This window comes from Labrus bergylta, chromosome 14 (assembly GCF_963930695.1).
Source record: "Labrus bergylta chromosome 14, fLabBer1.1, whole genome shotgun sequence".
Classification (NCBI taxonomy): domain Eukaryota; kingdom Metazoa; phylum Chordata; class Actinopteri; order Labriformes; family Labridae; genus Labrus; species Labrus bergylta.
Window position 1 is genome coordinate 20,800,007 of NC_089208.1, and position 144,179 is coordinate 20,944,185.

The 144,179-nt window shown below is 39.3% G+C and overlaps 4 protein-coding genes across 9 annotated transcripts in view; 2 read left to right on the top strand and 2 right to left on the bottom strand.

Annotated features, from left to right (window-relative positions):
• Positions 1-743: 743 nt before the first annotated feature.
• Positions 744-23,986, bottom strand: LOC109983520 (GDNF family receptor alpha 3). The gene is made up of 8 exons (XM_020633248.2): positions 23,588-23,986; positions 13,476-13,742; positions 13,295-13,387; positions 12,820-13,189; positions 10,776-10,885; positions 9,642-9,776; positions 6,698-6,837; positions 744-4,599 (listed from the first exon to the last, which is right to left on the bottom strand). Exons 1-8 carry the CDS (start codon positions 23,640-23,642, stop codon positions 4,405-4,407), a joined length of 1,365 nt encoding a protein of 454 aa, XP_020488904.1. The 5' UTR covers positions 23,643-23,986; the 3' UTR covers positions 744-4,404.
• A 4,075-nt stretch (positions 23,987-28,061) lies between these two features.
• si:dkey-251i10.1 (uncharacterized protein LOC100038774 homolog) lies at positions 28,062-30,847 on the top strand. The gene is made up of 4 exons (XM_020633355.3): positions 28,062-28,267; positions 29,098-29,584; positions 29,695-29,835; positions 29,976-30,847. Exons 1-4 carry the CDS (start codon positions 28,157-28,159, stop codon positions 30,131-30,133), a joined length of 897 nt encoding a protein of 298 aa, XP_020489011.1. The 5' UTR covers positions 28,062-28,156; the 3' UTR covers positions 30,134-30,847.
• Positions 30,848-33,257: 2,410 nt separating this feature from the next.
• zbtb20 (zinc finger and BTB domain containing 20) lies at positions 33,258-66,900 on the bottom strand. Of its 3 annotated transcripts, XM_020633387.3 has the most exons (5): positions 66,681-66,900; positions 59,742-59,839; positions 49,318-49,462; positions 46,530-48,062; positions 33,258-45,400 (listed from the first exon to the last, which is right to left on the bottom strand). In XM_020633387.3, exons 4-5 carry the CDS (start codon positions 48,040-48,042, stop codon positions 44,865-44,867), a joined length of 2,049 nt encoding a protein of 682 aa, XP_020489043.1. In that variant the 5' UTR covers positions 48,043-48,062; positions 49,318-49,462; positions 59,742-59,839; positions 66,681-66,900; the 3' UTR covers positions 33,258-44,864. The 3 variants fall into 3 exon arrangements, with proteins under 3 accessions (XP_020489043.1, XP_029133063.1, XP_020489042.1); XM_029277230.2 differs by lacking the exon at positions 59,742-59,839 and having other exon boundaries at positions 49,318-49,457; XM_020633386.3 differs by lacking the exon at positions 59,742-59,839.
• Positions 66,901-107,975: 41,075 nt separating this feature from the next.
• The window catches only part of LOC109983543 (disks large homolog 4), a 44,655-nt gene continuing 8,451 nt past the window's right edge, over positions 107,976-144,179 (top strand). For 2 of the 4 annotated variants that reach the window (XM_020633295.3, XM_020633297.3), the window contains exons 1-13: positions 107,976-108,400; positions 120,751-120,912; positions 128,634-128,690; positions 136,125-136,178; positions 136,921-136,977; positions 137,107-137,231; positions 139,410-139,579; positions 139,746-139,897; positions 140,712-140,856; positions 141,356-141,491; positions 141,660-141,816; positions 141,926-142,028; positions 142,386-142,500. In XM_020633295.3, the coding sequence (XP_020488951.1) occupies positions 108,299-108,400; positions 120,751-120,912; positions 128,634-128,690; positions 136,125-136,178; positions 136,921-136,977; positions 137,107-137,231; positions 139,410-139,579; positions 139,746-139,897; positions 140,712-140,856; positions 141,356-141,491; positions 141,660-141,816; positions 141,926-142,028; positions 142,386-142,500 (1,535 nt within the window). In that variant the 5' untranslated portion in view covers positions 107,976-108,298. The remainder of the gene's footprint in view (positions 108,401-120,750; positions 120,913-128,633; positions 128,691-136,124; positions 136,179-136,920; positions 136,978-137,106; positions 137,232-139,409; positions 139,580-139,745; positions 139,898-140,711; positions 140,857-141,355; positions 141,492-141,659; positions 141,817-141,925; positions 142,029-142,385; positions 142,501-144,179) is intronic. The other 2 variants (XM_020633301.3, XM_065963271.1) reach the window with 2 other exon arrangements.

Below are 144,179 nucleotides of genomic sequence, written 5' to 3' on the forward strand. Positions count from 1 at the left end.
GTTGATTTCCTCACTGAGAAATGAACTGAAACCAGTGTGGGGAAAAAAAGAGTTGTTTCTGAAAGCAACAAAATGTTAATCCTGGATTGAGGGTATATGTGATTTGTAGTAAACGGGCTAAAACATGCAAACCACTGATACAGCTCTTAAAGGCTTTGGCCTGGGGACTCGAGTGTTTGGTGGCTGCCCATTGCTCCTAAGCAGTGGTGCAATGGTGAAAATGCAGAACATAAATGTTCCTCCGGGGGTTTAATGAAGCATAACTTTACTTTGGAGACAGTTGGCTGAATTTTAACGTAAGAAAACAAAAGCCCAGAGGCCTCATGCTGTACTGTTTATAATTAAAGCACAGACCCATGCCAATTTCCATTACAGCCTCGTTTGCTGCGATTCCTCAGCAGCTTGTTTCTGCCACAGTGGTGTCATTCTGCATGCAGAAGCCCCAAGACTCTATAATCACCTCCGTCAGTCAGAAATAAAATATAAACATGACAGTCCTGGCTCAGTTGGTCCACAATTAAAGCTAATTAAAGTCCAAATGGTATTGAGCCTGTATATTTTAGCATGTATTTAAACCTTGTAACTCACCAATTTGCAATAAACTGACATTAAACTTCTCAGCAACATTCCCAAACACATCAGGATGTATGTAACTTATCCTGAACCACCTGCAAAAATGTTCAGAGGAAAGAAATGTAAACCGATAATTCTGTCAGTCAATAAAACACTTTTTTAACTACATGTGGCCTTTTCACTGTGACTTTTATTCATCTTTTAACAAATTGGCACACTGTTCTGCTATGTCACAAAATTACACAGTTATTACACGTACAGTCAGAAGTATTTGGCATGTTTGATATGTCTTTAAAAGAAGGTAAGCGTGTGAAACATTGTACTGTACATTGTCTCTCAACTAGATCTAAAAAGGTAAAAACTCAGAACTTATTCAGAAAATATTCACAAAACACTTTAAAAAGATTTTGGGTAACATTTGTGTCGAGGGAATGATCATTAATATTATAATGACTTCATGTCGAAAAAGAAGAGCTCAACTAAACGGAATATACAACGATGATCATGTCTTCTTCACGGGGAAAGATTTCTGCTTTTATCATTATAATGAGTTCTTGACTGACTTTATCAGGTCTGATGAATAAGTAAGTAAGGCTTTGTGTATTTAAAAGACTGACAGTATAAATTAGATCAAATATTGAACTCCATTAAATTATCAAGTTTGGATAAGTCAGTTGGAATTTTTTTTCATCATTGTTCAACACTCTGTTCACACAACTCCTGAACATTTTCGGACATTTTTCAATGTGTGATGGCAAATGGACACATTTTTGAAACCGACTTTGTCATGCCTTATTCCTGCCGGCCCCCCTTGGTAAAATAACGACAATTAGTCATAGTGAGCCAATGTGTAAAAGCAGCAGGTTATATTTCGTGAGCGAGTGAGGACGTTTATATCCTGCAAAGTGCAGTTGTGAAAAGGCCTCCAGACACAGCAGGTCTCCACTTTGTTTAAAGGGCAGCCAACATGATGAAGTCACCAAATCATGACTAACACTAGGCCATGACTAACTTCTCTTTGAATTCACCAGAACACAAGAGCTGTGAGAGGTGAGTTGATTACTGTCGACATGAAGAACAAAAGAACATAACCATAGAAACCAGATTCCCTAACATGAGTTACTGTTGATTCTTGTTCATGCCTCATGATTGAGTTCTTGCTTTGCCATTCATGAAGTCATGTCTAAGTTAATGATCATTCATGGACCCTCGCTAAGTGTTACCACATTTTATTAATGGATGAATAATACACTTCCCCCCCACTCCTTTACTCATCCAAAATAATAAAAGCCATGTTTAATGTAAACTGTTACTTTACATAGTTTACAAATATAAACAAACTTATAGAAATGTGAAGATACACGTAAACTCACATTCAGTCATTAAGGCCAGAGCGCACTGGATGCTGTTATTGACCCTTGATGTTGTTTATTAAGATGCTTTATGAATAGCTGCAGATGAGATATTTGATGGAGCAGCATGACTGATACTGCACTGTGCCAACAGGACGGGTTATGTTTATCTAACATGTTTATGTATCAGCCTTTCTCCGCTCCATCTCAGTGTTGGTTCAAATACTTTTGGATACCAACGAGTCGTGTGGGCAGACTTTTTATTTCAAATGTTCTCTCCAAATAAGTAATTTTCTTGGCACCTTCTAAGCTTGCAGTCACACTTCAGAGCTCTTCACCTCACACCTTTCCTTTAATGTAACTCTTAACAAGACTGAGGTTAGAAAAAAACCTACATGATGTCATATTTCCCCCGGCCGGGTAACACTCACTCAGTACAGGTTTAATAACCTTACAACATCCATTGAAGTCCAACTCTGACTTCTAAACGTCAAACTCAAGTTTGAAGTAGTGATGGACCTGCATTTGCAAAAAGTGTAGCTCACACGCTTCCAGTGCGTTTCTGCCTTTTTACTGTTGGCCCTTATCAAAAGTTCAGTTTTCATTTCAGAAAATCATCATGTAAACAAGTCCAGCTGTGGGGCTGAAAAGGATTGGCCCATATTGCCTCTTCAATTGATATATAAATGTCTAAGAAGGCTTTGAGTGTTATATTTATAGATATGTTTTTTGAGGGGCGTTTTTGCTTTTTTTAGATAGGACAGTTAAAAGAGAGACAGGAAATGTGGGGAGGAGAGAGTGGGGGGTGAAATTTGTTTGTAGATTTAATGATGTCAGTGGTCTGTCTTCTCAAGTCCCACATCATTCTGTCACTGCTGTTATTACATAACATACAGGCTCCAAAATTAACTTTTTGGTCAATCTGACAATGGCTACTAAACTGCATAAATTTATCGGCCAAAATGTTTTTAATCCAACAAAAAGTTTGGATTGAACTGGTGTCTTTAAACTGGATGTGCTGTGTTCCTCATAGTGACAACAGTTAAAACCAGGAGGACACGATGAAGTATGTCTGTTTTTCCATCTGATTCTTTGTTGAAGTCTTGTTTGTGCAGTGTTCTTATGCACCTGAACACAGATGTGTTTAGAGAACTGTTCTTTTTGAATGTTTATCTAAATACATACAGGAATTGACGGTAATATAATCAAATGTAACATCCTTGCAGAGCTCAGATGGCTTGTTTCTTGCAAACTTAACCTCCACAAAAAACATCCCTATACTTCCTTTTACCTCCCCGCAGCTGGGTAATTTCACACGAAAATGATCCATAAGAGAAAAAAATCATTAACATCAGCAGAAGCTATTTGAGGCAGAGAGAATGGCTCAATGTGCTGCTCAATGATCAGAGCAGCCAGCAGGCTTTACAGCCTCCTGTGTCCGTCCCTATCTCCACATCTCGCTCTCACAACATCTGAAGCACATGATGGGTAAAAGGAGCACTAAAAAAAACACCTCCTAAGGAGAAGGAAAAAAAACTGAGAGAGTATGACAGCAGTAAATTGGCTATTTCCTCCCCTGAGCCTCACTCTAGACCTTCCCTGCATGCGGAGCAATTTGAGTTGTGCTGTAATTGCTCGTGTTGCTTTTCTCTGCTCGTCACTTCTACAATGGAATTTGATCTCATTACGTCCGCCCGAGGTTGAATTGTCACCACTCACCCTCAGTAGTAATAATACCAAGTGGCGTGTGAACAAAAGAAGCAGAGCGGGGAGACTTTTACCCTCTTTCTAGAGCACAAAGTGAGGAGAAGCAGAGGATGAAAAGGCATAAGATGATGCATAATGTGACTTTTTTGCTTGACTAATTACTTTTTTAAAAAGTGTTTTTTCGATGGTACAAAGAGGTTTAAGTGTGAAGCAGTTTCTTATTAGCTTGTTGTAAATGGGATTATCCTCCTCAGCCATAGTACGAAGCGGGGAGGGAGGGAGGAAGAGCCGAAGGGGCAATGGAGAAACGGATGTGACATGAGTCATGAAATAGAAATCAAAAGCCGTGCTCAGGGTCTGGTTGCGGCGGAGCAGCCTGGTTAGGGTTTTTTTGGAGTGTGTATAGAGGATGTGGCCTTGGGCGATGTGCTTCTTGTTAAAAGAGGGGATGCACTTTGAGTGTGAAGCAGGCTCTAGATAGAGCATTTGCCCAGACAGCACTTCTAAATTCACCCATGCACTCATATATCTGCTCACGTTGTTGGCTTCCTTTCATAGGAGCGGACTGGAGCAAAGACGCGGCACATACTGCAGCACTACTGATATCTTTAAGCTCTTGAGGAGGCAGTGATAGCAGAAACAGAATAGGAAAGTAAAGTCTGGGTATTTGAAAAATGAAAAAAGTGAGGAAAAAGAAATCAAGCATTTCTCCCTTGCAAATGTCCTCTGTGTTGCATTACGTGTGTGGAGATGGAAAAATCAGACGGATGCTTCAGTAGCTCCGGCAGTTCAGGATGAATGTAGGCAGCAGCAGTAAAGGGAACACAGGTACTGCTCGGCTGGCTGCTCCCCGTGTACTTCCTCTGGCCTCCGATTCGATGTTAGAGTCCTTCTCTGAGTACGGAGGGATGACATTAAATTCCTCGCTTCCTTCCTCGTCCCGCTCCTCTTCCTCGCTGTCCTCCATCTAAAAAAGCAAGGAAAGATTGATTCTTCCAATTAAGAGAAGTGGTGGAGCGTGGAGGAGGGTTCTGGATTCAGACTTCAAGAGAAAGTCGACATCAGCACAGAATTTAAAACCACATGTAAAAATATCTTAAAGCTGAAGACAAAACAACCCAAGAAACCAAACGCTAAGAGTTTTCACAATCTGACTTCTGACCAACTAACAGACCCTAAAGTGTGTTTCCCTGCAAAATCACAAGAAATGTATTCGTATCACAGCATTCAGATGTTGCTTTTATTGTGCCCATGCTCTCTATGCTCTCTAAACGCAGGTTATCATAAAGATCATTAGGCTGTAAACAATTACAGGATTTTATCCAGACTGTAAACATTGGACAAGAAGGCAATCGTTGTTTCTTACAAAAAGTGATCTCAAGAAAGAAAACATTTCAAAGGTATAAACAATCGTTGGACACAAACTAAGGACTCTATGCAAGCTAACATCCCTCAAAATGACATTATACCAAGTAGAAAACGTATATAAAATAACTTCTGGTACTGCACATGGGATTTCAAAAGCTCCTGTGAGGAGGATTTTGAAGTGTTTTTTTCAACCGGTTTACTTTAAGCCGTCCAGCATATCATGTGGAAATAGGGCTGGGCGATATGATTAAAAATGTTATCGCGATAAAAAAATTCATAGCAGTCAATATCGATAATTATCACGATAAATGTCAAATCATTCTTGCTTTCAAATTAAAAAAAGGCAGATTTTTACTCTTGAAAGTTGAAGAAACCCGATGGTTAATTGTGATTGAGTTATTCTTTATGGTCAGAACATGACAAACTCTACTTGAACAGAGGAACATTTCACAATCATCAGCACGGTGCTGTAAAACGCTGAGAAAAGTTGTATTGTGATAAATACCATTATCATTTTCTTGCTCAGGCCTATGTGTGTAGAAAAAGTCTGTTTCTGCAGCATGCTGTTAATCACTGTCTGACAACTTCTCTGTGGTCGCTGTTTTTTGGCTTTAACTACAAACAATGTAGAACCAAATCAGTCTTGTTGATCCCGGTCTGGTTTGTTTTTGTAGGTCATGAAGAGACGTCAAAAAAAGACTTCTTAAGTCCAGTTTGTTTGAAATAACCAGCCTTAAAAGGAGCTTTATGTAATATGATAATTATAATCCTGTATTCTGCGGTAAATACTGTAATGTGTGCCGTGCAAATGACTGTCAGCATGAAGTCAACATGCTAACAGGTTAGCTCCTTAGCAGCATGCTAGCATCATTAAGTATTAGGTCATCGGTCTCCTGAGTAAATGTTGTGTTACAGCTTGCAGCAGGGATGTAGGTGTGTACCCCTGGATGTGTCAGTATGTGGCGACATCACAGGAATTAGATTGCATCTTTTCAACTTAAGAGTTAAACAAGAATTAGGAACCTAAGATGCATTATTTTTTAATTGTGTATCTAACTGTTCAACATGCTTTCTATGCTCTACACAAGTGGTTCTCAACTGGTGGGTCGGGATCCAAAAGTTGGTCTCAGAACCGTTTTTAGTGGGTCTGGAAAAAAACCTGTATCAAAGTCTATAAATTGATTTTAAACATATTCGTTCTGTACCATTTCATGGCTCTCTGTGACATGTTTTGTACCGTCTGAGGACAAAACTGCACAATTTGTCATTAAATAACTCTGATTGGATGACAAATGTAATTCATTTGTGTCGCGATTTGTCATGAAGCAGTTGGTGGTGGGTCCCGAGGCTACAACAGTTGAGAACCACTGCTCCACACGACTGTGGGTTGTGAAAGGAAGAAGAGGAAATATAACATTAGGAGGATTAAATTGATGTGACATTGAAGATATTGAGCAGATGGATGTCTACATGAATATTAACAATAAGGGTTGAGTCTAATGCAGCAAACACCTACAGCTAATCCTCAGCCATAATGACAGGAAGTGAAGGAGGAGAGAGCCAAAAACACTGCTCCATTTTCTCCAAACCCCGCTGATATGGAGGTGTTACAACATGATGTATGCTCAACCTCTTCTTCTGTTCAACTCTACACGAGCATATGGCGAGGCAGTTAAAAGGCAAAAGAGCGCGCTTACACTGTTGAATTCAGGGAGAGTGTTAACACTGACATGGACCCTCTCCTGGTAGACGTGCGGGGAGGGCGCCGAAGCGGGTGCAGGAGTGTTTTTTTCCACAGGAGGAGATGCAGAGATTCCCATGGAGCTGATTGCATTGCCTGAAACAGAATCAGCAGGGGGCATCTTCATTAGATTCACATCGTTATTCATCCTGGAGGTATGACCAAAATAATATCAGTGATTTTTAGAAGCATAGTTAGGGCGCCAACTCTGTACATACTGCTCAGGATTCAGCAGAGAAGGAGATTTATAAAAGTCTTCAGAGGGAAATATTGTTCCAAGACTTTGATCCAGACTTGACATATTTACACATATTAGACAGGAATCAATTAAATGTCATAAATATTTATATATTCAGACCAACGCAGGCTCAAGTCTTGTTTTAAGTTTGAGTTTGTTATCTCAGTGTTCATCTAGCACCATCATGGAGTCAAACTTATGACTATTTCTAACTGCCTTTAATGTATATATTTAGCCCTCAATGAAAATATTTTATTAAGTTATTTTTAACTGATTTTTAACTTAACTCAGTTATTGTATCTTATTTTATAGTATTTATGTATTCATAACTTAAATTTGCCCTTTAAACTGGAGCATTCAAGACAAAGATTGCACATTTTTAACTTTAAAATTGGAGCAGCAACAAACAACTTGAATGATAAATCTAATTGATCCAACACTTAATTTAAAAAATTTGCCAAAAAATAACATTCCCATCACATTTAGAAGTAGTTTTGGTTAACTGCCAAGTAGCAAATGTTAGCAGGCTGAGGTAAACATGAGCATGACAGTGTAGTCACTGTGAGTCTTGGGTGTTTAAGTTGAACTGATGAATTTAAAGATGACGTGTCTTTACCAGGAGAGTTGCTCACTGGGCCTATAAGGAAAAGCCTACAATGTTTTTTTGTGTATGAAGAGCACACACACAATCCCCATCAATCTACTAAACGAGTCCTGTTGACTGTTGAAAAGTTATTTTAATTATATAAAAACTATTTTAACAACCATCAGCAGAATTCATGAGCGTTCAATCCTTTTCCAGTTATTGTGTCTGATAAAAAAGGATGAGCAATTTAGTGTCACCATGCTCATGTTAGCATTTAGCTTAAAGTGTGGCTACACAAAGGTGTTAGCTTTGCTGCAGACTCTGAAAAAACAGAGAACAACAAACAGAGAAATTGACTGCACACTTAATCTGCACCAAAGATCGAGGAAGAAAATCATCAAGAATTGATCAATAGAAGTTATAGCTTTTAAACATTAACAAACAGGCTTGTGACAGTTACAGCAAACCAATAATTAGCAGGGGCTTTCTATGCTCCTTCAGTTGTTCTTTCTCCATATTTGTTTCTTAAACCTACACAATTCATTTCAATAAAAAAAAGATTTTTAATCCAATAGTGTGTCTAAGTAGTGTACTTGTTGGTCTACACTGACACACTTATTTCAGTAAAAACAACATGGCTGGCCTGAGTTCGTTTTGTCTTTGAAGCAATAATTCAACAAGAAGCCATTCTACAGTCATCAGATTTTATGAAAGGATTCACCGCCTCCTCAGAAAGTAAAAATCAAGTTCTTATTTTCAAAGACAACCAGGCACATGGCATTCACTGATTTAGAAGACCACATTACGTTTCATTGATTCCCCTCCTCAATCCTCAATAACAAGCCACATTACAATTCAGTATTATTGCACTTTATAATATTAGAGCAGCATGTCCAGATCAATTATAGTATTTGACAGCTGCTAAGGAAACATTTCCTCTGTCATTATCTTCACAAAGAGAGAATTGATAGTTGTGGTAGATGACAAATTGATCTTTACCAGATTGAGTTGCAACAGTAATTTAATGTTCATGCTTAAAAATAATAATCAAATCTATTGAAGCTTCTTTCAAAGCCACAAAACGGGTAACACTAGTCTCGACTACAGGAATAATCTAAGGAAGGGCAGCAAACAATGGAGATTTAATGTGGATAAACATACAGTAAAAGGTTCAATGAGCATACCACTTATATTGTTTTCACACTAGCAGAAATCTCCTGAATAAAAACAAATACTGTCATTATGACGCCGTGTCACGGACTCTGTTGCTTTGTCCGCTACTTGTCATCTCTTACCTCTGGAACCCCCCCCCCCCCCTCTGACAGGGATAGTCTCCAGCTGTGAGAAGCATATGTGAACGGCCAGGTTGGCTCTCTGGAGCAGTCCTCCCATAATTATCTAGATATTATCTGGAATGCATATGTGAAAACAGCTTTACAGTAGTTAGAAAAGAAATGAATATGGACTTGTGTAGTTTAGTTTTTTTGTTTAGTTTAATGGAGACCACATACAAAATCTACATTACTCTCGTTAATGAGAGGCGATGCATTGCACTACATTTAGCTGATTAGCTAGATTCCGTCTGCAGTCCCTTGTAGTGCTGCACACATCACGATGTTGGCCTACCCCATTAAAATAAACATGACTGACGGCAGTACTGACATTTAAAATTCATCCTCTGTCCATAGAAAACGCATATTAAATTAAGTGATCTCAAGAGATGCCATGTTTATTTAAATGTGAAAGAAAAATAAAATAAAGTTGTATCTGAGATATATAAATAATTATGATTGATAATCGTGATCTGATTATTTGTCAAAATATTCATGGATATTATTTTTCCCATAATCGTTCAGCCCCTATCATGTGATCTTTTTACATTTCTTGATTTTAATCTGAAAACCTTTTTTTCCCACAACCTATTTTGTGTTAAATTACTTTTCCTTCATGGTGTGTCGTATATGAAGTTAAAAATCAATCAACTGAAAAATGTCAGTCTGGTAACATCTGGACTTAGTAACGGTGGACATTGGAGCCCTGCAAGTAATCGTACAAACTTTAGGACATGTTACTCACGCAGGCATATGTTGCTGCTGAACATGTGCAGGATACGCTGACAGCCCTGCCATTCGTTCCCGCTGCCCTCACACGTGCACCACTGGGACACCTCTGTGCTGCTGTTGCTCACATAGTTGGGAGTCATGATGGTGCCTGGTTACAGAAGAAAAAAAGACAGAAGTTGTACTGAATGGGCAACTTTTTAAAACTTCCTTCGTAATAATTCCCCTGGGCAGATGATTTTCATTTTCAGCACACACCTCTATGGAAGGTGTGAGGCACACTGCCAACAATATTTGTGCCCTGAGGCATCCACTGTCACCAGTTTTCAAACTCTGCTTATTGATAATTAGAGGCAGACAAAATTACTTTAAAAAAAATACACTCTAGGAAAAGAGAAAATGTTATTACCTGGACCCACTGATAGAAGTGCACTTTTATTTATTTTTTATGGGCTTATCTAGACATGATAGTGGATTTGGGGCAGCAGTAGCTCAGTCTGTATGGACTTGGGTTGGGAACCGGAGGGTCACCGGTACAAGCCCCAGTGAGGATCATAATATGGACGTTGGTCTGGTAGCTGGAGAATTGCCAGGTCACTTCCCAAGCATCGCTGAGGTGCCCTTGAGCAAGGCACCGAACCCCCAACTGCTCTGGTGCTCTCCTTGCATAGCAGTGTGTAGCAGCCCCACTCTGACATGTCCACAGGTCCTGTTTGTGTGTGAGAAGCATGTCCCTAAAATAACAGAGTGTAAACCTGAATTTCCCCTCGGGCATTAATAAATTATATCAAAATGAAAATAAAATATATATAGAGCAGGAAACCGGGGAAAGAGAGTGGTGAGAGAAAAGGACTTGAACCCTGGTTGCCTGCTTGGGGGACTATAACTTATGTACATGGGGCGTGACCTAACCGCTAGTCCATCTGAGCCCCAAAAATGAAATTTTTAGGTCGTTTTTAGTTTCCTTGAGTGAATCGCACTGGATCCCCCGAGCAGCAACTTCCGGCAGCTGACCATGTTTGAGCCTAAATGAAACCGGTTTAAGTTACATATCAACTGTCACTTTAAACAGCTCTCAGTCTGTTGTTCTCTGAGGCGATTCCCTTCTTTAGCCTCTTGTACCTCTTTAATTTCTCTCCCTCAGTCTCACCTATGAGTCCAGTGTAGGCCTTCAGGCACATGGCTCTACTCTCTCGCATACAGCCAGAGGCAGACAGAGCGGAGGGCTGGCAGTTGTGTTGGAAATCAGCAAACCGGGATCTGAAATGCACACCAATATACAAACACAATACACACACACACACACACACACACACATACACACACACACACACACACACACACACACACACACACACACACACACACACACACAAAGGACAAAGACAAACACAGAAGAGAAAACTGTTTTTCACATGGCAGCACAGAGAAACAGAGTGTGCATTTTTAACTGTTTTGACAATCTCATTTTGGGGATTCAAGTTGAGCCCAAACAAAACAACAGAATCAAAACACACTGTTGTTTTCACAGAGCGCAAAACATGAAACAGAGAAATCAATAGCTCTGCACTCGTCTTAAAAACAAATGTTACATTGAAACCATGTGTTATTCTAGTAAAGCCTCATGACATTTTATAAGCTCTACAACGCACCAACTTCTCTTTAGAGGCCTGATCTAAATCATTCTCCTCCGCGGTGTAAGAAACACTGATAGCCCCAAAGAAAAGAGTTTTATCTAAGCAGTTTTACAGGCGTGCAATCATCATACTTGTTGCTGACAGTGACAGCCAGACATTACCAAGGAGAGAATTTATGTCTAACTTTGTTACTGTTCTTTCATCATGAACACACAAACTACAAAAGCTTGTCATGTAGAGCTGAATAAATAATCTATTCAATATCTCTGACCAAAACTGAAAACATGAACATGTTTTTGTCCCATGCCTTTCAAAGGGAACACATGTTGTTCATGTGTGTGAAATAAAATAATGTAGTTTCTGCTCGGTTAGCGCTCCTCTCTTTTCTTATTTAAAATCTGTTTCTAATACCACAGCACAGAGGAGGGGGTTTGTACGACCTTCTCCGTTTCAAGTAAGTAGTCGTTGTCTCTTATCATTAATAACCTCTGAAACATTTTCACATCGACTCGACTTTAATTAATGTAAGACAGTTTTATATATTTGGGAAAATCTGCAGAGTGTGTCACAAAATCCTTTATGCTGATGAGTTAGCATTTTTTCTCCTATTTTTTTACATCGACGTTAAAATCCTTGACCCTGCATCTGATGCACAGATATGTCTTTTAGCATGTGACCGCTACAGAACATCAGTCAGTAGAAAAAGAAAAACCAGAGTACATCGGTTTAGGTTTCAAACACAAGTGGTTTGCATTACTGTTGTCTCTTCTCGGCTGGAATGTTCCACATGCTAACATGCTAACATATGTGTGTGTGTGTGTGTGTGTGTGTGTGTGTGTGTGTGTGTGTGTGTGTGTGTATAAACTGAGAACATCAAATAAAGCTGAATTACTTGATATTAAAGTTGAACAGAATCAGCATCTCATTTGATATTTATTTGGATTTCTTCACTGGGAAGTGTCTTAAAGGTCCCATATTCTGCTTTTTCTGGTTTTATATGCCCTTTAGTGTGTTTTCCAAGTGTCCTGTGTATGTTTAGGCACATATATGTGCAAAAATTCAAAGTCCGTGGAAACGCGGCTTCTCCTACCTCCTCCTGTTATCTGTAGCATTAGCCACATGTAACGTTCGGTTCTATTCCCCCTCGATAAAAATGTGTCAGTGCGGCGTCATTGTCAGTGTGAGATCACTGATCTAAGCCCATTGGCTCGTTGTGGCAAGCCCTGCAGCTCATATTGAAATTTCCGAGACGCGTGCTGAGCAACTGACCAATAACGACAGAGCGGATCGGCAGACCAATCAGAGCAGACTTGGCCCACGTGGGGTCTAACAGTGTGGGCTCAACAGAGCGTAGCTGACGGACTCAGAGCAGAGAGGGAGCAAGGAGGAGCAGTACATGAAAACAGACACTTTTTTCAGACTTTAGCTATTGTGAACGTACAAAAGTAGGTACATAGATTAAATATACGAACCCCAAAAAGGGCAAAATATGGACTCTTTAAACTTTCAGGTTGTCACTTCATGTACACAGTCATTTCATCCACACATGTATCTCACCTACACAGCTCGTCTCTGGAGCAGTAGTTCTGCAGGCTAAGGCAGTTGGGTTTGCCGACTTTATCCTCCCCTTTCACATTCTCCTCGTAGGAGCAGGACGGGACGATGGTTTTCCTGCGGCGCTCCCCACACAGAGTGTCAGAGCAGGGACAGAAGAGCAGAGCAAAGCTGTACTCCTCTGGCACGCGCTCGAGGAAACGCCGCAGGGCTCGATGGCATTTCTGGCGGTTGCAGCTGTTGTCAGAGACTGTTGCTCGCTTGGTGCAGGCTACGACATATTCTGACCGCAGGGAGCCACACTTCTCATACAGGCCGCAGTCCTGGGCTGCTTTCAGACACTGGTTTTGTCCGTCCACAGAAAGAGTGGAAGCTGGGGAAGGTCAGGAAGAAGAGTGAGATCATAAAAGAAGAAAACACATGATACATGAGAATCTGAATACTTAAACTCTGAAGTATTTGCGCTGAGGTGAAGTACCTGCCATGATGGAGGCCATACGAGACATCTCAATGTTTCGTACCAGATTCAACTGCAGTTCTTCATATGGAGTCACCTCATACTCCTCATACGCTAAAAGAAAGGTAAAGAGTCTTACAACATGGATTATGCAGTGGAGTCCTCCTCCACACACGCAACAGCTGCCAGTGCTTGAACCCACCTGCAAACCTCACTGTCCAGTACACCCTGAGGCAGTGTTCCTCCCTGCGAGAGCCACGCTGGCACTTGCAGATTCGAAGTGGGCGGTAGTGCTGCAGGGAGTTCTGGGCCTCCAGGCACTCCAAGCGGGCATCGGCACCGAGGGGCGACACGGCCTCCTCAGCCGCACAGTACTCCAGCAGCCTGTAGAGAACCTTGCAGGACTGCACCTGGATGCAGCTCTGCTCGGCCACCAGACAGTCCAAGGACGCAGAAGCTGGCACACCACCTGGAAGACGTGCAGGAAACTATTGGTGGGGAAAGCTGCTCTGTCAAAATCAACACTGGTTCTTGCGTTTCTGTATTTTTGCTAAGCAGCTGTGATTATGGTCCCTGCATTAGATTTAGTCTTTAAGCTAAATAGGCAGTAATTAAGAGAACAGAGCGAGGTGAGTGCACCCCACAGACCCTCCACTGCACTACAGGTGGCTATAAAATCCAACATGGCTACTAAAACTGGAAGCACAGGAGTGTAATAGAGTAACATGGGTGAACCTCACTATCCCTCAGAGCCTCTTTGATAATCTAACAACACTATGAGGTTATGTGATAATTATTTTTTCATATTTATATTTTTTTATCGTCTCACTGGGACTCCTTGTTGACTTCTCTCTTTTTTACAAACTCGTGCAGTGTAGCTCTTCATTAATGCAACATACTCTCTTCAGCACAGTGTTAAAGTGTTTCTACTGAAGAGAGCAGCATGTTCATACAGTCATTTGAAAATGATCGAGCTGACAGACACCTGACATTGTGGTACTGTTTGAGTCCAGTGAGTCAGCTTCGTCTTTCTTATCAAATGCCAGAGGTGGGAAAAACAAACATTCATTACACAAGTAAAAGTACAGATACTTGTTTAGAAGAATACGACTGGTAAAACCACAACTACTGAATCAAGTTCTGTATCTAGTTAAAGAGACAGTACAGGTGAAAATGGCTGTTAGATATTTTATTGTCATTGCATAAAGTTTGGCAGCAATCCACTCCATAGCAGCGTGAAACTACATGCACCCGTAAACATGGGTAGATTCCCTCATAAACTACGAGATATAAAACTAAATATCATTAAAAAATAATTTTCTGCAAGCCATTTGAGAGTCGTTCAACCCGATCAACAAAAGAGAATATTTAAATGATGTCATGAAATAAAATAAAAGTTACTTGAATAATGAGCATTATGTTTCTGACTATGTGATATCAGTTGGATGGGAAATGTCTTGCTACTCAGAATCAGCCTCAGTTTTCGACTACAGAATTTTTACGTTAGCAGAGTAACCGATTTATAGCCTTTTTCAAACACCGCTTTGCTCACTGTCACATCACATGCTGTCATAAATCAAGACAGTCTTGTAAATCAATGATGCCAACAAGGCCTGGACCTGGCTGTCAGGCTCCTCTTAATCCTCCTCCCCGCACCTCTTTCGTCTTTTTGCACTCTGTTGTATATAGTGTTGCATCTTAAACACACAAGCTTACAGATTTGAGTGTCAGCTGCCAAACAGCATTTCAAAGTAAGTCTGAGATAACAGCAAAAGATGACCAAACACGGATGTATTACACAGAGAATTTGTTAGTTTCATGCATCAAAAAAGGGAAGAGGCTCCACTCAACAGCAAGCTCTCAAGTCTCTTGGATCTTCCAGAAAAAAATACTTGAACCACAAAGAAGTAAGCATTTCTTAATCAATCCATTCCCATGTGACGATGACAACATTTGGCTGAAAGGTTCACAGTCACACTACTTGATTTTACTCCTCCAGTTGTATGTGTTCAGTTTTCTTGCCACACTGGTATAAATTCAAAGCATGGCTTTCTGAAAAGTTGTTTTCACCAATCATATGACCTTTGCTTTCAAAAATGTTGGTATCAAAGTAAAAAGAAAAAAGATAAAATTGTCTAAAAATACAGTTTTTACTTTGTAAAAGGACACATGGGGAGAATCTGTCAGCAGCAGGGTTCTTTCCACTTTGAACAAGCTTTCCACCAAAGGCAGACACCACTGTCTCCACAAGTAATCCTGCAGACAAAACCAATTTATTCCAACTCTTCTCTCTTTTTCCCCTTCAAAACAAAACAAAACATTTTTTTTCCAATTTCGCTTTCAGACAATGACGCACCCTGGACTTCACAGACAGACAGCGACTCACTGTGAGGACGTTTTGTCCCCCTGAAGTTTCAGACAAACACTTTTCATCTGCAAACATATCCCCCACCTACAACATATGCTGCTTGAAGATACTGCAGACTTACATCAGCTTTAAATGTATTTAAAAGAATTCACCCCATCGGTTTACACAAGTGTCTTTAAGTGTTTCGACGTGCTTATCAGCAGCCACATTTCCTCAGAAACAGTCGGGTCGCTCCGTGCTCATTAAGCATTAAGAGTGTTTTTGATTGTCAGTGTTCTCTCTAGAATGACTCAAAGTGAAACTATGAATCAATTCTTAATAATGATTTTCGCTCCATGAAAAACACAAATCAGGAAGGCCAACGACAGCCTGGGGGAAACGAGAAAAAAAACAGAACAGCCTCTTCATAAAAATTCATTTCAGGAAATTAATTTCCTCAAATGTGACACATAATTGTCCCCACAAATTACATTTTGAACACAGTGAATCCAGGGCAAGAAAACAGCTGGAGTAGGCAATATGCACACACTTTTGTTTAACACTTTATCGCATTAATTTGCTATATCCTGCATGTTTATATCTGCACAAAAGTGGCAGGCATTTAAAATATGCTGGAGAGTAGTTAATATTCATGCTTGCTGGTTAACAAATATATCAGAACTTATAACATCCTCAAACATACTCATGCTGCAGCACATGGAAATATACATTGCTTAAGCTCATACACAAACACACACGCCAACACTGCAGGGTGTAATCGGTCACACACTTCGATTAAGCTCCCGCTGACCGGTGGCACAAAGCGCGGCTGCAATCCAATTCGGCTGCTGCATGTTTTGCAATCTTAGACGCCACATGAGGTCCCAGTCTCACTTTGGCTTTACACATATCATAAACACAGGCTCCGCGCCATCGCCGCCGCAGGTGACCTGCCACAGCTGCTGCAGAGTGTTTACAGGAGGGAAGTGAGACAAACAAAAAAAACCCTGTTGGTAACACACGGCGGTGAGTCATGGGCTCAGTTTGATAAGGTCAAGGTGACAACACCTATGTATGACAAAGTATCAAAACTTTGGACAGTCTAAACAGGTTTAATCTGTTTGGGGATGGAACAGTTTGTTTATTATTCCGTCTTAGTGTTTGCTCCCTCAGGCTTTGACAGAACAGAGACGATCAGCAAATTCAGTTTGTGAGAGAGAGACAGATGGAGAACAAAAACCTACAAAATCAGCTCTGTAAAACGGAACCTTTTGTCACATCGTTAATGTCAATATGGAAAAGAAACTTTCTCTTACAATATGCTGTTTGAGATGGAGCAAATTGCCAAATAAAAGTGTGTGTTTATAGGGAATTATTGGTCTGAGCATGGAGTGAATGTTTTTAAGAAAATAGAAAAAGAAAAAGTGCATTTTAGATGAATCTGAGATATGTGAGCTATAGTTCACCCGACTGATTTCTCACAGGGAGGAGCCATGAAGTGAATATTTTTGTTAATTCTGCATTTGGGTCCTCCTCTTGGTTTTCTCGATCCGTGACAGATGGGAAAGCTGAAGGTTAACTCCACGCACATATAAGGAAACCAATGTTGAAGTGAACTGGTCTCTCCCATATCTCCTAATGGGTGTGATAGACTGCAATGAATCCAGATTGTGGGGCAGCAGTGTGACTGTGGTGTGTTGGGGGAGTCGTGACAGAAGGGACTCATTCGCAGGAAGTCACAGGCTCGAGGAGGAAACTGGAGCTAGGTGACAAGTTGGAGTTGAAGCGAAACCATGCACAAGATGACCACTACTTGTTACTACTCAGTCACGTCAATGTGCAGTCAAATCAGAAGGCCTCCTCACAATAGATTGTAGATCAGAGTGCATATGTGCATATTATTGTTCAACATAAAAGCCTGCTGTTGTCTTTATTAAAGAGATAATCAACTATTTTTTACTGAGCGGACTATAAAGAGCAATATACTTAAAAACACTGAAATTAACATGTGTAATCATAGACTGTATAAGACATGGACGTAGCCTCAGTGACGTCGACCATTGGTTTCTGAAGTGGTGCTCTGAAGCTTTACAATGGCTGTCGCCGTATTGGAAACACTGACTCCAACTAACTACTGGCTAATGGAGAAGCAGGCGAAGAGATGGAGTTGATGCGGGTATTAAGCCTCCTGGCAAACATCTACAATTTGCCCACTTGTCAGTCAAATCAGCTTCTGAGCATGCAACTGTATGAATACGTTTTAGCCTTAACAGAATTAAAATGGATCACTTATATAAAATAAAGTAGGAGACTGTACCAGACACATGAGTCATAAATGGGAGTGAACACTCAGCTGAATAAAAGAGCACATGTTTGCAGGTCAAAATAATAATTATTCTGCCAAAATGTTTTTTTTTTCCAATTTTAATTTACATTCAAAATGAATATATTTCCAATATGGACTTAGCAGATGTCAAATGAATGGAAGGTATTTTTTGACATTCTTAACTGTTGTCGATCATGTCCAAGCCTGTAATTAAACCAAACAGAATGTGACTCACGTCATCTTGCTCAAAAGGTTAAAATACCTTTTTTTCACTTGATAAAAGTTTGATAAGGACTGCAGCATGTTTATGAATTATCACTGTGCTGATTTCAGTGTTTGTAAAGACAGTTTATGGTCGAATGTTCCTTTAAAACGACTTGTTTCGACTTGAGTCTTAGTGTCTTTTGGATCGCTCTTCCTGTCTCTCGGCCTCCTCTGCGTATGTGTGACCAGAGGACTTTCCTACAGAAGCTGCTTCATCACAGATGATTCAGGTTTGTGTGTGCCCTCATTGACACTTCATTTCTGCTGAGCTCTTACTTTTGCACTTTCCACCTATCAGCTCACTGTCTTCTAACGTTCAACTTTACTTTTACATTGAACATATGCTTAAAAGTTTGCACATATTCTCTTTGTTATAAAGGAAATTAGAGGCAGCGCCCTGGGCTTTCTCCTTCTAGAGCTCATTTTAAAGAAAACAGAATAAGTTCTGTTTAAGTCTTTAAAATGTAAATATTTTACTCAGTCCATAAAGTACAATTTTTACACAAACTGCAAACACTTATTCAGCAAAACAGCTTTTCAAATACCTTAGCGGTCAACTTCAATGTTTCTCCTTTTTTCCCTCTACTGGATCCCTTGACTTCCTTTCCTCCAGCCTGCCTTGGACTGCTTCTCATGTTGCCCTCCCTTCTTCTAAATCCCTCCATGATGCTGCACCTGCCAGATTTCAGTATATTCTTCAAACACTCAGCCTCCAATTTGGAACAAATCAATCGTAAATCTTCCCTCACTGCAGGTGTCCACATTCTCCCTCCAGCGGCTCCTGCTGCTTTCAGCAGACCTCACAAAAAGCAGCCATTTCATGTAACTGTACAGCCAGGCGTTTTTGAAGACATAAAGTTCACACAACTACAAAGAAAACGGCAAACACTGTTTCTAAGGAAGCCCTGAGCTGACAGGTCTCAGTCTCACTCTTCTGTTTACTTGAGAGCTTGACTTATTTATCTTGTGTAAACACTAAACTAACATACTTACCTCATGAGTGTGGGCAATGGCTGAATGGCATGTCGTGGTTCGGCCGTGACCGACCTATTGCTTTGTTTTATCACAAAATGATCCCGTGATCACAAGAAAACCAGCTCTGCTATCTCGAGATAATGAGACAAATGATTCTATAATAATGGGAAAACCAGCGCTGTTATCCCAAGACAATGAAAAAAAAAGTAAAAATCTCGAGAAAACAGCTGAAATAAACTTACCACGTGAAAATGGAATGAATAAAATGTATGGATGCCTGTCTGCTTAGAGCTTCTGAAGCTTTGCATGCATGGACAAATAAAACCTTTGTTTGCTTTAGTTTTGGGAAACCAAACAAGACAGACTCTCTGCGTGACTGAGGCTTTGAAAGGTGCAGCAGATTATTATGTGCACGCCCCACAGAGACAGTGCCAGCATTTATATGTATTTCTTCTGCACGCTTAAAAACTCAAGGTAAGAAGATCCTCTTTGTTTTGGCATACGAGTACAGACAGTTTAAGCTGAAGGGAGCAGTATTTGACCTAATAACACTCAGGTTGTTAGGTAGAGCTTGGAAGGTTTGAAAATCTGCTGAAGATGCTTGTGAATTAATTTGCTTGTTCAGAATGATCCAGGAGTTGTTTTAAGGGCCCAAACACAAACTGACTGACGACTCTACAAGACTGTAAGAATCATGATTTAATCTTGTGGTTCAACAGTAGCAGTGTGTCTAGTTTAATGGGCTGTGCTGCTGCGATTGTGCAGCCACATCACGCAGGCTGTACTCCTCTTTACTCCAGGTAAAATACATACTTGCATCAGGTGGAGTCAGAGTGAGCAGAGCTGTGTGAATATTTCAGGATTCTGCCTTCTGCTGCTCCTAAATTATGACAAGCTAAATGATTTCTTGGCCAGACAGCGAGACACAGATCCTTTGATTCCATCAAGCTGTGGGTTTTCTGCAAGTGACAGTCAAGATTACCAAAACACATATTCAACATTTAATGGGTCACTTCAGTCATTCAGAATCCCACATTTTAAGGTTAAAAGCGGGGGGATTTTTAATTAAAGGATTTTTTTTTTAAAGTAAAACTTCAAGTATGTGGAATAAAATTGCATATTCAGAAACTGTGTTTTATGTTTCTTATCTTAGTCATGTCCATTGGGCACTTTGCCAATTTAATCTTTGTGTGCTGTCGTCCTAAACGAAACAGAATTTCCGGCACAGAGTACATTAAAAGACAATGCCTCAGCAGAAACGGGAGGAAAAAGAAGAGTCCCCAGCAGAGTGAGTGGGAGAGATAAAGGAGCAGAGGATTGGCTAAACCTGTGAGCAAAGGGTGAGGGACTCAAACCTCTGCACAAAAGTGTCAAACAGCCCCAGCATGTGGATATCAGTCCAGCTAACACCTGTGTGCAGCCTGAAAATGAGCTCCATCACTCTCATGATGACCGTGTTATGGCTCAATCATGTCCACTAAATGAAGCACCAGAAATAGACACACTCAATCACTAGTTGGATTCTGTGCTGGGACTTCAATAATCCACAGAGGCCTTCCAGCTAGGGGTCAAAGTCAGGTTTAATGTCATTCAAAATCAGACAGATTTCTTTGTAGTTCTTTATTTTGTGCAAACAAACAACATTAAAATGAAAACAGAGATATGCATCTACATATAAAATGCAAAGGTGGGATTAAACTTGTGAAGGGAACCCACCCAAGATGGAAATTCAAACATCTGCAATCTTTTTGTCAAAAGACAAGCAGATACAGACTTTGCATGCATAATTTTATGAGATTAATTTGGATAAAGATGCAAATAAACATGTAGAAGTGGTGGAGTGTAATTGATACTGAATTGTGTTGGGTTGTTGTACGTTTTTCAATGTAGAAATGTGGTTTATTTATCTATTTTGCACAGCATCAAGGCCCTAAGCGTGGGAATTGGCGTTTTATTCAAAGGGCAGTTCTAAAGCCTGTAATCCATACAGACAGGTGCAATTCTCCTCTTTCATTTTGGATGTTTCAACCCTGCGATTGTTACAGATTTTGCTGGCTCGTCCTGAGCTCTGTGGAGCATCATGGTGACAGACATTTTGGGACGGCTGCTCTTTACCTCTTAAGCTCCCACTGCCATAGTTTAAGGCGCACATTTGTGTGAGGCCAGATTTACAACAAGGTTAAAATAACAGAGTATGAAATGGAGTACAGTTGTGAGAGGCTATTTATACAAAACCTCCAGAGCTCAACAGGGAATGTCCAAAGACTCTAGGAAGAAAGACTTATAATTAGGACAAAAATATAAATACTGCAATATATATTCGTCCTGGCTCATGTGAAAAAATCATTAAATCCCTGAAGCCAAATATCGATAATTAAATTAAAATAAGGCGCTCGCCATGTTATGATTCACTACTTCCTGACTCCTCACCGTGGCGCTTATGGCATGACTGAGGCTATCGTGAATAGAAGGTGGATTAATGATAAATGGACTTGAGCTTGTATCTTATCTAGTCTTCTGAGTACTCAAAGCGACTTTACACCACAGCTCATACCTACACATTCACACAATCGATGGCAGAGGTTTCTATGTAAAGTGACCATCAGAAGGGACTAATCCCATTCATACACATTCATACACCGCAGAAGCAGCAGGAGCAACTAGAAGACGACAGCAGGATAATGGTGGAAAGCGGGAAAAGAAGCATGACAAGAGGTGAAATTGAGACCAAACTGCAGTGAATAAATACAGGAACCCTGCAGTTAACCTTTCTAGAGGCCTTTAATATACTTCATCAGACTACAGGATACTTGATTAATATTATTATGGCAGAATCATTCCATCCTGATGTTATTGTTATCGTTATCGTGGGCCACATATTGCAAATTGTGTCGTATCGTATCGTGAGTTACTGCCATACTGAACAGTCTTAAGATTTCTCTCAAACAATGTGTAAGAAGGAAGCAGCTCTACGATACATTTGTCTAAAATCAAAGGAACGTGTGAGGGATTTCACAACACATAAAGAAAATCCAACTATTCATTTTGCAGTTGGCTTCAGTGGAAGAATTCCACATAACGACAGTCTGTCTCTCACCTGCAGTGACTCAGACTTGTATTAAAAAGACGTTAGAAAGAACTGCTTTTCTTGGTGTGATTCCAAAGAAGTGTCTGACTGGGGGGGGGGGGTTGACACAGAGGATGATAAACTGGGTGTCTGAAAGGTTTGACTTTCACAAGACAGCATTCATCATTTTATGATACTAATCTCTAATGGAAAGCCTCACCTGACATTATCTGAGTTCTCCTTGATGCAGGGAAGCCAGCGCCTCCTCTGCCACTGAATTAATCCTGACAATTATAGTATTTGCATGTTTTTTCTGCAACATGGAGCAGAGAGGGGAGCGGTGTTAACAATAGATTATCAAAATAATGAAAAAGAGTTAGTGCTCTGGCTTTAACAATGAAGGACTCTAATAATGACCCATCATTTTAATAACCTGAGATCAACGCTCTCTCTCAGCCACATTCGCATTAATCACTTATTGTTATAACTCATTTGGAACAGCTTGTGCGTGTGTTTAAGTGTGTTGGGGGAGGGGGGAATCATCTATCCTTTAAGTCAAATATCAATACAAAGTGATCGTAATATTTGCCATGAAGCTCTGAAACGTGTTCTTATATAAATCTTCTTGTGCTCAACGTATGTGAAATGTTAATATTTATAGACGACAAGGCCAGAGTTCTTCATGTTTGGGAGGAAGATCTTTTAGTTTAAATTTTTTTATGCGTGATATTTCCACAATCTGGGACAGCGAGCTCATTAATTGTGGAGATGAATGGCTCTTGCATTTGGAAGGCATCCAAGGCTAAAATAAATAAAAAAATCTGAACCTGTGATGATGTCATCCACATGTAAAATATAGAGGTAATGCACACATTAGTGAGAACATGCTTTAATGCATCTGCTTAATGATCTATTTTAAAAGTTTGACTCAGAGCTGGAATAATGGAATCATACATATCCCCTCATTTCAGATCAAACTCCACAGTCTGTCCCACTTCAACACTTTCTCTTTTTAAATAAAGACACCAGCAAGTTACACAGTCTAATATGTGCCAAAAAAAAAAAAAAAAAAACAGTCTTCAGAATTCAAATATACCAAGTTATCATTATCAGAAAAAGATATATAATCCATTGTCTGTGTGTTTATCTGCTCTGGTGGCTTCAGTATAGTCTGTAATGTGCCTTTGAACAGATGTGGCATACATTCATTCATTATCAAGTTTTAAAGAGGGACACACAGTGTATCCAAGTCCCTACAACACGCAGATTTCACGGAGTAGGTGTAACATTTTCTTCATCTAAAACACACAAAAGAAGAAGAAACGTTGATCTTACCATGAGAGAAGATGTTGAGCAGGAGTCCAATGATCATCATCCTGTCTGCTGACATTGGAGAGTTGGACACTGGGAAACTCACACCCGGCTCTCTGCGGCTCACTGACCCGTCTCCTTGTGCCACATCCAGTCTCCTGTTCCTCTGCTGCTGCTGCTGCTGCTGCTGCGCTGACTGAGGCAGCTCGGATGGTGTTTAGTTCACAAAGTTGGCCAAACTGAACCGCGCGTTCAACTGGAGCGATTCAGGCTCTCGCGATTTTTGTTGTCCCATTTATTTGGCGTATTCCTGTTGTTAAATGTATCTCTTGAAATCTATTTTAACTCGTGTCCAAAAAGTTTCTCTGCACCAGTCATTTCCAGTCAGTTAGACCACTGACTCCGTGTGTCGCAGCTCCACAGTTGTCCACACGGAGTGAGGATCAGAGCGCAGAGAGACTGCATGGCGCATCTGCTCTGAAGGCGCCATCTGATTGGCCGATGAAAAAAACTGAATGTGCCGATGATATGTTGTAATGTTTCCAGTTGGGGAACAGTAACAGCCGTGAACATTCAATAACTGTTTGGACAAAGCCAGGTGTATATTTAAGACTTGGTTTAAGAGTCAATTATGATTGGTTGGGTGTGCATCAAATTCTAATCATTCACTCATTCCCTTACTAACAGAGCGTTTTGTTGTTGTAATGGTTTTAAAGGTTTCCTGCTTTTAATGGAATTCCCAACAGTAATGACTTTGACCTTCACACTGACATTATTTTAATAAAGCCATAATGGGATTTATACCCACAACAACTGTATTTGCTTTGGCGTTTAGAAGCAGAGACAGTCTGTCTCCATCCGGACTTTGTGATTGGACCATATTTCTGTTTTTTATATACTGGTTCATCTTCCTCCCACAGGTGCCTTTATGAGCAGCTTAAATGTTGAATTAAATATGTTCCCTCCTCTGCCTTGAAACTAGTCTGCAGCCTTGTAGTCGTCTCCATTCATATCGACTCACAGCAGAGCTGGGACTGTGACATTTCCACTTGTTCCACTCCTGCAGCTGATCTGTGTGCAATAGAAAACCTTTATTTTCATTGCATGTTGTACAACTCAATTTGGTGTGCTTCTCTTAGACAAAAGAGTTTAACTTATCACGCACATGCAGTTAAACACACACGTCTAGTTACTATACGAGGTAGAAATGTTCAGGAAAATTGAGCACATTCATTGCAGTTTTCAGGGGATATTAAAGATCCCTAAGTATATATTTTTAGATAAAAACAAAAGTGACAAGTTAAGTTAGACAAGCTGCTTTTATCAACCAAAGGCAACAAGTAGTTACAGAGCCTACTCTACTGGAAACACAGACTAATTAAATGTATTGTAAAATGTGTCTACTTTTTTCAATCAACACTTGATACCTTACCTTGATATTTCTGCAAAAACGATGCACCAGTATTTTAAAAAACAACAACCTGCTGCTGCATCTTGCTAAAAGAGAACAAAAGCAAAGTTTATAATGCAAAGTGCACACACTGCTGTCGTCACTGTGATTAAAAAACAGAAGGGATTAGTGGATTAATTTACACATCCTGTTCAACTGCATGCTCAAGTGGCAGTAAGAAGCACAAGTGGACGGTGACTGTCATTAAAATACAAATCCAACCAAACAACAGCAAAGCAAAGTGTTTGATAATGCTCGGTTATTATCATCAGTCACCATGGCAGCACCATGCAGGAACTAAACAAACTGTTCCTATACTCAAGTTGCTTCTATATTCAAACAGACAAATACTGCAAAACAAGTGAATGAATTATCTTTTACAACTTATTTCCCAGTGTTTTTTTTTTTTTTTTTTTAACTGGCTCAGCTTTCATTCACTCTTATCTTCTGTTATCTTCAGGTATGTACAAGGTGTTGTAAGGCAGGATTTCTCAGGGGAGGTTTGAGACTTTATGGCATCACAGCAGCGCCTCCCTTTGGGCATCCTGTGTATAACACACAAGACTTAGAAAGATTATTCTTTTTTTATTTTGGGGGCTTTGTAAGCCTTTATTTAGAGATAGGACTGTGGATAAAGTCAGAAATAATGTGTGTGTGTGTGTGTGTGTGTGTGTGTGTGTGTGTGTGTGTGTGTGTGTGTGTCTGTGTGTGTGACATGCAGGCATGGAGCCAAAGGTTGGAATCGAACCCAGGCGGCCTGCTCTGAGGTACCCACCCTCTGTACAGGGGTCGCGCACACTAACCACTTCTATGTTGCACACAAGCCAAGTACTCTCAAAGTAAAAGTATTGGCTTCATACTGTGAGATGACCAGCTAGTGTTTTATCAGAGCAGTCTTATCTGATCTCTTTGTGGCCACTCAGAAAACAGTTTAACATAAAAGGCTTTCAAAAGGCCCTGCAGATGATTCAACAGCTGCACCTTCTTAATGAGCTCCCGGTTCTGCTGTTCAATGAAGCTTAAAATAAAGCATAAAGAGATTCATAGAGTGCTGCAGGAGACTATGATCTACCGAAACACACAGTCACAAATATACTGTCACAAATATTGAGGTTATCAGTGCCAATAAAAGACAACAATGTTCCCAATTATCCTGTGTGATTGTCAGTCAATCAATCAGTCTTCATTTGTATAGAGCCAATTCATACCAAATATTAAAAATACAGGTAAAAGAACTTACTCAAAGACCCAACGTCAACGTCAATCAAAGTCACAGTGGCAAGAAAAACTCCTTTTTAACAGGCAGAAATCTTGGGCAAAACCAGACTCACGATGAACAGCCATCTGCCGAAACTGTGCTGGGTTTGAAAAATGGGATATGGACAAACAGTGGTGGTCCATAGCAGCGAGGCCATTGTCACCAACGATCCAGAGAAACCTAAGAGAGCTCAGGGACTCCGAGGAAAATATGTGGTTAGTAGCTTACATGAAGATTTACAGATAGTGACGTGCAATTATATGAATTGTACTTCTAGAAAGAAATAAAGATGGGTGGATAGATAGATAGATAGATAGATAGATGGATATATATATATCTATATAGATAGATATATATATAGATAGATAGATAGATAGATCAGGGAAGGGCAACTGGCGGCCCGGGGGCCACATGTGGCCCACATCAACCCTCAATGTGGCCCTCAGGTCAATTTTTACACATCAATTAAAGAAAACATGACTACGCCTGCCATGAAATCATGAAAAGCAGAAATATGTCCAGAATAATATTAGATCACTGGTATATGTTGAGTTAAATTTGAGACTTAATCGACTGTAATTGTTTTTTCTAAACTACAATTTGGCCCTCTGGCAGTGAGAATTAAATGAATGTGGCCCTTGCTGTGACCACAGATAGATAGATAGATAGATAGATAGATAGATAGATAGATAGATAGATAGATAGATAGATAGATAGATAGATAGATAGATAGATATGCACATCTAAAACTTTCTAAAAGTACATTTTAAGGACCAACTATTGTTTTAGATTTAAAGATATTATTGTAAGTTTATTCATAATTGATGTTTAAATATATTATTGTAAGTTTATTCACAGTTGTTGTTTTCATATAGCCTACTGCAGCAGGTCTGTGAGTAATGTTCCTCAGACAGTAATTCAGTCTCGTGTCGCCCTCTAGTGGGAAATGTTAAAATGATCAAGTCCACCCTCAATAAATGAAGCTTGTATTGAATAATTTCGTCACCTATGCAGCACTTACGTATTGACATCATTCAAGGGGCGAACCTCAGATAAGCTCCTGCCAGAAAACACCAGCTGTAGCAGTGCAAGCAGGAGAGCTCATCCACCTGTGTGGCATGCTGAGCAGGTGTCACACGTGACTTCTGTACTTTGCTCAAACACATTACATTCATTTATTGCAGGAAGCAACTTTAAGTGTTGCTATAAAAAAAAAAAAAAAAATGCCGAACAGGCTGGAAGAACAGTTTTAGCCTACTGGGGATAAAAGTTACAGACTTCTTTCAAACAGGTTTATTAGTTTTACAACAGGGGGAAAGAAAAAAAAAAACAGGCATTCAAAGCAACCTACTGAAATCACTAATCTCTATTAATGTGGACAGATACGTTGGCTGAGACTCTTTAAATGGAAGTTAAGACTCTGTGGAGTTGGGACTCTGAAGTCCTTGACAGGCCGTGGTCATACGACCCTTTGACTTTCCTCATGAATGACTTGAACCACAAAGGTGTCACACTGCAAGGCCTCCCTGCTCATTGGTCTATTTGGGGTGTTTTACTCCGGGGGGGCACCGAGCCAAATAAGAGCAAGTTGGACGCTGCTTTTTTTTCTATCTAAATTTAGTGTCCTGCACGTGGGATTTTGTAATATCAGGATTTACTCGCCCACACACGGTACAGCAAAAAAAAAAAAAAAAATGACGCAGGGGATACGTCATCACCCCGTCGCAAGCGCAACCCCCCGTTTTCTATCGCGATACACTGTGTTATATAAATCCCTAACGCCGCTGCACAATCGGCCATTTCGTCGGTGCAGGCCAGCAGTCGCAGAGGGCAAAAAAAAGAGGGTTATATCTGATTATCTGGACGCCAAGAACACATCCGCACCATGAATGAGACAGCTGTATCTTTCGCCAAGGATTTCTTGGCCGGTGGCATCTCGGCTGCCATCTCCAAAACAGCCGTCGCCCCGATTGAGAGAGTGAAGCTGCTCCTTCAGGTAAAGACGCAGCAGCGGCAGCAGGAAGCCTTCAGGGGAGGGTAGCCGGGTTAGCCTTACTGTCACATCTTACAGTCAAAGTTACGCGGATAATCTGAGCCGGTTGTCACCTCGTATTCACAGTCCTCTTGAGGGAGGTTTTCCCACCTTTTCTCTGAACTGAATCAGTGAGAGTTTTAACCGTGGTGCGGGGTTTACAGGACTTGAGGTCATCATGGGATAGGAAATGACCTACACGAGTCTCTTGCTTTGCTAACGTTAGCTCTCTCAGCTCGGTAACCTTTAGCAGCCGCAGCTAACAAAGGACAAACGCTTTGTGGAGACATTAGAACATTATGTACGAAATACAGTCAACACTTCTAAATGTGCCGACCACTAACTTAAATTCTGAGCTTTAAAAACAAAAACTGCACCTTGAATATATCCACATTTGATTGATAATGAAGTCTTGATAGTGATGTGGAGGCCCGGCGACTTTCATTCACAACTGGGCCAACAAGTTAAGCATCCTTTTACTGTGAAACCTGATTTACCACATTGTCCCTTCATACATTTATTTATTCCAGTTTTTTTTAAATCATATTTTAATCATTTTTTTTACGAATTATTTAATTAGGTAACAAGCTTCAGATCAATTCAGCATTTGCAGATTTGCTAGTAAACACTGATCGCTCTGTTTTATTATTTCACCTGCACAGTGACTTTATAAACCTGCCAAGTTAAAACATGCATCAAGGTCAAAACAAGGAGGCAAGTGCTTGTAACTTTAATTGGCTTTTCCTGTTTTGATTCTAAATGTTTGTTTCTCTCTCTCTTTGTTGATATTTCAGGTCCAGCATGCCAGCAAGCAGATCACCGCAGACATGCAGTACAAGGGTATCATGGACTGTGTCGTCCGTATCCCCAAGGAGCAGGGATTCCTTTCCTTCTGGAGAGGTAACCTTGCCAATGTCATCAGATATTTCCCCACCCAGGCCCTCAACTTTGCGTTCAAGGACAAGTACAAGAGGATCTTCCTTGACGGCGTCGACAAGCGCGCCCAGTTCTGGAGGTACTTCGCTGGTAACTTGGCCTCCGGTGGCGCCGCCGGAGCGACCTCCCTCTGTTTCGTGTACCCCCTCGACTTCGCCCGTACCCGTCTGGCCGCAGATGTCGGTAAGGCTGGCGCTGGTAGAGAGTTCAACGGTCTGGGAGACTGCCTGGTGAAGATCTTCAAGTCTGATGGTCTGAAGGGCCTGTACCAGGGCTTCAACGTGTCCGTGCAGGGTATCATCATCTACAGGGCTGCATACTTTGGCATCTACGACACAGCTAAGGGTATGTTGGGTTTTACTCTCGCCCACTGGAACCATTAAAGAGACCCTTTTTTTTTCCTTTTTTTTTTGATTCTTCCAGATGTGTAATATGTGACTTCTCTTGTGTTACAGGTATGCTTCCCGACTCCAAGAACGCCAGCATTTTGGTGAGCTGGATGATCGCTCAGAGTGTGACCGCTGTTGCTGGTCTGACCTCATACCCCTTCGACACTGTCCGTAGACGTATGATGATGCAGTCTGGGCGTAAAGGAGGTCAGTTTGTGTAGACGTAGCCTTTCTCTAATGTGTCTGACAGAATTTATCCCGTACCGTTTGGTTTAAATGTGATTTTTAGGAGCGAGCACGATGCTTGAACATAATCTTACCCCTGCACTCTTCTTTGCCTCCTTCAGCTGATATCATGTACACCGGGACCATCGACTGCTGGCGCAAGATTGCACGCGACGAAGGTGGCAAGGCTTTCTTCAAGGGAGCCTGGTCCAACGTGCTCAGAGGCATGGGCGGCGCCTTCGTGCTGGTGCTGTACGACGAGCTGAAGAAAGTCCTGTAAATTGTCATTTTGTCACATCACTGTCCAATTTGGCTAAATGTAATAACCTTCCATTTCTATGGACTCTGCATTCTGCCTTATTTATGGGAACAAACTATAGTGAGTCACCACTAGCTGTGGGCGATGGCTGTACGTTGTGCATCTTTCTGATTTTAAACGTTCCACACCCTCTTTACCAATGTCATTCCTGTTAAAGAAATCTGATACCTCCTCCTGTTATTCACTCGGTTTGTATGGTCCCAACTTGAATAAATCTATTCTGGGGAACAAACTCAACAATTTGCCGTCCACTGTCTCCTCCGTTGGCATAGCATGACATTAGCACTCACTGGATAGTGAAATGCACGAAGTGGATTACACCTGACTGCTATATTTACTCGCTTATCTCTTCTGAGCCTTCCTCTTTTACATGCTCACTACTAGGATTGTAGAGTAGGACACTTGAGTCTTAGTGCCCTTGAAATGACTCCAGGCTGCTGGTAGTAGCAGATCATTTTATTTTATTTTTTTTGCTTGTTAAATTTGCAATGATAGAAGTTGCTAACCCTACTGAGGACTTTGGAGATTCAAGGGTACTAATATAAGACTTTATGAGTTATGGACTTTAGTTGTCCCATGATGAGAAGCAGCAGAGAGATATTAAGGAACTCAAGACAAATCTCGCACACTTAAAACACCATGTACATGTTTCTCATATTAAAATATTTAAATGTGTACTGTCCTAAAATGCTAGTTTTATTTTTTTGAATGGTGTGACTTTAAGGAACCGAAGCTTCAAGATGGATGAACTCAAATGATGCAGTGGTTTCAATGTGAGCTCTAGGAGAAAAGCTGTGCATGAAAATCTCCACAACACTCACTGTTGGGTGTTCAAAATTTACCTCCACAGTGCATGAATGAACCTGACCTGGTTTGACTTCAGAACATGTTTGAACAAATATGATTACAAGCTGTAGAAGATAGTGGGGAATGTGTGGCTAAGGCCAGATAAGTATTTCCTTTTATAGTCTTATCTTTGAACAGTGATTTAACATTCTTGATCTTTCCAAGAAAGTTAAGACACTTTCTGGGTGATTGTGAAGATGCATTTACCTTATTTTATGTGGATTAAACCCAGCCCGTCTCTTCATGGCAAACCTGACGGGCACATTTTTGTTATTCTGACATTTTAAAGTCCAGTAAGAAAATACATTTTTTATTGTTAATTCTAATGAAGTCCGCATCAGAAACCTCTAAAAGGGTGACCCTACAAGTTTCAAGGTACATCATGTACACTTTTCTTAAACCACTATTTTTCTGAAGTACTGAAGAATCGGCAGCAGGGGGCAGCAGCGGCACGTAAGTGTTAAACTCCTGCCTGAATAATGAATGACTGAAACTGGTTTTACAGTTACAGGATGTGACAAAATATAAAGTCACAACCTTGATATTTACAGTCATAAAACATTTTCAGGTGTGGTTGTGCAGTAAAATGCTGTTCTGAGTGGTAATATAAGATGTGTCAACACGTTATGTGTTAATGTTGATGTTATAAGACTTCAGTGTCATATTACTCATTAAGTTTGCTGGATTTGTTTGCATTTTTACATGATAATGTAGCCTACTCACCTCTTATATAAGATAACACATTATGATAGACTACATAAACTCACGACTACAAAATAGATGAAGATTAGTCATGTTGATAATCTTATGAACTAACTAATGCTCTCTGGTTTTAAAAGATTCATTTATATACGTGTTTTTAATGAAACGACCTCAAACTTTGTTGATTAGTGAGTCTCAGACATTATGGCCTGAATTTGTGAGGTACGGAGACTGTGATTAACATCAACTTCATGAAAAATGTGAATTGAAAAAAACAAAAACAAATCATTTTGTTAATTAGGCTGCCACTGTATTTTTCATTAACGTCACCAGCGACGTTTTAGCCCTAATTTATAAAAGTTTTAAAGCTAATAAAAAAACATGTTGTAGCCTGGAATAAAATAAATAATCAGAAGATTAATAATCTTTAAAAAAAAAATAATAATCATCCTTTTTCAGCAGACAAGCGCTTTCTGAATTTGTAAATACTCATAATTTATTCTGCTAGATAAATCATAGAAACAAGGATTAAAATTCAGTCTGAATCCAGAGTTATGCACAGAGCTTCTTCGTCACCCGCTTTCTGTCACTTTTGTCTTTGACGTGTTCAATCAATAAAATTTATTATTTATTTATATATAATATGTGAAAATATACTCTCTCTGCCTCACAGGTGGGGGACATTGGAGGATATTTTCAGTTTCATGTTTCTGTTGAAGCAGATTGTTTTAAGAAATCTGTTTGACTTGGATACTGAATTATAAATCATAATAAATCATTCTACTTTTATGAGTATTTCTCGTAGCATTATTAGTTGTGAGACTTCATTATTAGTGCGTCTTGCAGCACAGTCTTTGGCTGAGAAAAAACTGATTCCTGTGGTGACAGTCCATACAGGTGTTAGCTAATGAGAGTATAAAAATCATGACGGACTGCTCTAACCTGCTGTGTGTGTTTCTGTGCATCAGCCTTTGGTTCCTGGAAACCATTTTTTCAGGAAGAGTTTACAGAGTTTACCCTCCCACAGTCCAAACACTCAAGTGAGTGAAGAGGCTTTCACTTCTGGGTTGCCTGTACAGTAGGTGTAAAGTGAAGTATGACTGTGATTGTTGATTAATCCTCGTTAGATTTGTAATGGACTGGCAGCTTGTCCCGGGTGTTTCCTGCCTTCTGCCCAGTGCATTCTGGGATACAATCCAGCCTGTTGTTTGGGATCTACAGAATCACATCCAACTGAGTTTGGAATCAACACACGAGCGGACTAATATTATTTATGGGCTTAATTTGAGCTTATACAGCTCATTTGTTTGATTGTATTCACTCCAAGAATATCCCTCCATGTTTGTGTGTGTTTTTGTGCTTGTCCGTTTGTTGGTTTTGGCAGGGCAGTCATGTGAAAGGTCATGCCTGGAAGTCTTACTGCACAAACTTTACCCTTGTAAGTCAAAAGTGACTTTTCTGTGTATGTTTCGGGGGGCAGTTTATTCATGAGAACGCCCGTGAAAGATAGCCGAGAAAAATAAAACAGCAACAAGACTTTCTGTGAAGTACAGGAAAGTACTAGTTTTTATTCCTTCATAATCAAACTTCACAAACAGCTTGAACTTGTACAATACCTCAGAGAGTGAAAATTACAAAAAAAGTGCTGGTAACATTTACAAAAATCATCCTTACTTAGCAACAATCAGTTTATTCTTCCACACTTTTTTTAGTCTTTTGTATTAAGGCTTAATACTTCTGTATAAAGTATATGCAAGATAAGTCTTCACAGTTTTTCGAAAAAAGTCACAATATTATGTAACATAATGAAGCTTTTACGGCTATTTTCTTTATAATAACAAATACACATCACTGGTAAATATATGTGAAATACAGGGCTTATTGTAAAATGGCAAGTAATGATACTGTTTGCTGAGATAAATTGATTCCACACACTGTTATAGGAAAGTTTTGACATACCATTGCTATAACTGAAGGAGGAGGAAAAGAAAATGATAAGCATAAACACTTGTGAGATCGCCTCCAAACTTTGGCACATCCCATGAAACAATTTCACAAAAGATGAGATTGTATTTTTGAAATCATACATATGGAAGAATAGCTAAACTGGCATAAAGTGAAAACATGCTGTGTAGTAAGGTGCTAAATCAGAGATATTACATTGCCAGCCTCTTTCTCTTTCTTTCCCCCACATGGACCGACATGAGTAAGGTGCATTTGTAAGACTCAAAGCATGTAGGCCTTTCTCAGATGTCAACAAAATATGTAATAAATACAGATTTTCAAAAAACAACCTAAAATCATTTGACCAAAAGTCTTGAGGCGACCTCGTATACTCATGCATTCCCATGGATTCAGAGACATAAATATCTCTACTGCAGGTGTGTGACTCGATCAAACTGTGGCATGTGAAAGTAAAAGCTGTATTGTATTCATGGTATGTGTTATTTGCTTTTTTCATGATTTTTTTTTCTTATTTTTTTTTTCTAACTGTTGAAATTGTGACAAACTGGATGAATAAGGAGATGGAATTGAAAAACTGAATGCGAAACTAAGCCAAGATATATTCACAAGATCCTCTAAGCTGCACTGGTTTACAGGTCAACAGATGAGAGCTCTAGCCCTAGACTTACCAATTTCACCCTCATGCATACTGTACGGTTAAAGTGACGCAACAAGCTTGCTTAAATAGTCTACATCACAAAAGCAATTTGGTTTTAGTGCAAACACAATTGGCTGGCTTCAGCTTCTCAATAATAACAAGCTCACCAAGGAGATTACAAGAAGGCACATACTTATGCTTCCTCTAACACGCAACATATTTAGACAAACCGCAACATCTTTCAACAACACCACGAAGCGGTGAAAAACAGGAAAAGCTACTACATCCAGATAAAATGGTGAAGGTTTGCTGTTTGTGAATTATTGGAAATCTTTTTACACATATCCACTGAACAAAATATCGACAGGTCAGTATTTACTGCTGTTGTGAATGACCTCGTTGAAAAAGGATGAAGTTATGATACATTTTGGTGGATTCTCTACGTACGTGGCCAAATGACGCTGTGTTTAAAACCACAAAAAGGTGCATTTTGAATTTATTTTTATTATCACTTTAAAGCATTTTTAATAATGTAACATCCCCGAAAAAGAGTGACCAAAATATGCAGAGAAGACGAGTGTGTTTTTTTTGTTGTTTTTTTAGTTTTTTTAAGGGAAAGGTGTGCCAGCTGGGTTTATCTTTTGGTATTTGTGTTTTAGCTTGAAATATGTCGTGATGAAGACAATTTGACTGAGTGGGGGGAAAAAAAAATGGATTCCTTCCCTCCTACGTCTCTCACTTAACAGATCTGTAAGAGCGTCTTGATTTGTCCAAAACAATCACAGGAGGAAACAACAGTTTTAATGCCGCTCAAATCTGGACACTAATACTCCGGGTACTGCTGGGTTCAAAAACAACAAAACAAAAAGAAAAACAACAAGGTGTGGATGTCATGTGCATTTAAAAAGGTGACTGATTCTGTACCTCTAAATACAAAAAAAAACAAATCAGAACGAGTCAAATATCACCAGCTACTCAGCATTGTCATGATGTGACACTACCATCACATACTATGGTTTAAAAATGTGTTGAGTGAATTATATTGCTTTTGATAGAAGACGACCAAAATAAGTCTAGTGCAAATCTCTTTTCTGGTTTGAGAAGTGGTGGTTGGTGTAATGAACTGTTCAATCTGCTCGACCATAGCAACAACACACCAGCTGATTTCTAGAACTGGAGAGCTGTCAAGTGGTATCCCTTTACAAATCTTCTGACTTTTTTTTTTTTTTTTTTTTTTTTTTTTTCAGAAAAGAAACAAAAATATCTGTCACCACTGGATGCCATGCAACTATTTGGAGGGAAACCCCTAATAAATATTTCCTAACTCATCACCCAGCACCCAATCAATGCATTAATCCAGCAGAAAGGAAATGTTTGAACTTCTTACATCTCAAATACTCCTCGTTTTAAGCGGGAGGATGTTGGCCATTTTTAGTCTCCCTCCGCTGTACAGCTGGGAGGATGTGTGTGTGTTTTTATTTTGTCTGTGTGTGTGTGTGTGTGTGTGTGTGTGTGTGTGTGTGTGTGTGTGTGTGTGTGTGTGTGTGTGTGTGTGTGTGTCAGCTCATATCTGTGCTCGCGGGTGTTGTCTGTGCAGCTATGTCTGTCAAATACATCTCTCAACTTGGAAATGTTGAAAAACTCACTCCAGTCCAGTGTTTGACAAATCATATTATAAAAACGTCCTTGCACATACATTAAAAAAAATGTATCCCCTATTTCAAAACAGCAGTCAATACATTTCAAACAAGCTTGTGTCATAACAATAATAATAATAAAATACAAACCAACTTGGAGCATAAATTATCAAAAAACAAACTGAAAATACATTACTGCAGCATATATTTCAGGGTTGCTTAGTTGGGATGTTAACTACCTTTACTACAACAGCTCCACCTCTGCCAAGTTTAGAACGAGAAAGTAGAAGGTTTCTTTAATAAGGGAAATAATAAAATATCAAGCCATCGTAGGCCAACAAAAATAGAAGCCTAACAAAATATACACATATTTATAAGCACATCTCAAAGTTCAACTCAAGTGCATGTTTTACAAAAGCATCTACATACAAGATATGGCAGCAAAAAGCCTGAACGCCGGATGAAAAACAAAACCTAAGCTGCTTTGATTAGGACACACGTGATGTCGGATTTGTACTGTCAATGTTTGAGAAATTGTGTCTTCACTCCAGGTACAAAAAAAAAATTGCCTGATTTACAGTAATTCAATTTCCTATTTGAACACAAAGGATGAAAAAATACAGCAGATTCGCCTTGAATTAGACCGTACAGTAATAAAATATTGTCCAATTTTTGCCAAATGGTTTACATTCTGCTTACAGATGATGTGTGATTAGAAAAATATATCATCTTGTTCTCACTGTGGATTAGTGCTGTTTGAATCCAGGTTACAGTTTGGTTTGGATTTGTTCTCATCGTGTGCTGATGGCTGGCTCTGATGCTTTGACTTTTCAGTGAACGGGAAAGACTTTTGAGAAGCTCAGCCGGATTTGACTGAAGCTGCTGAAAGTATCTTTACGCTCTTTCCTCTTTTTTTTTCATTTTTGGCTTACAACAACAACCTACAAATATGTGCAAACTTAACATCTTGGTCCATCTCAAGTATAAATGGCTAAATGTACTCTAGGTCACAACGTCAGATTAGTATTTCAGGGACAGCCTTAATATATCACACGGTGCCGGTATCTGAAGAAAAAAAAAAGAATAAAACGATTGAGAAGCAATGTGTGAAGGTGAACAGGTTTACACTGATTTGCTAAACGTGTGTATAGAAGACATAACTGATGATTACTGAGTATGATGTTTTGTGAGAGAAACGATGCAACATTTACAATCTTAAACATGTCGTCACATGCGATAGTTTACATCACAGCTACTGTGTCCACTTACATTTTTTCATTTTGTTGCATTTCTTATAAAAAAAAAAGAAGAAGAAGAATTCTATTTTGGTCTACAATAGGCAAATGAACAAAAAAAAACACAAATCTATGAACAACTGATCGAAAGACAAAACACACAGATGCATTTTCACAAGCACCCCGCAATGAGAAGAAAAACATTGAAAGAAAACAAAACACAACAAATTAAAACTGTAGCAATCTAGCCCGATGGCAGGAACCCCACACACATAGAAAAGATAAAACTTAAATGATCTTAACCCTTCTTTGGTTTGTGAACACAAACATTGTCTAGTAAAGTTAATTTTTGTTTAACCTTTAATGATTAGCATGGCCCCCTGTTTTCAAATGAACCACCAACAGCCCCTTAAGGAACATTACAGCGATACGATTGATATCTTTTAACGGGACATTTTTTTGCATTGTAAAAAAGAGACCTACAGTGTTAGCATAGTGCATGTTGTCTATAAAACCAGGCCATACGAGCATGTTGAAATTTGAATAAAAAGCTATGTGAGATTTTAGAAAATGGTCTTCTTCAGGGAAATATATATTGATTCAACTTTGAAGTGATGGGCATTGTTTGCTACGACATAACCATAACATCCAACAGATCTGTAAAAGGATGAAGCGCTGGAAATCCTGCTTAATGTCAGGCTAGTTCACTGTGGAAAACGAGTGCCAGAATAGGAGTTGGAATGCTCTGGACTTAAAACAGGAATGCTTTTTTTTTTTTTTTTTCTTTTTTGTTACTCTGCTGCACACTTTGTAACTAAACCTCTCATTTAGCAGGACCACGCTGAAAAAGAGACTCCAGAAACACAAAGAGGCCTCGATGTTTAGTCTTCAAAAGCCTCAGTCTCCTAACAATTGTGATTAAAAAATGATAAAGAAAGTGTGTTATCAGGGGACACTCAAAACATAATTTGTGCTCCATCAAAAACAAAGCCAGCCCACCTGCAGGAAGAGGCTGTGAGGACAGGACTGCATGCTTCATGTGCACTGATAGACTCCTGATGATGACGCTTAATGCTGAACCACATCAGGGTTTTTTTTTTAACTGCATGTTGGGAGAAAGAAATAATATAATCTAAATGTTGTTGTAGCTTAGCTTAGCTGTGTTGTACATGAAAATCTGAACAGCTGCTTCTGTGCGTGTGTGTGTTTAAAGCTCAAAATCAAAACAGAGTCTGCATGTTTGACTGTAAGATCTGAACAGATGCTGTTGTGTGTGACAGTTGGATGACAGGGACTAGCTATATCTCATTGCCTATAATATTCATGCTTCATCTTCACTTAAATGTGTATGAATCCAAGCCTTCAAAATGTGCATTTTTTTTTAATCATAGCTGTTTTCTCCCATTTACTGGAAAACTATGTTAGATGGAGGATTAAAAGATTCAAAATAAAGGCAATCACTTGCTCTTGGTGTGACATATGTTTCCTTTTCATGGTATCATGTTCATTTTATAGCTTCTACAGAAACCTCTTACTTAAAACAATGATTTTAATGTTCTATCTTTTACCTTTGTTCTCCTTATCAAATTAAACAATAGGGGTATCGTTTCAAAAGTGTTTTTTTTTTTTTACCCCTAATTTTGGCACAGTAACTAGGCTGGGGAAGGTTAGAGAGAAAACTGTGGTAATTAGTCCACAGGGGACCGAATAATCAGCCATCCTAAAACCTTTTATCTCGCAGCCACTCGTCCTGAAACTTGATTATTGGTTTTTATTGTACTCTATTATCTCTTAGTTTGGACTCCATGTTGTTAAACCAAACACTTCGAGAGCGTGGAATACTTTGTGTGTTTCTTCCTTTGACAAAACTTTAAATGTCTTAATCTCAATCTGCCTCTGTAGATATAAATATCTGTTTGTCTAACATTCAATGGACAGTTTCTCTTTTTAAGGTTGCTCATTGCTTGTCCTTTACTATTAAAAGCTGTACCTAAGCATAAAGGTGATCAGATAAGATAAAAACTTGAATGATCATTGTGGGGAAATGGGCAGGGACCATCATCAAGGTCAGAGAGAACTCGGTGTACTCCAAGAACCATTGAAGCGGCTGCCAGCTCCGGCAAGTCTGCAAAGACTTTATTAATCTTTGACAGTAAGTGCAAATGGAAGAGAACACTGCTATGCTTATCGGATACATTTTGGAAATTAGTTAATGTGATGTATGTGGCCATCAGGAGAAAGGAATTAATTACCAATAAGATTAAAGATAGCCACATTATGGAGGGTTAACTCCAACTCGTCCAGGCGAATTTGGCCCCCTCTGCTGTTCACAAAGCGCCACTGCCCTTGTCCCCGCACCAACATACAGTACAGCACATGGCTTGTTTGCAAACAGCAAAAAAAAAAAAAAGCCATGTTTAAAAAAAGAAAGCAAGGAAAGAGCAGCCTTAAAAAAAAGATCTTACAATTTTAAAATGTCCTATTTATATTTTTCCGGTTACAATTTCAATGTTCTAGCTCTATTAATATATTTCCTTCAGAGATGAAATGTGATTGCATTTTATATCTTTGAATCCTCCGAGCTGTATAGATGTAAGATAAAAAATAAAACTCACAGATGTAGCTTTAACTGTATATGAATAGATGATTTCAGGTATTTTAAAGGGTTCTCTTAGGATGCACTCACAACCAGCAGGTCTTAGCAGTAATAGTATAAATAGTTTATTTATAATAGACCATTGTGTATAAACTGTATCTGTGCAATGTAGGAGAGAAAAACTATGAATATTCTGTATAGTTGCTGTATGTACTGATAGGCACTTGATAGGCATATTCCCTATATCCCACAAGGTTCTGTATACTCTGGCTGCAATTCTGTCTTTATCAAACTATCTGAGAATGTATTCTTCATCGGTGTGAAGACGGTGATACAATAATATATATAGTATATTTGTAAGATATTTCACTCTTATGTGTACTGTAGAAGGCCAAAGATGCAGTAAAGTATTATCTGACTGGTGTTTTATTCTACTCTTTGTGACTTTCTTCAAGCTTTAAATAAAAAAATCTGACTTTGAATGTGTGGAGATGGACTGAAAGACAAACAGGGAGACAGACACATGGCATGCTTATCAGAATAAAATGAACCTGTTCCGTACTCGACATGACCCTCACCATTACCATTTCTCCAATTCCTTGTTTTCATCTCAATGCAAAGCATATAAGCATATATAGTACAATGTGAAATATGACTTAAAAACTGACTGTTATCCAGCTGCGTGAAGCTATGTATGTATAAACAACAGCACTATGATCACCATGACAAAAAGCAGGAGGAAGCCTGAAATAAATAAGTATAACGATGAATTAAACATACTGCAAGAAGGACAACAATGTACTGTAGACCCTGTGTCTCTACACTAAGATAAACAAAACATGAACAGTAATATATTTGAAACACAATACAAACAGCTGCAGGCTCAAGGCTATTATCTACGTTTTAATATGTTTTGTTCTGGAAAATATGCGAACACTTTGCAAACATAAAGTCTAGACTTTTTTTTTTTTCTTAAACTAACAACTAGAAGAAGCACTATTGAGAGAAGGACTCATTTTCTGGATAATGTTGCGACTTTTCAACAAGTTTTCAACCGATTTTCTGCAACACTGAGAGAGAAAAGAGAATTAAGCACCACCACAAGTAGCTGAAGCAGTATAAGGAATATATAACTATGAACAGTGAAGAGCATGTGATGCTAATGCAACAGGGGAAAAAGCCTGGGTAATGCTAAAGCACGTAAATGACACACTGGAGAGAAGGTTCCTTCCCTCTTCTGAGCCTGGTCTGCTATCAAACACCTTATGATACAAGAAGTCAACTGACAATGGGACGAGTTATTAGCCCTCATCCAGATAATGTTGAGATTGGCTACTTTTGTTATTCCAAAAAAAAAAAAAAAAAAAGATAGAGAAACGACTGATAGTGTAGTTCTGAAATCAAATATTTCATAAAACCAACATCGAGCTACTTAACCTACTATTTAGACCAATGATACCACAAAGCTGGTTGTACTCATCTAGCTACAGTCAATAGTGCATTTGATATATGTGTTTACACAAATATGTAAAATTTAGGTGCCATGAAGGAATGCTAGATCACTGAATACAAACATTACACTGAAACGATTCAATCAATGTCTCTGCCTTTGCTTTCGAAGAAGTGATGATGTTAGATTGGCAGTGTTTAACTCGGTACTGAACAGACAACAAACATCAACACAATGAGCTGTGTGCCGTATGTGTGGCAGTACTGTTGGAAAAGAGATCTCGGCAGTTGCTTACATATTCTTTTTAGTGCATTGTCTGTTAAGGCATGAGATTACCCTCCACGTGCTGTGTAGAGACAAATATAGCACTAGCATGCAGCAATATTGCCATCCTGGCAACAACAGCTACAAACAGGAACCATACAGTTTAGGCTTATATGCACACCATAGGACACAGGCCCAATCAAATGTTTAATAATGTGCTACTTTTACTGCGGACAAACCTCACGTGTGTTTACGCATATGTGGTCAATAGATTCTTTTTAGCCGAGGGGAAACTGACCTACAGACTTCCCTTCAGCTCACTCAACAAGGATCTGTACTTTAGTAGCAGTTAAAATAACTTTAAGCATCCAAATGCCGGACATAACTCCTCAAATTGTACTCTGAGTTCAACAGCGTCAACCTCAGCTTGAGTCAAATCTCAGAACAAACGCCACAGGTGCCTTAATAGCCCAAAAGGTCTGGAGAGCTGCTTCTCATAGTACCTGCATTGCATATTGCAAAGGAAGCCCTACAGTTCAGATATTCCACTTATCAACAGCTTGATTAGGCTATATACCAAACACACAAACACTCACTGACGCACAAACACTAAGGAAGGGAAACAACTGTGTACAACTGACGCACAGATATCAAAGAAGCTGCATTCCATCACCTCCCCACACCTCTAAACCCACACAAAGTTGTTCTAGGACACACATATCATTTATGTTACACACACACACATTATAAATGTATTATTATTAATCATATAATAATAGTTATTATTAGAACCTCCGCCAAAGGAGCTGTGTGTATTATTACTGTTCTTGTTTCACTGTTTATGTTGTTTGGCTTGGATATTCTCCTTTGATTCTAAAAAAATGCAATCCAATGACGTTTATAGGGAACTGACTCCATAAAAGAATGAGTTCAAAGGTTTGAAACCATAGATGAGCACACATAATGGTACATATTTAAATAAAGATAAATGCTTGCATTAACACGGCACAAGAATATACTGTAGGTTACTGCAAGCAATAACAAAAGCCAAGAACCGCTGATTTACTTAATGAATAAATTGAAACAAAGCTATTCTATTACATGTGAACTCTACAACCAAATGTTAGATTTAAGAAAAAAAAAACTCTTTTCTAAAACTATAATATCTCTGTTAACAGTAGTGCACTTATTGGTTTAAGCAGTGCAACATATATGCAAGAAAATAATGCAGTCCACTTATCAAGATAAAAAAAAAATGCTTTTTTTTCCTTTGAAATTGAAAAACAGAAATCATAAAAGTTTGTTTAAGTAAAATGACTAAATATTAAGCACAGGCATTTTAAGAAAATGTGCAAAATAGCACTTTTTTATCCACAGCGGGTCTTTTTAAGACTGCTGTACTCAGTTATTCTTTTAACGATACAACTACCAAAGTTGTTGCTCACATACATGAGCAAATCCTTCAGGATTGCAGTTGCAGGCAGTTGTGTGTGTGTGTGTGTGTGTGTGTGTGTGTGTGTGTGTGTGTGTGTGTGTGTGTGTGTGTGTGTGTGTGTGTGTGTGTGTGTGTGTGTGTGTGTGTGTGTGTGTGTGTGTGTGCGTGCGTGTGTGTGCGTGCGTGTGTGTGAGAGAGTGTGTGTGTGTCGAATTTAGAGTAGAGAGCAATTATAAAACAATTCAAATATCAGAAATGAGCCTAAAGTGATGTGATGACAACTTGCTCACACTAGCTTCCAAAATCTATTCTGTACATAATGTGTCTAGATTGTTTTTAGAAAAATCAGGAATGTATACTATTGTGTAGAAAGTCCATCTGAACGTGTGGTTTATAAGGAAACAGTGTGATTTCAATGGAGCTACTTGTTTTCCTTTCAATGGGTTGCATGCCGTTTGAGCCTCCAGGGAGGGCAAACACATGGAGAGCAATGCATTTAGCTCCCACATGCCCAAATGGCTGTGCAACAGCATTGAACATGTTTGACAGGGGCTCTAGGATGAGGATGGCATTTATTTCCAATTCAAATTTGATTCAAATTAAATCCCTCCTTCTTTAACACTGTTCCAGTGTATATACCCCCTGACTAGGTATTATTACTTGATTATCAATTTGATAGCTAACCATGTAGACTCCTAAATAACAACAATATGACAAATTATTTCTTGAATCTACATCCCATAACAGTCAGGTGCAAGTTGAAGAGCAGCAATTATGAAGGAGAGAGTTTAGTCACATATGCCAGCCTGCCCTAACTGTGAAAGTGAAAGGCTTTAAAAACAAACCGTCAGCAAAAGAATCTTTCTTTTTTTCTTATGTTTTCAAATGGAAGAGGTCTACAAGCCTTAACAGTCGTTTAAAATATTAGTGGCAGTGTATGCAAATTAGTTAAACTCCAAACTTCAGAAAAAAAGAAACATGTTTTTGCTCTAATACTGTCTGATCAACACACCCAAATTTAGTAAACTGAAGCATCAAATGCATGGACAGCAATTACAAAACATATGAGAAATGTTCGTTCCGGTCGCCAGTGGACAGGAAGTCACATTTCAGATAAATGATTGAAATTGGTACCTTGACAACAGCTGCATTATAATCCCTTAATACAATAGGAATAAATTAAACCCATCATCAAATTAACTACTCTCCTTTTTTATTTTACAGAAGAAGGCAATCTTGTGACCGTCAGTATTTTTAGAGGGAATATATAGCCCGACCCCAGATGACTTTTTTGTTATTGTTGTAAATTATACCACAGTAAGCTTGGACATCTAAAGTTTCCAAACTGGTCAGTATGGGTTCACAACTGCCATGATTTATTTTTCATGGCAATGTACACACACACACACACACACACACACACACACACACACACGCACACACACGCACACACACGCACACACACACACGCACACACACACACACACACACACACACACACACACGCAAACACACACACATGCAAACACACAGACACACAAATGCACAAACGCTCACACATATATGCACATGTATATTCATTCATACAAAACTACACTAAAAGTGTGTTTGTGTGTATGTGTTTCTTTCGTAGGCCTTTCGGTAGTGTTCAACACATAAATCAGTATTTTAGGAAAGCATACATTTAGAGGCCTGTAGTTAGGATCCATCCAGTAGATCAATATCAAACTACTAAGCCTTAAGGCCACCATCTTTTTTTTCTTTTAGATTTAACAGAAAAAAAAAAAAAAAATCTTTTTTTTTTTTTTGGGAAACTTAATGTGCCAGTGTCTATACTCATTACTCTTCATACCTCAAAACAAGAAAAGGAAAATCTAGTGCCATTTATTTGTCATTCTTTTTGAAAGGAGTTTATCTACTAGTACTTATCCATCGGAGACATGCATTCGCATGTGGTCATTGAAGTGCTCCATTTGGTCGAACTTGGCAGGGCAGACGGAGCACACATAGGTGGTCCCTTCTTGGCAACTCGCTTCTGCAGCTACACCCACTCCTGTTCCAACCCCGGCCCCTACTCCAGCACCTCCGCTCACGGGCATGGCGAGGGCCACCACTCCTGCTCCGGGATCCGGGACGGCCATCGGCATGGGAATGGAGACAGGGCCCTGGTTGACGGCGCTCCCCGATAGCCCCATAATGGCACTGCCCGTGCTGTGCAGAGCCATGTGCCGCTCAAGCAGGGTCTTGTGTGAGAACTTCTTCTTGCAGATGTAGCACTCATAGGACTTCTCTCCACGGTGCAGCCGCATGTGGACATTGAGGGAGCTCTTCTGGGTGAAGCGCTTGTTGCAGATGCTGCACTGGTAGGCCCGCACTCCTGTGTGTGTCACCATGTGTTTGATTAAGTAATCCTTCAGGGAGAATGAGCGCCAGCAGATGCTGCACTGATGAGGTTTCTCACCTGGATGTACATGCAAGACAAAAGAAGAAAAAAAAAAAAGGAGAGACATTTTCAGAATTAGGTTTTAAAGATATAGAAAAATGTGTGCAGAAGCATCAGATGCCTGAAGCCAGCAGTGTTTCTTTTCTAGTACAGGAACAAACCTCAGGCTAGAATTATTTAAGCTTTTGTTAAGTCTGTTGTAATGTTGGTTCCACTAGAAGCGACAATATGCTACAGCTTTGTGAGGAAAGCTTTGCTATAATGCAGCCATGATGCAGGTGTTACAAAACTGTAACAAAAGTGCACAATTACTATTCTATGGATATTTAACATTCCTGTGATGACACAAAGGTGAACTGAGACAATAATATTTCCATATGATCACAAACAAAATAATGTAAGAATGCACATTTTCAGTTTGTTAGCTTCTCTGGATATAAACGCATTAACACACTTGTTTCTGCTGATATTTTGGACTATCAATTTGAACACGTTAATGTTATTATGTGGGGATGCTGTATGATGCAACCTGATAAAGCCACCAGTATCAACTGTAGTGCAGTGAATTTATGTGTAGCTACATGCTTTGATTTAAAAAGCCATTTTTTCATTGACCTGCACCAAAGGAAGGTCAGAACCACGGCTCAGTTATAGATCAGCGGGGTTGAGCTAGCACATATATATTAGTCATATTTGTAGTTCAAAGTCTATTTCATCTCTGACAGATTTTTTGATTGAAGCTAATGACACTTCACCTCTGCTGCACATGTGTGGTATGCACGAGTGTGTAAGTGTGTTCATCGCCTTTTAGCTATTTTGAGGTCCAAGGCAGGAATCTTCTCTATTAGCAGTTACTTTATTTTTATATAGATTTTTTTTCTGCGATAATGATTTTTGGCAGATCGAGACTGATCAGGCTGTATCAATGTTCTGCATGAGAAATCTACTGACGCAAGTAAGGAGTCAACTGTGACCTAACAAACAAAGGTTTTTAAAAAAAAAGAAGTATCTGGTAAACAACAAAGCTATCCATTAATATTTCCGTATTTCTGTATCTACAGGTAGAGCTTCTACCTACTTTAATTATGGATACATCATCATTTAACTGAAACTAAATCTGAACTACCCGTAAGCCACTATTACTTACCAGTATGGACAAACATGTGTTTGACGTAGTTTTGTTTAGCAGTAAAAGTTTTACTGCAGAGAGTGCATTCATACGGCTTCTTCTCCCCCGCACTGATCCCTCCTCCAGCCTGTTGTTGCTGAGATGGTTGCTGTACCGACATTGGGTTGGGGAATGATGGCATTGCAGGGGGCGGCACTGCCACGAACTGGGGCTGCTGCTGGCCAGGAAGGTAAAGGAAAGGCTTGCTGTCTCTAGCCGGCTGAGTGGGAAAGAGTGTGGGCAGGAAGGGGCTTCCACCAGGGCCCATCACTTGGGAGTTGCTGGTCACGGTGATCGGCATCCTCAGGTTGCTGGTGTGTGATTCTGCCTTGCGCATGTAGTGCTGGGCACTCGGCAGGGACTGGGACATGACTGAGTATGGCAGGGTCTGCATCATGCTACTGTCACTAGTGCTGTGGGATGTGTCCCCGTCGTCCATCTCTTGCACTTGCTCAGGGGACGAGTCGTTGACCTCTATATGCACAGGACCCCCTCCTTCACCTTGCTGCCCTTCGCCGCCCCCCTCTCTAAAGCCCATCAGGAACGGCTGCTGTTCCATAGCGTCTGGCTCGGTGCTGATGGAGGAGCTCACACCTGAGTCAAAACTTTCAACCTTGGTCTCGCTCTCTACACCCTCAGTATGGTCGGTGTCGTCTTGGCAATCCCCCAAATTATCATAGCAGCTGTACTCGTCTTCGGCCTCCTGCTTTATGTGCAATCCTCCCGTCTGGATGCGCGACGGTCGGGGCTGTTTGCGGCAGTGAGTGGACTCTGCTGTGGAGATGAAGCGGTCGACCTGTTGAGATCTCTCCTGGATGCGGTTCATCCAGGGCGGATTCTGAGATTGCTGGTTCTTCTGAGTGCCAAGAGTGGTGTCGTAGTTTGAAGACAGAGGGTTTATGTACATGGAGCGCTCACGGGTGCCGTTCTGCAGCGAGAGGCCAGAGTAGGAGTACAGTGATGTGTATGCACGATCAATGCTTTGCTGTGATGTTGCTTGCATATAACCCGACTCTGCGTCGCTGCTGGGCCCGGAGGTTCCTGACTCTGGCGTGCCGCGGGGTGTTTCCTGACCAGAGTCTCCCGGTATAACAGGGAACTCACCCGGCCCAGCCAGGCCCACATTCTGGGAAACGATGCGTGTGCACTCATCGATGACGGTCTTAATCTGAAGGATGCTGGCGGCAGTAAGGATCTGCAAGGCCTCTGACTGAGACACCCGCAAAATCCCACTGTACATAAAGTCAATCAGCTTTTGGATGGACTGCACCGAGACCACAGAAGGGATCTCAATGTCGCTGTAGCCCAAGAGCAGCTTGTCCTGAAAGAAGGGGCTTCCAGCAGCCAGCACACAGCGGTGAGCACGCAGCATACTTCCATGGATCCGAACAGTCACGTCACAGAAGTGCCCACGGTTGCGCTGCTCATTGAGGGTCTCAAGTACAGAATTGCTGAAGTTGTGAAGATTGATGTTATGAATGCGCTCGGTCATCCCCTTGCAACTGATGTCACCTGCAATCGGGAGGCAACAAACCTGTCTTAAAAACAGCATTGGACTGCATTAAACACACCAATATGAAGAACATTTTACATTTTGAGAAAATACTTGTTCTAGGGGGAAGATTTCTCCTAATATGGAACTATAACATATTTGTATTAATTGTTTAGAGTATTACTGATGTATCAGAGTTAATACAATTGTGAAATTAAATTTAATAGAATACGAATTCACATCTAAAAAAGTCACATTTCTTGTAAGCAAGAAAACTGCCATTTGCCTTATATTAGAAAACAAAACCATATCCCAGCACTACGATTAACTTAAGTATACAATTAGAAAGATTGATGCTTATTATAAAAAGAGATAAGACTACTTTGTTGGAGGATTACTAAAACAATAATACAGATATTTTTATTTTTCATTATTTTCTTCAGCCCAGGCTCGTATTATTTGGACGAGAATCAAATCATTTCCATGCTGGAGCTAAATTTGTCTCCTGATCCTGGTATAAAAAAAACCCACATTGCTATGGTGAAAGACAATTAAGATGGTTCCCTCCTAATTATTACTGTACAAGTTCCCCCCCCCCTACACCATGCTCTTCTGAAGTTCCTCCACCCACCAGTAGGTGGTGCACTGGGCTTGGAGGACAACAGGCCTCTTTTGTTAGCCATGTGTTCACTTTGATGGCGCTTCCTTTACTATCCTTGGAATAGATGTGACCCGGCTGATCAGTGTGTAAGATTACTGTGTGTGCTTTTCTTCCAAGTGAGGCATTAAAAGAAATTAAAATCTATGTACTAAATAGATGGGTAGTTAGTGTAAGAATTATGCAAATTGAGGTTTTTCATAATTACTGTAAAACTAATTTCTTTTAAATTCAAACCATCTTGAGTATAATTTAAGTAAAGCTGTTGAGCTTATTTGGTGGTTATTAAACACAGCACTTTAGAGTCTTTATTTTGGACTCAAAAATGTACAAATCTTTGCAAAAACAATAGTTAGTTCGTTTACACTATTTCTAACAATGACTAAGAAATATATTAATAAAAAACACTTTGGTCTGAAATGTAAGAATCCACATATACATGACCTGATCATATAAAATTAAAACGTATGGAAACATGCTTTATAATTTGGAATACACAGAATTTAAATAAACTGTACAGCTGTACTACAAATGAAAGCATTTTACAGTTACCGAATTGAAAAAGTAGGATTAAGCTAAAACGAAACACAACGTATCACGTCCAGCTTTTTACTCACAGTTAGATGACGTTTTGTTCCAAAGATGCTTGTGTGGCTGGTGATGAAGTGCGGGTCAAACTTCAGTTTGCTGGTGGAGATGGCTGATCAGAGGCCGAGTGCAAGGCAAGGCTGTCAGTCCTCTCTGTCCAAATCATGTGCTGCTCTGCCAGTGTTTGCAGGGGGAGGGGAAAGATAAGGAAAGAAATCTTAGTACCTGTGTTAAAGAGATATAATTTTAGACCATGCTTTTTCTTGTCATGTAAGATGCTTGTCACACACGCTGTTGCTCCATGTCCAATACCATGCAGTGTGTAGCAGCTCATTAAGGTTTCACCAAAACCTGCCTCTTATTTGGAACTTGCCGACAGGGCGAGGCAGCTACAATTAACTGAGCAGTGACATGCTTTAGCAGCCAACTTGTGATTAATGTGTGACAGTTTGAAATAGTATACATCCTTGTTTATTGTTAGGACTCCCATGTCTGACTTTTCACCTTCCCTCTAACACAAGTTTCCTGAGAGTCCAGAGATAAGCTCAACTTGTATTTAAGACGTGGGTGTAACTGCTGTCTGATGCACCCAAATAGACATTGTTTATAATAGATTTGATTTCATGATGAAGTAAAAGAGTGTGTGACAATCTTTGCTTTGGGACGGGTGGCTAAGGAGATCATTGACCTCTGTATGCTGAATTTGCAAATGTGTTGAACAAATACCACAAAGACAAATCCTGTTGTTTTTCCACTTGTTTAGTACGGAAATTTCCACTACAATGCCACAAACTGCCTCGTCGATATCGCCACTCCCTTAATGAACCCTGAGCCACAGTTAAAAAAAATGTCTCTTACCAACACGCTGCAACAGATGTGTAAAGATTTTTCAAAGTATGACGAATGGACGTTCCTGTGTGCACATGACCACCAATTACAAATCGAGAATGAAAATAATCTCAGTTTTAAGAGACAGTTCCTGTCTCAGCAGTTATCTGAGCTGATGGGCAACAAAACCACACCCTTCTGAAGAAAGACAATATAAATACCTCTTCAATTTCTGCATAATTTAGAGGAGGTATCACTCACATTCACCACTGAGTGTGTAAGCGGGTATGTGTGTGTGTGTGTGTGTGTGTGTGTGTGTGTGTGTGTGTGTGTGTGTGTGTGTGTGTGTGTGTGTGTGTGTGTGTGTGTGTGTAAGCTTGACTATTCCTGTTTTTGATTTTCGAATCCAAAAATCGAGAAAAAAAAAAAAAAAAAATCCAAAAACAGAAATTGAGCGGAATTGAGATTAGAAGTTGTAATAATAGAAAAGAGTAACATTTTAAACACACAAGGCTTTCATTGAAAAACACAAGAAAAGCATTCAACAACGTGAAGCATGTGATGAGCAGCTTTGATGACGCTTTGAAAGCCTTACACGAGAGGCCCTTTACAGTACAAACACAATAGTATGGCAAAGTTTGACATTAAAAAATGGACACAAAATGATTCGGAAGCTGACGACGTTGGAGGTTGATTCTCATGGTAATATCTGAGGTCAGGCAGAATAAAAAATACATTGAACCAATGCAAAATGCCATCACAATGTCTCTCTTATTTATCCCCCAGAGGCCAGATTTCCTTGAAACATTTCAACCAATACAGCTTCAAAAGTCATTTTTAAAAATAATGGATTAAATCTGGAGCCTAATATCAAGTGAAATGTGAAATTCTCTCATATTTTTGGGAAACAAGAGTTACAAAGGTGTAGTAGCTTTCGCGCTGGCTGCAACATGCACACCCAGTGCTGTCTGAAAAAACCAGTAACTACCCTGTGTTCCTGAACCAAGAGAACTGTGCTCGGATTTGACCAGACCTGCACGTTAATGTCGACACATGTCATTCTTCAACAAATCTAAAGTACTTTTGCAGAACACACCTCTCGCTTTGAGACACAGAAGTAAAATCTACAGATGGAAACAATATGATTTTAAGCATGTGACCTTTTTTTTTTTTTTTTCCACAGAAGAAGGACCATCTGCTGCACCGCGGAAAAAACGATAAATATTAGACCATAAATATGCCTCCGAAATGTTGTGTGTATAAATTAGTGTGGAGAAGCAGAGTATCTGTGAGGAAAGCAGAGTCGAGGGGTTAAATTGTAATCAGTGAAATGTGGCACTGAGCTCTGCTTCCACAGGCCTCACTTTGAGAAGTACAGCAAGCAGCAAGATGTGCGCTCGCAGTCTTGAAATGCCCTCGTCAACTAACAAATTTGACGATTTGATAAAGACAAGTAATAGCGTGTTTAGCACGAGGAGAGGGTGATCACTTGATACTGAGGTGGATCATTCTTTGGCACTTAAGCACACAAACACTGGTTAGTTTTGTAGCTCTGGTAACGGTGGAAATCTATCCTGAACCCTTTTCTACAACCTTAACAGCCCTACAATGCTCTCAAAAGCCCTTTAGACTCTTTATTAAAGACATCAATATAAGCTAAACATGAGCCTTGTTCGACAATCTAACTTAAAAACTAGCTCTTGCCAGAACGGTTGACTAAACTGCATTGCTGAAAGCTAAAAACTGTTGCTAACATAATTCAAAATTGTCTTAGTCAAAGTGAAAACCAACAAAAAAAGTCCTAATTCCAAAGCCTTTTCCCTTCAACGTACTGAATATGTGCCAAAATGCTTGAATCCATTACACTGGCAAATATTTAACCCTTTTTCTCTTCTTGCTTAAGATGTAACTGTATTCAGCTGCCATGGGCCTTTTTTTTTAGACAGCACATATATGTTCCCTCTTTGGCTTCCACCGTGCCCATCCAGACATGTAAATCCACCTGCCTGAGGGGTAAAGTGAGGTGAATGCTGGCAACAAAGGAGCAGGCCAAGGGAAGCAGGCTTCAGTTGCCCAGACTGCCACTCACAACAGTGATTCCATTTTAGCCGTGACACAGTGGGTGAGCAGCAGCCAGTGCCTACCTGCAGTGAATTCTAATCAGCCCAGGGGTCTGTCTCCCTCCCCTCCCCTCCCTCCCTCCCTCCTGTACCCTGCCTTGGACTAAAGGGGCTGATGATCCTTCAAAATTAATTAGATCCTTGTAGGAGGCGGCCATTTTCTTTCACTTCCAAACGCTCCACCAAAAAAAAAAAAAAAAAAAAAAAAAAAGACATTTTCTGAATTAAACCAAACTCGAGTTGTGTATTTTTCCCCTTCTCGTATTGATCTCTTTCTCTCTGCATCTTTACCTGTTTCCTGTTTCATCAAACTCTCTCCTTGTCTTTTCTTCAATCTGTCTGTCTCACTACTGTCTGTGTGTCTGTAACCACCCCCCCCCCACCCTCCTCCTCCTTTTCCTCCCTCCTTACAAACCTTCCCCACTACCCCCCGCCCCTCTCCTGGCTGCCTCCCTCCATGCTCCCAGCTCTGTGTCTGCCTCTGTGGAGTTTGCTGTCAATAAATCCCCAGAGGTCAGTTTGTCTGCTGGAAATCAGACACAATGCTTCAGACCGCCAATGCAATGCATGCTCTGCTGCTGCTGCCGCCACAACAAAGACTGAGGAGGGGTAGGAGGGTGGGGGGAGTGAGGGAGAAGGAGGAGGAGGAGGAGTAGGGGAGGGGGCAAAAGAAGAAAAAAAAAATTAAGACAGAGGGAGACGAGAGGAGGGTTGCAACTTCACCAGCCAGACTCCAGGTTAATCAGCCGCCTATATTAGGTGACAAGGCCGATGAAATAGGCTGCATCGAATTGGACATTAGTTAATCAAGTGGGGGTGGAGGGGGGGGGGGGTAAAATGGTGACCATGAGGGAGGGGTTTGAGAGCAGACATAAGAGGCATGCTTATAAAAGGAGCAGTATCAGCCATGTGAATAATATACATCTTGAATATGCAAATAGTGCTTACAACACACACTACAAGCATATATTCAAGGCCCCTGGTACATTTAAATGTGGAGACAAAAGGGCCACGGGGCATCGTGAAAAGCCCGTCCATGCATGTGCATACAGCATCTCCATGAATCCGCTCCAGATTTGCACTTACCAAGAGTGTTTTTTTTTTTGTTTTGTTTTTTTTGTTCCACCTAATTAATAGTAATTTATGAGTTTGTATGAAAGCTCCACTACTTCAACAATCACTGTCCGACGTTGTAATTATTTATTTCAATCATCCCTTTAGAAGCAAGTGCATTAGCATAGAAACTAGCAGATATTATGCTTTAATAGTATGGTTTGTGATATGGTGATAATGTAATTTAGTACACAATGTACATGTGTAGCGAGCCCACAGGGGAGTTTAAAGCATAAATCAAGTGTTGATCTGATGTGTGATAACTGAGTGTGTGTTTCATTTCCTTTTGTGATAAAATAATACACACACACCAAAAAACACACACACATAAAAACAGTCGACATCTCAAACTTTACTAAGAAAGAGGGGAAAAAAAAAAATAAAGCACATCTGATAAGGTTTTGTCCTGGTTTTCTTCGATCAGCGCAATTAAAAAAATATCAGAATATTCCTCTCTGCACAACAATACAGAGTAGACTGATTTGAATCGGAGTAATTTAAAGCCCTGATCTTCTATCACATTCGAGTGTTCGTCTATAACGTCGTGCAGCAGTTAACAGGTGTGCTAACAAATGCACCTAAATCTCACACACTTCCAAACGCGGCAGAAAACACCTCGCAGACTCAAGATTTAATTGATTTGTCTTTATGGCAGTCCCTGAAAACCATCAACAAGCAAACGTAGGCTGTTGACAAGTTGTGCCAAGATTTTCACACACAACATTTTTTCCCATTTTTTTTTTTTTTTCCATCTCCCTAAACTGAAAATGTACTAGGCAACACAACATCACCAATGAAATCGCTCTCAAATGTGTGATGATTACAACAAGGATGAATTACATATCATTTGTGCTTCCTTACAATGACATGAAATGTCTTCCTGAACTTTGAACCAGCTCTTCAGCTACAACACAGATGTAGGACTAGTGATTCTGCCTTCACGACTACAGCTCCAATCACAGGCTCGCCAAAAGAGACAGTTTAAAATGTGCAAAAGTGGTAAAATTGTGTTTTTTTTTTTCCATTTCACATAAACACCCTTTTCTCTGCTGTGAAAGCTCTGCTACTTGGTCCAAGCATCGTGAAGATTTAAAACAGAACCAGTGTCATGTTTTGGACACCTTTTATTCGAGATTACTTGAGACTCCTGCATTTCTTTGAATCATAGACCATCTGGAACTATTATTAACCTTTTAAAGTCTCCTCAATCTAATCCGACTATTCATGTTTAGTTTCTCTGCCTCTAAAATGTCTCAAATATCATATCTGATAAGACATTCAGTCCAACAGAAAGCCATTCAATGTGACAGGATGTGGGGATTTCAAATAAATTCCTCTAGCAAACAAATAACAGCACACACCACAATACCATTACACAAGTATAGGACAGTTCAAAGTCTTTTTTTTTTTTGACAGGACAGCTTGTTCAACTTCGTCATTTTCTGTCAAAAACACACCCACCACCACCACCCGTTATCCTGAGCAGACTCTTTGTCCTTTTACAGATGGGAGGATAAACTACTTCTCATATACTTTTTTTTTTTTTTTCAGGCCAAGTCCAAACAAACGGTCCTGTTTTGGGAGCTATCACACTGTATTTTATGAAGTTTCCCTAAAAAAAAAAAAAAAAAAAAGGCATAGAGGGTGAAAACAAACAGCTATTGTGGGCTTGCGGCCATTAAATTTATAAAGCCAGTATCTCATTTTGGCAAATGGAAGGGATGCTTTCAAGAAATGTCTCAGTTTTGGCAAATCGCTGTGGTTTTGTTAATGAGCATTTGACCAAAAAGAACCATCTGACTACTCATGTGATAGTCTCCAAAAACACCTCTAACCCCCGAAGCAGATAATGCTAAATTCAAGAGAGATCATTTAGGCACAAGTGTCCACAGCAACTGCCTCTCCAAAGCTACTACACGTGTCGAGGACATTTCGCCTCTCCAAAAATCGACCTGGTGGGCCATCAAGAGATCTTCATGAACCTACGTAGACGCTCGTATAGGACTCCTCTGTCTATTACCTGTGTATCATGATTAAGAGCCAGCTAATTGATTCTGTTTGGCAGTATGTAAAACAGACTTGTATATGTCTATGTGAGGACAGTGTACAGTAAGCAGGCATGATCTCAACAAGTGGACTGTGTGGTATAGTAGGGCTGCAGCACCTTTAATATCTCTGACAGAAAACAAAGTGTCTCCTCATTTTATGTCCTTGGGAGATAAACCCGAAACAAAGATGCTTTGTGCTGAGTTATGAGACGATAGTGTGGGACCTCAGCTGAAAGTACATAGTACTTATTATCACAGTAGGGCACAGCTCAGACTCTGAATATGTTTAGGTTAGCTGATACTATTTATCACTATAGAGACCACACAGTCTAAAGCCACACACATATAATATACAGAGGAAGCCTAGAAAACAAGTGTTCACAGTGAAAGGGTCACACACACTTATAGGAAACATGTTCTCACACTCACACAGAAATACATACAATATGTGGTCAAACAGTATCTTAAAGAGGTGAATTCAACAGTATCTTAAAGAGGTGAATTCAACAGTATCTTAAAGAGGTGAAATCTTTGTAGGTTTGTAAAAAAAACTAGGTGGGGGTGATTAAAATAAAACTTAAATGTATTTTTTTTTAATTTGTATCCACATTTCATTTCATACATCTGACTACATAGTGTACATTTATTTGGTTGTTTTCAGTATTTGTGAATGTGACTGTGAGTGGGGCTGTATCGAATAACTATTTGCTATATGACGCTATATATATATATATATATATATATATATATATATATATATGATGCTATATTATAATTTAGGGGAAACATACACTGTAAATAGAATATATCAGCATGTTTATAAAATCTGATTTCTAAATACTCTACATTACATTTTGACACAGTCCAACATCCATAGCACAAAATAGTCAATAACTCCACTTTGCTTGCACAAATTTGAAGCAAACACTAAATTACTTAGGGAACAAGTTTTTAGTGTACATTTCAAATGTGCAAGAAATGTATTTCCCCGTTAATAACAAAAATCTCTTTGAATTGAATGTATATATTGTTCTCGAGAATCGATCACAAACATAATCTCAAAATCCACAAGTCCATCAATAGATTTTTTTACACCCAAATTGTTCTGCTGAACATGTGTTTGACCAGCAGCTGCACGAGGAGGTCCAGCAGCACAGGGCTGAACTTTTACTAATGCACGAGGCTGATTTAAGCAGTCCAGCACATTTCTGCACCTTTTTTTTTTTTTTTCTGAGCTGCTCTGTGCTTCAAGGGTCAGCAAAGGAAGCCTCTCTTCTCTCCTAGTACCTGAGAAGGTTTGCCAGTTTACATAAAAAAACGTGCTTTCAAAGTGTTAACATGCTGCTTGTTAACAAATACAGAAGGAAAGAAAAGGTTGCTTGATGTCACAGAATACTTCAGCTTGTAGCTACGGCAACAACAACGCACACATGCTATCAGGATGAGATCTAACTGACTCTTGGTTGAGGTAAACTCACCATATCCTCAACATACTGTCACAGTACAGTAACTACAGGTTTAAAGTAAAGAACCAGATATTCAATCCAGATGACTCAGTAAATATGCAGTGTTTATTTCCAGCCTAATGGATATTAGCACTTTTAAATGTATTTATAGTTTGGTGAGCCGTTGTGTAAATACAGATTATATATGTCTCATCAGCTCATTTGACATATGACCCTTCCAAAAGTGTAATGCTGACACACTGAAACACAGCCGACCACATGAGTGTCCTATACACACTTCCTCCAAGTGCTAGCACCTCTTGTCCAAGGTCTGCAGGCTAGCTGAACACAACCAGCTAATATATAATGGTTTAAATACACACCCACCCACACGACCTGAAAATTCACAAAAGCATGCACAAAAGTAAGCTTTTTGTTAATCCAACAGGGAGGAGGTCAAACTCACATGAGGAAACTTCATCTATACAATGCAGTGTTGCAAAACAAACCTGTTAAGCAATGTAATTACACAATTTCACAACAAATGACAAAAATGCCCCCAAAAAAAACAGGACCTTAAACTTTCCACCTATTTAGGATTATTTCAATGAAATTTTTGAGAAGACATAAAAAAACTAAAATAAAAAAACTACTTGTTTGGAAATGTGAGTCGATCAGAATTCACTCATGAAGCTGAAGATACAGTCACATGAAAAAAAAAAGGGTTACCAAACAACAATGAGGTCAGTAATCTATAGACTGTATCAGCTAACATGGGACATTTATGAAAGCTGGAGTCATTTTAGAAACTACCAAATATATCCAAAGAATACTGCAAGGCACACAATGATATTCAGAATATGTCTTTGGAGAAAACTATTCTATAACTATCTCACCAACAGCCGCCATCAAAAGCAAAGACAAAGAGTGAATGCATATAGTTACCATAACTGTTTTAGGGATTGGGATTGATCTTGTATTAGGTGTATTCTATGTCTCTATACCTGTACCACTAAATGTATGTATGTATGCAATGACATAAAGGGTCAGTAGGAGGACAGGTTCCGCAGTATGTAAAACATAACAGATTAGAATTTTCATGAGACAATTACAAAATCTGAATACATGAACTCTCTATCCATGTAATGGATGATTGGGAAACTGATTGTGAAAATCAGGGCCGATACCGATGTTTAAAATTTTTGCCAATTACTGACAAAGACTGGATTTTTTCCTGTTACTTCTTTTGAAGCCAACACAAAGCCAACATTTTCTCTCATTTTTGACCATCAAAACAGATTTTGTCCAACATGGGACTTCCTCTTCCCAAAAAAAGCCTATTCTCTGAGTCCACAGTTAGGTGTACTAGATGCAAGCATTAAATTGATATGACAACAGATAAACATCAGCTACTGACATCGGTTCAGGCCACATTTTTTGCTGCTGGGCAGAGGTCTGTCAACATGGCCGATATCGATGTTAAACGGATGCATCGGTGCACCCTTAGTCATGGATTTATACACATTTACATTATCATGTCTGTTGACATCTAATAATATAAGAGCTGATTGTTGTTAAACATAAGCCATGCACTTACACCTATCCGGTGTGTGAATGTGTGACACATCCTCATGATAAAATGGACATAGTGTGAAGGAGTGACATGAAGTGTTGTCCAGATCAACAAAGACAAGTACTGTGTAAACACACATGGCAGAGTCTGTGTGTCATTGGCTTAGTGGGACGATCAAAGGGTGCAGAACTTGACTAATTATGTAAGTATATATTTACAACATTAAGCGTGTTTGTCAGTCAGTAATGTGAAAAATTATTATTTTCTTGGAAGTCGAGATTAAGACATAAAGTGATGAGGGGTGTAATAATGCATTGATATTGACTTCTTTAAAATAGGCAGACGAATAAATGACCGGATTGTCATTTTTAATAACATGTACATATAACAATAAGATGTTTTCTTCTTCACAATGAAAATATTTGACTTTGTGATCTCAAACCTATCTCAAACCTATACCTGATGAAAGTTGTGCTCAGTTATTATAACTGAATCAAATATTGATATGTGCACCATAAATAATAAAAAGTCAGCAGCAGAGCCAAAATTAAAACAAATATTTTCAAATGACACGCCTTTTTGAAACAATAATTTTTTATTTAAATATAAACATCCTCCTTTTTTTACCGGCCATTTCTCAGGAGTGACTGCAGGAAGAAAGTATGCTGCAGCAACCAGTTGGTGCGGTCGGACTTGTTTTATAGCATATCATAAGCAGCCTAAACATAGCCACACACTATCACTAACCATAAACTACCATATTTTCACTGTGGCAAATGTTAAGGTGTGTTTAAGGTTTCAGGGAAGTTGTTGCTCAACTATTTGAGCCTTCTCTTGAGTAAAATTGGCATAGGTTATTTTCTCTAATCAGTTTGTTCACAGACAGATAAGTCTGCACAGAATCCAATCTACCACAGAGCAGATTTAAAGCCTGGCCACCCATCAGCTCCATTTTTATATGAATGATCTGGCCTTTCAGCCTTCTGCTAATGCACATGAATTGTTGGTCAATGTGGTCTGTTTGAATGAAGCAGAATTATCTTTGATGGCAATAATCTATAGCTCATAAACCCTAGATTGTAACCTAATCTCCTCAGCTGTTTCTGGTAACATTACTATAAAAACCATGCCACATGTATTTCAGCAGGGCCAGCAACAACAAATGTGTTACTTCCATGTCATTTTTTGTCAGAGAGAGTGAGACTGAGCGAAAGAGGAAGGATCATGCTTTTATTTGAGATCTTTCACTCCTCTTTGTGCAACAGGAGGCTTTACAGTATGTTAAACAAATCCAAAATGTTGTCTTTAATGTCTAGCTCCTGTTACCTGTGTGAGTGTGTCTTTGTTTGCCTGTGTGACCTGCACTGGGTGTTGCCCTGCCTTCCTCTCAAAGCATGTCAGGAAAGGCTGAACTGGCCATGAACCTGAGTAAAAAAGAATGAATGAATGAATGTCAGGGTGCAGGCCAGTGTGATTCAGTCTAAAATGTGTCCTATTAGTAGAAAGTATTGAAATAATCATGTTAGTAATAATTAGGTTTTAATGAGTGAGGGGAAAAACACTGAGGCATCACTGTAAAAATGAAAATCTATCACTGATCCATCTCACTTTGACATGTGGACTGCATGTTTTCCAAAAATGTAACACAGGTGTTATGAACAGGAGTTGATGCCTTCAGGATGATCACAACGTTTTCTAATTTATCAACAATAAATGTCATGGCTATTGTCAGACGAGCCCAGCTACTTTGATAAAACGGAGGATTTGTGTGCAGTTGAACAGGTTACCCATGCTCTTCCTTTGTCACGTGGACCAACTGTCGTAAAACCAGCCCCCCCAAGAAGATAAAACATTCATTTCCTGACTGATAAAACAATAAGCTGTTCAGCAAATGAATAATGATTTTCAGCGTCTTGAAGGAGTCTATTTTGAAATCTGTCTTTATCAAGGTCATTCTCAGGGCAATAAACAATTTCGACAGTTCCAGAGCAAATACTCCTTTCATTTGCACGATAAAAATGAAAATTTAAAAAGATAAATATTTTTCAGAAGAATTTGTTCAAAACATGAAATGTCTGACAGTGATTTCCAAAAGCTGAATTTCAAAACAGCAAATAACTTACCGGTAGTTCATAAAAAAGGAAAATTAAAAAAAAATACTGTTTTAGATTCTTTGGAAGAACTTTAAGGCTTCAACAACATTCATTTTGTGATGAAACCACGACACAAATACTATTGTGTAAATAATTCCCTCTAAGTTTACTCTTTGCTCAGTGCATACCGATGTACCTTGAGTAAGACTGCACAGCCCTAACATTTTGGCTGCTGTGAGTGCTGTTTACTGGCACAAGGCTTAAAAAACTCTTCCTGAAGCCAGGATAGAAGCAGAGGAAACACAGCACTCATTCTCTGTAAAAGAGTTTCAAAAGTTACAGTACACTCTGCTAGTTTATTTTCATTTTCTTAAACCCTCTTTAGATAGTTTTCCCCTTCAGCGAGGCAGTGATCTCACCATGACTTGTAGAAAACCATATGAGCGGCGGGGTGAACTGAGGACACACATGCACCTTGGCAAACATACAACTTTGCTATTAGAATCCAGGATACATTTTTCACATCAGTTGAATGCCTGGGCCTGCAGTGTGTGTTTAGAGAGGGAATGCGAATTCACTTTAAATGCTTCTCTATGTAATTTAAAACAAATTTAGGATCTAGCATTCTTTATTTCAACAAGTTGCAGTTCTGATCTAAACTTTTACTTCCAAAAATCATCTGAGCTTGTCCCGACACGACTTGTGATCCAGCTGTTACCTTATATCCGGGTCTTAAAAGTTCCTCAGAAGGCAGACTTTTAATGAAAAGCTTTTAAACCAGTAGTGTAAATATAAAACAATAAACAAATAAAGAGTCTGTAGGCCGTCCCAGTAAAGGTAATGGAAACATATAGTCATGCACATAACTGGACTGTGTTTGTACTGTATATACTGTGTATCTATTAACAACAGTATAGGAGGTAAAAACAAGTGACAGCTAGAATTTAATTCACTTAAGAGATCTTGATAAAAAAGAAAAGCTTTAAACGGGCATAATAAAAATACAGTCCAAGAGTCTATAAATTCATGTTTACGAGTATGAACACAAACACAACAGGCTTATCCTCGGGCAAGTGTGTCATAAACGGTCCATACAGGATGGCCTATTCATATGCATATCAATTCTTTTAATGATAAACAGATCCTTCTTTATCAATAGACTTTAATATGCATCTATGGCAGAACAGAAAGTGTCTTATGCAAGATGTTTCTACGTTTTTCACTGAAACAAAAGCTCCGTGACAACAGCATGGTACATTCGCAAATACTTATTCAGTCTCAATCTGTGCTTTCATTACACATTCCTGTGATACTTGCAGGGAGGGGAGATTTCCAAAACAAAAGTCCTCTTAAAAACTGAAGAACTTGCCCTAAAGTTTTGTACTTTGTCTCTTTTCAACATCTCAGTGACATTGAAGACAAACTTTGAATAGAGTTATTTTCACGAACAGCCTGCTATATTCTGAGTGCCAATTTACTGACAAAAAAAGGAGGGGAGAGTATTTAAAAATTCCTGCTCGATGAATTGAAAAATTGAGCCAGTCGACACAAATGAGAAGAAAAGCTGTTGTGGAAGTCTTTGTTAAGCGTTATGGATGCATAATATTCATCTGACTGGTTGCAACATTAAACCATTTTTTAAAAAATCTTGGTTAAACGATCACATCTTTAATAAACAGGCCACATTTTTCCTCCTCTTACACAAGGCATATTATTTCCCATCATTTCCTTATAGCTGGAGGGAAATCCCCATAACTCATCATCACAGTATTTACATGTTGAGGAAAGTGGCTAAAGGGGGAATTCTCTCATGAATTACAAAGGACACGCTTCACGTTTTCTCAATAGGTCTAACAATTGTGTTATTAGTATTTTCAAGAATTAAAAAAAAAAATACATCATGTGAAGAGAAGCATGTTATGTGTGAAAAGGTGCTTTGTGGGTAGAAGGATGCAAGCCAGTTAGCCAGGAGGCAGCTAGCCTGCCAATTATTTCTTTTTGCAAAAAAAAATCTTGTAGGCTAACAAATCAACAAGGTGGCAAGTACTCATTAATTTATTAATTATTATTATGAATGGATGTGACTGAAAAGCGTAAGTATTTCAATTAAAAAATATGAGACTTCTGTAAAAATTTTACTTTTTTTATGTTGCCATGGTAACTAGGGACTCAAAAGCGGTATTAAAGGTGCAATTCCTGTAAAACAGCAGACTGTGCCGTAAAAATCAGGTGAGAAACTTTGCATAGTGTGCCTTCATAAAAAAAAAAATATCTTTAAGTTGAAAGTCTTTTGAAGGCTTAAAAGCCCATTCAGTTGTTCATTATCACTTACCATGAACTTTAAACAACAGAATACTGTCTCAGTTGGAAATCACATCATTAGTTTGGAGGGAATATATTGTTGTAAATGCAGCAACCAAAAAAACATTAAAAAAAAAAAAAGGAGGGGAAAGTGTAAACAGCGTGCGAGACAAAAAGGCCAAGCAGTTAACAAGCAGTGTGACATTCTGGATGCAATCCACAAAGTGGCTCGTTATATCGATGGATCTCTACTGCACTCCCAAAATGGCTGCCAAATATGTTCAACTGGGGTAGAAAAAGTGCCAGGACGGACTCAAGTGCATAGTCTCAAATTTGTTTGACAAGCCATTGAAAAATAGCCTAGGTGGCATATAAAAGTACAATTTCTAATTTGACTTGATCAGAAAACTCCACATGTACTGCATGCTTGAATTATATTAATGTATCTCTGCATTGCTAGTGCATGCTGAAACTTGCAACACAATGAAAATATTTAAACTAAGACTATAATTCAAAATAGAATACACCAAACAATGAACATCATAAAATAAAGTAACACTATGAATCGAAAAAAAAAAAAAAAAGACAAACTCTTTCCTAGTTCTCCCGTCCCTTCCACTACACTCAGCTGTCCACTAAACCACGAGAGCAGCAAAAATCTTTTCAGGAGAGTTCTGTTGAAGCAACATAATGAAGATATATTTATAAATTTAATAATGTGGGTTATGGGGCACCAGGATGACCTAGTAAAAGCCTGGTGAAGATGGCAGGATGGTGTGGGAATAACAACAACCAGAAACGTGGCATTGCGGAGGCTTCACAGAGATCTCTCTTTCTTGCCTATTTGGGCAGCAGAGCCTTGCTGCGCTTAAAAAATTATTTGGAAAACTGACCTGCCATCTGTGTGCAAGTACTGTACAAGATGATTGTTTTTTTTGTTACAAGTCCCTTCCAAAGAAGTACTAATTACATTACAGCATGGTATCCTTACACTTTTACCCAATCAGGTGGGAGAAATGTGAGAAAGAGTGACAGATAGAGTACATCCCTTGGAAAACATTTGAAAATTAAATGCTACGGAGTACAGACACATTATGTCAGTTTGGTAGTCAATAATAGATTACTGAATGTGAAGAGGGAGGGCAGCTACAGAGGACGAGTGAAGGATGGTGAAGCGAGAAGAAAATTGGGATTGATTGCTGAGTGTGGATTAACTGAACACCTCACACCCCCCTATGCCTTCATCTGAGAAGGTCTGCAGTTTATCTGCTGGGTCTCCTTCAGATAATAATGAGTTCCTTGGTCTGCAGACATGCTCTTAAATATTCATTAGTCATGGGTGGGTTTTAACCGTGACACAGAAAGCGGGCAAATGGCGATGGCTGGAACACAGTGAATATTAATATACATGTGGAATATATTCACATAAATTCTCATTAACTGAGATGAAACTGGGCACCTGATACTCTGCACTACAAACACTCCCATGGCATATAATGGCTGTCTCTCACTCAGCAGCTCCTGTACACCTCTGTGCTGATGAAACGAGAGTTTTTGACATCAAGCCGTGCTGAGAGCTCACTCACACACAAGACAAGTACCCTCCAATTCATCAAACAATAAAATGTCCAAAAATACAGGTATTAAACTGGTGTGGAGTTTCTTTTCACATGAAGGGCATTCCATCCATGCTTTGTGACAACATCATTTACACTTTACTCACCCACATGCAGCCTGTCAATCAATATGCTCCAGTTTTAAGCACAGAGTTGTGATCATGCACAGCTGAAATCAAAGTGAAATGTTGCATTTGTGCGACAGCGCTCAGCTCTGTGCTCTCCAAAATGTGTCCATTCAGAAAACAAATCACCCAGTGCAGCCGCCAATTACATAACCGAGCCTATAGGATAGCAGCGCATTTACGTTGTGGAGAGATATTCTGAATGAAGGCGGTGGGGGAGTGGAAGTGATCACAACAAAGTGTAAAATGATGAACGCACTCGTATGTGGTTAAATCTACACATCTACACACAAACACAAACGCACAGGTGCACATCCACAGACCGTTTTGGGCGCCGGACGCAGCGCTGCGCTCTCATGCAGCCTCCTCTGTGCCAAACCCCGTACCGGCCTTCTTGTTTGTGTCTCCTCACGGACCAGCTACAACCTCTGACTTAAGTCATGTGTTGAAGCACAGCTTTGTACCTGCACACAACTTCTGGGCTACAGGCGAGTCTACCGCCATTAATCAGAACGTGCTGTTTGGTAGAGGGGGGGGGGGAACTACCAGCGGCGCGTCTTACGGCCAGGAGAACACGATGTATTCCTCTCGTTATCTGACAAAGCCATCGCTTTGGGACAACATCTGTTTGCCAAACACACACACAAACACACATCCACATACGCTCTCCGTCTATGCCCCTTTCCCAGTCCGTCACGCACGCGCGCAAGGACAAATGAAGCCCTGAAGAACAAAACTGACATGTTGCTCCGGCTCAACTCCCATGGTTGCCTCCGAGAATATCGGACAGCATTGCTCCATTTATTTTCTATTGCGCTAACACATGAAGACCAAAAAAAAAAAAAAAACATTTTTTTTTAAACTTTATTTAACAAATGAAGTATATCATCGCTGCCATCTGACAAACAAGAGCAAAAGAATCACGAGTTGCCCATGAATATTTTGCAACAAAACGTCTCAAAAGGCACGTAGCAAGCGTATCTTGCAACTTTAATTACACCAGAGCATGGCCCCCATATCTAGGCCACCCTTTCCCCAAAAAAAAAAAAAAAAAAAAAAAAACATCCTCACATCGCATCACACACTGAGCTACGACTTAAAGCGGATTCCGGCGATTTAAAGTGATCATTCATTTTTTGGAGAAACATGGCACACACAAAAAAAAAAAATCCAGAGCAGAGTCCCACTGGATCTGGTTCTGATTTAGCCTCTGTTTTAGGAATTGAACAAGCAGTATTGTTTTACCTTCACACATGATATCAACCATCCTGCCTGAGCACAATGTAACCCCATCTCATAAATGCCACGCCGTATTGATATTAATTCATAAAAAATGTAGGCTAGACATCTGTCTGAGTATAAGCGCTGTGTGAGCCGCTGCTGTAGCCAAATTGTGAATTTCAAACATCAAAACCCTCTTTGGGTCAAGTTATAAACACTGAAGCGCATTTGAGAAATTACTGTTTTTACTAAGAGTGTGTAGTTGTGGTTAATTTCAACATGGAAACGCGTTCCCTCTGATTTAAATAACTGACCTAAAAGCCAAATGCGCACGTCGGCTGCCACAGTTGTTCCGGGCTAACAGTGTGTAAAATGTGAAAGCAGAAGCCCTGCGAGCATCGCTGATTGAGAGAAACAGACCTGTGAGTTACACACTTTAACCACAGTATTGTTCTCAAGTGTCCCCCTGGCCGGTTCCACGGCCAATTCCGAAAGTAAAGGGCTAAAGGTAAAAGGGGCATGTTGAGAATAATGACAGATGGGAAACTTGCGTCATGGCAGGGGCAGGCAGCGCGTTGTTGTAGCCGAATAAATGGACAACAAAAACCCCTGGAAGCCAAAAAAAACTGAGCCCCTCTAACGTGAGGGACATTTCATCTGGTACGCTAGCTTCATATTTATCCAATGTCTGCAGAAGACTGAAGTTTCAGATTATAGAGCTTAATATTTGGTGGATAAAGCCAGCCACAACTACATGGAAGTCAGAGGCATTTCATGCATATCAGGCAAAAGTCAATGCGAATGTTTGAATCGCCCGTAAAATAAATTTCTCCCAATTCTCCTCTGTAATATAAGCATTATACATATAGTAAGGACCCATCCCCTTTCCTACTTTTCTCAATTTCTTACCTGCACTTCGAAGCTTGTCAAAAGTGGCCGACAGCGTTTCCTCGGCTCCCCCTATTTTCCCCCGACGAAGCGCGTACAGTTTTATTTTTTCAATATGTTCCTTTACTTTGTTTCATTTCTCACTTCCATCTTCTTTTCATCTCATCAATAAACACACGCTGCAGCCTACCTTCATAGAGCAGCTCGGTTCAAGTGTGCCCTCCCATTTTTTAACTATACATCGAGTACTTTGAGGGGTGGTGAGGGGTGGTGGTGGTGGCGGAAGGGGTGGGGGGGGGGAGAGAATGGGGGGGGTGGTGCACGCAGGCACGCCTTTTCACTTAAAGCTGCTATTGGAAGAACAGGGCACTGTCTTGGGTTGGATCAGAAATCCGTCAACATTATGGTGCCCCAATCGCAGGGCGCACGGTGGGGCGGTGAATCCGGCTCCATTATGGCTCTGTGGAAGTGGTGGGAGTTATAGTAATAGTAGTTGTTGTAGTAGTAGTAGTGTTCCTCCTACTCGAGGTGTTAGAAGTTAGCTCCGACCTCAGCAGCAACACAGAACATTTCAAAAAAGAGAAGAAGTCATAGTGCGTAACCAAACCTAAATGGGATGAGATTTAAAACAGGTTCACTGTGATGTTGCACCGCAGCCAGGATTGTTCACTTCCCCCATAAATCCCACTTCCTAATTAAAATAGCACATCTTTTTTTATTATTATTATTGTTGTGTGGGCTGAGGTGTCTGCTGCTCAGAAAGTATCAGCGTTCACAATTGTGAATGAACTCACATTTATCCCCCAGTCTTGATCAAAAGGACGGGGGGGAATAGTCAGTTATGTGTCCATCATGCGTCTGAACTTTGCATTGGACGCCTCCTCTGCCAGTACAGAGAGCCAGCTGCGCCGCGCTCTCCCATTGGACAGCGGCGCCGTCGATCATCCAAGGCACCAACAAGCTAGATTGTCTGCCATGTCTTCTACTTTCTACGCATTTCTATTTTCTCATTTATTTATTTTTTAACGTCCCGAGCTGACCTCGAGTTAGCGAGCGGGGGGAAAAATTCGTGTCGGTTCAGCCGGCCAATCAGATTTGGTAGAGCGTTCGCTTTTTTCTCTTGTTGTTGTTGATTTTTTTTTTTTTTTGTAATTATACAGCGCCTTAAGATATATTCTGGCTAGCATAGAATAAAGCAGTAATGGGTCATGTGGGATCCCCCCCGCGCCCACCGCCTTAATGCCCCCTCCCTGTCTAGACAGTGACAGGTGTGCGTGTGTGCGTACACGCGTGTCTGTAGTTCAGAATAATGAGCACGCGGAGGCCAGTGTCTAATAGATACTTCAATATATTATTCATGTGTAGTTTTTGGAGCTAGAGGATGTTCAGTGTAAACAGCTCCTCGTCTTGATAGACAGGCTCTGACTGACAAAGAGGTCAACTGAGGTTACGCTCGAGCAGCCCGTCTGATAAACCGTCCTGCCTCGCGAGCTGCTGCACGCGTCTACTGGGTGTTAAAAAACTCTCTCTCTTAAAAGAAAAAAAAAGCACCCTTGAACTTTGGTTTCATAGCCCTCTACAGTTGTACAGGGGGGTGGGGGGGGAGAGAGGGGGGCAGAGGTGTCGCTTCAGACAATCGCCATCTCTCAGGCTGGGTAGGCTCCATACGGATATTGTTGTGTGAGCTCCGTGGTGAGCACCCAGGGCACTCAGTTGACTGTGTGCGCCATCTGCAGGACTGAGATGAGGATTAATACCGCGGGTTCAACGGAGGACACCCTTCCGTCACTGCTTTGACCTACATTAACCAGGAACACCACGGGAACACCGCCACCGGCCTTAATGCGCCGCTCTGCAATCCGACAATAAAGCCAGCATCCAAAGTGCTTTTAATATTCATTAGAAATCTGAATTATGTCATGACAGGATCCCAAAGTGACCCCCGCGTATCCGTGTGGTGCATGCCCGCCCGGCACTGCGTTTGAGATATTTCGCTTCATTAACATGGCTCGACCGGCAGCACGTGCAGGAAGGATTCAACGCGGAGAACATTTTGTTTCAGGAGAGCCACAGAGAGCTTTACATGTTTTGCTTTTTTTTTTTTTTTTTTTCTTTTCTGGACTAACCCCCTTATGGCAGCACGTTGTTGCCACCATGACAAAAAAATAATTAAATAAATAAACTTAAAATTTTGCTTTACTTATTTATTTATTCTTTTAATTGAAATAAGCATGACATATTTCAAGAATATTTAGAATTTTCGTGCTCGTGCTCATATTTCAAAAATGTCCAGCGAAAAATACGAAATGAAGCACATGTACATAGCCATAAATATTCCTTAATTATACTATATTATAAAATAAGAATTCATTGCAACAAACAAACAAACATATAGGCTATAATGTGTACGCTGTTTTATTAATCGTCATCATCTTAGAACCCCCATTGAAAGTTAGGCTACTTAAATTAAAAACAAAATAATAAATATATAAATCCTGTTTGACAAACAGGTCTTCCTATGGATTATGAAAATACTGGAACTGTGACACAAAGTGATTTTTCCATGTTGCTAAAACGCAGTTAAAATACAAATATAGGCTATTTTTGCAGTTTCAAAAAAATAAAATCCAATTAAAAATATGAACATGTTTTGTCCCTCGAGCTGAACAACATTTAACAACTCACTTCATTCAGTGCAACTAAATCTGAGCTGAATAGAGATTTTACAGAAGGAATGGACCAGGATAATACAATTCAAGGCCATCCAATAACAAAACAGTGTTTTTGGTATGAGAAAAGTAAATATTTTCTTCCCTGAAAGTGTCAGGTTACAGATAACCAAAGTATAATTAAAATATAATTAAAACTTGATCTTAAGCAAGATTTTTGCTGTGTAAATATTTGCCAAATTTCACTGGTTACCCAACACAGACTCAGCTGAATATTTGTGAAGAGGTAATATAGGTTTTTCTTTTCACTGATTAATACAAAAGTAAAAAAACAGATCTTTTGAATAACTGAACATTTTAAATTCTGATTTAGTTAACCTTAATTTGCCGTTAGCAACTCGTGTCAAAACATTTCTAGTTTGTGATTAATATTTAACACCCACAAAACTAAATCATTACCACAGCTTTAATGTCCACTATGATAAAAGAGAAGAATGCTAATGCAAATTGGCAGGTCCAGTCAAGCGTCAGCAGCTTTAAATGTCACCAACAGAGGGCAGCAATAAGACGTCTGTCCATTGAAACTTATTCATTTATTTATTTGTTTATCCATTCATTATCATGTCCCCCTATTCAATTACAGCAACGACCTCCGGGTGTCACAAGGTGTGTAGTATTATACAGTGACATAAGCTCATAATGTCGGTGTCAATCTTGATCCTTGTAAACTTACAAAAAGTCAACTTCACATAAACTAACTGAAATGGAAGTTAGCCTGCCTACGTAGAGCTCAAATCAAGGTCAGCTATCACCTAGAAGTAATCCAATCTCACGCGTTATAGCTTGGGTTAAAGGTCCAGATTTTTGTACAGATAAACACAAGTAAGGCCTTCGTATCGTCCTTGTGTATCTCATTCACTTTTTAATATACTGTGCTCAGTGAATGGCTCACCGACTATTCATTTTACAGACAGTCTAGACATCTCATAACAGGTTTAAAAGCAGGGGGGGGGGATTAGTTTTTATTTGATTTGCATTGAAATTCACATCTTATTTCTGTTCAGGATATTCTTAGCAGCTCACACGTTAATGTGTGCAAATACAACATTGCTTTCTCAGGAGTTTTCTTTTCATTCTTTTTTGATTTTAAAAAGTCCTCAAGGTTTGAACACTAACACAGCTGTAGTCCATGCTTAACTTCTGATAGCTTTAGCACTGAAACTGGGAATAAAATCACTACATTTAAATTTTATATAAAATGATTTAACGCATCAAACTGCTGAAAAGAGCACAACTTTAAATGAATGCAGTCTGCTTAGGAGTCTCTTTATTTGGTCACGTGTAGCTTTTCCATGGCCTTTGTATATGAAATCAACTTTTACAAGAGCAGTAACGACTGACATATTCTTCTCATGACTAGCAGCAGCGTGGCATGGCTGCTGATCCCGCTCAACATTAAGCATACTTTACCTAAAACAGGCTTGTACATGTAAGTAAAGCCAGTCACCAAAAATATACTAAACTCCACAACTATCTTCTCACAACTTCAACACAGAAAATCATTGTTCTTTCCTCGAGGCGTTCAGAATAGATTTGTTCTCCTTTTACAGTACAAAGCTGTGAATTCCTCTTAGCTATCCAGGCGTGAACAAAGTGAGACACACCTTGATACTCAGCCGGAGTTTATCACTTAATTGGTGATGACTCGATGTCAAATACATCCAACTATAAACACCGACGAGCTGTTACAACAGTGCCATCTACTTCCTCATACTTTGCCTCTCACATAGTTTCAACTTTAAAGAAACAACAACAGCAGCAGTGACACCTTCTTTGTCTCATCTTTTGTTGCGTTTTATGTTTTGGAGACATAAAATAAATGACCATTAAAGTTAAAATAGCAAACTAGCCACACAGAGCTGGCAACATTTTGTAAATGCACAGGTAGGTTTGCGATGCGGAGAGCTACTCGCCTCTCATCTTCAAAACTGTTTGCAGGCAGATGGTTGACAAGTACAGACAATAAGAGAGCTTTGTTAGCTTTTCTCTCACTTTTTAGGCTACTTGGTCTTTGCTCTTAATTTGTCAGTTATTGGGCCTAAAATAACTTCATTTTGTGGTTGAGCAGTATGTCTGTGACAACATTGGTGTTACATGTTTCACTGAAACTTGCAAGAAATGATCACAGACGAGCCAGCAGTGACAGAGGATAGGACTCTTCACATGCTGAGTTTTTTTTTTCTCTCTTCCTTTTCGGTCTGTTCTACTGTTTTCACCCGGCTGTTATCAGACTGCAGAAACTGTAAAAAAAAATATTTTTTTTTTATTCAGGTTGTACATGTGTGAGGTGAAAGAGACACCAAGGCTCGTTATTGTGTTTTACAGAGAGCAGAACCAACTGTTCAGTGAGTAAGATGGTATTTGAGTTGAAGGCTTTGAGGTTGAGTCAAAAAAACAAGCGAAAGAATAAAAATATGCTGTAAAATCACTAACATGTCACAAAGTAATCAGAAACAAAGCATCCAAAACTAAACACACTGAAGCTCTGTAACCTTGTGACAGAGCAAGTAAAGCAGAGAATCATTTGTTTACTTACACAAACACACAGCCAGAATGCTGCACTACAAAATGCTGTGTGAAAAGACTTACATTTTTTTGGTAGAACTGAAGCAAAAGCAAATGCCGCACTGAACTTACAAATGTATGTGATTGAACTTGTTTAAATACTCCTGATCAATTTCCACTCAGTGTTTTAGCTGAACTGTGAAGGGACATCTACAATAGAGACAACAATGGTCGACCAAAACACAGACTTGTTCTTGTCCCTTTTAGAAAGACAGTCGAGGTAACATAAATGAGTTATCTCTGTGCTGTTTTTTTCTGGAACACGGTCCAAGTGGTATAAATGATTAATCTGCTTCTTCAGCTCACAAGGGCTCCTGTCTGTGTCATCCTTGTAGCTGAAATATAAGAATAACACACCGGGTCTCAACAGATTTTTCCTCATCTCACCTTTGCTTGCCACGTGCACTAAAATCTCGTATCAGACAAGTCAACAAACGGTGAGTATCTTTAATGTTAAAAAAAATGTTCTATTCTGATTACAATTCAAATTACATACAAGTTTTTACAGAATACATTTTGAAGTTATACGAGCTTAAATAATTTGATGACTTTTGTTTACCAGAAACTAAACTTTCTCCTGTTAAGTGCTTAAAAAAAAAGGCAGAATAGAGTGTTACATTTGAATTGATTCTTATTTGTGTTACTAATGTAAACCAGTTCCTTTGAGTTTAGACCACAGAGTATGTGCAGAGGAGTGTCCGCAGGAGACACCTTTTGAGTTATCCTCTTTTACCTTCAATGTGTAAATCATGACAGGAAGTAAAATACCATGACAACCATGCTTTCATGCGTGACCTGATGATGACATGTGCCCTGATTCAAGAATTGGAGTGCTGACAGCTCCTATGAAAGCCTTGGGAAGCTCATCAGTTGCACATGGTTTTTCTTCAAGTGTGTAAATTCCAGGTGTGAGCTGGAGAAAGTGTATGTGTGATTTTTACTTCCCTCCAGGAGGGCAGGGACATCCATCCTTCAATGTCTGCTCCGTCAGAAGCTCGGCCAAGACCTTGAATGACCGTTCAGGTGAGCGGCTGGCAGTCAGAGCCGTGGCAGGTGGTGGTGGGCATGAGGAGGAGTGTCAGAAATTCAAAGCTCAGACTGTGACATCCTCCCATTTGTCCTGCTGTCAACTGCTGGGAGCATCAAGAGGAAGACTGCTCTCTATTTCTGCACATGGCTGGTGCTGACACACAAAACCTGAACACAATTACAAAGGTTGACCTCTTGTATTTCTCAACAGCATTAGTCATCAAGTATGCCTTCTGATGGACTATAAACCCTTCATCCAAAGCTTACAACACGCCTTTAGGCAGCATTTGATTTCATGTTCTTTCATACATTTAGCTTCAGTGTCACCACTAGTTGTTACATTTCCCACCCTACACTGCATTTGCATTCTCAAGCCATGCTTCAAAAAGGCCCAGTCCACTAGTGGCAGCACCCCTCTGACTTTCATTTCAAGATTCAATGTTTTTTTCTCTCACTACAGTCACATTGAGATAAAGAATCTAGACATTTTATTGCAGGCTCCGTAAATGAATTGTATAGAGGAAAAAAACACAATAAAAAGAAAACTTAAGCAATAGGACCGACCAAAAGCTCAAAACATGGAGATAATCAGTTGTAAAAAATATATAACAGCAAAATGAAATGCAATAGAAAGCAAAATGGATACAGAATTAAAATGTGATTCAAATAATGTACTCTGGATGTGTGCGAAAGTGATTAAAAAGACATACAAACTATATGTACCAACAAACAAATTGACCGGGGGTGATCAACAATGTAAACAACGGGGAGCTGGGGAGCCTAACGGTTATGTAGCGCGCCCCTTGTACGGAGGCTATAGACCTCCTAGCAAGGACCATGGGTTTGAATCCGACCTCAGCCCCTTTGCTGCATGTTTTTCCCCCACTCTCTTCTACCAACATTTCCCATCTTTGTCCAGCTGTCCCATCCAATAAATGAAAAAATGGGCCCAAAAATATAACATGTTACATCATATAAATCTATTGTGGGTTAATGCTTCATTAGTATTCATGATTATCAGAAGGGGCAGATGTACATCCTCCAAAACCTCCCTGAAAGACAACTATAAGTGAATTTGGTGTACTTATTGAGGGCTTGCTTCACACAGAGTGACCAAAATGGCCAAAAATGTACCCGTGGTGCCAATTTTCTACAGTCTCTTCGTGAAAGCTTGTGCTTAATAAATAACAGTATTGCTGACTCTGTTCTGTTCAAGATTTCCAGTAAACAACGACAGTGTTAGAGTAGCCAGCATACAGTCCAGGACCCTGCAGCTGAAACGGCTATATTGAATCCAGCTATAATTCATCTTATTGTCAACAGATGTTTTCTCCCAGCTGTAACTTATCAAAATGTCTAAGAGCTTGTTTAAGAGGACGGGTCCTCTGGCTTATTGAAATGTAGAATTGTATCATTAGGGCCACACACAACTCACTTAAAAATAAAAATAAAACTAGTGTGACAAGTAGTCATTAGTTTTGTAACAAGTAAAAATCTGGGCAATTTCTTGTAGTGCTGAATTTTGCCAGAAGATGGCGTTAAGCTCCAAATAATAACACACCAGGTTTTCTTCTGAAATCAACCTCAGCAGACTAAACTGTTATTTAGAGTATCAAAGTTGAAAGTTTAACATAAGGTTGATGAAACACGACACACACATCATTTGTAAAATTGAGTTGATACAAAACAATGTCTGGCTTTGTTTGAATAAATAAGAGAGCGGCCCTACAGATTAGTAAGGGTTGTACATTTTTCCATTCAACACAGCAGCCTTGACTAAACATGACATGTAAATGATTCTAATTTTAACTCTACTTTAACATTAGAAGATCCAATTTAGCTTACTTTACCTACGCTGGTAACATTTTATCTTTGGCTAAGAAGATAAGTGAGGCACACTGCCACGTGGCGTGTGGTTGGCAAGGTGAAGATTGTTAGCCCACTGCTGGCAGCAATGAGAGAGGAGGAAGCTGCCTTCCAGTCAACACTCAGGGATTAAAAGGAGCTTCTTCCTGGCATGTGCCCTGAGGAAACCTTATGTATGTATCTGAGAGTCAAATCACAAATGCTGAATGCATTTTTGGTCAAATCTATGCCACATTGTGAGTAGAATTATAGTTTTCCAGCACCACTCAATTTCACACCATTTTAAATGCAGACATTTAAACACAAAGTTAGGCAATCCTTCTATTTCCAGATGTACTGCTGGTTTATCGTCATTAGAAACATGGAAACATTTAAAGCTTCGAAACTAAAACAAAAAACTAAACTAAACTCCTCTCAGCAGCTCTGTTTCTCAGGCTGATACGCAGGAGGATGAATGTGAGCTGTATCATTACATGCTGCAGTGGACAACTGAATGTATTACCAGCCTAGGAATTCCCCAGCTGCTTATTAATTAGACAGCTGAGCATTGCTGGGAATAATCGTTACTGCAAGCTAGTAAGCTAGTCTAGTGTTAGTCGGAGAAGTGCCTTGCTTACCATGTGAGTGCTGCTTTATCTCTATGCCAAAGTGCCATTTCACCAGGCTGTCAGCTAAGCAGACGGCATGCACTGACAAGTGGGAGCACGGTGGTTAGTCTTACATTCTGCACAAGTTAGGTAGTTAAAACTGTTGTGCTGTCTATCTGGCTGCAAATTTTGAATAAATTATAATAATCATTTTGACTCTTTTTGTTGGCGTTTGATTTATTTGACCTCTAGACATAATCAGCAAGGATCTAAGATCTTAAGAAATCCTCCAAGTCATGGTGCAGGCATGTGTATAACATTAACATAACACTTTGCTGCTGTTCTCCGCAGCCTGGTTTGCTGGACTACAGGGAGGATTTGAGTTTCGTCTTCTGTCCGCCTGGTGGTGTCACAGCATAGTTTCAATTCAGAGCAGCCTTTTAGACAATCAGACAACTTGTCAGTTTATCTGGAATAAAACACATGTGAATATCTTCCATCACAGCATGTTGTCAGAGTCAAAGAAGTGGGTCCTCAGCTTAAAGAACTGTGAGCTTAGTCATGATGATAAAGGCTTATTGTTTGAAATGACTAAGTCAGAGTCTGACCAACCCGAAAAGATGACGATGAAAAGGCTTTTCACAAACCTGCTCAGCTCTTGATTGTATGGTTGAGGTTACACACACGTCACACAATGTCTTGAAGTTTAGTCATGTAAACAACTTTCTTTTTCAAAAAGCTTCTCAAAAGAATGTGATTGTTCCCAACTGACTCATCACGAATGTTGCATGCTGGTACAAGTAAGTACCTTGAGACTGACTCTCTAAGCTGGAGAAAAACAATTCTCCAGCAGCACAAGTGACATGGAGACAGAAATCACGGTCAGTCAGTATGTCATCCACACAATTAGCAGCAACATTTTATTTTAAAGGCCTTGAAAACTAATTTTTTCAACTAGCTTTTTTTTTATTTTGAGCAAAGGCAAGCTGCATGAAATAAAAAAAAAAAAACATTTCCCCTAATGAATTTTACAGTTTGGATAATTTCAGACATCCCACCCAATTGACTCAACAGGCAAGTTTTTTTAAAATGTCAAAAGTAGAAGACATAGAAAAGAGTGGAACATACGTTTTAGATGACCTGCAAATTAAGGGAGCATAAACCACAATATTGAGGAAAGCAGATAGAATGTGGCTCAAGGTGAGTTCATGATTACATACTTACTCTTCCATTCTTACCTCTGTTGAATGTGAGCAGGTGCACAGCTTGACTAATATGCGCAAACAGACCCCTAAGCCTGCTCTAGAGCGAGCATACAGACCATGCAAAAGCAATATGGTGAAATTGTTCCTTCAATTCTCTCAGGAACAAATGTTATGTAGATCAGCCAAATCAGTGAACATCTGCCTTGGGACACAAAAACATCCAAGGATCCAACCTGGAGCCTGTTTCCTGAGGAACTCACACATGCTACCTGGCACTCATCACTCGCCCTAAAGACAGTTAACTCAAAGAAAGCTGCAGTGACATCCATGTTGTAAAACTGAGAGCATGCTGCCAAAATCTCTTTCACATAATACTCCGAAACAGCTACAGAAAAAAGTGACACTTCCAAAAGTGAGCGTGCAGACACCTGTGGGTGTCTCTTGGCCTTGACGGCTCAGAAACGGTCTCGGTTTTAATGCCAGCAGAGTATTTTTGGATATGGGAGAGGGAGATTCTGCAAGGTGAAAGCCAACCAGACGAGTAATATTTTTAACACTTTAGTGGGAAACAGTTGATTGTATACACCAGAATATCTTAGCTAAAATGAAAATTTAAGAAACAATCTATAAGTTCATACATTTTGTTTTTGTATTTTTCAATCACAATAACACATCCAGTAGTAAGTATTTCACCTGATTTACTTAAAAGTCATATTGGAAAAAAAGCATACTTAATATATGGGAGTTTCAGTACTGAAGTTGTAGTGGTATTGTCCGATTGGCTCCTGCTAAAGATAAATCTAGCCTCTTTTCGCTCATCAGCCCCATGATCTGGATGTTCTGCTTTGGGTTCAGCCTGCTTCGATGACCAGCACTTGTCCTTGGCCTACTTTTTGATCAGACGCATAAAATAGAGCCAAAAGACTATAGTCCTCTAGCAAAGCAGCACAAGAGGATGGAGAGATCATATTTATGGGTGAGTGCTCTCCAGATCTTAAAAAGAATGATTATATTGTTGTGAATGTACATCAGTGAAAATACTCTTAGTATTGAAGCTCGTCCACAGGGAGAGATTTTTCTCTTTGCTTCTTCCTGCGTGATGTATTTTTAACTGCATGTGCTTGTAAGTGCGTGCCCGTGTGGGTGGAAGGTTTGTGTGTTTAAGACTTGTTCCTCATTTACATAATTAACATCAATATTAGGCTGTTTTCCTGCCACTCAGATTCTGACAGTTAAAGCTAATTTGTTTCATAAGAGTAATTATAACTTTGAGGAGGTGAAACTACTTTAAATGTGAGCACAGATCTGCTCACTCGAGAGCAGAATTATATAATCTTGTATACAGGTCAGCCATATTAGGATGCTCTTGAAGAAAAAATGTTTAGTACTTGCAGCTACGTTTAGTATACAGCCCAAAACTAGAACAATGTCACTTTATTACATTTAAAAACTCACATACAACTTACACTACAGTAATAGTCAACATATAGCTTTCACAAATGCTGTCACACACTTACAGTCATTTAATATGATTTTGCTCCTTGTGCCCCACTTAAATATTTACACAGGTATTAAATGTCTGTTAATACATCTCTAAAGTACACCGAGAAATGTTTCATCTTCACATAAAGACACTATTAAAAGATAGATTTGAGAGATATTACAGTTTATTGGTGAAGGAGGAAACTGTCAAAGCCATCGACAGGCAGCTATGAAGGCTAAGGGCACGCCATGTGCTGCTGTACAAATAAACTGAATAAAAATAACAACAGAATAACTTCATCACAGATGTGATAAGTGGCTGGAGTCAATTGTCTGTGACATTTACAGATAATTTAAAAATAAATTGTTATCTGCTGGCCTTTGTTAGCTCTAGTGTAGAGCATCAGAGCACAGGAGCCTGCCACAGTGCATACACAATAATGTTATACTGAAGAGTGAAGCCTTAGAAAAGAAGGGTTCATTTTATTTCTTGCACTATAACTGGAGAGATTTGTACATGCATTACTTAATACTACAATTCTACAATTCATTTAGAAGACACTTTTATTCAAAGCGACGAACATCAGAGACTAAGTAGAATACAAGCAAAGATCCAAAGAGGAGGACACAATGTCAGGAAGTGCCAACAGCTTTATGTCAGATTGGACACATATGCTTAATGCACAGGGTTATTTTTTAAAGGTGCAAAGGGACTCTTCGAACGGAGCTTGGAAGTTCGTTCCACCAACAGGGGCGACAAAAGTCTAGCTAGATACTTTGGGCCCCGATGTGAAGGTTGGATCAGACGGCATTCATTGGCAGAGCGTAGTGGGGCGGAGGGAGTGTAGACCTGGATGAAAGTTTTATTATGGCGAAGCAGTTTTTGTTGCTGTTTTGTAAGCGAGCAGTAGGGTTTTCTAATTTGATGCGAGCAGTAACTGGGAGCCAGTTTGAAGACCAGTCTTGCTGCTTCATTTTGGATCATCTGCAGGGGTCTGATACTGCATGCAAGCCCTGCCAGTAAGGAGTTACAATGCGTCAATGCGTGATATCACAAGAGCCTGCACCAGGAGCTGTGCTCTATACAGTAAGGTCTGATCTTTCAGATGTTGACGATTGAGGGCCACTGGGATGTTAGCTGATCATCAATCATGACACCTAGGTTCCGGGCAGACTGTGTGGGGATGCCTTTGTTTGTACCACACTTGATACTGATCTGTGGCTGCATAGAGGGACTGGCTGGGATGACAAGGTGCTCAGTCATTGAGAGCCGTTCATTCATCCATTTAGAGATATCAGTAAGGCATGACGAAATTCTTGCAGAGACTGTGATCTGAGAATGAAAGTAAGAGCTGGGTATGGTGGTGGTTTGAGAGTGATGGAGAAGAGAAGGGCACCGAGCACTGACCCTTGAGCCACCCCTGTCTGTATGTGTGCTTTGGACACTTCTCCCTTCCAAGACACTCTAAAAGAGCTCCCTGAGAGAGAGAGGACAAGAACCATCAGAGGGCAGTTCCTGAGATGCCATGTTCATGGAGAGTGGATAGGAGGATTTGATGGTTAACTATGTCAAAGGCCGCCAACAGGTCCAGCAGCAATAGAACTGAGGACTGAGCCACTATTCTTTATTCTGATTGAATAAAGATTTCAGGTAGACCAAGGACAGGTGCTGGTCATTTATTCACTGCTATTTGGTTTCAGTTTCACCTCTTATTACACTTCAGCCTTTGACTTTTTTTCAGTGCTGGCATCTTCTTCTTCTTCTTCTCCCATTATCCTACTATTAACTTCTACTTTGGCCAATTATCTCTTGGTCACAATATCCTCATGTATTCCAAAAGCTCCACATGAGTCATGAAGTGGTGGCGCAGTGAGTCAATTTGGCCGTCAAATATCATTTTAGAGCGCCATAAATTGATATTTTGCACCAGTGATTCAGTGACATGAGTCAGGACAACAATACCAGATTAATAAGAAGCTTTAGTAGTAGTAGTAGTAGTTAAAACAATCAGATTATTTTCATTCTTTTCTTTTTAGTATGAAGTACGATGGTTTTGTTACTCTCGTTCCACTGCAGTAAGGAAACATAGTACTGTTGAAGAACACACACATTTGTATTAAAAGCACTAATTTTGGAAGAAAAGCCCTTATTTCTTAATTAACTATCACCTTTGGATGAGAAGGATTTTATTTCATTATCACTTCCATGGAAATCAAGTCAGGGAGGGGCCGGTGAACTTGAAAAAAAAAGAGACTTTATTCCTCCTAAACATATATTAAGAGAAAAAAAAGATTGCCATTTTTCATGGATGATTGCATCTTTAATGACTTCTGAAAGGTCCAACCTTTATTTTCCACCAATTATTATATTGTTATTATTATACATGGAAATCAAGCAGGTAAAACGAAAATGTTCTTACAGTCCTTTAGTCTTTAGATGTATTATACATGGAGTTGTAAGAAGGCTTTTAGAGCTAGTGGGAGTTATTGAATGTTAAATGATGACAGATAAATATTTCTTAAACTTTCTTTGCTGGAATCTCTGCTGAATGTCTCATTTAATTCCTGTCACATTAAACCAAGTCCAGCCTTTAACAAGTTCACTTTATAGTTAACCAGCTCTATGAGTCATAGGATGATGATCAGATACAGGAAACACTGAGTGTACACTAACAGGTATGTAATTGAGGGGAAACGGAGTAATTAAGGTAGCCTCTCTTTTTATGTAATTACAGATTTGTGAAAGCATGACTGCCAGTGTATTTTTAGCCATCTGTAGGATGTGGCAATCCGTGGATCTTAAGTGTGTGTATGTCTTTGTTGCATTGCACTGTACATTTCTATCAAAGCCTCAATACTCAACACCCCAGGGGATAAATGTGTGTTCATCATTTAGAATTGCTTTATTGCTGCACCATTACTCCGGCATTGTGGGGAGCTGGAAAGCAGGGTGAGGGGTGGATTTTTTTTTACTATCATAGATCTGAAGATGCAAAGACAGTGAGGCACACGTTCCCCCTTTACACAACCCCGAGTGGTACAGTCCACTGTCTTAAAGGCAGAGTATACAACGGAGAGGAGTGATTATATTTTTACACCATTTTATTTTAAGTTAACAAAATGGTTTACATGAAGACAAAGCGTACCTAAAAAAAAACATCACAATGTTAGAAATGGTTTATTTTAATTAAGAATATAATTGTATGTTTAATCATGCAGAATAACGCAGATATGTCATGATATCTAGTCTAGCGAATAATTTCAGGTTGATTAATTTTTTAATCATGACCGTCCTTCATGGTTCAGTCCTGAATTAGTCAATGAAATCGTCCCACACACACACTCTTTTTGATGCAGAGTTGTATTAATCCAATGACCTCCTGACTCTGTCCTCAGTACTACAATGCTGACCATATGACAACAACAAGCCTCCCTATTGCCATGGCAACAACTGCACCATTGCTAAGGCAACAGCTGCAGAGTGCAACAACAAGCAGAAAAAAAAAAAAACCTTCATGCATGTTCAGTCCCATCATTTCAACTCATTTAATGCAAACCTCCATTTCTTTTCTTCCTCTCCCGATTTGGTCATCGTTAAGTCACACTCGCATCGTGTTTTCTGTTTCTATGATGCATATGTAATTCACACTCTCCTCCTCAACACATTCTCTTTCGGTCTAATTCCTTCTGTCTCTACACACATACACACACGCACACACTCACCCACTCTCCCTATCCTTCTCTCTCTCCTCCACTGTCCCCTCCCTCAGTTCTTCCTCTCCATCCTCTTGCTGTTTCGCTGTCTTATTCTCTGTTTCTCTTTTTCCCTTTTTCTTTCCACACTGTGAACCTCCCTTCCCCCTCTTTTTTTTAATCCCCACCACCTCTGCTTTCCATCTCCATCCTTCATCTCTTTTCATATTCACCCCATCTTTTCTTTCTTTTTTTCCTGCTTTTTTTCTCTCGCCTTGGCAAAAAAGAAAAACCGGATATACCTTCTTTCTCTCCCTCATACTAAAATTCCAAGACCACCCTCTCTCTCCCATCTTCTTCTCTCCCTTCTCTTTCTTTGCTCACTCTCTCTATTTCCCTGTGGCCCTCCCCCTCCCTTTTCATGTTTCCCCCTCCCTCCATCCTCTCTTTCCCTCGCTGGTTCAGTTAGTCAAAGAACAGATTCACGGAAGGAGAGGAAAAGGGGGGAAAGGCAGGACGAGAGTGAGAGTGCAGGAGTGGGGCAGGCTGGGGAGAGGGGTGTGGGGTCTCAGCCCTCTGTCGTGGGGGGTTGGGGGGGTTGAGATATACCCCAAAAATTTTGTTCTATAAGTACCATGGACTGCCTCTGCATTGTGACTACAAAGGTAAGCCTATCTGATGTTCCTTACTTTAGCTTGTGTGTGTGAGAGCGAGTGTGAGGGATCACAACTGTATGTGAGAAAATAAAACAAATGCTTGTCTTTATGTCATCCCTTACTTTAAGAGAATACACCTGAATTCTTCTTCTACATGTTTCATTTTTTATAATATTTTTTGTGGACATGTCAAAAAATCCTGGGGCTGCATTTGGCTACCTGAGTGGTGTGTGTGGACAGAATCCTTTTTGATATTCCCCTCTCTAAATGACCCTCTCTCCCACTCGCTCTGCATCTCCTACTCTGTGTCATTTCTTGTGAGTGTATAAACAGGCGGCCGGCTGACCTGCGTGGATGTAGTAAAAAAGCAGGGAAAGAACCTGCGCTCTGGTTGCTTGTGTGTGCGGTTCTTTGTGTCATTCCGGGGCTGCAGAATTTGCTAAGGGGAGAGAGCATGGGAGGGCATCCTGCATGCTAATATCCCCTTATATTGTCAGTTGCTATATCTCAACCTCGAACACACACACGTTCAAGCTGCCCGCTGTGCTTCTAAACGCGTCTGCCTCTCAGAATACAGGATATGAGCGATGTATTATATCATACACACATGTGCTCAGCGTCACTGCACCGCGAACTGCTCAGGCTTCATAGAGGAAGTGCTGGTGGTGAAATTGGCTGATAAAACGAAAAATGAAAGAGCTTTAATGCATTGTGACACTCCGGGGTCAGACTCTGTTTATTCAGATGGCTTCGATCTCAATTCAAGCCCCTTTAAAATCCAACTGAACGCACACATTCAAAATCAGATGAACAATACATTGAAGCAGCTGCACCTGATTGCAGTTTCAGACAGGAAGTGATGAGAAAAAGTGGGAAACACTAAGTAAGACACACACACACACACACACACACACACACACACACACACACACACACACACACACACACACACACACACACACACACACACACACACACACAGCTACTTGTACAGCTGTGGGAAGTTGGGGATCGTTTGAAATTTTAACTTGCATTGAGAGTGTGTGTAGAACAGAAGTGAGTGCAGCTGGCCCTTCCAGACGTATTACATAAATTTGCGCTTAACTGTGGCACATTACATTCATTTGCTTATCAACCTCTCAGTTTCCTTGGCAACAGAGATTATTTGTCAGTTAAACATAGATAGGAAGGTGCAGTCAGATGAACGGGGAGGCAGGATTTTACACAGTGGGGGTTTACGTTCAAGAATAATTCATATATTTTTGTTTTAAAGATAGAAAGCAACAAAGTTATTCCACAGCTTCCTCTAATGAGTTAAGTGAAGTGTCTGCAGGTCATAAAAGCCTAGTTCCAACAAGCTGAAGGTAAAAACGTAATTGTATGAAAAACAAGAAATGAGGATGAAAATGTCAAGGTATTTTCTATGCAACCCTGAAACATCAGTCTCTAATGCATCTTATTTTCCTTGAGTGACTCACCGTGTAAGCTAGGAAAAATGAATCACAAGAAGTGAAAGACCACAGTTTGTAAGAGTGAATATTTTACCAAACCTACTTCCTTCATAGAAATCAGAGTGAGAAAAGATTTACAGTAAAGCTGGCAAAGACAGGCAGTGTATCGCCAAGAGATTGTGTGGCAGATGGTGAGTTTATAAAAAGCGAAAGTTAAGACGCTAAGTGTGTTAAAGGAATACAAAAAGCAGCTCTTTGATCAACCAATTACATATTTGGTTGCATTCTCAATGCTGCATCTACAAGCACATCTAAACGTGCTTACTAAAACCTTTGATAACCAACAGTATAACAGTATAAAACTAGATATTCACAAGAGAACACTATGAAATTTTAACTTGATGGTGGGTGGGGATTGACCAAAAAACCTTGGTGTATTCCTTTAAAAGTGTGATTAAAGTTTAATGGACGCTGGCTGCATTGCAGGTGGGGAGTGTGGCTTACCATCATGTAGCAGATGATGGGTGAGCAGCTCCCTGGGTGAGCTGTTCCCTGACACCCACATACTGTAAAACAGGTTATGTGAACAATGTTGCTTTCCCGTTCAAGTCTGTGTGCAAAGTTTTTACTGAGTGGGTGAAGCCACAGTAGGCTAGTGAGTGACAAATATGTGTTAACACTACCATACAGCATGCAGAGCTTAACTTGCACACAACTCAGCTCAATGGTGCTTTTATTTTGAAGAATAGCAGCTTTAACAATACTGTTCAATACAAAATAGGCTTCTCCTAGCAGTCTTTTATTGTAAGTAGGCATCCCCTGTGAGCCGCTCTGTTGAGTATTTGTGGGAAATTCACCTAAACCTTGAGTTTTCGGTGCGATGTATTAAACTAAGATCTCCTGAAAGCAATAGAGAACAAATGTGAGATTCCGTACAGGAAAATTAATAGTCCTTTGTATAAAAAAACAAAACAAGTAAGCAATAAATGAATAGCTATCCTTGCCCTTGAGAGATTTCAGTTTGATTAAGACTAAGTCATTCAAAATTCTAATAATATTTTTGACCTATATCTCATTGCAAATATTTGCATGCACAAAATTTGGCATGAGATTTCCTTGATCTCACACATCCTAGAAAATGCTTCATATATAAGAGAGATCATGCCCCCTTTGATTAGAATCAGCTTTGATGTTAGCTTGAACATCTTAAAATGTTATTCAAATTCAAAGAAAATCCAAGTTTCAATTCCTATCAGGGATTGGATTGACTTTTCTTCCTCCCCGAGTGTTGAATTCGACAGCTTATGTAATTCTCTCTCCTTCCTACACTAAAATCCAGAGAGAATAAAATTGCAACATATGATCGAAGCGCATCATACAGAAGTGTCATTACATAACACTCTGGAACTAGAATATTAGGGCATATCAGCTTGCAGAGACGTCAGAGGATTTATATTTGGTTGCAAGCCTGACAATACCTTTGACTCTCCCTCCCTGTATGGCACTGAGTCAGAGGAGGATGGTTTGATGTTTGAAGGCGAGAACAGAGATGGTGCACACATTAAAAAGAAATCTAAGCTGTAAAAGCAGCCTACTTTCTATCAGGATGTCTGATAGAAAAGTAATGCACTAAAATAATCACATAGGTACATATGGAGAGGAAATACAGTATATTTCTGCTACTTCTTTTACCTTCCTTTGGCTTTTCTTGTCTTACCCTCCTTTGATTTTTCTTTTTTTCTCAATTGTCAGTCTCGTTCCACTTCTCTGCTCCCACATTTCCAATTCCACATTTTTTTTGTCCCCTCTGCCTCCCCCACCTCTCTAATCCCTCTCCTTCACCTCCTCTTCCCTTTATCTCACTCTACCTTCCTTCCCCCTTCTGCCTACTCCCCTCTTTCCTGCACTCTACTCCCTAGCTTACCTCCTGCCCTCCTCTTCAGCACTTTCGAGGCTTCCCTAGTTAGTGCTTCTTCTTATAAATTATACATTTGACAAGATGTAGTCAAAGTCAGCAGCTCTGTGTGCACATTATTGGCTTCATGTATGGCTTCATGCTGCAACATGAACATCTCCTTCCCTGGAATGGGTTTTAGCACTCACAATTGTAGTTCTTTTTTGCTGCCAGATGTTCTTATGGTTCAATAAATATGAATATTTATGTGTGTGTACGTAAGCGTGAGGAGCTTATGGCTTCTGCATCTAGAATCCTAAGATTCTCCAAAATGGAGTTTAGCTTAACCTCCTCGCTCGAAAAAAATCAAACAGAAACTCACTCAGCTCGTCTACTATTCTTCTCTAAAACACTAAAACAAGTGTTCATTCAACATACTGTGTGGTGTGTGTGTTCGAATGAGCGTGTGACATGCTTACAATGTGCTGTGTGTAAGGATTAGTGATCCAGTAGAGAGCTAATATGATCTTCGCTCAAGGGCACGAGCTTCCATGAGGCCTTTGTATGCAGCCACAGAGACACTGATCCTGCCAAGTTGCTCCCAGGGCACAGTGAGCACAGAGGCAGGGCTTGCCCCGGTGCAAGTCTGATGCCATGACTGCACAGCAATGGGGCTCTCTATTATCCAATCAAAAACACAGCAGAATGGAGGGGATAGCAGAGATGTAATTCAATACAGACGTTTTTTTTTTTTTCTTTCTTCCAGTCAACGGCTTGCTTTTTTTCCCCATAAAGAAATATTTCATGTGTACGTGATCCGCCACCGCTTCTGTTTCGTCCTTAAGCGCATTTTTCACCAGTCACCCACACATCCAACCGCTTTCCTGAAAGAAAGCCACACACCTACATGATCAGACAGAACTCGCACAAAAACTGCAGTGCATCCTACTCCAGTGCAAGGGGCTCCTGCACTGTGTGAATATCAGAACTGCAGCCTTGCTTGAGAGCAAGTTCACATCTTAGAAAAACTTGTCAGGATTAATTAAGCAGTAGGCAGAGGCTTGTTGTATGGTGCTAATTTTACTGCAGGTGCAAAACTCAGGCAGCTGAAATTGTGAACAGCGTTATGCTGTTAGAATTTAACATTAGTTAAAATGCAAACTGTTTCAAATTGATCTCCACTCAGGACAACAATCACTATTATCTAAAGTTTATGTGACATATATCCTTGTGTTGCATCTAATCACCTTAGTCTCTCTAGTTCTCCATCCCCACCAGCAGTCTTAGCCAGCAAGAAGGCTCTGAAGCACTTTGTCAGAAGCACAAAACACAACCTGTGCTTCACTCGACTCTACCGTCTCATCCATACAAAGGCTGATCAATGCGTCAGTAATTCTTTTCATGGTTCCCTTTAAAGCTTCGATATTAGTGGTGGATATTTTTGAATATAAAGTGTGAGGTCACACATTCAGTCAGGTTTGGCTTCTTAGTGTCTTTATGTATCTTAAAAAATTAAATAAAAAAGACCCTAAATTTTCTTTGAGCCTAATTCACCCTGCTTAACAAGAAGGCTTTCATTGTGGATTGGTTTGGTGCTGCTGTTACATCATTGACATATGCACTTTGTAAACACAAGAGATACAACGATTGTAAAAAATCAGGGCTAATACCAACACCAATGTTTAAAATAACAATTTAGTGGATAGTCAATTTTAATAGTGAGGTTATTTCATTACTCCTGTTATTCTTTATCCTGTATCTGTTTGAGCAATGACATTGTTTTGCTTTTGAATTGTCACAGCTCCCTCCTCTTGAAATGTTACTGGAACACAATCTGCATGTCTCTGATCTTTCCCAGTGACAGTCTAAGACTTCCACACTGCCAACATTTTCCTTCATGTTTGTCCATAAAAACAAATCAGAGTTTGTCCAACAGGTAGACTTCTTCTGCCAGTATAAATATTTTCCAATGTAAAATCATCCTCTCTGAATCAGAAGTAAGTTTTAATGACTTGCAGCATTAAATTGATGCGACACAACAATTGCTACTGTTATCGGTGCATACCACATATAGTTGCTTATGAGCCGATGGCTGTTAAAAACAGATTTTTGCATCCCTAGTCAATGCCAAACACCATTTGGCTTCTCTAGTGGTAACTAGGGATGTGAGTATTGAGTCAACTAAACAGTTAAACGTCGTCGCACCTGTTAGTTATATATTTTGGCCCAGTCTGTCAAATGTTATGCTCAAACTGCAACACAGCAACCAACCACTAGCCGGTCTATAGCTGTAGCTAGACAGGCAGTATCTTGGGTTAAACAACACTGCAACAGCCTGCGTGAAATCATGAAGGAAAACAAAATCCACATGTGTCGCTGTCAACCGACCTATGCACCTCCATCGTGGAGCTAACAGTACCGTAACTGTTCACTACATTACTGATGAATGGAAGCTATAAGCCAGAGTGTTGTGTACATCTATGTTGCCAGAGAGACACACTGCTGCAAACATTGCTGATCGTCTTTCTGAGATGATAAAAAGAATGGGGCACCCTGGTAACATGACCTTAGCTATGGAACTTTGTGACATGTTTCCCAAAGATCTGGGATACACCGGCACACTCTGCAACTGCCAAAAAGGCAGACTAAGTCTTACCTGATGTAGTAAAGGCTGATGTGGTAAAGGGTATTGATGAAGCAAAAAGATGTGTCAGCCAATTTAAACACTCAGCAGTGGCCACTTGCGCCAGAAACAGCTGAGCATAAGAGCCCAAAACTCCAGACTGACTGTGCGGTCCAACTGAATTCCACTGTTGTCATGGTCCAGCGGCTGTGGTTATTTGGTTGTCCCCATCAGCACCCCAAGCGAGAAGATTTTTTCTCTTGCTGGGAATACCGTTACGAGACAGCTGGAAAGCCTTCATCTAGCTCACATTGATGCCATCTTCTTGTCTTAGACGCAAACCAGGATCGAAAATATAAAACTGTGTCTGAGCAGGACTCGACAGTGAGTAGGCAAATACGCTATGTATACCTGAGTTTTTTTCTTTCCCACGTGTGACTTTTTGTTTTTTGCACTCACCGATATGGGAGTTGTAGCATGTGTTATGTGTTATTGTTGCATACTTTATTGCAGCTGTTGCAACCTGCTGTTTCTTTATGTGTTAACTGTCTGCTTTCAGCAGTATATGCATCACATTTTGCAAATAAAGATTTTTAGTGGCTGTAAAGCATTCCCTTCTCACATTGTTTCATTGATAACTTCATCAGCAACTAGTCGACATCGACTCGACTATTATCACATGACTGTCGACTTTAAAAAAGTCGTGCAACCACTACTACCTAAAATTAAACAAGCACAGTAAAAGGATAGCATCTCAAAGGAGCAGTGTCGTTGGCAATATTTTGAACATGAAAATGTTGATAAAAATGTTTTATGGCTGTGTCAGGTTGAACTGGTATATCGACCGAGGCAATGTGATATTTCATGCAGGCATGTGGACGTTCATTTGCAAAGACTAAAGGTTGCAAGCACTGCTAATGTAAGCCACACTTGGCAAACCAAATTACACCATCACCAGCAAACAATTAAAATGATTTGCGCTCTGTTTTGACAATTTTCTGAGTATCCTCTTACCTTCAGATTAGTCAATTAGTCTGAATTTGAATTTCCGTAAACTGGAAGATTAGTCGCCTGGGAAAATCCCTAGTGATAACAGTGCTAAAAAACATTATCATCAAATCTCTCAGTTTGGTATTGATTGTGTTGGAGAAAAAAGCGAGTACTACGTCTTGCGTTCCACCCTTCGTACTTGCTCTGCTGTTTAATTTCAGTGTTTTGGCTGTCAGCATCTCTGTCTGTCCTGAAATCGTCCATATGACAGGTGACAGATCCGATCCATCATGGGATGTTTGGCTAGAGACTTTGTTGTCTCACATTGAACAAGAAGGCTAATGGCTAAACATGAGCCTGCTGTGGTGGACTAGGAGGATGGCCATGGCTGACAGTTGCTACACTCTAGTCTGCAAACAAAACACACTAAATTCTAGAAATGATGTTTATATAAGGCTGAGAAATAGATAAATCAATGACCATAATGATGTACTGTGTATATAAAGATGTGGGAAGATTGAACAGAAGAGCTCCTGTGGGCCTTATTAGGTAGAGAACCAGGGTCAAGGAGGGGTCAACGTCTCATCAGGGCCTCTGTAATAAAACCTTGTGTTCCCACTCCAGCCAGTTTAGTTGAAAGAGTCAGCTAACTAGCATTTCTGTTTCATCATGAGAGTGTGTGTCTAATGATTCTGTGTGAGTGGGGGACAGACTGGAAGGAAGCTAAAAGAAAGCGACAAGCAAGAATGACAAGCAAGGCTGTTATGGTATCATGGATATGAATAGCACATACATTAGCCTTGCAAATGGGATCAGGCTTTCTCACAGTGCGGTAATAATACCTTTCAATATAGCACACAATGACATCTTGTGGCAATGTGGTAAACTACAGCACAGCCTGGCTCAGGGATGTTGTAATATTTGAGCTGCTCGGGTCCTGCTAGCATGAGCTTTTAAGGATGTGTGGGGTATGTGTTCACAGAGTTCAAGGCCTTGTCGTTTTATAATACGATATGATAAAAAAAAAAAAATGTTCTCAGAGTTATTCGGAAGTTGTTGGACACTGACTCATTTTGTCACAAACCTTCAGATAATAGACTCAAAGGTTGTTTTTTTTTTTCACTTTCTGTTTAGCAAAGAGCAGAAGACTGCCGGGTCCACCGGTCATTTTTGAAAACTATGCTTTCTTACTCTAGTGCTACCCCTTGCTGCCTCAATGTGGGATATTATCACTGGACAAAAATAATTATATTGAAAATATTATGCAATTTAAATAAACTATTTGGGTTTGTAGATATGCAAGCTCAACTCGCGACAGTAGCATGCAAGTGCACATAATTTCTGTGATTTGTTTGTCTCTGGCTTTTGTATCTTCATGTTCCTCTTATAGGTGATGTCAGTTGCCTAGCAACCAAGCAATCAGGGCCCGATTGTTGCCATGACAACATGGCAGGGGTATCATCATGGAGAGAATAGAGATGAAAGGAGGAAGGGAGGGGGAGAGAGAGAGGATGAGAGAGAGAGAGAGAGAGAGCCCTGCCATTGAAGGGTGCTGATAATGTGAAGCCCACAGTGTGCAGGTAGGAGGATGACCTCTGTGTAGGCGGCAGCAGAGAATGCTCATGAATGCAGAGAATAGAAAATTAATGTCGGGTCTTATGTGGCTGAATGATCCTCAGGTTCCACAGCATTTGACACTGTTTTGAACAGCACAGGCTTCGTTCCAGATGGAAATGTCACGACTTGCTCCAGTTGTCTTTAGTCACAGACAGTGAGGCTGATGCAGAAGCTGCAGCTCACTGTGTCGCTGAGGTCCAGAGGGCTTTGGGCCTAACCTCCACAGGTGTCATAATCCATCCATCACCCAACAGCAGCCCACTGTAAAAACAGCCCTGTGGGGTCACAGTGCATTTCCTCTGTTTATTCCCTCACTCAGCTCTCCTTTAATAAAGCCATGCGGCAGAGACACACAGAGCCTGAGAAGGCAAGTGCAGGGACAAATACACCCATTATTATGACAATTATGCTACAGTAAGGATCAAAGTAAGAACATAATTATATTAGGAGTAAAAATACTAACAAATTTGATTAAATTAGTGCTGCAACCAATGACATTAGTGTTTGAAATGATCATGTGCCTCTAGGCTTACAACAGAGCCTGCTGGTTAGAAAGGACGATTGAGAATGTGAGAAGTTGAACATGTGTTCTTTAGAGAAGCTCACATTTGTCTATAATAATGTTAAATCGAAAAACGTAGGTTTGAATACGGTCGGTTATTATTATTAATTCAACCATCTTAAAATTGCTGAAACATTTGGTATTTATTCTTAAAGTATTTCAACAGTAATGTGCTGCTGTAATATTCATTTGAAAACTTCTACACTTGGCTTACATTCTGAATGGGCACATGGAGTTTCACAGTCCATTCAGGACTTATTTGGTTTGACCACAGGGTCACACAACCACAAAGAAGTGATTCAACGAAACTCCTTTTGGAAAACAGGTACCATAAAACATCTAATAAATGCCTAGTCTGTATTCATTGCTCTAACTTAAGACGATGAAAGGAAACAGAAACACCATTTACTAGTGTAAGCTTGAAAGTATTATCCAAGTCATACAGGTTTTATGTCTATTTTAATGCCTGTCTAATCAAAAATAGACAATATATTCAAAATAAAGTAAGTAAGGTTTTAGGCTTTACCTTCAGGATGCAAGAAGCGATAATAAAATCTGTCGTTAATCAAGTCTGTGATATGACTGCTGAAGAAAGCAGGGAATTTGTAAACATACTATGGATGTAAATAACCAGTTTCATCAGGATAATATATCATATAAATTCTTTGGACAACGATACGATATTTGCCGATACCATAAAGTCTGTCACGATATGATTTCCATTTAATTCAGGCACCTTTGATCCATTTCAAATAATGTTATGTACCCACTTAACACAATCAGTTACATTACACCTACAGAAAACAACCATTTAACAGTAAGGGCTCCTTTTTACTTTTTATTATGACCCTAACTAAGCACATTTGTGTTTCACCACCTTTCACCTCAAGGTTTTCCACATTTGCAGTTCTCAAAGATATTAAACTCGTTTTTTAAGCTACAGAATAAGCTGGGTGGAAACTATGAAACAGGTGTGTAGTGGGAATTTCCTTATAAAGGCATATATTAGACAAAGATGTTGTTCAATGTTTTTGACTTTCCATTTGATCGATGGACAGGTCGATCCAGATTGATGATCATTACATGCCTTTACAGTATCACATGTTATAGTCGTTTGATATATGCACCAAAGGCAGTTAAAGAGCCCCAATTTAAAAAGCATAAAAGAAAAAGATCCAACAGATTCATCCTTCAGAACAAGCAACCATCAGTCAAATTTTGAATGTGGATTTAACATTTTTACACTTTAATTACACATAGACTATTTGCAAATGAAATAGAGGCTGCACACTGGTCCAGTAATCACTTTAGATTTACTAAGACAAAATGAATCTGACGAAAAAGAAACTGAATTCAGTGACTGAGCGAAAACAATGATGTTTGATGACTATTTACACATTTATACACAGGGTAACAGCCCTTATCTGAAACTACCAACAACTATGTAACTGCAAATGTTGAAAAGATAAACCTCCCTTGGAGTAGTTATTGATGGGTTTAAAACTTTGCTGCATTGAAGATTGGTGCATCAAGGGCAAGAAGACACAGGTTTATTTGCTCTGAATTTGAAAATGAGAAGAAAGATATACTCAAACACTAAAGTAAGGCACAAGATGAAGTAGATAAAATTTCCATTGTTAAGTTAATTAAAGGAGCTTGGCCCCCTTTTCCAATATCAGGCATCTTTGTACAGTCTTCATGACGTTCTGAAGTCAATTATCTCAATTCATTCTTTATATTTATAAAGCACCAAATCGCAATTTTTCTAAAGACACTTCACGAGAAGATAAGGTGTTTAGATCAAACTCTTTGTTATACTGATCGATAAATTGATTGAGGGCTTTTCAAATAAAAAATACTAAATGCATAAGAAAAGCCTTGAAAAATATGTTGCCCATTTATTTACAAAATAAATATTTTTCTCTTTTCTGTTGAATAATTACAAGATTTTCTGATAGTTTTCTATCTTTAGGGACAGATCTGTTTAGAGTTCAAGGCCATTCCAAAAAGTATAACATTAACGTATTAGTGAATATCACATAGCATTAATATAAAATCACCCCAAAATTTTTTCAAACTAAGTGATTTCCATTCAATTCAAGATAAGTTGTTCGGCAACATCTGTTGTTATAATGGCCAGTCGTGGTGTCATTTCATGGTTGCTGGCGGGATGAACTACAGTACAGTCTATTCAACTTGGGTTTGTAGTATCCACATTTGCTTGTAATGTACAAACTAACAAAGCATCTCATGATTTAAGTTAAAGGACTCTGCAAAGTACTGCCGTTGCCGTGTCACAGCCACAGAAGCTTCAGTGTTTAATCAGCTCTGCATCACTCTCCAAATGTTTTCTGCTTTCTAATCTCTCACCAATTGTCAAAGGCATTTCCAATATTTATCCTAGTTTTACCATGTTTCTGCTCGTGGAGCTTATTAGAAATATGATTAAGGGGCGTCCAAAACGGCAGCGTGGGGGTACCTTAAAACCGCCTACCTTCTCTGATGAAATCCCCTTCAACTAGTTCACCAATGAATTATTTCAGTGTTTGATGGGAGAGGAACTTTTGCACAACCCCAGGGTCATAATGGAGCATCCTACATAAGTATGGTTGGTATTTTAAATTCAGAACTCAAAGGAGTCAATTTGCAGCTTAGAAATTTATAAAGAGTCTTCAGATAAAACACTAGCTGCAAAGGGATACATTTGTAATTATGTAATGATTGCGTAACAGAGATTTCTGTGTCAAAATGTTCCTCATTTTAAGTCATCTTCACAATATTTAGCCTTTACTTGACGGGTATGAGGTATATGTCAGGGATGTTAAGAAGCAAAAAGGCAAAGGAGCAGAAGCAGCATGGATGGAGGGAGATGTAGTGTTTGTGACAGGGAAAGATGAAAAATAATATAAGAGGTTTATTCCATGTCTCTCCGTCTCCTTCTCTCCCTCCCTCGCTCACCAGCAGTGACAAACATATTTTATGAGTCACGGCTGGAGCAGGCTGTCAGTCCTCTCTTATCCAGACCCTTGCCTTTAACATCAACCTATATCCAACACCAACAACTCTGGCTTCCAGGAAAAACTCCCCCTTATCGTCTGCTACGACACCCCCATTCCCCTTCCCTGTCTCCCCCTCCTCCCTCTTTTTTTATTTCCCCTCACCCTTCCCCAGCCTCCCATCTCTCTCCCTCTCTCTCCTCCTTCTCATCCCTCCTCTCTTCTACTGCGGGTGTCTGGGAGGCTGTTTTTCCTCTGTCTCTCGCTCATGAAGGGCCGCACTAAGCTCCCTTCCCTCTGCCCGTGTGTGGTAGGTAAATCCAACTCTCCGTTTCATGTCGTTTCTTATTCCTCCATCTCTCTGTTGCTGCCTCTGTTTTGCATGTTAGCTCAAAGTCTGCTAGTCGCTCTGACAGTCTTAGAGGAGGTCTGCATCTACATCTGTGTGCATCAAAACATGCACGCAGTCTCCTCCGCTGTCATTACAGATATGTATACGAGGATTTTTTTTTTTCTCTCCCTGTAAGTATGCTCCGTGTAGATTTATTCATGCACTATGGGGTATTACGTATGAATGTGGCCTTGCACATGTGGGTGTGTATGTGCAAGGGAGCAGGTTAAGACACACAGGAGGAGTCAAACTCTGTAGACTTGTTGATTAAAGCATTTTAGAATCATGTACGCAATGGATTTGTACTCCATCTGGAAAGGTTATGTGTATGTCAGGTCATATATTTTCAGCCTTTATCCATGTGAGGACACCAGGACACAACAGCAGAGTTGCAGAAAAATAACAGACGTCACTTTGAGGGAGGTCATATTGTTAGGGTTAAGGGCTTTGGATAGGAGCATACAGAAAACATGGTGAGGCTAGAATAATAGGTTTGATCACAATCCTGGGTCATTTAAGTCCCTTTCTGTTGAATACAGTTTATGTTTCCAGTTGTGTGCTGGTGAAAATGAAAACACTGAGCAGACTAGAGAGTCCAGAGGTCCTCCAGCATTAATTAGCTGAGCAGACATGATAGGCTTGTACTGGGCTGGTGGAATATTATGGCACCAAGATGCCACTTGTGCGCGTGTGTGTGTATGCGGTCCAACAGAGCTTTGCTTTGCTTATTATCTATGTAAGAGTTGTAGTCGCAAATGTGGACACAAACGTCAGCTTCAGCAGGACAAAAAATCTGTTCACTGGCCAAATGAAGGAGAGTCATATTATTATTTTGTGACTCACTTATTGCACATTGTTTTTGTTTTGCATTTAAGCACTTGAATATGTATGATAAGAGACTTAGGTTTATTTCCTGTCTCACTGCTTTAAATTCAACTGCATCTGTATCCACATCTAATGAAACATGAAGCATCTCCATAATCCATTGTACACAATGCTCTAAAGATTTGGTTTGTACTGTAGATGTAACATTTGCAACTAAGATCTTTTTCTGTGTCGGTGCAAGGAGTTGGCTCAGGCAGAAGATAATTTATCTCTGTTTTAAGCCAGAACATTTGGCATTTGAAAATCACAAGTTGAAGTAGTTTGTGGCGTTTTCTTGAAATAGAACAAAAATCCTGTTTTCATTTGGGGAAGTTAATGAAAAGTGCATTCTGATTCTAACAAATTATTTGAGTGCATTTTCTCCCTTAACGACTATTTCAAAGAAATCTTGTGTATTTTAAAATCCCTTATTGTGTACCTGCATGTTTACTAGCCAGCGGTCTTCTTCCTGACTTCATTGGAGCATTGCATCACACTTTGAAGTATCACCACCACCTGTGGAGTAGTGTGGTGGTGTGACTCAAATTCCCAGAACCAATGGGTCAAATAAAACAGACTTACTATCACAAAACAATCTCCATCGTGATATTTCTGGTCTTAAGCTACAAAGCACTTTTGACTTCAGTAAACGAGAACATCCTGAAGGATAAAAAGACCAGATGATGAACATCAGGAGCTTGAAGAAAAACCCCCATAGCTGCAGATGCAACCGATGAAGACAACCCTCTAAGATGTAGGCGTTAGAGGGTCACACACAAGCATCGAAATCCCCTTTTAAGTATGGTTTAAACTTAACAGAGGCAAAGTCACAGGTTTCTTTAAAACCAGGAGACAGTAGTGGATCTAAGCAAAGTAGTTTGACCAATGAGACAAATAAGAAAGTGTGAACAAAAATCAAACAGCTCATAAGCCAAAGCATACCAGCCAATTTATCAACCTTTGTGGAGGTAAAGTCAAGGCTTGGGTGTGTACTGCTGCTGATGACGGCATCTTAATTTGGTCCACTGATTTTATTCACTGTGGAAATACAGAAAAACATTCAAGATTTGAATAAAAACATGCTTTAACAGCTGGACAATGCTCCTCAACAAACAGACAACAGAGATGTTGTAGGCCAAATTTGTTACAGCCTGTCCTAATGGCATACCAATGAGCTAGCATCAGTGACAAAATCTGCACGATTCTATTGTGCCCTAACTGCCCGCTAGCAGCTGACGCATCGCGCAGTTTTAACCCAGACGGCCAGTTTCTATTTTCCTCTCTGTCGCTCGCGTAGACAGATATGAAACGAGGAAGAAGAGGGCTCTGCAAGGCACTGGCACTTGCTTTTCTCACTCAACAGAGCTTGTATGCTTGTTTTACAGTTGAGATAGTGTATTGAAAAGTTGTGCTTTGACTTGTGTCATCACCGGAGAAAAACTTTTTCCAGGTTAGCACAGGGCGTTTATTGACGAGCCTCTGAGTGTTGAAATTTGGAACAGCTCGTCAATACAAAGGACCAGACTTCTGTTTATCCACATTCAATACAAAAGCACTAGATGTCTTACTGTTTGCAATGGGAAACTGAAATTGACAGAGCAAAGAATTAAATATTTAATGGAAGCAGTGTGCAACATCCATCCGTGTGCTGTTAGGACACGGTGTAATAATGAGTTTTCAAGTTCCACTGGAAAGGTTGGAACAGGAACTCACTGACAGCAGAAGAAAACCAGTAGGGTGTCAAATTCTGTTAATCATAGACTCAAACAAATGATTAACTGTGAAGTACTATCAACCACTTATGAAGAGTTATGTTAAATGTAAACTATTATAATTGGTTCCCTACATTTTGGGGCCATGTTGAAGCAGGGGTGCAAATCGCATGGATAAATCAGATTTTGATGTGAACTCCTAGATTTCATACCCAAGAGCAAGCAGTTTAACCTTACAGCGATATCCTCAATATGCTCACAAACACACACGTACACACAAACGCAAACACACTAATATGGAATGACCACCTCGCTGACACCATCCCCTCCCTCCATTTCTCTTTGCCTTTGAACAGATTTTATCAGACCAACTACAGTAGAGCACGATGATTAATTTGCGATATAACTAGATTTATTTTCCAGTCAAACAGCAATCAATCTGAGTATTGTTGAATTACACTAGCAGTTTTCTTCCTGGCAATCACAGGCAGTTTAACCTCATTGGAGTTGCAATGAACATCTCTCTATTACTGTTGTACAAGAAGTAATGTGAGGAGAGATTGTCCACACGTTTATTGATCTTAAATAGCAACTGAATGAGTTAAATCAAAAGGAAAAATATGAAAAAATGGTTGGCAAATAAAAATGTAACTTGTTGGGCAGCTGTAGATATACCTGGGCGGACGGGCTGTAAGCTGTAGTCGATGTTATGGAAACACTAAACTGAAACATAAGAAGCAAGGATTGAGTGGGAGTTGAGAGACAACATCTTATAGTCCAGTGTTGGTTGTATTGTATGCACCTTTAATGAATATTAATGGGAAGCTAAATAACCGTTAAATTAAAGCCAGGACTGCATTTTGGCCGATACATTCCCCCCTATTTTGCCAACTTAGCAGACTCTTTCCATGTGTGCAACCAAAGGCCTTCAGACCAAATGTTTGTACTATGACTAAACATTCAGCACTCATACGCAGGTATAGCTCCGTATCGAGATCAGAATGTGAGATATTACATTTATATGGCACTACTTGGCTGCACATAAAAGCAACAAATCAATTACAGCTTTACTCATGCAAGTCATGTTGACACAACACTGAATTATAATAATTTGTGCCGAATTTATGAAACCATTGTCTTCTGTTTTCCCTTTATCTTATCAGAGGATGTTTTAGCAATGTGTCAACGAAAAACCCACTACTGTAACATATCAACCAATTTGATTGATTTTCTGAATTGACATAATACTTGTGTTGAGATATTAACTGACAAGCGCACAGAACTTAAAAAAAACCAGTCATAACTTAGACAGAGCACAGTATTCATCAAAGTGAATCAGTTTGGTGAAGAGGTTTTGTTTGAACACAATTCAAATTCAGAAAATTCCAGTTAGATAGCAGCTTAAAAAGAAGAAAGGCTTTTTATTGTGTGTACACTTAGTAATTATAGTAATCTATTCATTACTATCTGGGCTTAGGTTACTAAGTCAGCCAGGCAGCTAACTGAGGTCAGTTGAAGAAAACTCAAAGTTTGTCTTAGTGGTCCATGCTGCCCATTAAAACTAAATTGAAGTTCCATTTACATAGAAATAGACACTGATGTTTTCTTTTCTGTCTGCATATGTCAGTATTAATGTGAACTTCAGAATGGGACATATGAAAATAGAATTGTGTTACACAGTTAAGTACACTGCAGGAAACTACCTGGTGGCTCAGTTTTAATCATCTTGCTGGAAGTGGTGCCATGGCTAACCAAACTGGTACCCTGCTGTGCTCTCTACATGCTGAGCCAAGACTCTCGGTGGTGGTCTGAGCCTCTTTGTTGCATTCATCAGAGGCAGATCCAAAAATAAATACTCCAATTCTTTTAAAAGTGTGAGGAAATTTTCTTAACTTTAAGTGCTCATAGTGAGGTGCAGACGAGGAGCTTCAATGCAAGTCCATCGTCATTCAAATTAATTCCAAGCTTCTCTGGAAGACTGTGGAAGATATCAAAAAAACATTTGGTGAATAATGCAAAACAGCAATCAATAATCTATTGTTCTGAATAGAGTTGATAATGGTTTGCATGGTGGTGCAGTGGTTTCACCTCACAGAAAGAAGGTACCTGGTTTGAATCCCCGGGTTGGGCGGGTGCCTTTCTGTGTGAAGTTTGCATGTGTACTCCAGGTACCCCAGGTTACTCCCACAATCCAAAGGCATGCTTGTTTGGTTGATTGGAGACTTTAAAATTGTCCGGTGGTGTGCAACGTTGTTTGTCTATGTATGAAAAGACTTAATGTCTTAAGGATAAGCTCCAGCCCGAGTGACCCCGAACAGTACAAGCAGGATAGATAATGGGCAGATGGATAGGTAATGATCTTTAAGTTATGCATCTCCATAACAATTGCTTTATACTAGCTTTAATGCGGCTATGGTTAAAAACATGTTTTTTATTAATTGTTAGGTGGGGGTTGTTTCTGTTTGTATAAATCCAATGAAGAAATCGTGAAACAGACTGGAGATTATAACACCATTTAATCGGCTGAGGTCAGACAACTTCATCAAACAAGCATGCTTCCAAATCACTTGACTGACAAAGTGCTGACAAAGTAACAGTGTTCACAGTGCTGCTTATATTCTGTCAAAAAGGTGCAACCCACAAATTCCTTTCCATTTGGGTGCATCACCATAAAACAATAAAGATGACATGACACTGATTTGTATACGTAACAACTGTAGACTCTCTGTCTAGCAAACAGTTGCTGACAACATATGGTTCACCCATATAAGTTTACAGCTTCAGACACCTAAAGGTAGGAGTGTTAACAGGTGGTAGGCAGACTTGAATAATACATTTCACGAAGTTACAAGATTAATGAATTTCATGAAAATTCGTACTAACATTAATATAAAGTCATGACCATTTTAACTTTATCTTTAATAAAGGCTTTTAGCACAAAGGTAATAGTACATAAAAAAGGGGTTGGCTTTCTTTTTGTAGTTACAATGTGGCTTGTGCAAGTGTTTTTGTCCACAAAAGGCACCTTCATTGATGATTCGAGATGCCGTTTATTGCAATAGCTATACATAAGTGTGACACTAGTTTGACATTGAAAAGATGCATTCTGTAGAAACACACCCTAATGAATTTAAAGTAAATACAGTCAGTCATTACACCTTCTTTATTGACAGATTCAGAAGTCCATTCAAAATGTGTTAACATGTTACAGCGTGGTTGTGGGTGGTTCTGGTTTACATGGACAGATTTTTGTACAGGCTGGAGATGGAATAGACAGTCCAAAGTGATCTTTCTTCCATATTTTTTACATCATATATGTATGAGTCTCAAATGGAGGACAGCTGGCAGAGGACAGCACACTGCTGCTGTCTTTAGCGTAGGAGTAGGTAAAGCAGAAAACAGACTGTGATAGAGGAAGTGATTGCTGCATGACATCAGACCGGTCGTTGCTGTGAAACACTTTCCCTTGTCACAGGAATATGATCATCTGTTAGGATTTCATTATTACAGTGTAGATGTTCACATCCCATAAGAGGGTTGTGCATATAATTATTCCCAAGATCTCCATTTAACTATTTAATAACCATCTCATAGCATGTCTGCAAGTGAAAAGGCAGTGTGTTCCAAGGCTAATTGATTTTCTTATTTTGAAGTGTGTTTAAGGTTGACCATGCACATAATACTTCATGCATAATGCATTGCTCCAAGTTCTCCCTGTTGATGATGACTCCAGTGTGGTATGATAAATTTACACATGTGGATGGTTTTGCAAGAGACAGAAGGAGGAATATCAGATGTGAAACATTGTGGTTTACCTGTAGAGCATCCTTTAAGTGCTTCTGCTGCAGCTGAGGAAAGCTGAGGCCTACGCCCGGGTAAGATAATAAAAAAAAGTCCAACTTATCTTTCCCTGACATTTAGAAGAGTAAATTCCTTTTGAAATAATTTTAACAGACAGTCCTCTCTGTTTTACACCATTCATATTCTTAGCTGAAATATTGACAACACAATATTTTGCAATACAAACAGGTGAAATTTAGAAATTCAAGCCAAAGGACATCAGATCCAGCAGGTTCTGTGTGGGTGTGAATACTACAATTCTCACCTCAGGTGTTTTCCCAGTCAGTGGAGCTGAGGCAGTCTCAGAGCCTTAGGAGATTCCCAGTTGTGTTTGCTTAGTTTCAAAATTACAGAGTCAAAGCTGAATGAATGATGAAGCGTCACTGTTTTTTCTGTGAAAGTGATCCATATTAGTTTTACCCAATTTAGGTAGATCCATCCCACCCACTGTTCATATTAAGTTTATTTTAAACTTTAGCAGGCTACTTTCAGGATTGCAACCTTCAAATGAGGAGTTTCTGAAGAATCTCTGCATCAAAGACATCTGTAAACATGAAGTCCTGCCTGACTGCACAGAAAAAATACAATCTTAAAACACAGCCAATAACTGTTATTGCTAGAACTTATAAGCTATAAGAATTATTGCTCAGCCTTGTTAATGAGTATCTTGTTGAGGGAGCTAAAGTTATCAATATTTGCTGTAAATCGAGTCTTTATAAGATCCTGTGTTCACAGACAGCCCTTCTTGCGCTGTCGGAGCGCCCACAACCCCCGTTTCAGAGCGCTTCTCACAATGTTAGTTGTTGCTAGGTCACGAGAGCTTCTGTAATGTCCATTAGGTGGGTTTTAGATAACTCCATGTGCCTAATATTTGCTTTATTTCAAGGAAATATAACCAAGAAAACGATTGATCAGACTAGTTTCTCCTCCGCCATTGCTGTTGACCAAGATGATATTAGAAGTCCCGCCCCGTCTTGCTTTTAATTGGTCAGTGAAGGAGAAGTGATATTGATGAGCATGGCGCTGTTCTTAAAGTTGAACTGTTTTCAAATGAGAGCGCTGTGAGGGCAGCAACAAAAATCGTCTGAAACTGAGGGTGTTTTGGTGCTCAGGCCAGTGAGCTCTGAAATCGCTGAACTTCCTTGGTTTTGTATTGAAAGTGGGCACAAAAGGGGCGCAAAAAGCACTGTCTGTGGACACAGGCCCTAATAAGAGCAGGATATAGTTTGGTGGGTAGGCCAAGACAAAATGATTGATACAGGCCAGTTAATTCAAAGGAAATTCAAATATCTTAGTTACACATTTACATTTTGCTATATATGTATTGGATAAAATAGACGTGTTGCATACATGTCTATGAGGCAAAGGACCAATCAAGGATAATCTTTGAGTAATTTCAAACCTGACCAACTAAGGCCAACTCTGTTTTTTTTCCTGAATTTTGTCACTGTCTATTTAAGTTTTTCAATCAAACAAAAAAAAAATGACTTGATCATAAATCAAGGCATAAATTGTTGCCTTGTTTGTAGCGCTATAGGGGCGCAGGTCTCTGAAATGAAACAGACCATGGATCTTGTTATTTTAATTGCATGTTCAAAATTGGCTGGGAGATCGGTAAAGTGATGCCGTGTGTGATCGTCAGCAATTGTTGGCATTGCTCCACTTATTTGAACTCCATGTGGTGGCGTATGAGGTGAGCTTGGGCATTTGAATCGTTCCTGAAGTACCTTACTATCATTTTGCAGACCTTCCATATTACATACTTCCTGTCAAGCTTCCTCTTACCCAGAAAATTGTAGAATTCAAAGTGTGCTCTAACGCTTTCCTTTAATGAAAACAGGACGTGCTGAATGTCTGCTATGTTAGCAGCGTGTGGGCTACCAAAGAAGGCTAAGATGGTACATGGAAGAGATTGACAGCAGTGGGTTTGCCATGCTCAAACTGGCTACTGGTAAAAATTAAGTTATAGGACACAAGAAAGTACAAGTTGAAAAATCAACTTTTGGACATTTTGTATCAATTCAGAATCTTAGAAATAAACAATTCTAATTCTGACTTGAATTGATTTTTTCCCAACACCTTCACTTTTTACTTTTCTTTTTACTAGAATATGTAACAAAACAGAATGCCTAGTTTCTATTTACTGTAAGCGTGTCTTGTCTGACAATACATTGTACAAATTCTTTATAGATATTTGAATTACAGTCTACTCTAGCATGGGAATCCTTTTGAGAAAAGGAAAACCAACTTAGTTGTAATGTTAAATGTCAAGAGACATTAAAAAAGACATTGACAGATGTCTTTGACTGTGGGTAGTACAATTCAGTCAAGTGGGCTTTTGTCCACGTTTGAACTTTGGCTTCAAAGACCAAGGCTTTCAGCTTTGGTCTCTTTCTCTATCTCTTTTTAAGGCCGTTCATGGTATCTTCTTTATTATACTGAGAATAAGAAGATTCAAAGATGGCTACCAACGCTTGCAAAAGAGAAAATGTAGTGGCACTGGCACATCTGGCTTGACCCACAGTGTGATGGGCTTAGTACAATTTCTGGCTCCATGGGATTCTTTCACAGTCAGTGGCGACTAATACCAGTACTGGTATATATTTTTTGTGTATTCACTGTGTACACGTGTGTGTAGCATGGAGTAGAAGCATGAAGTAATCATCCCATGGATATGGTGACCAGGATGCTGCTGGAAAGTCGACTATTAGTTGGGGATCTTCCACCCCCTGCAGATGTTGTCATGGAAACAATCTGGCTCCTTTGGGCCTCCCTCTCCCTCTCTCACACACGCACATACACAATGCAGCATCAGGATGTTAATGTTATATTGAACACTGGACGCCACAGTTCAAGTTTCCGTGTGACTCCCACGCTTACATAATGCTGTAGTGGAAGAGGGAAGTCACTTACAGTCATCAGCACAGAGATTATACAGTATCTATGGCGACTATATTCAGTGATATCGTCATTTCTGATATGTATTGCTTGCCTGGAAAAGCTGCGTCGGTAAAAACAAAAAAAAAATACTTTCATGTATAAACATTTGTACATTTTGAAACTGTTAATATAATCTGTTGTATATATAAAGAGATTGGTCCTCTATACAGGCTGCTTCTACAAATATGAGGTGTATGATTATTGTGTTTCTGTGAAACCACAGAGAGGCATCCCAGCTATGTACCGTATAAAGTAATAAGTAAGCTAAATGTTTCCCCTCCTGCTGATCTTTAACATGTCAGAGCTCAGCGGACTGAAAAATTAAAAGGCTTTCATGAATTTTGTATTTCACAAAAACAGTTAGTTGGAGTCAAACTGGAACAACGGCTTAGAAATTCCTCCAGCTGATAAATAATACTGTAATTGCTGTAGGTGAAGAATTTTTCATGAACGCCTTAAATTGTGACTGACAAAGTAAAATTGTTGAAAGACATTTGTTTTCTTGATTTCTTGATATTCTCTTAATAAGACCTTCAAATGAGTCATTCTTGTTAGTATGAGCCATTCAATAAGGCCGAATCTTAAGTAAGATAACTAGGAAAAAATGCTTTCTGATAATACAGATTATGCTGTGGTCATGTCTTTGATCACACGTACGCTTTATCACTTACTTATTTTTGTGGATGTTATTTCAAAAGGCATGAAGGGAAAAGGGAAACGTGCGGAAAAACCCTTGTAGTGATTTTATATGGAGCGGGCCCTCTTACTCATTGAAATAATCTTTTGCAGTGTCAATGTAAGAGTCCCTTTTTAAAATAGATTCACTGCTGCAATCAAGGACACAGTTTTCATTTTTAGAGCCATATCCATGGAAACGATTGTGGGTGTGAAAATACTTTTCAGTCTTCTTATGTCATCAGAGAGAAGAGTCATAGCATGAAGTTAGATCAACTAGAAAAAGAAACATCAAAGGATATTAAAAGAAGAATGTGAACAATCTTTGCCCACACATAAAAACACACCTTATCTAAAATATTATGTCATCATGAGAGGGGGCTCTTCAGCTGTATTGATCTTCATATTATTGTTTTGGAAATCACATTACTATACATAGTGCTTTCTTGGGGTTTTTTCCATTGATTGTATCGATCTGGTGATTTATATACTGCTGCTTCTGGTCTTTGAGTTACTGTAGAGAACATTTTTCCTTCACACCGTGTTTAAATTCATGACCTCCCTCTCTTCGGCCTGTTATAATCCTGCCAGTGTGTTCAGCACTGCAGATTTCCCAGGATATCCCCTGCTCTCTGGGAGGGTGATGAGGTTTAAAGAAAAAAAAAAAAAAATAGCACACTGGAGTATTCGGAGCCGGCTGAGTGTTCGATTTGAGGCTGACGTCACCCAAGAGCGAGGAGCCCTGCACCGCAGTCGGTCCTGAGAAGAATGCACAATATTTAAATCTAGCCTACCTGGTTCTCTCGCTCCACCCTGTGGGCACACCATGTCAGCACAATCACACATAGAAGCAGAGAGGAGAATCAACTCATAGAGACTAAATGAAACATTCATCATGTGAATATCATAAGGCCTGTTCAGACTGATTACTTATTATCTATCACTGATATTTCTGGTTATCGAGTTAACCTTTCATTAAAAAAACTAATTTATTTGCACTTTTTAGAACTATAAAATAGATATGAGTATTGGTATGTTTTATCAGAGATCAGTATATATAATATGTAGAAAATGATCAGTTAGATTTTCAAGGTAATGCAGTGTTGAGATTGACGTTTTGTTTGTGGGGCTTTTTGCCTTTATTTTGACAGGGCAGCTAAAGACAGACAGGGAATATGGGGAGAGAAAGTGGAGGCTGAAGCACCCCCTAACATCAGGCATCATTAACACCATCAGCTTGTAAAAACATTTCAACTTGTGTTACCCTGTTTAATGGGAATTGAAGATGTAGTGCACCTCTATGCGTGGTTGTTTTTCTGTCTGTTTACTATAGTAGTCTGTAACATGTTTCTAAAACTTCCTGAAAAGTGATACGACTCACAGTAGGTCGCTACTCAAACATTAAAGGTGTTTCAGAGGTTTTCTACATAATCACTGAAACCAAATACTTCTGATCATCCCCTCAGTCAGAGCAGCATAACTAGACGGTACCCTAGTTTTTGGAGTTTTAGTTGGTTTTTCTTTTAATGACTTCACATCAACTTCTGAGAGGGAGAGAGCTCATACAGACGAGGCCGAGTGAGAGAGTGCGCCATTGTGCACAGAAGTGGTTTGAAAAGAAAAGAAAACTCAGGGTGATCTTCTGCTCTAAGCTAACTCCATTTACCAGAGAAGGTTGTAAAAAACACTGCAGACTGCATTCCCTGTAACAGACTAATTCTGTTCAAACAGCTCCAACGTGTGTTTTCCTTACTGCTCTGTTCATAGGCCACAGCTGTTTGAACTTTCAGTGTGAAGTGTATTGTCTGTTAAAAAGTAACATGTTCTTTCAATAATCCTGAACATTCTAATAGATGAAGATGACTTTGTGCACGACTCAGTATATTTTCATCATATGGACGCTTCTCTCAGCACCCCCAACTAAAACTTCCAGACTTCCGGCGCCCTTGGGTGCCTGCTCTATCTAAACTAGTGTTCCATTGTGTTGTAATTTAATATAAAATGTAAATTAAAATAGACACAACCATCACCATTATTATAATTCTGAACAGCTAATGGGGAGTGATATCAGCCCAATGAGTGCAAAATAAACTTTTCACTAACATTCGTTCAAAATATAAACAGTTAGCACTTGAAAATTAAAAACTTGCAGTTAAAAACATACATATAAAAATTAGATAAAAATCAAGTATAGAAGTCAAGAACTATATTTCCATATAAACTCTATGAAAAACTTCTGAATTATAAAAAAAAAAATCCTAAATGTACTGGATTTGCTTTTCATGAATTTGTCAAGGTCAAAGTTATTACTGTGTGCATCAATAAGCGAAGGTTTAACCAATCAAAATTATTCTATTCATACAGGCACAACAACCCTAGAGGAGATAATAACCTTGTGTGAGTCAGTGTGTCAATAGTTGAAGCTCCGGTTTTTAGCTCAATCAGCAAGCAGATCCGCAATGAGGACATTATATAACCGTTAGGTGCTGTCCACTGATATAGAACATTTCAGCACCTTGGACAGCTCCAACAGCTTTTTTCTATTGATCCAACAGGGGGCGCAGTAATCCCATTGTAACATGTGGTGGTGGTGGTGGAGGAGCAGGCTGTTCGATGTGTGGCCATTTGATATTTCCCAGCTTCAACTGCCTTCAGATTAATGGGTGTAAATGGGTGTGTGCTTAACTTTATTACAACAACCAATATCATTTTAATTCTGCCACTGGGTAACATCATTATGCCGGTGTGCTCCATTCTTGTCTCTTTATTGCTTTCCCTCCTTATGACGCCAGCTGCGCGTTAAGTACACACTATATGGTAAGATTGAGCGAGCAAGCAAGAGAGAGAGAGAGAGAGAGAGAGAGAGAGAGAGAGAGAGAGAGAGAGAGAGAGTGTGAGAAAGAGAGAGAGAGCGAGAGAGGTTGGATTTTTTTAGGCAAGTGTAAATCATATTCGATGCTGCCAGTGTAAATCCTTTAGACAACATGCCTCTGTATGAAGAAGGACGGAAGCTTAAACGTGAGAAGCATGCAAGACGTAAACTTGCATAAAGACACGCATCTATCGGACCGAGTACCGCTGCGGCCCGCCGTAAACCGGCATCTCTGACCCTCCTCCCCCTTGGCTCTCCGGCGACTCGCGACCAGCTGTACCGTGGCTCTGTGTGTGTGTGTGTGTGTGTGTGTGTGTGTGTGTGTGTGTGTGTGTGTGTGGCGGCGGACCGACAAGTGTGGTCTGTGCTGTCCGCCTCTTGTGAGTGAGGCTTTGGACTGATGTCTCTGCCTGTCAGGAATTTGAAGTGTCTATCGCCGGTCATGTGCCAGTGTAAGCTCATCTGCAGCAACCGGACCCTCTCTCTCATGTTCGGCTGCAAGGTAAGCCCGAGGTGCACGCGGAAGAAAAAAAAAGAAAAAATCTGCAGCGGGATGCTTGTGATCCAATGCATAATATAGACTGTTTGCCTGTAGAAGTATGTAGCAAAAAATAACATAAAAGAGGCCTTTTTGTGCGAAATCGCGCTTTTTTTGTGTGTGTGTGGCAGCCGTTTGGCTCACTGAACACAGCTAGGCTACTACAGTTATTAGTCTACACAGATCACACTCACCTACCGCTTCCACTCTAATCCATATGCGTTCAGGTATCATCTTATTCCGAGCAAATTACCTTCAACATCCAAGCGTGCACGGTCGCTTTTTTTTTTTTTTTTTTATCATGTTCGTATATAGGAGCACTTGGAAAGGCGACAGTCTCCTTGGCAAGCTTGGCTGTGTTTGGTGATTGTATTTCTTTAACACAAATGTTAACTGGGATTGAACGAATGGCACATCAATCACCAACAGACATATTCTAATTAAGTGAAGATCAGGTCACATTCGGGTCTAACCATACGTTTTGAAGTGCTGATATGTTCATGTTTAGCTTTGCTAGCCAGCAAAGCAAATTGCATGGCATGCTTTTGACCTTGGGAAATGTATGTTATAGCTCAGGGCCACTTTAATATCAGTCATCAGAGAAACTGTATGCTGCAGGAGAGGCTGAACCCCAGCTTGAAACTAGGTAAGATGGACAGTGCCTCTGATTTTTTCTAGAGTAGGCTACTGATGAATCAGAGCCAGTGTTGTGCTGAGCTGCTTAATATCAACAACTAACAGGCTGTTAAGCTGGGAGTCTGCAGTATTTCTCTGTTTATATTGAAGGAAATGTACAAATAGCTGCATGTTCAGTCATTCATTCGCTGATTGTCCATCACTGCCCCTCCCTCTCAGCTTCAGGTGTTTCCAATATGGCAGTCCGAGCCAGCTCAGTGTTTCCCTCCAAATGGTGCTCTAGTCTGTTGACTTTTTAAAGCCAAATCCCACAATACTCGCCCGTTCCAGCTAGGCATCATGGCTTGCCAGAATTGATGTGTACATGTGTACAGAGCTCCGGATAAATCATTTGTGAATTCAGCTCCGACATTTTGGTTTGTGCTGTTTAGTTACTGGAATCTGACACATTTGATTAATTTCATAGGGTTGTTGTAACTGTATGTATGGAAATCAGATCGATTCAGTGATCATCTATTCAAACAATCCAATCCATACCTTATATTTAAGATACAAAAAGCCATATATGGGCCTACAGATATATGTGTATGTCCTTGTGAGTATTTTTTATGTATTACTTTTACGTTACATTAAATATATATATTGAAATTGTACAATCATATTTGAGTAGTTTTTGTGGTTGAATATACCTAGCTGGTAGTAATAAATGGGCCAAAAATAACTTGTGTAGCAGGTCCCTGAATTGATTTGAATCTAAATTGCCCACTTGCAGGCTTTGTTATTTCAGCAAATGTTGTATGAGAATCCATATAAAGTGGTATCATTATGCACCCCTGTTCAATAGTTGCACATAATTTAATATGCAGTGGATATGTCTTTGTATTTAATTAATATTGATTAATATTTACATTTTGTCTGGTAGATGAGAACAATTTATCTCTGTGTGACACAGCTGGTGATATTAACGTGGGTGTGTGAGCACAGCAGGACCTCCCCTTCAGAAACTATGAAAGCGTTGAGTATTTATTTGCACAGATAATCCCATGTGACCCCACACCTCGCTCCCTCCTGCCTCATATTTTACGCTGTGTCTGCATCTGAGACATCACACCTTCCTCATGGAAAACGCTGGAAATTCTCCATCCGCTGACTTAATTTGACTCGAGAGTCATCATGACAAACCAGTGAGATGCAACTTTACAGCAAAAATGTATTCTGTAATAAGGGAAGATCATTTCAAAATGGGATTAACTGCTCGATTACAATGCTAGTTATAACAGATCTGTCTTGTATTAATAGAGTTCGGTTTATCAGCAGCACATATTACTAGCAGAAGATGTTCAATCTTTTTGAGTGCATGTTTATTCTTTAACATCAGAATCAAGGTTTGCCTTGACTTTGTTCTTTCACCTGCATTTGAACAGAGTATGTCATAGCAGCAGCTCTGCACATGCATTTCCAGCAGGTTCAGTAGCCCTCAAACAGTTTGGTTCTAGTCTTTTGCGGTCATGTGGTAGGTTGTTACTGGTGGGGTTATATTTGCCCAGATCGTGTGGGATGTACTGTATATTGCAGGCATATTATACTGTCATACTATAGCTCTTGCTTTTGTTCCCTACATTCTCCAGGACAGCAATATGTTTTTGCTAAATATCTGTGTAACTCTAGCTGCCACATGACTGGCCATTTTCCAAGGTGATCTTCCAAGGTTATTTGTTCGTGCTGCTTCTTTAAAATAAAACTTATGCAGAGTCTCTGTAATGTTTAAATCAGGAATTTAGAGGACACTCTTCTGGTTTCTCTCCGGTTATAACAATAAATAAATGATTTATTATGTGGTTGGAAGCATTCATCAGTGCATTAATGTGCTATTTTAAGCCTAATGCACATTGGTGGCCTCACAGCATTTAATTAAGATATACTGCCTCGTTGATCTTCATCTTTTTGCATTGCTCACTTAAGTGATATACAGTGTAAACTAAGTGGCTAAAGAACAAACAAAACTAAGCGTTAATGTAATGAATGATTTACGACTCAGGGATTAGAGGGCTTTCATCTCAATATCCAGATCAATAATCCCCTCACCCTAACGATCAATTCTCAGACATCCTTACTGGAAAATGGACAAGAAAACGGCCTGTTGTCAATCATTAAGAGCCAGCCAATCAGGAGATCAGGAGTAGTGATGTGATGATAGCCCAGTTGGAAAAAAGCTGAGGTAGCGTACATTGCCACACTGTAATGTTCGGGTTTAGCATTTCAAACCCACCGTTACCGGTTTTAGAGCCCTGCAAACACACATTTCGTCCATATGGATTTGACCTATTTTATGCTCCTGTTTATGTCATCTTTCTTTATAAAGGGCAACACGCCTCAGCTCTGACAGTAAGCTTGGAGAGATACAGTAACAACAATGTTCAGCAGCAGATATTTACTAACGCTCTGTTCAGTTCTAATATCGAACATTGCAGGACGGCCTGTACCTTAGTAACTTACCAAAAACTACTGCTGCTGTTGTGTGAGCAATGGATGTGTAAGTTGTAGGAGTAAGTAGCACACACTGGTTATAAAAACAGCACTGCAGAGAAATGGCATTTGTATCTAAAGAAGTAGATTTAAAATAAATTACAGTTTATCTGTGATATTTATGTGTGCAAAAAAGATGCGTATCCCATTCATCATGTTCTCCTGCAGCCTGTTGTCTTTGGTGGTAAATTTAGCCTCACAATACATTCCTAACACTGACTCTTAAGTAACTGTTAGTTACAAGAAAATATTCAAAACTGCCGCAGGTTACATGACCATCTCTCATTCTCACTTAAATGAATCTCCACTAGAACATTTTGGGAGTCAAACCCTTTGTAACTTGCATTCTCCTTTATTTTCATGTGATCATTTGTATGGTGGAAGCGTCTTTATACATGTAGAGTTAACACTCAGCATGTATAACATTATCTTTTACAGTAACACATTAACTGAATTCTCTGCATTTAATTTTCACATTCTAGAAAGATTCAAACAGCCCTTATTAACACTCACTAGTGTTAATAACACGCTAGGTTGAGGTTTTAAGATCTATCTCATTAATGATTCAAATGATAGAAACAGAGAAGTTTCCTGATTCACTCTCTATTATTCCTGACTCCTGAAGAAATGATCAATTACAGACTCTTACCTGTCTGTCTCTATCTGAACACGAGAGATTTCGTCATTAAGTCTATATCTGTTAATTATCGATTCATTTATAATTAAAGAGTTACACAGATTTTTAGCCGGCAGCAAATTTTAGATGTGAGGTGACTGCAAGTAAAGTGTACAGAAAGGCATGAGTGGGTGTGAAGAGGCACACATTTGTGAACACTCCGACATCCTTTTTTTCAATCTGCAGTAACATGGTTAAAAAAAAAAACTGATATCAGTACAAGTCTGAGTTGGACGAAAACGCACACAGACACACTCCCACACACAGTTGCTGTACACTTTGCTTACTTGCAACAGCGAACAGCAAAAACAGCATTTTCCTTCAAAAATCTTAAAGAGCCAAACCAGTGTCATTATCTATCCTTTAATTATATCTTTCTAATTCTTCTTCTTTTAGCCATGAGCTCAGCCGAGTTAGAAGGTTTATTCACAGCTGGAGGAATCCTGCAGAGCTTAAACAGTACAGAAACACTAGAACTTGAAGTCCACATGTTTTAAAATGAATGCATCACTGTATTGTATAAAAAAAAAATGTACCTATCGAACGCTAAATAGATTTAAAGACAGAAAATCCTCAAATTGTGCATAAAAATTGATCAGAATGTAGGGAAAGACATTTCTGGTTAAAATATTCCAGGGGAGACCTCCAAACCCCCAACAGAGTAAATGATCAAATAGACAACTTATTAGCACAGTTTCTGTGCATATAAAAACATTATTCGGGAAATAATTATTGTTGAACTGTTCAGAAACTTGCAAATTAGTTGTGATAAATCGTGATCATGATCCTGCCAAAAAAAAAGAAATGCTGTATATATACATATATTTTTCCATCTCGCCCACCACTACATCAAGGTGCCTCTTGCTAACTGTTGTGGGAAGTGAAGAGTTAGCACCCTGCACTGCAGAGCTGGTCCTGATGGGATTTTGCAAACATTGCTGATATTCACAAAATAAAAATAACCAGTGCTGCTATTATGACATGTTTGTTTCTAGTTAAATCATTAACTAATCTTACAGAGTTGTGTGTTAACATGGCCTCCACTCATATAATAGTGGGTGGATAAGACCCATGGGGCTCAAGGAGGGCTAGCGCTACAATTGCTTACAAGTGCAGCACACACAAAATGCCTGTACTCAGCATAAAATTGTGTGTTTATGTGTGTGTGTGGGTGGGGTGGGGGTGGGGGGGGTGGGGGGGGGGTGGGGGGGGGGGTGGTTGAAATGATTAAGACTACACAGTTTTGTGTGTAAGAGAACCGGGAGCACAGTTGAAGGCGTTAGGTTTCACCTGTAAACTGTACTATAGAGCATTTTAATCAAGGTCATTTTAGCTATTTAGGCGTAGCTTTATGTTGACCCCAACATATTTTTTTTTGTGATTGTTTATAGCAGTGCTGTTTAAACCAATTTGTACTGGAAAGCTCAGAAGCTAATTAAAAAAACAGTTTTCTCAAAACTGCGAAGGCTAGAACATTTGAAATACTTTTATGTCAAGAATTTGCTCATCACAAGGTGAGGCATTATTTAGGGGTTTTTTTAGTACTTTGTGTTCATGGACATCACTGCAGAGGCAAAGACAATGAATAGACAATTGAAAGAGGACAACAGAAGGAAAAAAGATTTAACACCAGATGACTCATCTCAGATTACCATTTAAAAGTGAATTGCTTTCAGAAATGTGGAGCAAAGCCGCACAAACAACCTTTATAGCAGTGTTTTATTCCACATTGTCTGTAGTTTTTTTAAATGTTTCATATATTATGTTTAGTTTCATGCCTTACATGAAGTTCCTTAAAAAAGGCTCAAGACAGTCACAATGAAATTCTCCCAAAAAAGTATTCTATGTAAAAGCCCTGCAGCTGAGCACCCGCTATGACACCACTGAATGTAACTTACATTCTAATATGATCATTAAGTATGAGGATGATGTATCTGTGCAGGTCTCATCAGTGATGAATCATCATAGAAATGAGATTCAGTACGTCTTCATTTGGTAAGGATGATGTAAATCAACTAACAAATATTTAAGACTGAAATATGAGGAAGACTAAATGTTGAGTTTCTAAAAGAGCTCAGCTTGTATCCAGGGACTTTATTTATTTATGACTTTTTCCTGTTTCACTGAAGTAATATCAGCCTTTTGGTGGTGAAGAAAGCCCAACAGGGGTTTTATTCTTATTTTTAGAGAAAGTCTTGAGTTGCTTGGGACTGTAATGAGCTTCAAAACATGCACCACTTAAAGTATTTTTACATGTCTGATCAAAGTTTGAAATGGACAATCTGAAAAGTGCTCCTGGGCAGAACGAGCGTCTCCCTGTGGGACAATGTACCAATGCAGTCAAGGTGATGCCTAATATGAAACGCCTTCACTCTGAAGCACAATGAGCCCCTCTGCATTCATAACAACCTCCACAAACTTATTTCAAACATTTAAAATACAAATGTGGGTATCCTTTAGGATTCATTGTAGTTATTTAATAAAACATTTGAGTCACATAAAGATAAATCATTTCAAATCTTCCCTCTGAGTCTTACAGCGAGTTGACTATTTTTACAAATAAACTTTTACAAGGTTGTTTTTTTCTATGTTTATGTTATTGTCAGCCAGGAGCTTTGTATTTGCCATTAGTTCTCAGAATTACATGAGATTTATGTAACTAAACACAGCAGTAGATTTCATTTTGGGGTAAATCTAGAGCGCCTCCAAGGAGACATACAAAGCTCTTCTTCATGGCAGCACCACTCTGTGATTTAGTCTGGATGTATTATTACATTAAAATCCTTCCTGGTGCAGTTCTAAGCGTTCTGCCCTATGGTAAATGTAAAGTCTGTTGTGGTTATTGTTGCAGAATTGTAGCTACAGGATACCAACACTTGTCAAAGTGTTGTGCAGAAAAAAACCTCTGAGAGAAAGCATTGGCAGAAGATGAGTGAATCTTCTGTGTTCTGAGGTTTACATATACAAGAAAAAAACACAGTTTTATTAGTAGGTGTTGGCTGGCACCAGCAGTTGTTATAATGCAAATGATATTAAAGTTGTGTTCAAAATCTTGCACTGGAGTGGAGATTGAAAATCAACTGAGATGACAGAAAGAACTTTATTTTGATGGGTTATTGCAGAAAATAAAAATATATTGCAGTCTACACAGGTGCGCTTGACAACGGTAATGCTCATAGTTACAATCTTACCTCCAGCACTCACTGAAGAATATACAACCCCTGTTGTCTGCGACTCTTCAGACATTTCTTCACCCAAAACCTTTTTTAAAATCTTTTTTATGTGTTTTTCTCCCTGCACAAAGCATTATAGTCGCAAATTTAACTGCCGGCTCTATTGTTTACGTGAGGTCCCACGAGGTCCCGTGAGGTGGTGCGTCCCTCCGTCGGGCACGATAATCTTAAGGACATCCTGTATGTGATGTGCCAAGACTTTAATATCTTGTAGTGTGAGCATGCTTGACATTATGGAGAAGAATATCTGTTAGGATTCTCCTAAAGTGTGTGACGCTGCCCGGATGCAAAATAGGGAAGGATTTTAAAACTCCTGCAGTGTGAGCCGGGCTTTAGGTAAGAAAGTGAACAATCATTTAACATAACCAACCTTTGCTGCCCTCGTAACAATGTTAGACACGTGTTAGCCCTGACAATTATACAAGATTAACAGTTGAATTAGGCTTAGGCACCAACATTATGAGATTAAGTCTGGAGAAAAGAATTGTGGTTTCAGAAAAAATGTGTAAATTTAAAGAAAACTGAGAAAAAGGTCACAAACTCTCGTCACATAGGCGAATGATGTCAAAGATAACCAAGTTTTGATTATACATTGAAAATAAACCTTGGTCTGCTGGGTAAAACTTGTGTGTTCCTTTGCACCGTCTCTCCATCCCATCCACCGCTTGCTTCAGACTTTCTCCATTTTTTGCACAATACTTGACTGTTCCCATGCTTTGCTCAAGTCATAATTATTGCAGCACCTTAGTTTGCAACCTGAATGTTTAATATGATTCATTGGACCTTAAAAGTAAAGAAATGCTGTAACACCTCTCTTCTTTGTGCACATTGACAACCGATTACAGACAGCTAATGGGCTCAACAAACCCTGTCGGCTGCAGTGTTTGGGTGGGACAGTTAACCCGACTAACATCAAGTACATTTTGATAACCCAAAAATACTCGAAGGGAGTTAAATATCTCTACTGATGTATGAGCTTAAGCTCGGTACAAAAATTTATATTTTTCCTAAAGCCGCTTGAGGTCCAATCAAAAGGTACAAAGTTGGCTCCATAATTGCAGGGTAGGCGACTAAAAATTGCCAAGGATGAAAATACAAAATGTGTGTCACAAATCAGTAAATGTATTAATCTTTACAGTAAAGTCAGATACAGTGTGTGTAAAAATGTATATATTGTATATATGCATTAGTTTTTTTCTGGCTGATAATAAAAACTGACACTAAATCATTAGCACTTGCATAAACAGCTTAAATAGGAATTCTCTTGAGCTCTGTGTTAAAACTCAAGATAATTATAATCACATTTTCCAGATCTATTTTCCAGATGTGTCACTGAGCTGTAGTGTACTAAATTAATCTTTATACCAGCATACTACTACTACTTCTGAGACTACTGTGAAGCATCACCCAGCATAAAATCCCTGTACAGTTCATCAGAGCAGCAGCAGTTAGAATTAATCCGAACAGAAAAATAGGATTAATCATCATCGTTGAAGAAAATCCAAACATACGAAACTTTGAAAAGCCTAAACTCTGAGAAGGTGCAGTGAGGGAGTTGACACCTTTCTTTTACACCCAAAGAACCTCTCGTGGTTCTTGTAACATCACACACATCAAATGCATTTGCACTCTGAGATTCTTGGAAATGATATGCCTGAGAGGTGAGGTAAGCTTTCACTGGATTCCCTAATGCACGGTAATTTAAAAGCTCAAGCTCAGGCCTTGAATTACAAACTGAGATGACGGTAGATAGCATATGACATTTGCTTCACATCAAGTTAACTCATTTAACCATTCAAGGGATGGCTTATTCAGCCACTTAGACTGCAGCCTTATAGTATAGTAGGGCCTACTCTTGTGAAGTGTGGGGAATCTCTTTATATTGACCTTTAGAGCAGAGTCATTCCTTTAAGATCTACTGGATTCTCTTCAAAATGATGTACTGTATTGATACATTAAAGCTGAAGAAAACTGGGGGCATTTTGTCGCAGTGGTCATTTATTTGGCTGTTTATACAGAAAGAAGCATATTTTGATTGTTTCAAACTGCTATAGATCCCCTGGTTGTGATAAATGGCCTTCAAACCATTTGGTCAAATTATACTAATTTAACACAGTACTGAATATCAGCACTGCTGTTATTCAGTTGCACTTGGACGCTCTCCTCACACAACTGCTCATTTTCGTATGTGTGCTGTTTGGGTATCTCAAATCTTAAACATGCAGCACTTCAAAAAGCTATCTACTAAGAAGAATCTGCTTTAATTTCATGATACACAAATTACCAGAAATGGGTGGAGATTATGTAAAACGCTGCAGGTGTGTAAAAACTCATGGACCGGAAAAATATTAGCTGCTGCTGCTCTTATCTCGAGCAGAAGGTCCCTGTCTTTGTTCTGTGGATTCAGAGCTGCCTGTTTTTATTTCAGGCATCTACTCAGGGACTGATTGATATACGAGGCACTAGTTGAATATCATGATGTTCAATTTACTCGCTTGAAAACCTCAAATGAGCGCTTTAAAATATAAAGGAGTTAAAACCAGAAACTGCTTTCCTTTGACGAATGTTTGAAAAAAAATGCTCCTTTTAACTTCACATAAATTATATTGCATTTGCATTTACATGAGTATTTGCATTTCTTCATACTGCAGTGGATAAAAAAAAAGCAGCTACGTTAACAAGATTTTCAGACAATATAAATAATAATAAACGTTACACTCCTTCAAATTGTTTGAATTTTAAAAAAGTTCTGTTTTTGTGCTATTCTGGTACACTGGGCAATAATCATACAACTCACTGGTCAGAGGGATTGCGCCTGAACCGCTCTCCAGAAGGGCACTTTGTAATGTATATTAAGCGTTGACTGTCACATCCCCCACCACTGTGACAGAAGGCAACATGGCAGCATGAATGTTGGTCATGCAAGAAAGTTGGATGCAGTGGAGAAAAAAAAATTCCCGGGGGCTACTTTTAACTCTGTTCATGTAATTTACAAACTGTGCCTTCGAGTTAAAAATGTCTGTCAATTACTGCAAACGATTTAGAATGGTTAACCAGTATTTTTCAGTTCAAACTAAAACAATTTTAAACTGTAAATAGGTGAGCTGGTGGAAGCAATGCCTGCCTCTGCAGTGCTAAATAAATACAAATTGATTGTTTATTGCTTATCAACTTTTAACTATATGGAACCATGCTATCAAATCATTTTTACTCTGGTTCACCCTTTCCAGCTTCCATTTATTGATAGTTCGACTTTTGTGATTCTTACCCATCCCCCCTCACTTTCCCCTTTATCTTAATCTCTATTTCTCTACCTCTTCTTCTTGCTCTCTCATTGTAATGTGATCCAGGATGGTTGCTGGCAGCCCCAACTGTGCCACTGCAATCTCTGCTCTGCTCTGGTTGCTAGGCAGCCTGTCTGAGACGGGGCTCGGTGATGCACCGCCCTCTCCGTCTGCCTCCCAAAAAAAGAAAAAGAAAAGAATGGCAGAGAGCACCATCGGGCTATTAGCCAAAAATTCAGATGATGCCTCCATTTTTTTCTTCATATTCAGAATGAGTTGCTTCACATCTGCAGTGCAGCAGAGCGTTTTGTAAGCCTGGAGGGCTTTAGTGGAGTACAGATATGTAAGGGGGAAAAAAAAAAACGTCCAATAAACAGGACAGTGTAGCAGATTCACGCTGTGATGCTGCCCACCTTCTGATGTGTTTGTGATGGAAACGCAGTGTGCAGATTTTGTGTCATCACGCCTAGAATGAAACCTACCATGTGTGGCTAACACAGTGGGCTGCTGGCAGACTGCCCAGGTGTGGGATAACGGTAGGGGAGGAAGGTTACGGGGAAGAAGCTGCATGATTTGCTGCTTCTGTGGAGCCACTATGAGTCATGGTTGTCCATGTGGTTGTGGAGGACGATCATCCTGCTCGACACACAATGGCAATATTTGTAAGCCTCCTATGATGTCTTTTTTTCACTTGTAGGCGTCACACATGTTGTGACATGTACATGATTTGCATATTGATTACCAACACTTGGACGTTCTGTTTTACTGAATGAGGTAGTTTGTCATTGACCCTGTTCTGTTAAAGAACATGAACAATTAAACAGAAGAGTATACTAACAACAAAGCTGACAGTGTAAGTTTTCTTAAAAGGTGTTCAGATATCATATTTTCTGTTTTTCAAAAATCCATCAGGATAAATAAAACATTAATGAAAACACTGTTTAAACACAGACGGATGGTAAGCTTTAGCTGACAATACACTCTCTGCTAGTACTGCTTGGTTGTTTGTATCATCACAGGATTATTTTTCTATATTATCTTGGTGCTTAATGAATACTGGTATCAGATCAGTGCATTGACATATGTAAATTTATGTCGCCCAGAGCAGGGCACACATCTGTCTATCGTATATTATCAGCTTTAATTTTTTTTATTGATTATTAAAATGGACATTAATTTAAAAAACGATTATCGTAATCTTTAATGCTTTATTGAAAAACAATGTACTTTATTTCTCCACTAGCAAGCCACTTTGTTTTAGCACTACTTCTGCACACCACAAACATTCTCTTCTGCCAAAAGCGCACTGATCAGCTGTTTGGGTGTGCAGGCTTCAAAAGAGACGACAAATACATCCAAACTTAATAGATAGCTATTATGACAGGCAATATGTCGATATGGCTATTTTCTGTGGAAACAAGAGAGGAAAAACTTCTGCATCTCACAGAAGATCTTGCAATATTAAAACATGAAAACGTTTTTTTGTTGGGTTGAAAACTGTCTCACGATATCTGTACATAGATGCAGAGCAGAAGCCATCATGGCGGAGTCTGATTTTGAACTGGAAGATTCCCCTGCCACGATTAAATTGTTTGTTTAATCCCTGTCCAGAGTCTAAGTAAAAGAAAAGTGTTCCCTTAGTGCGTGTATGTGCCATAGAGATCTATTGTACAAATAGTATATTAATTTCATGCAAGTTTTTAAGCAGACTTTTACACCATCTCTGAAAAGATCATGCAGTTTGTAAAACATGTTCCAGTGACATTTCAAGAGGAGCGGGACTATGAAAAAATATCATATCTCATAGCTCATCCAAAAAACAGACACCTAGAATTATCAAGAAGTAATGAAAAAATCATGGGTATCTTATCAGCCACGATTTTCACAGTAAGTGCATCTCAACTGAGAGCTGGAAATAAAACATGACTGACGATCTCTTTCATATCTGTGTGTCTGCAGAAGTACAGGTACCAGGATGAGGAGACGCCCCCCTTGGAGCACAGTCCAGCACATCTGGCTCCTGGGAAAAGCGCTGAGATGCTTCATATGAGCGACAAGAACCTTGCTGCAATGGAGGCCATACATGGCTACACACCACACACACATATCTCTCCAGTCAAGGTAGGATAAACACACTCTCACTCAACAATGTACATTACCGATCAATACCTAACACTATTACAAGGGCAACACACTATGCTGTCAGCACTAAGGCGTCGGGCTGTTACTGTGTTACAATAAACACACGCATGCTTTTAAACTAATCACACTGTTCATCACATTACATATCATCATTCCTCTGCCAGCATGACACAACTATATCCTTCCCACTGTGCTTATATTGAAATATACTCTGAATCAGTCAATCACACAATCCCATTGGAGATATTCATATTTTAGCTGCAGTTCTGAAAACACTCCTGAAATTGTACTAAATGTAGCCAATGTTAAAGTGGATAATTGTATTGATTGTTCAACTGATGGTGATAACATTTAAACTATAAGCTAACTAATTATGCACCAGTTTGATATTAACATAAATACTAGGTACGAAATCACAAGACCTATGAGAATTATAATCACAGGAATGTCCCTTCTCCATTTAAAGACATAACATCCTCCAAGCTTTTAACATTTCTATTAAGAGTTTTATTCAGCTCACAGACAAGTGGTTCATGAAAACAATCATACAAATACAATACAAATATAATTTTGCACTTATGTGTTGTTTGTCATGACTTTTTGTCTCCAACATAAATACTTTAAGGGGAATATAATACGGTCATAAAGAGTCAGGTTAACTACACGCCTGCATGAGCATGCATCTGAGGCAATTTGATATCAACTCTTAGCAAAAAAAAAAAAATCAAAGTGCAGGTGGACACAAGATGAGGGGGCGTAATCCAATCATCTGATTGGTTTCAGGATGTGGTCAAAGATCAATTAGGATTTGTAACAGAAGAATGGACACCTATGAACTTAGTGAAATAAAATCGCTCACTAGTTTTGCTGAATAAAATGACAACAAAGAAAGCCCGAGTGGCACATGCAGGAACAAAAAAGAACGGCTTTACTTTAAAGTGGTAAGAGTAGTCTAGCTCTCAATACAGACCCTGAACTCCTGTGCTGAGTAGTTATTTAAGACACGTGTCTGATAAAAGTCAACTGTAATACAAACATCAGTCACACAGTCTAATGACACAGCTGACATCAGCAGGAGCAGAGTCATGTTGCCTTGAGTGCATTAAGAAATACAAATGCAAGCAGGTGTAAGCTATAATGCACACTTGACAATGGCCCATCTCATATGCCCACACATTATTTAACAGTCTGATCGGCTGTGAGGACTTAAGAGGTCCTATGGTTGTTTGCTTTGAGGGGAGAAGTGTTTCGCTTTTCCCACATGGGAGTAAACTGGAGTCCTCATGGAGCAACGGTCCAATAAAATGCTCTATTTTAATAAACAGAGAGGAGACACTGACTTGTTGTGTCAAACAAATCAGAGCCTTCACCATAAGCTGTGGTTGATGAGGAGAATTCGATGGAGCAGTTTATGAATGCTGTAAAACCAAAAGAAGTGGCACTGGAGAGTCAGTTCCACTCATCTTCTGGAACAGTAGAATTCATTATTGGGCCCAGTTCACACATCTTGCTCTCAAAGAGACGGATTGTTAAATCATCGTCAGAAGTTTTTTCATGAGTCTGATTCTGTGTCTCTTTTTTTTTTTCGTTGCTCTATATCCATTTGCAGCTAAAAACGAGCAGAACAGAGTGTGAATGACTTCTGGGATTTCCTATTATGGGGCTTGTTCTATGAACAATAACAAAAACAAACAGCAGAGAGAAAGAAGCAATGTCCATTATTTGGTTGTGACAGCGTTGCTTGTCAGTTCCTGGTGTTCTTTCTGTGTTTTACCATATAAACCCCAGACAATGTTGAGAAAATGAATTCCAGACATTGTCCAGAGCAGAGGTACACATTTGCATATGAAGCACACAGTGGGAGCTTGCCTGAGTCAGACTCGTCCTACAGTTCAGTAAATACTTAGTTCGGTTTAAGTGAGGGTTGGCTCCTAGATGAGGAAGGTGGAGATTAACTGGTTTAATAATGGCAGTTTTTTATGTTTTAATCACTATAGCATGTACACTGAAGTATCTGCAATATCAATTTACATTTGTTGGCTCACTGTAAATGATGTGAACAGTGCAATGTTTGGTTCACAAACCAGCTCATTTAGACACAACACATACTTTGTACAGGAGGCTGGCAGAGAAGTCTGTGAAATGTGCAATTCAAATAATTCAGCTAATTGCTTTCTCACATGCAGCACTTCCAAGGGATGTACCATTCTTTTCTATATTGTGGTTAAATCCATTTACATATTGTAGAGACAAAACAAAAAGTCGGTGTAAGTAGCACATGTTAATCCTTTAACAACAAATTTGAGCATAATCCTGTAAACTGAAATTTCATATTTGGCTAATGAAACCAGAAAAACTAGTAAAGGAGGAAAAATGTTACTGATGAGAATATTTAATAAAATTCAGGAGACTGAGAAATATTTCCAACTAAACGTTATCTTTGAATGAAAAAACAGAAAAATAATTCCTGCTTAAGACGCTCAGCATGCGCTCTGATTGGCTGTCAAACCACTCAAGATTTAAGGCATAATGTTCCGAGATTTACGTCTCATAATACATATAATTATAATTTCAAGTGTAAGTTAAAACACATCATACATCTAGCATTACACAATACATACAGTTATACATATTTTTAAGACCTGGGTGTAAGTGTTAAGACCTGGGTTACATCTTTACAGACCAGTCCACATCCTCCTGCACACTCTCCCTGGGGTATTTCCATTGGTTGAGATCGCCTCAGACACAGGAAATTTAACACGGTGAGCTACATATATGTTGAAGACTGAATCTGGACAATGCAAATTCCAGAACATGAGCAAACTCCAATTCTACCCCCAGCAGCCTTGATAGGTTCAGGAGATGTTCTCAATTCCTCTGACTGTTCAACAGCCAAGACAGTATCCGCAGTGTTCCTCCAATCCAAGGTTAAACAGTAGGGGTGCAATGCATCTTAAATCCTACAGTTTCGATCAAATCAAAGATGTGTGTTACAGATCGGATTGCCCAAAACTTATTTCTATAACTTTTCTATTCTTCAGCTCCACTTTTACAAAACAACAAACAGGGAGCGTGTGGTGACTGACTATATTTACACTGTTTGAACTGAACAAAGCACTTTAATACAGAGTGTTTGGCTATGTCTGTAGCTACAAATTAAAGCAGGCTGTGTGAAAGGGTTATAACATGCTGATGCATGATAAACAAGACACAGTGAGAGTGAGAGGCAAAATAATGTTTGATACATATTTTATATAAACATAGCAACACTTTACAACAATTTTCTGCGAGGAAAGTCTGCACAAAACTTGTGTAAAATGTTTCAAAACACTGGACCGTCTACACATTATTACAGCAGATCCCCATGGTGCCTACAAGCACTATATAACCGCTGATTTCTTTTCAATGGGAACTCTGCAAGGGGATTTATTTTTAGTACATTTATTCTCCACCATGATCATAGATTATTCATCGGTCTGGAGATCACATGCAATTTGAACCATGGGGAGAAATCCAATCAGATCAACATTGATCCATTGCACCATAGTTAAGCAGTATGAAAACATTGAGTTAACTGCTTGAACAATAGGTTGGAATTTGACCTGTCTGATCATTCTTGATGTTTTGATACTTTATCATTGCCTCAATATAGCTCGTCATCTAGCACATGTATCAAAGGGATCAGTAATTATTCACACTGTGAGGTGGGGCTTGCTTCATTCTCACAAATCAACCATTATGAGGTCATTTAAATCTATGTCAGAGAAATGTTAAAACATGAGTGGATTCCGGTAGAGCAGATTCATTACATGACTCATTCAGCCATTTCCAAGAGGCCTACGATGTCAGGACAACCAGTCATCCCTTGAGGTCACATACAGGAAATATCTGTTCAGGCCTAATGATTACATTCTTGGTAAAAAGGCAAGCATCAGCAATCATTTATGGGTAAATATCATCAAATGTTACAACTGGGGATATTCTATTTTTTATAGATTTAAGTGTTTCCCCTACTATTCATTTGGGGTAGTGGCCCACCAGCATGACCTCCTACCACCTAAAATACAGGCAAAAATACTTAATTTAAGCAATTTATGTGCACAGAGCATGAACGTCTTTTGTCTTTTATCGATTGTTTCATCCCTTAATTTACAACGAACAAAATTGTAAATACAAATTTCAACTAATTTCAACTAATTAACTATGAATCATTTTCTCATTGCGTCTGTATGAAATTACTGAGATTTTTGATGGAGTTATTTGAAAAAAAATCATATTAACATTTTCTATTTGGGCCTTTCGTGAGTATTTGTTGTAATGTCAGAATAATCCATGTGATACAATCCAAGTCAGTTTAATTATTGAAAGTGTCAAAAAGTAACACAGCTTTAAAAAGAAAAAAAAAACTAAAAACACACATAACCGGAGAGAGAGCACCGTCTAAATGTATCTGTGTACATGAAAATAAGACAGGGTGCAGGAGTTTTCTTGCATTTTTTGTTAAATGAAAACAAGAAATCCCCCAACATTGTGTGCCCTGAGCTTCTCCAGTATTTTTGTTGCATTAGTATTGAAATATAGTTTCATTTTTACTAGTATCGTAATGTCATTTAAAATCCAGGTACTGTGACGAGTGACAACCCTAATTTGTTGTCTTGGAAGAAAATGTTTATTCAACTTTAACAGGAGATTCTTTTTACAGTGACCAGCAGGGCTTGCAGTTAAAGCGTGGGCAGTCTGCACTTCCATATCAGAATGTGTTTGTAGGAGGCAAACACTTCAGTCGAGGAGCTTCACTGGGCATTACCAGTGAAGAATTCTCAAAATAAACCGGATGCAAGTTCCCCCACATTTGTTTAATGTCTTGACGTTTGACAGCGTCAGTTTCAGGCTGTACTGTATGTCCCCACGAGTCTTTAAGGTTCAAGGCATCTTTATTGGTAGTATTATATATTTTTAGTGCAGACAGGAGATTAACCACTTAACCATTACAATCTGACCTCTGAAAGCCTTTCTTTGAAATCAGCTTGAAAAACTGCATTTAACTGGAGGGTGGCCAAGCGATTTGTGATAAAGAAAGACAGAATCATCACAACAAGACAGCCAAGCTGAAGATGATGCAGGAGAAATTCTAGACTGTTCACAGCCCTGTCTGTTATGATTTTATAACATGACTGCGCACCATGAATTAACTGCGTATTACTCAAGTGTTTTTCTAGCATGAATCTCTTGGGCCTAGTATAAAGGAGCTTTCTTACTTCAAAATAAATGTAGGTTAAAGAATTACACACTAGTGCTGATTGAATACTTTGATCTTAAAGTTTGAGAAGAAGAACTGTTGGGTTTATTTGCTGTATTCTGTGGGCTGACAATGTTTTGTGCGCCATGTTATGTACAAGGTTGTGTACTTGATGCAGGTTTCCTGACACCATGTGCCTATAAATAAACCACTCCTTGGCTCAAGTATTCTGATAAAACACATTTTAAACAGATTTTTCCCTTTCCGTTATCATGTTTATTTAACTGCTTAAATTAAACCTTTTGCTGGGGTGTTGTTTAAACCATCCAACGGGTAATATGTCACAGTCAAAAAGGAAGCAAAATCTGTTATATTTTATCTTTTATGTGCAGCTTCCTAAATTCTATTCCAGCTGGAGACCTTTGTGGCATGACATATTATCTGTTTGACAGGCACACTAAGTAAGTAGCCTAAGTGCTAGCGTCTAGAGCGCTACATTTATTCTCAAGCTGATAAATGTGACACCCACAAACTCCAAATGCAAACAAAGCTGGAGCCTCTCTGACAGTGACAGATCTAAGAACTACATGAATACAGTATGGTCGGTTTCTCGCTACTTTGGTTTCTCTGCAGCACAAAAGTATTTCTATCTGAGGGAATGTGAGGTTTAGAATTGCACTGCAATAACATTTCCTACATATCTTCCACCCATAATATGAGCAAAAAATATGCAGTTTTTAAAAGCTTGTTTAATCTGTCGTATCTTTCTGAACATAGAATTTTGATATTTCCTCCTGTATGCGAATTAAAAAATCCGGTTTAAGTACTTGTGCAGAAAATACTGATTTAAAACTTTAGGGTGAGATCCAAACCAGTCTTATAAACACACATATTTAAAGTGGTGGAAAGAAGTAATTGATTTCAAAATGAGAGCAACAAAAATAGTAGTAGAAACGTACACATACTGCAACAAAACTCTGTCTTCTGATGAAAGTAAAAATGTTGATGTTGTTCTTGTTGTCTTGGGAGCTAGGGTTGGCCCAAATTCTATTTCTGGAATACTGCCATAATTTATGAAGTCTTGTATTTTTCTTCAGGGACAACTGAATGCATTATGAAAAATACAGGTCTGGGCTCATCTTAGTTCAAAGTGGATCGTTTGCATGACTTTATGACACTGGTTTGCATTGTTGGATGTGCATGAAAAAAAAAAAGGAGCTCAATCCCAGGCCGATGGCCGTTGATAAACACTGTTGAAGACATTTTGTTTTTCAGCCACTCTGCCTTTTGTGACTGAACATTTTATTTATGTGTGCTGCTGTATTGTGACATGTAGATCCAGGCAAATCTAAATATGTTAGATAAAATAACATAATTCTTTTGGATTGATATTATTAAATGTATATTTAGAGTAATGTTTCTAATGATGATGATTGATGATGATGGTGATGGCAGGCATATCTGGACTTTGAGTTTCCACTTGAATTAAGACAGAAGGCTGCAGGAATAAGTCTTCTAACCTAGTTCACATACAGAATTCTTCCAGTTACACTGTCTGGAAGTCAACAGGATTTCATTTTGTATTATTTCATTTTATGATGCTTTGTCAGTGAAAATGTGCTATCCCTGTCACAATCTGTTAATCCCTAAGACAGTATAACAATGCCCTAATGGTGGTTCAAATTTGACATTTTGGTGTTGGGACCCCTGGGCATTGTCTCGTCATACAGTATGTGACTTCAGTGGACACCCTAGCGACATCAATCCCATATTCCTTATTTTTACATCTCTTTAAGAGTTATGTGCTTTTCCTTCATTTTCCACACTGCACAACTCCCCTCCTGCACCTGTCTGCTGCCTGTGTCTGGTTCTAGAAAGGTTAAGAAGGGGGAGGCATCAAGCTGTCTGTTGAATCCATTTACCTGCCAGGAAATTGTCAAATTAATGTTGTCTGGTTAAATAAAGCGACTTTAATGCTTCTCTATTTTCTTCTCTACTGTAACAAGTACAGCTGTGTATGTGCTTTTGAGCAAGCAATTAAGCCTTCAAAGTTTCCAGGATAGCCCTTGTGTAGTTTTTCGTAACACTGTACACTGCTCTTTATATGATAAACTCCTTAAGGTTTCCAGAGTTTAGTATATAGTGTGCTAGTATATGTATTACAATTTGAGGTAAAACAGTATTGCTGTAAAGTGTGGTTATGTAACTGTTATATGCCTAGCATATAGTATAAGCACATTACAGAATTCATAAATTATATATTGCAGTTTAAATATTTTAGTGTAATAGTTGTATCCCAGTTTTGGTTTAGCTCAGCTGTGAACGAAGAGAGCGTCATAGATTAACTTGTCAACATCTTCGCTAATAAATTAAGAAGGAAGACAAAGTGGTACCCATTGTTCTCCCCCTGTACCCTTCGGCATGCCCTGCAATATTATCCTCTCCTTTTGTTGTTTTGCAGCCTGTGTTGATGTCTACGGGACACACTCCAATGTACACCTCCGCTGTTTCCACACTGGTAAGAGCACCCCTATCTGTGCCGCTCCGTCACCCTGAAATTTAGCGTCAGTACCATCATCCGTCATCATCATCAGTCTGAATTGTGTCCTCATTTCTTGTCTCTGCTGCATTTGGTGTCACTTAAAGTTTGGCTGTCTAATTGCAGACAGACATCTGCCTGTTCAAACCATTCTATCTGTAGTGCCAAAGTATGAGGTCATCTGTTTGATGATATCAGTGTGCTCATGCTCTTTCTCATTTAAATCTCCCTTGTCTGACAGATTAGTTCCGCCTGCACTCAATGACTGTTTCTGGGGTCTTAAATAACATAACTGGAACTGATGTTTTTTTATTTGTTATCCTCCCAGCACACAGTGATGTCGAATACCTTTTGCAAAGTATTCATATTGCTATGTTCAAGTGTTGCTGCATTCTTGTACCTATGCCACTGAACACGGTGGATTATGTTCCAGTTTTTCAAAACAACATATTCTGCATTAACGTAAAATACCTAACCTGAAGTATGCATATCCAAGGAAATGTTGCAATGCTTTTATGGAGAGATTAGTAATAAAGAAACTATTAATAATGTGTGTTCACTGTTAAAGGTACAGTGGTATTTGGAATATGTAATAAAGCATGAGGGTTTGATAGATGGATATGGTCTTTTTGCAGGACTGACTGAAGCCTGTAGGTGTCAGTGTTAGTCTATGCCCAATGGCTTTTGAGACAATGAAAGAAGGTTCTACTCCTTTTTACAAACAAAAACATTATAATCAGACAACTTGCATGAGCATTATGTACCATGGATTACTGGGCACTGTGTTGTGAAAATGATGTGATGACAAAGAAAAAGTTAAGGCTAAGTAGTAATTACCTTTTAAATTAAGAAAAAAACAAAAACAAGTTGTGATTTAAAGACATCAATGGCACGAATAATTAAGAATTATTTTGAAAGAGAAAGACTGTGTCATTGCAAGGAGTGTACTATAAAATGTGGCTCTCAGTCTTTCTGTCTCTGTGGAACAAGTAGTTGCTCCTGTAACTATTCGTCATTTCTTGTCTCTGTCTGCTTGCCCCGACCTTGAACGCATCCTTTCTAATAGTGCCTGCTTATAATCAGTGGGGTTTACACATTGGACATTCTGCACACTGAAGCACAATGTCTTAACACCACACACACACACACACACACACACACACACACACACACAGACACACACACACACACACACACAAACAGAAGAACTTCATTCTGAATATGAATGGATTCAATTTTCTACACTGGTTAGGTTAAAGTATGAATTGTCTCCAAGATGCATTGCAGGAACCCCTCTGATTACGTGAGTGCGTGTGTGGGTGCCTCTGCAGCCGCCGCTGTGTGGTTGTCATTGAGGTGTAGGTGGTGTCGTCAGTCTGTCTCTTTATTGCTTTAATGGTGTGGGGTTTGCCAGTACTGTTCCAGGCCCCAATGATTTATGGGTATGATTGTCTCTGGAAGCACTGCAATGGTTTGGCAAAGTAAGAAAAGGTCTTTGGGTTATGCACATGATTTAGCGAAGAGGTGCTTTAGCTTCAAATCACATATATTATATTTTTAAACTTATAGCTTAGTGTAATTACAACAGATTTCTTGCACACTGCAGAGAACTTTTGATATTGATCAGAGCTCATATTAATTAAACTTCATATCGCTTCCACTCTATGTGAGACTGTAAGTCTTTCTTGTATCATGGGGTTCCATAAATTGCAATGACATCGTGTACTGTTCTATCTGCTGTGAACAGCATTGAGAGTTCATCTTCAATTTACAGCAAACAAAAGATCCAAATATATTATGTTGTATGACATATTATACAAACAATGCAGCAAACTAAATCTCCAGCACAAGAAAGGGACTCTTTTTTTGGTTCCTTTTATAAATAATAGAGTTAAGAAAAGAGGTTTTTAAAAGGGTTGTTTCTGAAAACTACTGCAAAGCTAATGAGCTTAAGGTCTTGAACTGTCCCTGTTGCAGCTATTTCCTTAACTTTGCAGTGTTTCCCAGAGGCATCTAACTATTGAGCTAAGCCTGGCTGAATTTATTTTTCAGGATACTCTTTCACATTTCACATACATTTAACAAAGAGGGCTTCCCTCAGTGTGTGTGCGACTCTGTTAAGTACCCTGGAGGCAGGGCTCAAACATTTTACCTGACATAGATCTGTCTCAAAAAGAATTTAAAGGAAAAAGGTTGGGTTTTTTTCCTGATGCATAAGGTACATGTATTTTAACAGAGTTACTGAACTGCAAACATTACACAACACAAATGCCATTTATCATTCACTTGAAAAGCCTGGAGTGAAGACCAGCAGGCACAAAGAGCTTACTGACGACCCAAACACCCATTTTATATTCCACTCTGTCTATTTTAATCATAAAACATGCCTATCACTTTCTCTCCTCTCTAACCATAGAACTGTTACCATACGTAATCCTTTACCACAAATCCTTCTCAGACAAAACCCCTCTTTAATGTGTTTGACACTTCAGTGTGGGAAAAAGGCAGTTGTTTTTAATGTAAGGATACAATTACTGTTTTCCATAGTGTTCCCCAAGAGTCCTCCATTATCCCTTCCCCTGTCTGCTCTGCACTCTTGTCTGCTTGGTATCTTGTTTCTATCTTTATTCTCTCTGTCCTCCTTACTTTTCTTTAATAAATGTTTAAATATGTCCCTGCAGCTTCGGTGTAATTACAGTGCAGCAGCAGCTCAGGTCCTTAGGGAAGAAGTGGGGAGAGAGAGACAGAGGAAAAAAATATACGCATGCAAAAAAAAGGAGGAGAGAGCTGTTCTTGCTGAATGGCAGAGTGAGACTGATAGAGAGGGCCTTGTAATATTAAGGGTGAGAAAATTAGATAGGTAGGGTGAGGAGTTTTATTTGACAAGATGAGAACGTCAGCTGACAGCTTGTCCTTCAGCATGTCCTTACATAAGTCTGTTTAGAGAGCGTCTGTGTGTGTATATGAGCTCATATATATATATCACGCCTGCTGATCCATCTGTCATTAGAAGAAAGATGTAGATTCATTTTGATATTTCACAGTTTTTTCTGATTTCCATTAGAACTTTTGTGGCTTGGTAAGGCTACTTAATGATGTAGTATTGGAGAAAATGTACATAATATAGGAAAAATGATGTGATATCAAGCTGCAATCTACCAGCTTTCTGCCAGTACTGTTTAGCTGGCAACAGCCTCTCACTTTCAAGTGCTCCTTAAGACAAGTCAGGCCACTTTTAGCTGCTTGTCCTTCAAAGTTCAGCCAAAGTGTAATTCCTCCCACTCTCACATAGCCAGGGCAGACAGTTAAGTAATTGCCATCAAACTTTCCTACACGCTCGACTTTCCTGAGCGGAGGGGGTGGGCGGGGTACAGTACAGTAGCAGCAGAAAATATGAACTGCGTTCTCACTGAGCACAGACCAGCAGCAGGGAGGCACCGCTATCACAGCCACTGCCACAGCTGACGAGGAATGAAAGGATCTGTTTGTTCAGTTTTACTCTGAATGGGTGATTTCTGAAGAAAGGACTGTTCTTTCTCAATAAGGACAAGCCTCCTCAAAAATGAGTGATTTCTATAACTGGAGCTTTGGTTTTGGAGGATGGTGCAGGGCTTTCTGCAATGAAGTCTATGAAACGACTCAGCAGGACGAGGACACTTATTAAGCGGTGCTTTCTGTGATTCTGGATCTAGAATTATTTAAATGTCTTAAAACGTGTTGTATCCGTAGAATGCTATCTCAGTTGTTATGTTTTATTTGAATGGAGAACAAAGCAAAGCTGAGAGGGCTTTTGTTAGCTTAAAAAAGGTCTCTGTTAATTGGGGCAATCAGGTTGCTCTGAGGTTCTGTTGTGGCTGTTATGGCTATAATGCTACAGTATGTAAAAAATGTTTTTGTGGGACTGCTGAGAGGGCACTCAAACTCTTAGGCACACTCTTGGTGGATGTGTATGCCATTTTGTGAGATGAGCAGGTTTTACACAAAGTATCAAGGCTGATTGATATTTCATTACTGGATCAGAATGTTCATGTCCGTGTGGTATGCCAAAAAGATGGGCTGCCGGTTCCTCGACAATGTTCGGAAAGCCAAGTATCATCGGCATTATAAGCTGGTAGGCACTTTTCAAACATTTTTTCTCCCTTTTTTTTTTTTTTTAACTAAGGTTGTACTTAAAATGTGATAGAAATCTATAAGAAAATGTCATGTGAAGTAGCTCAGAAAGGTGCTTGAAGAGTACGTTTGATTACCTTTTTTTTTCTTAATACACCAAGAGGTACTTTTGGTACTGTTTATCTGATTAGGGAACTCAGGTTAAGGCTCAAGCTGCTGCAGCCTACAATAGATTGTTTAATCACAGTTAGGCTGAGTAATCATATCTGGTAAAGTAATTAAATCAACCTCAGGCTGAATGTACGTTTCTGCAGGTATAGTGTTTTTTCCTCTAATAGTTTCTTTCATTATCATCACGCTCCACCAAACCATGAGCTGTAGGCACCCACCAACTCCACATCACAAGAGCCCTCACAAAGGAGTATGCGAACACATATTCCTGCACTCTGCAGATATAAATGTGGGATGCAATGAAGAGCCAATAAGTGAGCCATTTGCAAAATTAACCTCTGTCACATCCTGCAATTAAACCCACACATGAGCACAGAGGCAGCTCGCCAGCCACGCACAAAAATCACAGCTACACGTCACAAAACACTTCACATTCACAAAAGTCTTTTCATTTCCATTTGTTGAACAGCTCTGGACAGTGCTAAAAATGGAGCAGTCAGGATCATTTGTGCTGTTAGCTATATGGGTCTCTTTTGCTTTAACAGAAGAGCAGCAGATGCATGCTGAAGACTTGCAATTCAAATGGTAATTCATAATGCTCATTGCACAACATCTCCTTCATGAAACATATACCAGTAGTTTGACATTGGGTATTACATAGTAGAGGTGACTACGCTGTTTATTGACTGATTGGCTTTTGTGTTAACAGCTTTCCTCGTTCTGCTGCATGGTTTGCAGGACATGCAGCATTAAAGATTCACTAATATGCCATCTCTGGTTTGTATTCAGTTCCAGCTAAACCATCCTCTATGATGGCAGTGGAGTATTTTTTGCACACTTAATCCGACCAGAATAAGCAAAGACACCGAGAGTTGTTTTCAATATTGTTAAGCTTGACTTGGTAAATGTCAATATTATTGGCATTTTTGTAATCTTTCAGTAAAAACTGTCTCTCAGACAGAGAGGGATGTGAACATGCACAGACTGTGTTATGAGCCTCAGACCAGGCGGGTGAATGCAGGTACACGTGCATGAAGCAGATCGAGTGCCTGCTCTCCCCGCTTACATTTCTGCTGGCTATAAATATGATTTTTGTCACTAGACAATTAATTTAGAGGTGGAGTCATTGTTCATCGCAGTTTGTTAACACAACATTCATCCTGGGCCCATCGCCCCTAGAACCGCACACTCACTGCAGGATTTACTGCTGTTACCTACACTACACGCTACCTCACGCTAGCACAAGCTTACCACTGGCAACTGGCCTGTCCAACAGTAAGCAGGCCAACTTTGTGTGTCCGCGGGAAAGAAGCTAACCAAAGGTTCACCCTTGTTTTGGCAAGAGCTCTATCAGTGTTGTGTTTCCCCTCACTAAGATGATATTATCTCTACTTTGCTGTTACATCCAAGTCTATATTTCATTTCTTTAGGAAAACGCTAATGATATACGTTAAAGTTTTGTTCAGCCACACAGCCTGTTAAAGCCACACAGCCAAACGATTAAGCTGCACACAGATTGTGTTCAGCACAATATTAAAGCTGTATCATTTTATGGGGGGGACTTATCAAACTACATTTGTTTTTACAACATGTCGTTTGATATTACTCTTAATAATGACAGTTCAAATTAAGATTATTTATCCTGCTTTGAGCCCACAAAGTGAGATGTAGCCTTCAGAAGAGCTAAGATATTTGTGTTGGTAACAAAATTTAGCATTGTTGTGTGTGGTAAAGACTTTACATAATAAACAGATTTTTACAGTAGGGCTATTCTCTTGGTTCCACAGAAATAATAATAAACATGAGGACATGTTATCTTAAAATTACACTGGCTATAATTTTTTTCTCAACTCTATTATATTAAAATATATATATATGTATTTTAATATATCGTCCCTGAATTGGATCGTAGATTGGTAGCTCTAGAGAAGCGTAACGTATTGAATCTTTTTGTAAATAAGAGATTCCCACCCCTATTGATATTTGTTTTTAAAAATTATAAAGAAAATTATTTTATTTTTTTTAAGCTGAAACGTTCAGTTGTGTGGTTGTGTAGTGTGTACTTGTGTGTGCCCGAGCTGTCGGGACTGTGAAGGTCAGCGGGCTGATTTTATGCTGCTGGTTGCTGCTCTGTAAGCACTTTTGATGCTGAGGTCTTTCCCATGCTAATCAGCATGGCACAGCACAGTGACAGAAATAAAAAAAAAACAGGAGTGCCAATGGGGAAATCAGGCTGTGTTCACCAAAGAGAACAGTAGGTGGTGTGTTTACTTCTTCCAACATCAAATAGCTTGATGATGAAAGTGAACCCTTGAAAGCATAAAAATGTATTGTAGAGAAATTGCATTAAAAAGGAGAGCAATCAGAACAGTGTGTAGAGGTTAACTGTCACACTTCAGATGAGAAAAATCCCAAAGAGTTTACCCAAACCAAAATCCTGTCCTCTTCCTCTCTATCTCCCTGTCTCTTACTTTCAAGTCTTTTCTGTGTAACGATCCTGAAAAACAATGTGATCTGCTTTTCTGTGATATCCATAAAGGATGCATTTAAAGTCTGGTACCATGTATACTGATTATCATGCATGCTGATATTACAGTCATTGATAAAAAAAAAAAAATGTATCCAACTATTCTGTCTGTCATTGCCTTGTTACCCAGTTTTATTTCCTGATTAAGCCTTTGAGTGGGCTGGGCGATTGCCACCATGAGCTGTCAATGTGTCTACACATTAATCACTGAGAGATTTGTTGGGAAACAACTGATGGGCAGGAGGCAGATCTTTGAAACCACAGTGGCTATTACATTCAAGCTTGTAATTAAACCAACAAGTACACCAAGATGAAACAAAGGACAAGAGTTTGAAGAAAAAAAAAAAACACAGGGGCTATCATGAATTATTAGTATCTCTATCTTGGGAGAAAAAATAACAAATGGCTCTCCAGCAGAGCTTTATCCATCAACATAGTGACAACCATAGCAGAATGAGAACAGTATTATCATGGTGGAGAGCTAAAATGGCTCTTGGCTGCTACTGAACATTTCAGGAATATACTGAGAACTCATCCAGGAGCTGCCTCATCTTTGTGTTTCTGCCATCATTTCTTAATAATGTTTATTCTCTCTCTGCCTCCAGGGAAATACTCCTCCAGTGGTGGTGAACACTGACACACTCGATGGCTCCCCATATGTAAGGATTATGTTTAATCTGTCTTTTATTGTGTTATTATGTTAGACTTAATCACAGAACTAACAGAACAGCCTACAGTATATTCAGTCTGTATTGTAAGTAATTCCATTCATTTCCAAAGCATCCAGGTACGTCTTTGCCCATGGTTTCAGTCTGAATAATAACAGTCATTCATTTATTTATTTTTAATTAAAATTGGGATTCCATCTTTTTTTTTTTTTTTTTTACATTTAACACAAATGAAACAATTAGATTCTTATTTCTTTAAACCTTGAATATTCTTTCACGAAACTGCAAAAGATGAGAGAATGAGGCTTCTCAGAGTAAGTCTTACATCAACAGAGGAGTGTTTTTGCACCATTACAGCAATAAGTTAAGTTGTTTTCTAGGTCAGCACCAAAAACAGTGAAGCCTGGATTCTTTAAATTCCTCTTCCTCAGAGACTCGCTTAATTGTAGAAGTAAAAAACTGATGTGAAGCAAAGTTTTACAGCCAGAAGATGAATTTAAAAGAAGAAGAATAGTTGATTAACTACCTGCAGGTACCACAATGGTACACACATACAGTTTGTAAAAGAGTAGGAAGGTTCATTTTGGATCAAATTTAGCAGAGTAATTTCTGGACATACACGTCAGTTGATTCATTATATTGGCTTGTATTGTTAATTTGTACAAAAGTAAAACTGGTATCTGAATGATTGAACAATATTTTACCGACGACACTAAACTACGTCTTCTGACAGGTAAATGGAACAGAAGGGGAAATCGAGTATGAGGAGATCACACTGGAGAGAGTGAGTGTGAGAAAACGTTTTTGTTTCTTTTCTATGTGTGATTCAAGACATTTTACAGCTCTCGTTCAATTTCTACCACACTGAATAACTTTGATGTGAATAATAATGCCTTGTTTAAAATATTTACTCCTGCAGGGTAACTCAGGCCTTGGCTTCAGCATAGCAGGAGGAACAGATAACCCCCATGTGGGAGACGACCCCAGCATCTTCATCACCAAAATCATACCTGGAGGAGCCGCAGCTCAGGATGGACGGCTCAGGTAAATCTGCACACACAAGGATCTACAATAAACAACCCACCAGCCTGCAAATGCATTCATTAATGCTTATTCGAACAAGAACCTTCAGGAATACCAGGCAAGGTAGACTTCAAATCCTGCTCTTACACTAGAACTAGCACAACCTTCCTGCACATTTACTTTCATATTCAGGGATAGAGACAACCAGACAACCTGCTACAAGCAAACACACTTAAGAGTACACGAACAAACTCTTCATTTTAAGTCCAAAGTATTGTTCTACACAACTACAGCCTATTAAGTGTCAAACCTGTTCGACATCAAAGTTGCATCAGAAAGAACCTGCTTTTAAGATTCAAGACCTGAATGCCTTAACGGAAAAAATATCCTCAACCTTTTTATCAGGTCTAAGCAATTCATTGCATTCATTGTGCAGGTTTTATATGATATAAGAGGACCAACTGTAAACATATAGCACATTAAAGTTGTGTTCACCAGGTTTAGCAGCAGTGAATAAAACTTACTGATCTCACAGCAAAGATTTGATAGGTCGAGGCTACATTAGTATCAAAACATGATGTAAGATGATAATAATTGTCTTAAATACAAAAAAAAGAAAAAACCTGAATTAGTAGGAAATTCAGGGTAGGAAAATAAATAGACGCTATGTGCTTTTTCCCTGGATTTTTTTTTTCAAATGAGTTATAGGGTTGAGCAGCAACATAGGCGTCCTTCCCTTCCTCTTCTTTACAGTTGACCTATAAATGTCCATCTGGAAAGACTGCTGAGTCTAAAGCAGGCCTGGAGAAAACACTTACATATGCCTGAATGCAGAGGTTTTTTCTTTAGCCTTTACTGTCTGCTGAGGGCAACATAACCCAAGTATGTTGAGGAAATACAAAGAATCTTGTTTCTCCGTGAAAGCCTTACAGAACCTGTTTATTCACTGATGTAAAATGCATGCTTTTTTGATGGTCTGCAGCCACTTTTGGATGTTTTGGATGGTGTGTGCAAAATGAAAATTTGGGGGGGAAAATTAGTAATTGTTAAAAAAAAGACCACATTGAAGTGTCCTAGTTAAAAGGGTAGTCATGCTGTGAAGGTATATTCCTTTATTTGTTGGTAGTGGTCGAGGGGAAAAGAGCAATGATACAAAATCTGTATAGATTTGATTTGGAGCAGGACTGCTGCTCAGGTCGGTGGAAGAACCTCTGGGGACTGGTTGATGGAAACTGGAGATGAACTGTGGAGGAGCATTAACCTGACACTGGAAAGAGAACCTAAGGATTTCAAAGTTGGAGTCAATGAGATCAATAGGTCATAAAAGCTGTTGCAAATCTGACTTGTTTTTAAACTAACAAAATGAAGAGCCTCAGCCAGCTCATTAAATATAGAGAGTGGAAAAACAAAGAAAGGGACAGAGAAAATATAAATGTAGAGCAAGAAATAGAGGCTATAATCTGAATGTATTTGATATAGAAAGTCACAAACATAATGAACATTCACTTAAGTCATCAATGAACTGAATCAAATGTTAGTGTCAGCAGTGAACAGAAATAAAAAAAAGGCACATGTTGAAGATCACCATAACTAACAGCAACAATAAGACAATAAAACTGATCTCACATCTGCCATTCACCTGAAAGCGTGAAAGCGTCATTAGCTGGCAATGTTGGAAGCAGGAGAAGTTAGTGACACAAAGATAAGAAAGCTATACTTTTGCAGCCCTTAAAAATGTTGTACACTTCAATTTTCTTGTCCAGAAAATCTGTTTTAAACAGGTTAATAGAACAGAGATAAGTGGAGAGTTTAGGCCTTTCAAGGGACAATCTGTATTACTGAAAATAGCTATTCCCTCAAAATCTAATTTTTTGGAACTCAGTTTTTCATTAACACACAGGCTACTCTATCACTTCAAGGATCGATTCCTCATCAATTTTCTAAAGAGTTCACACAAAAAGAACTGTACTGCAGCGCACCCTCCTGCTAGATCAATAGGAGAGGTGTTAATACCAACTTTAATATTAAACAGTGATAGGAGGGGCAAAGGCCAGATGTCTGATGTCCATTGTAACTGATGCCAAATACAGCTTAAGCTGAAGATTTACTGACCCCTCTTGGAGAGGATAACACTCAATGTATTTAGCAAAACAAAAGTTACATGCTGTATTTTCCCTCTCCCCCTCTCTTTATTCTTAGTGTGAACGACTGCATCCTATTTGTGAATGATGTTGACGTAAGAGAGGTGACACACAGCCAAGCTGTTGAGGCTCTTAAGGAGGCTGGTGCTATCGTACGCCTTTATGTTCTCCGCAGAAAACCAGCAGCAGAGAAAGTCGCTGAAATCAAACTCATCAAAGGGCCTAAAGGTATGTGGAAGTGTGGATCGGTGTACAGCATAACCGCTTTCTGTGTGGGCTTAGGAATTCTTTATACCCAGCTAAGCTTTGCCCCTCTGGATTTAACAAATCTGCTCTGTGTTAACCCATACCCTCTTTGCTCACTCTCTGCCTTTCTCATGACTCCCTTTTACAGGATTAGGTTTCAGCATTGCTGGAGGGGTGGGTAACCAGCATATACCAGGAGATAACAGTATCTATGTCACCAAGATCATTGAAGGTGGCGCTGCTCATAAAGATGGTCGTCTGCAGATTGGGGACAAGATCTTAGCAGTTGGTCATTCAAATGTAATAATTGTTGCATATCTACATGCCCACACATACACATACAATTTAAGCACACAGACAGACATTTACACACTTACACATTTTGCGTATATTAGCAGCATTGATGTATCAAGAGCCAAAAATTATAGCTGTAATTTTCATCGCCTTAAATTACTTTAATTAAAATGGTAATAGATGTGTAGGATGGGATAAATGTTAAGCTGTAGTATCGCTGCAAGGATACTTAAGCAGCCAATATTGCCATCTGCTGGAGAACAGAGAGTTTTACAAAGCAGCTGATGGTGTGCTCAACACCAGCAACCTCAAAATGGTGCTTTGTTTCTACTAAATGGTGCCTGAGCAAATGCTTCACCTCTAAAAGTTAATATGGAACATGGCAAAATGTTTGTGCTCATTTATGAATACGCAAATAAATACATTTAACAACAAAATATTGATCAATCATGTGGCACAATGCTCGTTTTGTTACTTTGTTATTTTATTTTTTTAGCTGAGCTAATTATTACTGGAAGACATTAGATATATTTGTTTACAACATAATTATTGTATTGAAAGATTTTAGGTAATGTTGTTCAAGTATGCAATATAAACAATACAGAAAATGCTAAGCAATTTATCTTATATATCTAGAGTAAGGAAATAATTCATGATCCAGTCAAGTTGATCCCCATCCCATCTTTGATACGTTCACATTTATCAAAAATATAAATACAAATGTGTTAGTTAGGGGGGCGGGATCCAGGGTTGACATTTAGAGCTTCGTAGTATGCTGTAGGAGATCCTGATGCGTTTCTCCGCTTGTCTCAAATAACAGGTTAACAACGTGTGTCTGGAGGACGTGATGCATGAGGATGCAGTGGGGGCGCTGAAGAACACAGCCGAGGTGGTGTACCTCAGGGTGGCCAAGCCCAACAACTTGTACCTGACCAACTCCTACAACCCCCCAGACCTCACCAGCAGTAAGCTGTTTTCAGTGGAAAAAATATTTCATCAGTGTTCATTTTTATTCTGAATTATATCTACACCTGGCTTAAAATAAGACCATATCCTTACTGCTTTTAATGATGAATTTAAAGTAGAAAACACAACAAGGGAGAATTTCATATTTTGAGCAGTGGCTAAAAATAGAGTTGCGATCATGCCATCTTTCTTAACTACTGAAGATGACTAGGTCTGATATAATTCAAAGCTATGGTGAACAAATTCAAGGTTTTACTCCTCACAAACCCACTAGACTTTCCCTTGACCCAAAAACTGCTTGTTAAAAGTCTGTCCTTGAAGCAACTCAAACTAAACATTAAAAAAATATATATATATATATTTTTCTTTTTTTTTCAAATGCAATTGAGGAATATTTTCATTTTGGCTGAAAAGTCATGTTTAAGATGTGTTAAATCATTACATTCCTTGGGAAATGCATTTAAGTTATAACTCATGGTTCTATGTTTTTCTTTTCAGCATATTCTCATATGGACACTGAACTCAGTCACCCCAACTATCTAGGATCAGATTACCCACAAGCCCTAACTCCCACCTCACCTAGTCGATTTTCTCCTGTTCTTCATGGCATGATGGGAGATGATGACATCCCCAGGTGAGCAATAATCCTAATACAATATATACAGATTTTTATCATCAGAATTATATTTGTAGCAGTAGGATTAACGGTATTTGTGTTAGTATGCAATAACTTTGTAAAGTGTGTAGTATTACTGATGCCATGACTGTTGTATTAATAATCTCTCCTCCATCTTTTGTCCAGGGATCCTCGCAGAGTTTTGATTCACAGAGGCTCCACAGGTTTGGGATTTAACATTGTTGGAGGAGAGGATGGAGAAGGAATCTTTATCTCTTTCATTCTGGCAGGGGGACCAGCTGACCTCAGCGGAGAGCTGCACAAGGGCGATCAGATCCTCAGTGTAAAGCATCTTTTAACTTCATAAAGCTGTCACACACACATTAATACGCTCAAAGAGGCATTAAGTGCTTTTTTCAGTTTTAGTAGGTAATGCTTTTATGCTGTGTCAGGTGAATGGCGTGGACCTGCGTATGGCCACACATGAACAAGCAGCGGCAGCACTGAAGAACGCCGGACAGACAGTGACCATCATCGCTCAGTACAGGCCCGATGGTAAGGAAAAACTAGCTATGTTTTCTTCCAAAACAAGATTAACGTACACCGTGTCCTAGCACACGAGCGTTAGATATCACGTATTAAAATGTTTGTGTGTGAAGCCAGCACAATGCAATGCAATGCTGGGTTTACTACAGCTTTGTGTAGCCTTACACATACTACCAACGACAACAGTAACATTATTAGTTATGATGTCGAAATATGGGAATCCGGAATCAGTAAACATGTATCGGATCGAAACTGAAAAAAAGTGGTTCAGTGCATCTCTAAAAATGACATACTGTTGTTTTAAATTGGATTGAAGCTTCCTTCTCACTTCCAAGCACTTAATGTGTTTCTATTTCTCTGTTTCAGAGTACAGCCGTTTTGAGGCCAAGATTCATGACTTGAGAGAACAGCTGATGAACAGCAGCATGGGCTCTGGGACCACAACGCTAAGGAGCAACCCAAAGAGAGGCTTCTACATCAGGTGTCACACTTAATAGAAGAATTAGCATCATAATAGTACTATTTGTAGTTTGCTCAACAAACAAACTGAGGTTATTGCAAGCATGGTTCGAACCCCAAAAACCCCAGTGACCACACACCAAATATTTACATTTAAAAAGTGCAAAATGTAGAAAAATATTTATGCTAAGTATATGCGAGAACTAAACTGCTTGGTTGCACAGACTGACAAAGACTAAAGACGCCAGGTACTTGAGTGTATAGCTTTTGTCTACCTAGCATATTCAAGAAATTCATTTCACTCACAAGATACTGGAAACACCAGTAGAACACATTTATTAACTATGACTTTCTCTGAATGAGTAAGTGCACAGCACAGTACATCAATATTTTGAGCAATGTACACCCAATTTAGATTTCTTACACGCTGTATAAAATACTGTCGTTCTGTTAAGCGCTTCACCACACAGTTTACAAGCAGAGATTCTGTGCTTGTTATACAAGCGCAAGTTTTCATCATGCCTCATTTTCAAGCTGAGAGACAACATAAGCAGGTATGACGCCAATGTACAAAAACAGTGACATTAGTCACTCAGTATATCAACAATGTTTCAGCACCATGAACAGCTCCACTACATATAAACAACTACAATGCCAAAGAGAAAACACCACTCAAACCATCAACCAATCAGACCAATCACCCAGCAGAGTTTGTGATGCTGTGAGTTAGTAGTGTTGAGTTTATGAAAACTCTCTTAAAGTGATGCTAACAACAATAATGTCCAACAATATCAAAACAAAAACTGACAAAATGAGAAAATGTCCAACAAAAAAACCGTTACACAGAATATGGTTCTTACCTTTGGATGAACTTCTCACTTGATTTTCTGTGTTGAATGTCTCCTCCGGGTTCAGGGGAAGTTTTTCTTTTGAGTCATAATATTCCCTCTGGTTTTGGTACATCTGTTAGGGGTGCACAATACAACACAGCTCATGTCGTGCCAACACAGAGTTTAATACATGAAATATGTTTATGTAATCCGACTGGTTTGTTTTCCGCTGCCATTTTGTTTTTACCTTCCCTCCAAAACTCCCGCCACTTTTTTTAAGTACCTGCCATGTCCATCCAGCTTCTTCTGTGGCCTCAGTAATATTTACAGTCGATGGTTCCGTCCCCATTGTTGTCTTTTTAATTTTAATTTCCAAAAAAGACTGTTCATGACATTATCAGCGACATACCGACCGTTACCGCCACCACACAGCCTCGACCTACCGACCGTTACCATGGTTACTGGCCGCAACGCACTTGTCCGCCTTGAACAATAATGTTATCATTGCTTCGCTCGGAGTTATTTCTTCTGACATTTGGGTCCCAAATATACTGTTAAAATTGTATAAATACAGTCAATGGTTTCGAAGGCTGTCCCTATTGCAGTTTGTGTTTCCGTACAAAATGTTAACTCTCCTGTCATGGTCTCTGATTGGTTGAACATCATGAGCGCCTGTTACAGGTATTCATTGCAACGGTTTGACTGTATTGTTGGCGTTTGTGCCAAAGTAGTTATCAAACCGCGACACACGCCAATTAAACGCGGGTGCAGTCATGACGTTTTTTAAAAGATGGTACCAAATTGTAGATGGCGCGGTATCTCTTCTTCGCTCAGCGGCTCTGCACTCATGCACAGTGCTCAGTGCTGCCAC

What these genes read in the sequence shown, in the direction of transcription:
- LOC109983520 (XM_020633248.2), bottom strand. Translation starts at nt 23,642, where the DNA reads ATGTCAGCAGACAGGATGATGATCATTGGACTCCTGCTCAACATCTTC. An exon ending in CTGGACAGTGAGGTTTGCAG is followed by an intron (nt 13,388 to 13,475) that starts GTGGGTTCAAGC and finishes CCTTTCTTTTAG; the next exon opens with CGTATGAGGAGTATGAGGTG. An exon ending in TCCAGAGACGAGCTGTGTAG is followed by an intron (nt 10,886 to 12,819) that starts GTGAGATACATG and finishes TGTGCATTTCAG; the next exon opens with ATCCCGGTTTGCTGATTTCC.
- si:dkey-251i10.1 (XM_020633355.3), top strand. Translation starts at nt 28,157, where the DNA reads ATGAATGAGACAGCTGTATCTTTCGCCAAGGATTTCTTGGCCGGTGGC. An exon ending in GAGTGAAGCTGCTCCTTCAG is followed by an intron (nt 28,268 to 29,097) that starts GTAAAGACGCAG and finishes TTGATATTTCAG; the next exon opens with GTCCAGCATGCCAGCAAGCA. An exon ending in GCAGTCTGGGCGTAAAGGAG is followed by an intron (nt 29,836 to 29,975) that starts GTCAGTTTGTGT and finishes TGCCTCCTTCAG; the next exon opens with CTGATATCATGTACACCGGG.
- zbtb20 (XM_029277230.2), bottom strand. Translation starts at nt 48,042, where the DNA reads ATGACCGAGCGCATTCATAACATCAATCTTCACAACTTCAGCAATTCT. An exon ending in ACACATGTTTGTCCATACTG is followed by an intron (nt 45,401 to 46,529) that starts GTAAGTAATAGT and finishes ATGTACATCCAG; the next exon opens with GTGAGAAACCTCATCAGTGC.